Source organism: Canis lupus, chromosome 25 (assembly GCF_048164855.1).
Source record: "Canis lupus baileyi chromosome 25, mCanLup2.hap1, whole genome shotgun sequence".
Lineage (NCBI taxonomy): Eukaryota > Metazoa > Chordata > Mammalia > Carnivora > Canidae > Canis > Canis lupus.
The window spans coordinates 35599935-35722670 of record NC_132862.1 but is presented as its reverse complement, the minus strand read 5'-3'; the positions used below and the strand labels follow the sequence as shown (position 1 = coordinate 35722670).

Genomic DNA, 122736 nt, shown 5'->3' with positions numbered 1-122736 from the left:
ATCAGCTCCCGCAGTAACTACTGCAGCTCCCAGTCCGCAGAGGCCTGGATGCCCTGGGGGCCGGGCTGCTGACCTGCACAGCTCGGGGGCACCCGGGGAAGGAGCGCCCTCCCTATCCTGTGTCCTCCTGGCCTCTCCCTGTCCCAAGGGGAGCACCAGATCCTGGACTGTGTCCCCCAGGGCCCTGGGCTCCTGGGTCTGCGCTGCGGGAAGCCCGTTCCTGGGGCCGCGCAGCCCCTCCCCACGGAGCCGCCACCCGATCAGCCATCGGAACTGCTCCCGGGTCCCGCCGCCCTGGGCTCCAGCCCTTTAGGGAGCTCGACCTGCGGTGTGTGGCGCGCTCTCCCCTGGGCGCACCCCCTGTTAGTGCCCCTGGGAACCTGGGGGCTCCACTGCCCCTCCTGGGCCCTGCCCGAGCTCCCTGGGAGCGCCTTTCTGACTGGGAAGATTGGTAAAGTTCCTGCTTCTCCGGTAGCGGCTCTCCTGTCCTGGAGGCTCTCGCCCGCGGCCTTAGTCCAGCTCCTCGTGGGCCCCCCCCCCTTGGATGCTTTTTTATGTATTTTTCCGTCTTCCTACCTTGATAGAAGCGCGAACTCTTCTCACTGTAGCATTCCAGCTATTCTCTCTTTAAGTCTCAGGCCAAATTCATAGGTTTTCAGGATGATTTGAAAGTTATCTAGGTAAATTGGTGGGGACGGGTGACTTGGGGACCCTACTCTTCTGTCATCTTGCCCCGCCCTTCCCAATTGAAAAAAATCCGTGTGGAGTCATTTACTTCCAACCCACGTTAAAGGGTCAAGTAGAAGCCCCTGAAACTGTAGACTTTTAAAACACAAGTTAGTGACATGCCACAGATCTAACATAGTCCAAGGCGATGACATGAAGAAAGACCTGGAGTTTCGCTGAATTTAATCTGGGGGACAGGGGGACAAAGACTTGGACTCCAATCAGACTCGGACTTGGACCCCAAGGCTTTGTCCTCTCCAGTTTTTATTAAGAGAGCTAACAGGTTGGCTATAGGAATTATTAACTTTTGGAAGCAGAGAAAAACACGTTTACTTCAAAAGGTAAAAGAATAGGCTATGGACTCCAGGAGGGGGGAGCAAAGGAGCTGTATCTGGAGAACAATGTGGTAAAGAGTTAGTGTGCAGACTCATGACCTCCCATCCCCCCAGTGTGGCCAGCACCATGAGATTCAGTTCTCGGATAGGCTCTACAGCCTGTTCCCCACAGTGACATTAGTTCACTACAGTGACATATGAACACCAAAGAAATAGGGGATGCTTAGGTGGCTCAGTACACTTGAGTATCTTTTATTGTCTCTACCTCCTTTTCTCTTGTCTCTAGTTCTTTCAATTCAGATACTTTCTTCCTAATTCTTTTTAATCTGTTCTTTATCATTCCATCGATTATTCATTTAAATGCTTTTTTTTTTCATTTCTAGAATTCCTCTTTTTTACTTTTTCAAATTTCTCTGGGTTTTTCCCATCACCCAACCCTCAGACACTAACTTCTTATTAGGTAGTCCATCTGTATCCCTTATACTTTGATTCATTCTACATATTAGAATTTTATAATCCATATTCAAGAATTCCATCATTTGGATTTTTTGTTTTCTTTTTCTTTTCTTCTTCTTACTTTTTTTGTTTGTTTGTTTTTTGCTTGGTTTTCAATTTTGATCATAGTTTCCAAATCCTATATGGCCTGGGTTGAGAACAACTGTAGAAGTTGTTCTTCAGCAACATGATCACTAAAGTCTAGGAAATAATTTTGCTTGTGATAAATGGTACATGTAGGGAATTTTGTTTGTTTGTTTTCTTTGAAGAAGATAATGGCAATGGTTATGTGGATGAAACTCTGGAGCTTTATTTTTATGTACTAATATATATCTGGAAATTTAAAAATGAGAAAGATTTTTTTAAAACTTTTTTTCATAGTCTGGAAAATACTACATCTATTTCAAGGGAAGGCAGCCTAAATTTAATCTGCCAAAGGAATACTACCTTAAGTTAGTTAACATATACTATGGTGAAGAATTGGAAAAGTAAGAATTGGGATAGAATTCTTATTTATGTCATCATATAGATAATATTCCTATTATATAATTGTTAATTCCAAAATTACATCCTTGTGGATTTATAATTTATTTTGTCCTTGTGCATTCTGTGCTGCCTTCTCTGTGATTATTTGAGTATTTTTTAGAACTCTATTTCAATTAGTTTATTGGCTTCTAGGCTATCCATGTTTACATTACAGTTTTAGGGGTTGTTCGAACATTACACTACACACTCAACTTTTCACAAGTCCAAGTGGAATTAATTGTGCAGCTTAAGAAATCTTGTACAGAGCAGGTTTATCGATCACCTCTTCTTTCCATTATGGTGTAAAGTTGTCACATATATCACATCTTACATACATGGTAAACACTGGAAGAAATTTGCAAACTTTGCTTTCAATGGTCAAGCACAATGCAAAGAAATTAGCAGAAGATTGTCTTCCATATGTACCTCAATATTTATAACTTTACATGTCCTCATGCCTTCCCAAAGACCCAGTTTCCAAATGAAACTATTACATGTGAACCTGGGAAATTTCCTTCCTTTAGCACTTCTTGCACTGCAGGCCTGCTGGTGATAGATGTTCTGAGTAGTTGTTTGAAAATATCATTTACACTCATTCTGGAAGACCATTAATGATATGGAATTCTGGGTTGGCAGGGTTTTTTACTTGAGATGAATCTTCTATTACCTCCTAAATTTCATTATATGTAACGAGTGTGTAGGCATAGAAAGTGTTGTTATTCTCCTATTGCTTTTAATATCTGTTAATCGGCTTCAGAAATATGTCTACAATGTGCCCACTTGTGATTTAGTTTTTATTTTTATTTTTTTATTAAGATTTTGCTTGGTTTCCTGAATTTAACTTGGTGTTTTTTTTAACAAATTTGAAGTTGCTTCAGCCATTAATTCTTCAAATACTCTGTGCTCATCATTTCCCCCTCCTTGTAAGATACTAATTATGCATGTCACAACTTTTGGTATTATCATGTTGATCTTTCTTGTAAAAATTGTTTTTGAACACCTTCAGATTGCATCATTATTTTTCTCCAATCCAGAGCATTTGAGGGGGCAAAAGCTAGATGTTTACATGTTGCCCTAGGAGGAAGCACAAACACTGGCTGTAATCAAGGGCAGAGCAACATTTTTAAAATGCTATAATCTTATTTTGCGTCTGCCTGTCTGTCTGCCTATCGCCAAAACACAACGTGTCAGCTATAATCTTATTTTATCTATCACTTACACTCCTTAATGACCAGAAAATAAAATTTTCAGATTAATAAATTTAGTACCCAAGATTGGACAAACAACTTTGTCCTTTTCACATTTTCTTTGGAACTGAGGGCCTGCATAGAATATACTTTCTACTCGTCTGCAAAAAAGTAAAAGGGTGCTACCTTCCTCTGGATTTAGTACTGAAATGAGTACTGTTTATTTGGGATTGAGAACAAACCCATTCTATTCAATACCTAATACAGATTCTCAGAAAGTTAGACACAGAGAAAAGTATCATATTGATCTTTGTATCCTGCCTTCTCTGTGATTTTTCCCCTTTCTTCTTTCTTTTCTTTTTCTTTTTTTTTTTGTTTCTTTCCTTTTTATTAGTTTCAGAGACAGACTTTAGTGATTCATCAGGTGCATATAACACCCAGTGCTCATCATATCACCTGCCCTCCTTAATAACCATCACCTAGCTACCCCATCCAACAACCTTTCTCTACAGGAGCCCTCAATTTGTTCTGCATTATTTAGCATCTCTTATGGTTTACTTCTCTCTCAATTTTCATCTTATTTAATTTTTTCTTCTCATTTCTTACTTTCATCTGTTTTGTGTCTTAGATTCCACATATGAGTGAAATCATACGGTATTTGTCTTTCTCTGAGTGACTTATTTCCCGTAGCATAACACCCTCCAGTCCTATCCACATCATTGCACATGGCAAGATTCATTCTTATTAATGGCTGAGTAATATTCCAATTTATATAGACCACATCTTCTTTATCCATTCATCTGTTGATGGACATCAAGGGTTTTTTCATATTTTGGCTATTTTGGGCCAATGTTTGCTGCTCTAAACATTGGGGTGCACTTGCCCCTTCAAATCACAATGTTAGTATCCTTTGAATAAATATCATGTAGTACATTTGCTTGGTCATAGAGTAACTTTATTTTTAACTTTTTGTGGAACCTCCATGCTGTTTTCCAGAATGACTGTACCAGTTTGCATTCCCACCAACAATGTAAGAGAGTCAGGCACAACAATGCTGTCCACTCTCAGCACTTCCCCAAAAGAAGCCAAAGTAATGTTGAACAAGTAAATCAAAGCAGGATGAATCACACTTCTGGACTTCATGCTGTATTATAAAGCTATCATCATCAAGACAGCGTGGTCTTTTTTTTCTTAAGATTGATTTATTTGAAAGAGAGAAGGGGGAGGAGAAGAGGCCAAGGGAGAGTGAGTCTTCCACAGACTCCACCCTGAGCCCAGAGCCTGAGGCCAGGCTAGATCTCATGACCCTGAAGCCATCAACTGAGTCAAAAAGAGTCACCTAACTGACAGCAAGTTCCAGAAATATATCTGTGACACTCTATTTGAGCTTCACACTTGATTACCTCCATGAAAACATTTTTCCATATTTATATGTCTCCAGTGGTTTTGGTGGATCATCTAACTTAAGCTCACTCTACCAAAGATTTTCCATGGCTTCTTATGGGTACATGTGAGACATTAGGCACCTTCTTCAGAAGTATGTAGATATGTCAAAAAAGACTGGGGAAAAAATGGGAGGTGTTCTACATCACAATATTATTTTAAAGTAACTTCCCTCTTACTTTTCTTGCTTCTCAATGGTAAGAAATACATAGATGTGGGTGGGATACACAACACTGGTTGGGAAAGGGCATTTCAGTGTCTTCTTTCCCCAGGACCCAGTAGGTTCCCCAAAACTAGGATCCACACTGGCTATCTTGCCAAACCTTGACAATTCCTGTCAAAAGTTCTTTATTTCCAGAAGAGACAACATGTATAGAGGTCCAGAGTGAAACATTGGGTGAGGAGACTAGAGTTCTTGACCAATAAAGAAAGAACAGAAATTGCAACTTGATTGCAAATATGGAAATGCATGTCCAAAAAAACTTACCCTTGTATAGTGTCCATACATGACATGAACTGAATTTTTAAAACTCTGTTTTAAAATGAAAAAAAAATCTTCAATATATTTGATGGGATTGGTTAAGTCATATTATAGTTCTGATGCCCAGTGAAAGTAATATGTCATAAAAAATTGAGATTCAGACAGATGAGGGGAAGAAGATAGTATCAGAGCCTGAGTTTTTTGGAAATCAGTTTTTGTTGAATATTTGGAAAAGCAAAATAGGAAAATATTATCACATATACCAAGAATATCATGTGGTGATATTTTCAGGATAATTAGACATTTTATTACTGATCCTCAGATCAGCCATGTGGGGTGTCTACAATTATAGTCATCATGTCACAGGAGATGGAAATGAAGCAACAAGCTCTTAAGTCAAAATGCCTGATCTAGAGAATACTTGTGTGCCAAGAAGTACTGCCCAAATAATCTTCAAGTAACTCTGTGAATAAAATCTGTATCTATCATATTTCCCAGGACAGGAAATTGAGCTAGAACAGTTATATAAACTGACTCACAGGCCTAAAGTGTGCATTTAGAAGTTACATTGAAGAGGCATGGTTTCACTGCCAAAATCCTTAAACTTTACCCCCCTACTTGCTTATTCCCATTTGTAAATTGATCAGTGACCTTCTGCAAGCATCTATATGATGATGTTCACCACTCTATGAAACTACAACCTATTTGGCACTGAGGAGACAAAAACTAGATGAGAAGTGAAGAAAGTACTAAATTTTCCATCTATTTCCCAATACTTTTCTTTTACAAACCACCTTCTCTATCTCATGAAATATAATGAGAAACATATTCCTAAGGCCATTATGATAGATTAGGTTACTGTTCAATAAAAACTATATTATTACCATCTGGCCACTTTGAAAGGACTGCATCTTGCAGAAAATCCGTGTTGAGTTCAGCTACGTGACTTATTTTTACAATATAATGTGAGTGGAATTGTGATTGATATGGGTTCAGAGTACAGGCGATAAGAATCACATTTCTCTAGCCACTAATTTCTGCTATATAATGTCATATACCAGCTAACCTGCTTTTCCAAGAATCAAATAAATAAAAAAATGTCTGAGTTTAATGTGCACTCTTGAGCCACTCCCATGCATGCCAAGCCTCGATCACTAAAGCCAGTCAAAGAACAAACTGGTAAATTAGAAATAAATGCTTATTTTCCAATGTTAGTGCAATCTTGGCTTGTTTGTAGCCTAACTTTGGTAACTTAGTTATAGCTACCATTTACAATTATATGAATTTGATTTTGAATATTCATATAATTTCTCTTTTGAAGTATATAGAATCAGTATGGAATATGAAGAATGTCTATATTCAAAGAAATAGTTGTATATGCAATATGAATTTGTTTTGCAAATAATTATCCTGTTTAATTTCTCTCCCCCGCTTATAACTGTACTAGGGTAAAAATATCTAAACCATTATCAAATTACTAAAGTTTGTCATGAATTGTGGCAATACCAAAAATACCAAAATCTTCATACTTTTACTCTTTTATTCACTTTAACATTTTATTTTTTACATCAAATATTTTCTAGCATGAGTAGAGAGTGACAGAAGTGAGTTCCTAGAGACTTTAATAAAACCAGATACCTAAAAAAAAAAAAAAAAACCAGATACCTTCCAAAATATCTGAAATCCAGGTAAGGAAAGCAACACGCAAGAAGAAATATTAAAGGACATGGGTTATTTTTGATTGAGGAAAACCTAATCTCTATCAAAATGAATCTAATTTGAGTTGTGCTTTACTGAAAGTGATTCTGAAGATAATGTTGGTTCCATGATCTGAGGAAGTGGGGCAGATGTGAAAGGCTCTTATATAGCCACCCTGTGCTGGCTGCATGATCACCCTGAGTGCCTGTTAACAACTGAGTACTCTCAGCCCCACATCAATCCCTTACTGCCCTTACTGTTCTCTGATAATGGAGCTAGGTGCTATAAACTTCTCTCCTTTGTCAACTCACATGAGATTGAGTTATGTTGCTAAAGGCAATTGAGAGACAGTGCAGCAGAAATGGCTCTTCTTTCTGGTTTCTTGGTGTTTTCAGGGCCTTTTGCCAGTATGGCTTGGTAGCCAGCTGCATGCATACAGGGAGTCCTGTGAAATCTTCCTGCCTTCTGCTCTGTGCCTTCTAACACTCTTGCAGAGATTCATCCCTCTTGCCAATCACAGCCTGAGATTTATCTTCACCAAGTTCAGCCTGTGGACTGCGCAGCTGCTCTGTCCCAAGCCAATCTTGTGAGCATATCTGCCTTGCACCTGTGTGTAGGCACATTGTCTTCAATAACATCTACAACCCATCTTCAGAGAGTAGACCTGGCTTCCCAGTGATCTCTCCTTTGGGTCTTCTCCCTCAACCCTAAGAAACTCTTTATGATGTTCTTTATTTTAGCTGCCTTTCCTCTCAGCAGGCTTTCCCTTATAAATGGATAATAATTGTTTACCAAGCATCCCCTGGTTTCTGTCTCCTGACTAATTTTTATTCTGACTGATAACATTACCACTCTATGTGTTCAACCTTTATCTGCAGCCCCTGTGAGGGCTAAGACAAATCAATTAATTTGGAAATATAAGTGGATTGATCACCTTATTGAAGACTTTACAATAATACTCCTTGTCACAATAATTTGTAATTTATGTATATGTTATATATATGTATATATATAATTTAAATAGCTAAAGGTAAGAAATGCATATGTACCTTGAGTATATATTGTTTACAATAATATAGATAAACATTAAAAAATAATTCTGCAACATCATAATGAAACCTCAAGCATACTTTGGACTTTGGGTGATTATGATGAATCCACAGTGATTGGTAACAAGTGAACCATTCTAGTGAGTGATGCTGATAATGAGAGAGGCCATGTATGTGTGTATACAGTGACAATATAGGATAGCTGTGTACTTTCATCTTAATTTTGTTGTGAATCTTGTTCTAAAAATGATTTTGGAGAAAATATTTGTATGGCTATTGAAGAAATGAGAATTATGCTCTTTACAGATGGGGAGATAGCATTACACTAAAATAGGTAGCTAAGTTCTCAGATTTTATACATGGGGAGACAGTGTTATATGGAAATAGGTAGCTAAATTATCTGATGTTTACAAACATATGTTTTTAGATCTAAGCAAGATTCAAAACAACCTTTGTTTGAGTCAAAGTTGAAATATGGACAATTCTTGTTGCTCTCTGAAGAAATCGGCAATCTGAAAGAGAGAGATTATATCTCATTACCCTAAAAATATATAATACAATATTTTGAAGAATAAACAATTTAATTAGACTAATATATGCCTAAATCGGAATATTCCCCATGTAATTTTCCAATGGAAACACTTCAACAATTGTGTTTATATAATTGCTCACATTTGTACTTATTTGTAAGATTAATCCTTCTCAGGCATAAAATACAAAAGTTGTCATGACACTTACGCTTTAGAAAAGAAAGTGGAGACCTTTGTGCACACAGGTGAATTAATACTGATTCTTTGGTAGTCTATAATCCATGAAGAACGAATGAGGTGACTGAACAAAGACTATGAGAAAACAGTTTTTTTAGAAGTTAAATAAAAGCTCTTATACTCATTTGAATTTTATACCAAAATATAAAGTTAATTCTTTATATAATCTTTCAGATTATAATATAATGTTATACACTGGACACATTATAAAAATATCTTAGTAGGACTAAGTGAAGAAGACTAAGAAAAGTAACAATTTCAGGGTTCTGATAATTGATCAAAAGTCAGTAATAATTTGTGAAATATCTATCTTTGATAAACTCCTAGAGACTCAAGTAAGAAGAAGCACATCTGTAATCTTGTTACTTAGCACTGCTCTCATGTCTCCCTACCTGCTCATCCTAGCTCAGTGATCCAGATGCATGCAGTTGTATAATTTGGAGCAACTGCAAAAAGCAATAGTGCTGGTGCCATTGGAGAGAATTGATTAGCACTGGGGAAAGGAGAGAAATAGCCCATTGGTTTTTCAGCTCAAAGTGCTGATTTTGCTTGTTAATGAATGAGGAAAACTCGTATATTTACTAGTCAGAGGCTTTGGTCTTGGGTTAAGCACTGCAATCCCCATAAATATAATGGGAAGATATGTAAGAGTATAATAGAGGAGTTGACATGAGATCTCTATACACTTTTGGTCGATGGAAAAAATATGGGCACAGGGAGAGGAGATCAAGATGAAGCCAGTATACAGTAAAAGCAAAAGCATCCTTAAGACCTGATTTTAAAGCTGTGAGCACTCCTCTCCCACATTCACACACACACACACACACACACACACACCACATCACATCACATGGCATTGCAGAAGTAGAAATCCAACTGACTTGCATTGTTTGAACAGAGTTAAAAAAAAAAACTATGGACGATGTTGAAGCTACAAAATCACAAGGACAATGCCTAGGAATGAGATAAAAAATTTGAAAAAAAAGAATTTGGAAACACTGAAAAAAAAAAATATCAGTTGGCCTGACACCTGGGTGGCTCTGTTGATTCAACTTTTGCCTTAGGCTCAGGTCATGATCAAAGGGTCCTGGGATGGAGCTCTATGTTGTGCTCTGTGCTTGGCAGGGAGTCTGCTTCTCCTTCTACCTCTGCCATGCTGCTTCCTGTTTTTCTGTCTCTCAAATAATAAATAAAATATTTAAAGGGGATCCCTGGGTGCCTCAGCGGTTTTGCCTGCCTTTGGCCCAGGGCGCGATCCTGGAGTCCCGGGATCGAGTCCCGTCGGGCTCCCGGCCTGGAGCCTGCTTCTCCCTCTCCTCTGCCTGTGTCTCTGCCTCTCTCTCTCTCTCTCTATGTTTATCATAACTAAATAAAAATAAATTTAAAAAATATTTAAAAATGTATATCAGCAAGCCCACTTCAGGAAAAAAATTATGCTGTAAAGTTTATGTAACCTCAAAAATAATAAATCTAAAAACTGAAATAAAAAGAATAATTGCTAATGTTTCAAAAATATCTAAAAATTTTTAAAACCATGCAATGAACTTAGAAGATGTATTCTAAATTAGGGGAAAACATAGGTCAGCATAAACCTCTACTGGGTTATTATGTTACATTTATTAGAAAAAATGCTTTAAACTCATATTTAACAATATATGTATATTACAAAGAAAACTTAGTTCAGATAACTAAATGAACATATGATGGCCTCAACATAGCAAGTAGAGTATATCGAGAAATAAAATATATGAATAAACCACAGAAAAATTTTGTATTTATAAATGCATACCTAAATGAATTTCATTAATAAACTATGGAAAATTTGAGATGCAATAGAAAAAAACTGATGAATCTGAGGAAGTAGTAAAAAAAATTATTCACTCATAGAACGAGAGAAAAAGGAGAGCAAAATTAGCAGAGCTCGGAAATCCTCCAAATAGGAAAACCAGCATAGGTCTAAATACAGTCTGAGAAGGAGAAAAGAAGCAGGAGTTAAAAACATAAACCACAACCAGAAACACCATCGAAAGTTACAGTGAGTGAACAAATTCTTAAATGTATTCTAAAAATATTTTTTAACTTTAGAGGCTCAAGAAAGTAAAAATAACACAGAAATACAGAAAACAATGAAATGACTCTAGAACACATGCAAATACAGACCAAGTAATACTCCTGAGGGAACAGGATTATGAGGTGACTCAAGTCAGTGTGAAAATCATGGAATGAGTTATAGATCTTCCACCTCCAGCAGCCTTAGACCACATACCTACCACGGAATCCGTATCTGCACAAGACACTAGTTCACACTGGAGGGCAATGACAAGAGCAAGATGAAGGAATAGGATGGTCTAGGCCCTAAATCGCCAATGGAAAAAATAACTGAAAAGTGTATCTGAACATAAAGTATATTCACTCTAATCATTTTTGATGAGGACGCCAAGACCATTCAATAGGAAAGGGACTGTATCTTTCACAAACAGGATTGGGAAACAGACTATCCACATGCAAAAAATGACTGGACATTAATATTTACACCATATATTCAAACTAACTCAAAATGGACCAAAGACTTAAACATATCATGTAAAACTATAAAATTCCATAAACGGAACATGGGGGAAGTGTGCCAACATTTTGTGTAGCAACGATTTCTTGGATAAGCCAGCAAAAACACAGACCACAAAGGAAAAGTCCATTGTAGGCAAACGGGCTACTCCGAACTAAACATTTCTGTGCATGAAAGGGCATGATCAACAGAATGAAAAGACAGAAAGGGTGGGAAAAAACAATTGCAAAATTACATCTCAAAAAAGGAATTCATATCCAGAATACATGAAGAATCATCTAAGTCGATAAAAACACCAAAAAACAATCAACCCAATTACAAAATGGGGAAAGCCATTGACTCACCATTTTTCCAAAGAAAACATATAAATAGTCAAAAAGCATATGAAAAGATGCTGTGTATCAGTAATTATCAGAACAATGCAAATCAAAACCTCAATGAGATATCACTTCTACTATTAGGATGAATACTATCAAAAAAAGTGTCACTAAGGAGGTGGTAAAAGAGGACCCTTGTACATTGTGTTGGGAATGTAAATTTGTCAGCCATTATGAAAAACAGTCTGGAGCTTCTTCCAGAAATTAAAAATAAAATACCTTTTGAACCAAATCTCACAAGTAGGAAAATATCTAAAAGAATTGAAAGCAAGAGCTCAAATCTCACAAGTAGGAAAATATCTAAAAGAATTGAAAGCAAGAGCTCAAAAAGATATCATTATTTGTGTGTTTACTGCAGAATTATTTCCAACAGCCAAGTGGTAGAAGCAACTCAATTGTCCACTAATGGATGAACAGATCAAGAAAGCATAGTATATACATGACAATGTAATATTACTATTCATCCTTAAAAAGGAAGGAACTCCTATCACATGCTACAATGCAGATGAAACCAGAGGACATTATACCCATTAAAATCAGGAGGTCCACACATACATGGGGGAAAAAAAGTATATGATCTCACTTATATGAAACCTCTTTTGTAGTCTAACTGATAGAAACAGAAAATAGAATGGTGATTCCTAAAGTCTGAAGGATAGTGGAGAAAGGGAATTACTCCACAATGAGGATGACGTTTGAGTTTTACGAGGTGAAAGTTGTAGAGATCTGTTGGGCAACAATGTGTATATATTTAGCATTCCATAATTGTATGCTTAAAGTTGGTTAAAATGCATGATATAGTTAATAATAATCAAATTATCAAAAACGCCCAAAATGTCCAAGAATGATAAGTAGATGAAGATATATGCATACACAATGGAATATTGCTCACCCATCAGTAAGAATGAAGTCTTGCCATTTGCAAAAACTTGGGTGGAGCTAGAGTGTGTTATGTTAAGTGAAAAAAGTCCATCAGAGAAAGACAAATACTATATCTTTTCACTCATATGTGGAATTTAAGAAACAAACCAGATGAACATAGGGGAAGGGGAAAAAAGAGAGGGAAGCAAACTTAAGAGACCCTTAATTACAGAGACCAAACTGAGGGTTGATGGTGAGTATGAAGGTGGGGGATGGACTAAAATGGTGATGGGTATTAAGGAAGGCACTTGTTGTGTTGAGCTCTGAGTATTATATGTATCTTTTTAACCATTAAATTCTACACATGATGCCAATATTACACTATATGTAACTTAACTAGAGTTTAAATAAAAATTTAGGGAAAAAAGATGTATGATGCAGTTTATATATATATATATATATATATATATATATATATATAATACACATTTAGATTTTTTGTGATTCATTTATTTATGAGAGACACACAGAGAGAAGCAGAGACATAGGCAGAGGGAAAAGTAGGCTCCTCGAGGGAGCCCTATGTGGGACTGGATCCCCAAACCTGGGATCACGCCCTGAGCTTCTGAAGGCTGATGCTCAACTGCTGAGAGCCAGCCAGATGTCCCTGATGCAGTTAAATATAATGTAAGATGTGAGAATGTACAATTTCCAATATATCACAGTCTGGAAGAAACAAAACTTTGGAGACAGTGAAAGATCAGTATTTGACAGGGTTTGGCAGAGAAGGAAGGATGGATAGACAGAGCATAAAGGAATTTTTACGCAGTAAAACCATTCTGTATAACTCCATACTGGTTGATACATATCATTACATATTTCTCCAAACTCATAAAACACACAACATCAAGAGATAACCTTAATGTAAACGATGGTCTTTAGATGATAAAGATGTGTCAATATAGGTTTATTAATTGTAGCAAATGAATCTCTGCACTGAGGGATACTGAAAATGAGAGTCTATGTGCTACACATGCAGACAATAAACAAAAGGAGAATACAGAAAATCTATGCTTTCTCTGAGTTCTTTTGTGTTATGTGATTTTTTTGCCACAACTTAAAAAATAAAGAACAAACAAACAAAAAGAGATGATCTAGACAATAGCAAGAGAAAAACCACTCATTACAATTAGAAAAGTAACAAGATAAATAATAGATGAATTTTCACCAGAAATAATAAAGAAAAAAAAGGAAGGTCAAATTCAGAGCTGAACATACCAAAAAAATGAGAAACAAATCAACTTCGCCCCACAAAAAAAGAAAACAAAACAAAAGAAAATAATACAAAAAGACTCTTCAAACAAGAATTATAATTTCAGCAAAACAACTGATAAGATTTTTTGAAACCATCATAATGGGGCACCTGGGTGGCTCAGATGATTTAACATCTGCCTTGAGCTCACGTCAAGATCCCTGGGTCCTGGGAAGGAGCCATACCCTCCTCTCCACTGTTGGACTTCCTGTTCAGTGGAGAGTCTGCTTCTCTTTCTCCCTCTGCTTCTACTTTCTGCTCATTATCTCTCTGTCAAATGAATAAATAAAATCTTTTTTAAAAGCCATCATTATAGCACTGTATGGTCAAATCTATAACACTTTATTTTAGTTAGCATTTATTAATTTTTGTGATGCACTGTCATCGTGAATGCTCCATTTCAACTCACCAATGCGGGCTCATGAATACAGTCTAGGAAAAGACATGCATAATTAGTGTTCAGAAACTAGTCCTAGCTGAATTCAGTATGACATTCTTAGAAGTACATGTTCCCTGTTCTATAATAAAATAGTGTTCTATGAAGGCCTCATTAGTGATACTGTATCAATCAAGACACACTTTCAGCGCCCAGAGGACAGCTTGAATTGCCATTGTGGGATAGGCTGCCTGAGCTCTGTTCCCAGGTCGCTGGGACCTGACATGGCTTTATCAAAACACCACTGGATCCTGCTGCTGTCCTGTGATTGTTGCTTGGGATAAAGTTGAAACATTGACAATCATCCCTAGACTATGCTACTATGATACCCTTTCCTATGGCTCTGAGCACCCATTGAAGCTTATCATCCCAGAACCAGTGTCACTGCCAGACAGGGTCACAATGGTGAGATGCTAGGACACATATACAGTGTCCAGGAAATATGCGTACTTGTCTCCATCCTAGACACCAGTACCAATGCCACAGAAAGTGAACCTGATCACAATCACACAGGCACTATGGTAGTTCCATCTGTGCCTATCTTGGGCAAGAGATCCAATACTGTTTGAGGGCTCTGAAGGTGGCATGCCATACCACCACCAAAAAGGAGCCTCCCAGCAATATATGTTCCTCCCATGGGTAAGACAGGAGAAAGTGGATGATATTTCTAAAGTGGTCAAAGGGAATAACAACTGTCAACCAAGAATACATTACTCAGCAACTTCTCATTCAGAAATGAAGAGGAGATAGAGGCTTTCAAAGAATCCTCAGGGATGGCTTGTCAAAGTTTCAACTCTCACCCCAGATGGCAGTCAGAAGTGAGCAGCAGCATCACTCCAGTGGTAGCCTGTTAAAACCATGTGTCAGAAAAGAATTTAACCTAGTCCTACCCTTTAAAAACTCCTTTTAAAGAAAAGCTAAAAGGAATTTTAAAGGTGAAAAAAGAGATGAAAATAAGTACCATAGAAACATATAAAAATATAATATCACTGGTAGAGACAAAAGAAAAACTGTCCTTGGGACGCCTGGGTGGCTCAGTGGTTGAGCATTGCCTTCAGCTTGGGGCATGATCCTGCAGTCCTGGGATCAAGTCCCACATCAGGTTCCTTGCATGGAATCTGTTTTTCCCTCTGCCTATGTCTCTGCCTCTCTCTCTCTCTCTCTCTCTCTCTCTCTCTCTCTGTCTCTCATGAATAAATAAATAAAATCTTTTTTAAGAAAGAAAGAAAACATATCTTTGAAATAGGTGTCAGCTATGATTTCTTGGACGTCTTGAAAAGACAGGCAAACCACATAGAAAAATAGGACTGCATTAAGCTAATGTACACAGCAAAGAAAATAATGAGAGTTGAAAAGATGTTGGAAGAACAATGTACAGAACAAGGAAAAAATGTAAACCATTTATCAAATAAGGGAGCAATATCCAAAATATATAAAGAACTCATTACAATGCAATAAAAGAGAAAATAATACAATTTCAAAAAATGGCAAAGAACCTAGGTAGACATTTTTATGAAGACATACAATTGGCCAATAAGTTCATGATAAGTGCACAGAATCACTAATCATCATGGAAATGCCAATCAAAACCACAAGAGATATGACCTCTAACCTGTTAAAATGGTTTCTTCCAGAAAGATAAGAGAATATTGGTGAGGATGTGACGAATAAGAAATCCTTTGCAGGAAATGTAAATTGGTGGCTGTATAAGGGAAAATAGTATAGCAACTTTTCAAGCAATTACAAATAAAACTATCATATGAATCCGCAATGTCACTCTTGCGTACATATTTAAAAGAACTGAAATCAGTATCTCAGCGGCATATCTGCACACCCATGCTCATTGCAATGTTATTCGCGATAGCCAAGATATTGAAGGAAACTAAATATCTGCCAACAGATAAATGGTTAAAGAAAGTATGATACACACACACACACACACACTGAAATAGTATTCAGTCATGAGAGAGAAGGAAATCTTCCCATTTGTGAAAAATGAATGGACTTTGGAGGCATTCTCTTAAGTGACAAAAGTGAGGCAAGATCGACAAATACTGTATGGTGTCACTTACGTGTAGAATCTGAAACACTGATCTAGTAAAATCAAAGAATAGAATGTTCTTTACCAGGAGCGGCGTGGGGAGGAAGGGGGAGATGTTTAAGAATACAAAATTATAACCAGTAGTTAATAAGTTCTGAAAGTTTTGTGTACAATATAGTGATTATAGTCAGCATTACTCTATTATAAATCTCAAAGATCCTGTGATTAAATCTTAGCTGTTCTTGACACCCACAAAAAATGATAAATATGTGACATAAGAGAATTGTTATCTAAGATTACCATAGTAATCACGCTGTAGTATATAAATGTATCATATGAACACATTTATGCCTTTAATTTAAACAATGTTATGTCAATTATATCTCAACAACACACACACACACACAAAAACAACCCAAAAGTATATTTGTGATACCTACGGCTCCTACTAAGGAAATAAGAATATAGCTGAGACAACAATAGAGAAATTAAAATGGAACCCTAAAATAAGATGTTTAATACAGGTAAGGTGGAAGAAGAAAACAAAACCTAAACATAGAATGACAGCAAATGAGAGACCTAAATCCAACCGTCCCAGTAATGACACTCATGTGAATTAAATAAGTATTCTAGTAAAAAGACAGAAATTGTCACTCTGAATAAAAATGTAAGATCTATCCATACCCTCTCTGTAACACACACCTTAGACCTAAAGATAGAACAGGTGAACATAAAAAGATAGCAAAAGATCTACAAACAATAACCCCAGAAGTGAGCACAAACAGCTATTCTAATATCAGACAGTTGCTATTAAAACAAGAAATATTATTAGAAAACAAAACAAAAACATTTCTACACACTAAGGCTGTCAATATGAGAAGATAAAACAATGATAAACATCTATTATTCACCTAAAAACAGAACCCTTAAATACAAGAAATAGAAACTGACTGATTTGGAAGGATAAAGAAACAATTCAGTGGTACAGTGGAAGACTTAAAAGATCTTCTGTAAATAAGTGATAACACAGCAAGTCACAAAATCAGGACGATGGAAGACTATCAAAACCAGCTTGACATAATTGACATATAGAAGGGGTTTAGGTCATAAATAAGGATCAAACATTTCAAGGATGGAGATATTCAACGTATATTCTCTGAAGACAAAGGAATAAATTAGATGCAACAACAGAAAGAAATTTGGGGGATTTCCAAACCTGCGGAAAGTGATACACTTCTGAAAAATTTACAGTTCAGGGATGAAATCTATGAAAATACCTTGTACTAGATGACAGAGATTACCTTGTGCTGGACGACTCTGAACAGAATATTTCAAGACTTTTATGGGGAAACTAAAGTAATGTTTAGAGACAATTTGTAGCTTTCTCACTTAGAAAAGGAAGAACATTAGAAATGCATGATCTGAGTAGCTTCCCTCTCAAGTAGCTATACAGAGAGGAGCCAATTGAAGTTAAGGAAGAGAAGATAAACACATACTTAGCTGAAAGCTGACTGTGAGGTATGGATAGCAGAATAACTCACGGTAGCCCCAAAGGATGAATGCTCAAATATTCAAGGGCATCAGCAATAGAACGGATTCTGACTGTAGTCGAATCAGACAATGGAACAGCAAGGAGTTTGGGCAATTTAAACTTCACGCAAATACATGAATAAATCACACATTTAGCTTCCCCTAAAAATGTCAAAAATAAAATATACATACTATATGTTTCTATTTATGTAAATGTTTTGTAAATGGAGATGAGAACATGAGAGGGCATTTCACAGTGCTGGTAGAATCATTTTCATTCTGTGTAATGTGACACTTGAAAATTCAGTCATTTGTTGGCATGTTTTGCACGTGCACCCATCTGTTGCACATTATTCCACTAAAAAATTACTGTAAGGCATTATTATGAAAATATGCAAATATATAGAAACTAGACAGAAAATTGAAGAAATCTTACTAAATACAACTTTTGAAAACTAAAACAGAAAAAAAATATCCAATAACATACAACTTCTAATATAATTTAGTTGTAATTCAGAAAGCTTTGCATACTCCGTTACAGAATACTTAGACATTTGTGAATGACAGAAGTGTAATGCTAAATAAAAACCAAACGGAAACTGTTGTAGGGCAAAGAGTCGAATAAAACCCATTGTAATAAAAAGACTATTTCTAAAGTATGAAATTGACATAAAAATATGTAGCAAGGTTAATGAAACTAAATAGACAGAGCATAATTTAGACCCAATCATATATGGAATGCAGGTTTCAACAAACATACAGTCATTCCATGGATAAAATATGTAGTCTTACAACAAATGCTGTGGAAACAATCCAGTGACAAGTAATATTAATTATATATATATGTATATATACTTTATATTGTAAACAAAATGCTAAAAATTTATCATCCAAAGTGTAAATGATAAACTTACAAGAAGATGTATTAGAAAAAAACACCTATCCTATAATTGAACAGATATTTCTTAGAAAGAACCATAGAAGCATGATCCATGAAAGAACAATTTGATGAAGTGTAGGTCGTCAAGATAATTTCTGCTCTTAGAAGAGAAGAGACTTGAGAGGAAATATTTACGGATCATACATCTCATAAAAGACTTGCTGCCAGGATACATGCAGAATTCTCAAAGCAAAATAAGAAAAAGTAAAAATATAAACAAAATATGCCAAGAAGCTGCACCAAAATCATATATGGAGGGCAAAAGAGTACAGGGAAAGATGCTCAACACTATTAAAATCTGGAACATTCAAATTAAAACCCCTACAAATCAGTGCTTGCTTCAGCAGCACATATTACTTAAACCCTTACAAATCAGACTTCCTGTACCAGAAAGATAGGATGTGGTTTTCCTTGTATCTCCCCCAAATTAGCTAAAACCCCTGGGCATTATGTGTAAAATGATACAGGAAGATTCAGGCAGGTGATGAGAAAGCTGACAGAACCAGGTACTATAGAAATGAGAAATGAAATGCCTGTGAGTGCCCTGGAATTTCTCTCTACCTCATATATCCCAGACTGGTGCCAGAGAGGCTGGCAATCCACAGACACCCACGGTACACACAAAAGCCCCAAAAATGTTTTCTTTCCTCTCCAGTCAAAATAACAGGAAAAAGGCATGCTAGGAAAACAGAAAAATTTAGACACTAAGTGTATTATTATTCCAATCAAAAACCATTGACTATCCAACAAAAATATCAAACTCAGGAATGTCAGGGGAAATCAAGACATTCTCTGATAAAAGAAAACTAAGAAATGTGTCACCACCAGACCCACTCTCAAAGAATTGCTAAAGGGAATTTTCTAATCAGAAATTAAATGATAAAAGAAGGAAACTTGGATCATCAAGAAAAGGAACAAAAGAAAGAACAAAGCTATAATTAGGTCTAATGGACATTCCTTCACTGCTTGTGTTTTCTAAAATGTTTGATATTTGGTGTAAAATTATCAGTTGAAGCAAAATTATAACATTCAATGATTCTCAATGTGTGTACAGAAATATTTAAGACATATAAAAGGGACACATTAAAGGAACATGAAGGTAAGGCTCTACATCTTAATGAAAGTGCTATGGGTTGTGTTAGACTGTGTAGACTGTGATATATGCATATATATTTACCTATATAAAGACATCTGATATCTATATTATTTATGTGGAGAAAAACAGAACATATATGAACATATACATAACTTTATATGTATAAAGATTTTATGAAGAAAAGATCTATTTTGCTATAAATTATAACCCATCAATTAGGTCATGATGTAGAATATTACGACCTTCATTTTTATCTCACAGCATCATAAATACTTATCTCACAGTATCAAAAATTAAATAAATAAATACTTATCTCACAGTATCAAAAAATAAATAAATAAATATTATCTCACAGTATCAAAAAATAAATTCCAGTTTGATCATAAAACCTAATTAAAAGTTAAAAAATAAAGAGAGAAATGAAAAGATAACTCCAGGAAGGTAATATAAGAAATTATATTCATGAATTTGGTGAACCTCTGAAACGGGCCCAAAATAATCACCAACACACAAATGGGATTAATTGGGCCATGACAACATTCAAATTCTGATCATTAAAAGACTCCAGTCGGGGAATAAAATGCAAGCCACAGCCATTTCAACTCGTAAACTAAAAAGCACTCATATCTAAAATCTGACAAGAATGAAACTAGACTACTCTCTTGCACCATATACAAAGGTAAACTCAAAATGGATGAAAGATCTTAATGTGAGACAAGATTCCATCAAAATCCTAGAGGAGAACACCGGCAACACCCTTTTTGAACTTGGCCACAGTAACTTCTTGCAAGATTCATCCATGAAGGCAAGAGAAACAAAAGCAAAAATGAACTATTGGGACTTTATCAAGATAAGAAGCTTTTGCACAGCAAAGGAACAGTCAACAAAACTCAAAGACAACCTACAGAATGGGAGAAGATATTTGCAAATGACATATCAGATAAAGGGCTAGTTTCCCAGATCTATGAAGAACTTATTAAACTCAACAGCAAAGAAACAAATAATCCAATCATGAAATGGGCAAAAGACATGAACAGAAATCTCACAGGGGAAGACATAGACATGGCCAACAAGCACATGAGAAAATGCTCCTCATCACTGGCCATCAGGGAAATACAAATCAAAACCACAATGAGATATCACCTCACACCAGTGAGAATGGGGAAAATTAACAAAGCAGGAAACCACAAATGTTGGAGAGGATGCGGAGAAAAGGGAACCCTCTTACACTGTTGGTGGGAATGTGAACTGGTGCAGCCACTCTGGAAAACTGTGTGGAGGTTCCTCAAATAGTTAAAAATAGATCTCCCCTACGACGCAGCAATTGCCCTGCTGGGAATTTACCCCAAAGATACAGATGCAGGGAGACTCCGGGATACCTGCACACCGATGTTTATAGCAGCAATGTCCACAATAGCCAAACTGTGGAAGGAGCCTCGGTGTCCATCGAAAGATAAGTGGATAAAGAAGATGTGGTTTATGTATACGATGGAATATTACTCAGCCATTAGAATCGACAAATACCCACCATTGCTTCGACATGGATGGAAGTGGAGGGTTTTATGCTGAGTGAAATAAGTCAATGGGAGAAGGACAAACATTATATGGTGTCATTCATTTGGGTAATATAAAAAATAGTGAAAGGGAATAAGGGGAAAGGAGAAAAAATGAGTGGGAAACATCAGAGAGGGAGACAGAACATGAGAGACTCCTAACTCTGGGAAACGAACTAGGAGTGATGGAAGGAGAGGTGGGCAGAAGGTGGGGGTGACTGAGGTGGGCACCTGACGGGATGAGCACTGGGTGTTATGCTATATGTTGGCAAATTGAACACCAATAAAAAATAAATGTATAAAAATATTAAACATAAAATGAAATAAAATATTAAAGTAAAATAAAATATGACAAAGGCTTGTGATGCGTGGATGTCTCACTTGGTTAAATGGTCTGCCTTAGGCTCAGGTCATGATGGCAGGGTCCTGGGATGGAGCTCTGCCTGGAGCTCTCAGGCTCCCTGCTCAGCCAGGAGCCTGCACTACTCACTCCTGCTGTTGCTGCTCCCCCTGTTTGTGTTCATGCTGTGTTTTTCTGGCAAATAAATAAATAAAATATTTAAAAAATATAAGGCAAGGACTTCTAAGACACGGAAAGGGGACACTATCTTGGAGAAATGAGCAAGAGAAACACTTGAGCACTTATTCTCACAAGAGAATATCCCAATGGCTCACAACCTAGAAAAATGGTACAGCTGTAGAACCATCAGAACTTATTGTAGTAATTTTTTTCAGACTGCTGAGTTTATCCTCAAGGGACTATTTGTATAATGTGTGTTTACACAAAAACTAGATAAATATAGGGATAATATATTGAAAAATACACATATCCAAGGTTGTGCCATTTCATGCTAATGTTAGAGGAAAATGTATTGTAATCACTTATAAACACAATTACAATGTTATATTAATACATTATTGTTTTATTATGACAAATGCATATTTACATTCCATAAATATACCATATACTATGTAGCTATGTTTAATAAATTATTATCAATATGATTTGTGGAAAAGGACGTAGAAAAAGCTTTCCGTAAGTAATGATTTGTAATTCCCACATATTAAAAAGGAACTAAATTTCTGAGAATAGATTTTGTAAGGTCCCATTCAAAAAACACAGTTGAAAATTCACAAAATATAGACAGATGTTATATAGAGATGGATTACAAATATCATATGAGAGTGAAAGGAGACAGACATAAAAATTCATACTGCTTGATTCCATTGATATAAAATCCAAAAATAAACAAAGGTGTTCCACATTATTAAAATTGGCAGGGGTAATGGAGGCTCTAAACTTCTCTTTCTTGCTCTGATTTGTAATTATGTGATTCCCACTAATTTGTGAACAAGTTGCACAATCATATTTTAAATTTCTTGATGTGTTGTAAAATTAAATAGTAAAGTCATTTCAGGCAAAAGAGCTTTTGGGAAAACATGGTTTTCTACAAAAAGCACAAAGTGGAAATTATTAAGTGTACATTAAAGGCATAAAAATGTAAATAAAATATCACAGACTCAAACTGTGGAATAGTAACAGATTTTAAAATAAACTAGAAATATGTACAAAAATATGGATGAACTCTACAAATATAATATTAACTGATATGCTTTTATTAAATCCAAAAACATTGAAATCTTACCATTTCCTTTTTATCATCTATGTTCAGCAGGGTAGAGTTCTTAGAAGAACAGGATGTCAAACTCTCGTTCCATGGTTTTCTTTTAGTGCTAATGTAATAGCAATTGTTGGAATATGTAAACCATCCTTTTGCACAATGGCCACAGTAAAGTCCTGGAGAAAGATTATAACATATTATCCAAAAAGTTTTGAATATTAAAACATGCAAAGGTACAACCTGCATGTGTATACACAGATGTATATAACACATCCATGCACCCTTATAAGCTTGTAAAAATAAAATGAAACACACACTTATATACTCTCAAAGGAGTTGGGCTTTCATCCCCAAATTTATATGCCCATATAAAGTAAACCCACAAAACTGTCCATCTCTACATGTCCCTTGAGTCACTGAATAAAACCACTCTTTTGGAATTGTTTAATGACTCATCTTTAATCGTATTATAACAGGAGTAAATTTGAGGCCATTGGAAATAGTGGGTATGGTGATTATTTTATTATTTTATTTTAATGTTTATTTATTTATTTGTTTAAGAGAGTGAGAGCATAAACAGGAGGGACAGAGGGAGAGGTATAGAGAATCTCAAGCAGACTCTGCTCTCAGCCTGGAGCCCAATGGGGCTCAAACTCAGGACCCTGGAATTATGACTGGAATCAAAACCAAGAGTTGGACACTTAAAAGAGCCATCCAGGAACCCCAGGAACTCATTATAAATGAGTATTTCCTCCTATTATAGCATAAGAAATAATATTGTTCTATATTCATGATTTCTGAACATTTATTATGTGATTTTCTACTTAATTTACCCCAAAAGAATCTTTGCCAAGCTTAAGACGGAGATAAAATACAAATTCTACTAGTATATGAGGTTTGAAAGTGATAGTGTACCTTTCTGGGTAGTTATTTCCAGGGAAGTGTTATTCCGCACTGGTCCTTCAGTAGCTAGAAATATTAAAGCAATGCTCATACAAACTTAATATTAAATTAAATAAATCATAATGATTTGAGTTTCTTAGTTTAAATTTGCTGTATTGTTTAAAATTAGAAAATCTGGAATAAAATTGATATACCAGTAAAAGATCAATAAAATGATGAACACTTGGGGGAAATGATGAACCCAAGGGGGAAAATAATCCAAAAGCTTTAAGAACCAAACATCACCATTTCTTAGAGTATTTGATGTAACCAATCTCAATTTATTTATATTTCTCAATAAGGTCTCTCCTATAACTTGCATTTGAGTTATGAAGTCTGAATATATGTCTGATACTGTCTATAGTGATTCCCTTACTTCTACTTTTGACAAATTCGCATTCAGAATAACCATTCCACAGTTAGGGCATATATGCATTAAAATGAGCAAATACAATTCCATAAAGTTCTGTAATATTTTAAGACACTGATGATCATCAAAGAGAAAAAATCCCTTGTAGTCATTCAAATACTCACAGAGAATACCAGCTATTGTGATCACAGTGGACATCAAGATAAGGCAGATGATTCCCAGGATTCCAGCAATGAGCTTCCCTGGACATGATGCTAAATAGTAGTAAGAGAAATGAAAACACTGACAAAAGATGGATGGGAATAATCATTTAGGAAATTTACGTACAAGAGAACCAATGATGCACAAGGAGTCACGTATAAATGCATGGCCCCCAAACCTGCATCTACTCTTGTAATCTTCTCTCAGAATATACCGTTGCATTTGCAGTAAATATATTACCCCATGAGACGTGATAAAGACCATGAATTACAACACTTGAACAAGGCTCATCCTCAAATTTCAACTACAATATTATATTCCTGCTCCAAACTCTGATCCTCACAAAAGAAAAATATGGGAGATCATTTCCTACTCATACCCTCCACTCCAACACCCAAAGAACACATCCTAGAAAATTATACTGTGTGTAGTGAATGTTTTACCTTTGCAGGGGTAGTTCTTGCCATCCCCTTGAAGATCCTGAGAAGCATTTTGAAGATTTAATTCTGCATAGGTTATTTCCTGCTCAGTTACTGAAGTGGAACACTTAGTGCCCTTAGCTTTCATTTGCTGTCTTTTTGAGTCCTTAGACTGATTGAGCTCTGCATAGGTACCTCCTTGGTTATGCATGTCTGCAGCTGCAAAGTGGCAGGCACAGTGCTGAGTGGAACTGTACTGAAGGACTTGATGAAGAGTGTATGTAATGACAAGACTGCTAGGACAGTGACACTGGGTGGAGTGTGGGGTGAGTGATTTCATTTGCAGTTGAGCAATGCAAAATCTGGTGCTAATTTCCTTAGAACTTTAAAGAAGTATTTCATGATAGAATAAGTGGTTTCTACAATGTTATTCTATGTTTGACACAATAGTATTGGTTGGAGTAATGTAAAGTGAAAATTAGTGAAGAAAGGAATTCAGGAATAATATTGTCCTTCTTAAGACAAAGTGATTCCACAGAAACATGTCAACATTATTAGAATAACTGGGTTAGTGTTAGAAAGAAAATGCTGCACCAGTATCTGACAATTTTTATATACATTATTGGTTAAAAAATTGAGTGCCCTAAATTAGGAAGTACTAGTTTTGGCATATAAGGAATTTCCTGCAGTAAATGACTTTTAGTTGAGGACTTAGATTTCTTTCCTAAAAGGTAACGCTGTACCATCATGTGGCCATTTATTTTGAGTAACTGTGGAATTCTGAGAAATCGTTAAATTTTAAAAGAAATATTTTATATGTTTAAGAATATTATGACACAATAAATTTATCCCAAATCTGAACAATACTGAAAACAAAAACCAAACAATATTTTTTTGAAGTATTTAACACCAGAAATTGACAGCTGATTTAATGGCAAGCATCTGAAACCATAAAATGATAAATAAAATTGTAGATCATTTAGGGTAGAACACTGTTGGTACAAACTTCCAGAATGATCTCTGAATGTCAAAAGCATAGGGTAGTTTAGTTGTATAAGAAATTCTAATAAATGAAGTTATTGTCATTTCATAATTCAGTCCATGCGTTCTGCAGTCAGTGAAATTTGGAATTACTCATGACTCTCAAATTTACAGAGTATGACTTTTAAAATGTTCCTTCCTGTTTAGCTCCCTAGTTTATAGTAATGTAAAATGGGAATTAAAATATGCAAAATATAATGCATATAAAACACTACTCCATCTGGATTTTCTAAGCTCTTAATACTATATTATTTATTTTAATACTAATACTAACTAGTATTACTAACAATATTCACATTACCGTTACTGACTCATATCCTTTGGACATGTAACATAATTCATTAGATATGAATGTCTTTCAGTATTAAATATCTTTTTTTGCCAATTTTGATCAATTTTTTAAAAAGTCTTTTGATTGTTTCATACTTAAGTTTAAGTTAGCATTTTCAGAAGATCCTTCATCTTGCTTTTCGTGAAAAATCAAATTTCTTTTTTTTTTAAGGTTCATGTTTGTTTTTTTTTTTTTTTAAGATTTATTTATTTATTCACAATAGACAGAGAGACAGAGAGAGGCAGAGGGAGAAGCAGGCTCCATGCCGGGAGCCCGACGCCTCACTCCATCCCGGGACTCCAGGATCGCGCCCTGGGCCAAAGGCAGGCACTAAACCGCTGAGCCACCCAGGGATCCCCAAACTTCTTTTATATATCAAAGCAAATGTATGCGGAATTAAGTTTTACTTTCACAATTTGGTGATTCACTTTCTTCAAGATTTTATTTATTCATGAGAGACAGAGACAGAGAGGCAGAAACATAGGCAGAGGCATCTCCCTGTGGGGAGGCTGATGTAGGACTTATTCCCAGGACTCTGGAATCTCACCCTGAGCTGAAGACAGACACTCAACCATTGAGCCACCCCGTGTCCCTGATGGATTCATCTTAAGAATCTATTTTTCTTAAGTATTTGTTTAAATTCTAGTTGGTTCACATATAGTATAATATTGGTTTCAGGAGTAGAATTTAGTGATTCATCCTTTACATATAACGCTCAGTGCTCAGCAGTACAAGTGTCTTTCTTAATACTCATCGCGCATTTAGCCCACCCCTGTCCACCTCCCCTCCATCAACCTCCAGTTTGTTCTCTATAGTGAAGAACATCTCATGGTTTGATTAGTTCTCTTTTTTTTCCTCTTTACCTCTGTTCATCTTAAAATAGATAAAAATCTATTTAAATATGAGCTAAATATCAAATAATATATGTAATTCTATCTATATTGATGACAAATCCAAAATTAACTGTTCCTTGTCATGATGCTTATGGGATTTCACTTGAAATTCTATTGATTTGCAAACGTAATTATGCATGTGTAAATGCGCCTAATTACTTCTCCACAGGCAAAAATTTGAATATTTTAAGAAATTCTCCAACTTATTTCCTATTCATTCCTGTCTGTTACCCTGAAGGTTTGGAATAAAAATGCCAAAGTTCTCTGCCATTTGATTATGTATTAATTGCACCTCAGTTACATCCCATCCAGCATTTGTATCTCCTACTAAATGAGGTGGTTAGGAAGAGAGACAGGGCAGTGCAGACACATACCTTCTGTTGGCCAGAGGGTAAGGCATCTTCCAGTAGGAGACCAGGTTACTCTGATAAACAGACACTATCTGTAGTCTTTACAGACTGCAGGCCCTGTGAGAGCTCAGAGTGACCCAATAGTGGAAAAAGTAGATTTCTCATCACTGTGTCACTTAAAATTTGAACAGGAAATTCTTACACTTGGGCTATTTTGAAGACACTTTATCTCATCACACACCTCCAGAATGTACACACTTTCAGTTTGTAGTGTGTCATTTATTTTGTCCATTGGCAAGTATCTCTGAGAAGTTTTTGTGTTCCAGAAGGTATTGGGATCAGAGCCTTGGCCACTCAGGCTAAGTGACTTCCATCGGATTCACAAACACTGAGAACTTAGGCCTTCTGAAAAATATCTTACATGTTTGTTTTACTTTTAGACAAAGTTGCTGAATTTTCCATTACATGCTTCTTGTTCTTATGTACTTGCTATGTCATTTCTATGTACTGACAATACTCTAAAATCATCATCCCCTTAACAGGTATTTAATAATATCTTACACACATTCTGAAGTATCAACTTTTCAAATTTATTATCACTACATTTTCAACTTTATTTTCACTGTCAAAAAACATCAATTTCCAAACTCTTCTTCTCATTTTTTTGCCTCAGTTTTTTTTTAAGATTTTATTTATTTATTAATGAGAGACACAGAGAGAGAAGGGGGAAGAGACACAGGCAGAGGGAGAAGCATCCTCCATACATGGAGCCTGACATGAGACTGGATCATGGGTCTCCAGGATCAGGCCCTGGGCTGAAGAGGCACGAAACTGCTGAGCCACCCAGCTGCCCTGCCTTAGTTTTTAATAGACCTGTAAAAATCTTATTACTTGTAAAAAAGTTATTTATATTTCTGCTGAAAAGAACAAAATGCCTGTGGGAAGGACACAACATTGAATAATACAGACCAATAGCACCATGAAGGAGATTTGAATACTGAATAATTACTTCTACTACTTACGGAGTCATCCTCCAATGACACGTTGTCTCTATTATAATAGTAATACTTGTTTTCAATGAGATAAGCCTAGGTCTAATGAAGTACTGGGAAAATTAATGTAATTTTTGAAAATTTTACTTAACTGAAAAAATTAAGCGAGGGCAGCAAAGGTACTTTTAAAACACAATTAGGTGATACATGAACATCCACAGAAATAAAGCATTAAATCTAAATTACATAGTTTGCATCAATACAATTCTCTTCCATTTTTTACATTGTTGGATTTAACTTGTGAATAATTTTGGAAGATACTTGCATGTATATTTCTACTGGTCTATAAAGTTCTGGGATTTATTGCAAAATTAGGTGACAATTTTATTTTTATTTTTATGTATTTATTTTTAATGATGTACATTTGATATACAATACTATAGTAGTTTTAGGTGTAGACATAGTGATTCAGTATTTATACACATTATGATATTATCATCATGATAAAGCTCATTACCATCTGTCTCCATACAGAATTAATAGTGTTATTGACTATATTCCCTATGCTGTAATGTACATCACTGTGACTTATTTATTTTATAACTGAGAGCTTGTACCACTGACTTCCTTTCACATATTTCAGCCCTTCCTCAACCCCTCAATCCTATAGCAATCAACCACTCTTTATATATAAAGACTGCTTCTGTTTTGTTTGTTTTTAGTTCTACATCACTAGTTTAATCATAGGGATTTTGCTTTTCTCTGACTAATTTTATTTACATAAAACTTGTAGGTTCATCAATGGTGTCAAATATGACAAAAATTTCATTCTTTATCTCAGATTAATATTCCATCATATATATAATATATGTGTATATATACACATATATATACATCCCATCATATATGTATACATACATATATTACATATATATATATATCCTACTTATTCATTCATGTATAGATGTGTCGACAAATGGGTTGCTTCCATATCCTGACTATTGTAAGCAATGCTGCAAAAACAGAGGGTGCATACATCTCCTCAAGTTAATGTTTTCCTTTTCTTCAAATAGATACCCAGAGGTGAATTTTTGGATGTTTCACTATTTCCATTTATAATTTTTTGAAGAGCCTCCATGCAATTACCCATCATGACAACATCAACTTAAATTCCCACTGCAGTGCACAAGATTCCCTTTAATCCACATCTGTGCCAATTTTGTTACTTTTTGTCTTCCATTCTGACAGGTGTGAGGTGAGATCTCATTGGGGTTTTGATTTGCATTTTCCTGATGATTAGTGATGTTGAATACCTTTTCATGTGTTGGCCATCTGTATGTCTCCTTTCAAAGAATATCTATTCAGGTCCATAACCCATTTTTAAATCATTTTTTCATATTAATTTTGGTGTTGAGCTGTTGGAGTTCTTTGTATATTTTGAATACTAACTTCTTGTCAGATATATAATTTGAAAATATCATCTTCCATTCAGTAGGCTGCCTTTATATTTTATGGTGCTTTCTTTGGCTGCACAAAACTTTTTGAGTTTGATGTATCATTTATTTTTTTTTTCCTTTCGTTGTCCTCCCTAAGGAGACACATCCAAAGAATAAAGTTAAGCCCTCTCTCCAAGAACTTAATGCCAATGGATTCTTTGGGAATTTTATGATTTCTGGCCTTCCATCTGGTTCTTTAACTCACTTTAGGTTTATTTTTGTGTATGGTGTGCAAAAGTAGTCTAGTTTTATTTTTTAGCACATATTTTTCGGGGTTTTTTTTTTTAAACTGTAGTGAAGACTCTCTTTTCCCCATCATCTGTTCTTGCCTTCTTCATTGTCTATGAATTGACCATATAAACAGAAATTTGTTTCTGGGGTTTCTATTCCATTCATTTGATCTCTGTGGTCTATTGTGGTGCCATACTGCTTTGATTGCTACAACTATGTAGTATAGTTTGAAATCTAAGAGCATGTTATTTCCTGTTTTACTCTTCTTTCTAAAGGCTGCTTTGGTTTTAAAGTCTAGTTTTTCTAAGTATTCTTACTCTGGCTTTCTTTTGAAGTCCATCTGCATGGTAATTTTTTCTCCCTCTCTCAATTGTAATCTGCAGTCCCTTATTTGCAGCATATACATGGGTCTTGTCCTTTTTATACATTCTGACACTCTATATCTTTTGACTGGAGTATTTAGTCCATCAATATTCAAAGTTATTATTGATAGATATGTATTTATTACCATTTTATTACTTGTTTTGTCATTGTTTCTGGAAATTTTCTCTCATCCCTTCTTATCTTGGTCACTTTTGGTCTCTGCTTTGCACTTGTGCCCTATAATGTTTCCTGTAAGCTGTTTTGAGTGTCACAAACACCTTTAATTTTTGGATGTGAAAAATTATTTATGTCATCTTCCATTTTGAGTGGTAGCCTCTGTGGATAGAATATTTTTCATTGCAGATTTTTAAAATTCACCAATTTGAATATATCATACCACTCCTTATGTCTTGCCAAGTTTGTGTTGAGAAATATCCAGCTAGCCTTATAGATCTTCTTGTTTAAGTTAAGGAATTCTTCTATTTTTTGATTTTAAGATTATTTTATCATCATATTTTGCAAAACTATTTATGTCTTTGTGTTGGCTGGTTTTATTGATTTTGATAGGAATTCTCTGTGCCTCTTTGATCTGGACTGTAAAAAGACACAAAGCAGGGCAATATAATTATAAAGACAATCTAGAAGATGTAAGAATTGTAAATTTATAGCACCCAAAATGGGAGTACTTTATATTAAAATCAATTTGTAACAAATATGAAGAACCTCATTGAATATAAAAAAGAGTGAAAGGCAATAAAGGGGCTAAGGAGAAAAAATGAGTGGGAAATATCAGAAAGGGAGACAGAACATGAGAGACTCCTAACTCTGGGAAACGAACTCGGGGGGGGAGGGGGGGGTGACTGGGTGACGGGCACTGAGGGGGGCACTTGATGGGATGAGCACTGGGTGTTATTCTATATGTTGGCAAATTGAACACCAATAAAAAATAAATTTAAAAAAAATTTGTAACAAATATGAAGAACCTCATTGATAGTAACACAATTATAGTAGGGAACTTTTGATGTCCACTGACATCAATGGACAGATCATCTAAATGGAAAATAAACAAGGAAACAGTGGCTTCAAATGACAGTCCGGATCAGATGGACTGAACAGATATATCAGAACAATTCGTCTTAAAACAGCAAAATATACTTCGTTTCCAAGTGCACATGAACATTCTCCAGAATAGACCACATATCAAGTCACAAAACAGGTGACCAGAAATGCAAAAGGATTGAACTCATACCATGCACCTTTTTTTAACAACAGTGCTATTAAATTTGCAGTCAGCCAGGAGCAAAAATGGAAAAAGCAAATATGTGAAGGCCAAATAAAATGCTATTTCATACTGAACGGATCAACCAAGAAATCAAAGAAGAAATGAAAAATACGTGGAAACATATGAAAATGAGAACACCACTGTAGAAAACCTTTGAAATGCAGCAAAAGTGATTCTAAGAGGGAAGAATATACCAATACCGGCCTACTTGAAGAAGCAAGAAAAATCTCAAGTAAACAACCTAATATTATCTCTAAGATCAACAAAGGAAGCCTAAAGCCAGCAGAAAGTAGAAAATAATAAACAATAGAACAGAAACAAATGAGATAGAAACTAAAAACGATAGAGCAGATCAATGAAACAAGAGCTGGTTCTTTGAAACAACTGATAAAATTGGTAATCTTTTAGCCAGACTTATCAAAAAGAAAAGTAAAAGGACACAAATAAAATCACAAATGAGAGTAGAGAAACAACAACCAGCCTTACAGAAATAAAATTATAAGAGAATATTATGAACGACTATATGCCAACAAATCTGACAACTTGGGAGATATGCACAAATTCTGAGACACATATAAACTACCAAAACTGAAGGAGGAAGAAACAGAAAATTTGACCAAGCTGATAACCAGCAAAGAAATTGAATCAATAATAATAATAATAATAATAAAAGCGAAAAAACAAACTCCAGGGACAAATGGCTTCATAGGTGAATTCTACCAAACATTTGAACAAGAGATAATACCTATTCTTCTCAAATCATTCCAAAAAGGTCAAAAAGAAAACCTCTAAATTCATTCTATGAGGACAGCATTACCCTGATACCAAAACCAGATAAAGACTCCATGGAAGAGAGAACTACAGGCCATATCTCTGATGGAATATGGACACAAAAATTCTCAATAAAAGTCGAGCAAATAAAGCTAACAATACATTAAAAAAATCATTCATCATGATCTAGTGGGATTTATTCATGGACTGCAAGAATGGTTCAATATTTGCAAATCAATCAACATGATACACCACGTTAATAAAATAAAGGATAAAAACCATATGATCCTTTCAATAGATGCTGACAAAGCATCTGACAAAGTATACAATCCACTCGTGATAAAAACTCTCAACAGAGTAGGTTTATGGAGAACATACCTCAATTTTATAAGGCCGTATATGAAAAACTCAATTATCAATCTCCGTGGGGAAAAACTGAGAACTTTTCCTCTATGGTTAAGAAAAGACAGGGATGTCCACTCCTACCCCAATTATTTAACACAATACCAGAAGTCCTACTCTCAGCAATCAGACAACACATAGAAATCAAAGGTATCCAAATCAGTAAGGAAGAGGTCACTTTGCCTATTTGTAGATGACTTGACATGCTCCGTAGAAAACCCAGAAGACTCCATCAAAAAACTGCTATAGAGCTTCTTGGGCAGGGCAAGATGGCAGAGGAGTAGGGTCCCCAAGCCACCTGTCCCCACCAACTTACCTAGATAACTTTCAAATCATCCTGAAAACCTACGAATTTGGCCTGAGATTTAAAGAGAGAAGAACTGGAATGCTACAGTGAGAATAATTCATGCTTCTATCAAGGTAGGAAGATGGAAAAATAAATAAATAAAAAAGAATCCAGTGGGGGAGGGGCCAGTGAAGCCTGGCTAAGGCCAGGTGGAGACAGCCTCCAGGACAGGAAAGCCCAGTCATTTGCCAATGACCTATCGGATAAAGGGCTAGTATCCAAGATATATAAAGAACTTATTAAACTCAACAGCAAAGAAACAAATAATCCATCATGAAATGGGCAAAAGACATGAACAGAAATCTCACAGAGGAAGACATAGACATGGCCAACAAGCACATGAGAAAATGCTCCTCATCACTGGCCATCAGGGAAATACAAATCAAAACCACAATGAGATACCACCACACATCAGTGAGAATGGGGAAAATTAACAAGACAGAAACAACAAATGTTGGAGAGGATGTGGAGAAAGGGGAACCCTCTTCCACTGTTGCTCTGTTGGTGGGAATGTGAATTGGTGCAGCCACTCTGGAAAACTGTGTGGAGGTTCCTCAAAGAGTTAAAAATAGAACTGCCCTATGACCCAGCAATTGCACTACTGTGGATTTACCCAAAGATACAGATGCAGTGAAACGCTGGACACCTGCACCCCAATGTTTATAGCAGCAATGTTCACAATAGCTAAACTATGGAAGGAGCCTTGGTGTCCATCAAAAGTTGAATTTATAAGGAAGCTGTCGTATATGTATACAATGGACTATTACTCAGCCATTAGAAACGACAAATACGGGATCCCTGAGTGGCGCAGCGGTTTGGCGCCTGCCTTTGGCCCAGGGCGCGATCCCGGAGACCCGGGATCGAATCCCACATTGGGTTCCCGGTGCATGGAGCCTGCTTCTCCCGCTGCCTGTGTCTCTGCCTCTCTCTCTCTCTCTCTCTCTCTCTCTCTCTCTGTGACTATCATAAATAAATAAAAATTAGAAAAAAAAATTAAAAAAAAAAAAAAAGAAACGACAAATACCCACCATTGCTTCGACATGGACGGAAGTGGAGGGTTTTATGCTGAGTGAAATAAGTCAATCAGAGAAGAACAAACATGATATGGTCTCATTCATTTGGGGAATATAAAAAATAGTGAAAGGGAATAAAGGGGAAAAGAGAGAAAATGAGTGAAAATATCAGTGTGGGTGACAGAACATGAGAGACTCCTAACTCTGGGAAACAAACTTGGGGTAGTATTGGGGAGGTGGGCGGGGCGTTGGGGTGACTGGATGATGGGCACTGAAGGGGGCACTTGATGGGATGAGCACTGGGTGATATGCTATATGTTGACAAATTGAACTCCAATTAAAAAAAGAAACTGCTATACCTCGTCAGTAAATTCAGTAAAGTTTCAGAATACAAAATCAACATACAGAAATATGCATTTCTGTATACAAAAATTGCATTTGTATACACAAATAATGAAGCAGCAGAAAGAGAAATTAAGGAATCAATCCCATGTGTAATTGCACCAAAAATGAGAAGACATTTAGGATTAAGCCTAACCAAAGAAGTAAAAAAACTGTACTCTGAAAAATATAAAACACTGATGAAATAAATTGAAAATGATACAAATAAATGAAAAGACTTTTTATGTTCATGGATTGGAAGAACAAATATTGTTAAAATGTCTATATTAACCAAAGAAACCTACACATTTAATGAATATCTATTAAAATACCATCAGCAATTTTCACAGAGCTAGAACAAACAATCCTAAATTGTATATGGATCCATAAACACTCAGAACAGCCAAAGCAACCTTGAAGAAGAAAAGCAAACAAAACAAAACAAAACAAACAAACAAACAAAAACCACAAAAACAAAAACGTAGGCATCACAATTAATTTCAAGCTATATTACAAAGCTATAGTCATTAAAACAGTATGGCACTGGCACAAAAATAGACATATAGATCAATGGAGCAGAATAGAAAACCTAGACGTGACTTCACAACTATATGGTCAATTAATCTTTAACAAAACAGGAAAGAATGTCTAATGGGAAAAAGACAGTCTCTTCAACAAATGCTGTTTAGAAAACTGGACAACACCACGCAAAAGAATGAACCTGGAACGCTTTCTTACACCATACACAAAAATAAATTCTAAATGGATGAAAAACCTAAATGTGAGACAGAAAACCATGCAAATCCTAAGGAGAACACCAGCAGTAACTTCTATTATATTGGCCATAGCAACTTCTATCTAGACATATCTCCTGAGGTAAGGGATACAAAAACAAAAATAAGCTATTGGGTTTTCATCAAGATAAAATGCTTCTGCATAGTGAGAGAAAAAAATAAAACTAAAAGGCAAACCTGGGAATGTGAGAAGATACTTGCAAATGACATGTCTGATAAAGGATTAGTACCAAAAATATATAAATAAGCTTTCAAACTCAACACTCCAAAAATGAAAAATCCAATTAAAACATAAGCAGAAGCCATGCCCAGACATTTTTTTTCCAAAGACAACATGCAGATGGCCAACAGACACAGATGGCTCACATCACTGGCCATCAAGAAAATATAAATCGAAACTACAATGAGATATCACCTAACACCTGTCAGAATGGGTAAAAATAACAATACAGGAAAAACCAGGTGCTGAGGAAGATGTGGAGAAAGGGGAACCCTCTTGCACTTTTGGTGGAAATGCAAACTGGTGCAAACACTTTGGAAAACAGTGGGTGATTCCTCAGAAAGTTAAAAAGAGGACTACCTTACAATCTAGCAATTGTACTACTAGGTATTTACTCAAAGGATACAAAATAAAATCTTGGGTTGTTTGTACCACAACTTTAGCAATTAGTTACAATACCATTTACATATTATATGAATTTTATTTTGAATATTCATATAATATCTCTATTGCATAAAAGAGTGTATAAAGGATAAGTATAAAAAAGACTATGTTCAAACAGATAGATGTATATGAAATATGATTTATTTTACAGTTAATGATTGAGTTTAACCTCTTTCCTTCTTATAATTGAACTAGGGTGGGGAAATATCTGAATCATTATCAAACTACTAATGTTTATCATAAATTCTGGCAATTAATAGCTGTGTGACTCACATAAACATCTTTTTAGTTTTATTCTTGTTTTCTTCAAAATTAAACATTATATACTTTGCTTTAAGGTACTTTTTCATATGAGTAAAGAGTGACAGATGAGGGGACCTGGAGAATTTAATAAAACCAGATCTCTTCCAAAATATCTGAAAACCATGTGAGGAAAAAACACATGAATGCTGAGGACATCAAGACATTCTCTGATAAAGGAAAAATAAGAAACGTCACCACCAGATCCACTCTAAAGAACTGCTAATGGAAGTTATCTATACGAGAATCAAAAGAAAAAAGAAGGAAACTTGGATCATCAGGAAAATAAGAAGAAGAAGAAGAAGAAGAAGAAGAAGAAGAAGAAGAAGAAGAAGAAGAAGAAGAAGAAGAAGAAGAGGAGGAGGAGGAGGAGGAGGAGGAGGAGGAGGAGGAGGAGGAGGAGGAGGAGGAAGAAGAAGAAGAAGAAAGCTATGATCAGGTCTAATGGACTTTCCTTCACCTCTTGTGTTTTCTAAATCATTTGATATTTGAAGCAAAATTGTCAGTTGAAGAAAAATTATAACATTGGTATGATGCTCAATGTAGATAGTGATATATTTTAAGACATTATAGTCTAAATGGAAAAAGTAAAGGGACATAAAGGAAGGTAAAGCTCCACATTTATTCAAAGTGCAATCGGTTGTAATAGACTGTGTAGACTGACATATGTAATCTATATAAAGATATCGAATATCTCTATTATTTATATAAAGCAGATCAGAACATATAAGGACATATATATAACTGTATTTGTATGAAGAAATGATCTACTTGGTTATAAGTTATGCTCCATCAATTAGGTCTTGGTATAGAAGTGTGGTCTTTACTTTTATCTCACAACATCACAAACACAGCATCATGAATAATAAATTCTAATGAGATCATGAACCCTAATTAAAAGTTAAAAATGTAGGAAAAAAGGTAAATCCAGGAAGATAATATAGGAAATTATATTCATGAACTTTGATGAACTTCTGGAATAGATCCAAAATCACTAACAACCAAAAGGATAAATTGGACCACAGTAACATTGAATTCTGATCACTAAAAGACTCCAATAGAGGTAAAAGTGCAAATCACAGCTATTTCCATCTGATAAACTCAAAAAAGTGCTCATATCTAAAATATGACAAGAAATTCTAAGAAGTGAAAGAAAACATATTTCAGGAGAAATGAACAAGGGACACACTCGAGAACTTATTCTCACAAAAGAGAATATTTTAATGATTCACAACCCAGAAAAATGGTACTGTTATATAAAGACCAGAACTGATTGTAATAATTTTTCTCAGATTATTTAGCACCAAGGGACTATTTGTACAATGCATATTTACACAATAAACTAGAGAAATGTAGGGGATATTTAAAAAATATGACCATGCAATCTCATACTAATGCTTAGAGGAAATTGTTATAATTATAATGTTATAAATATATGTAAATAAAATTATCATGTTATATTTATGCATTATTGTTTTACTATGAAAAATACACATATATGCATTCCATAAATATAATATATCATATACTATGTAGTTGTGATAATAAATTATTATCAATATGATATGGGGAAAAGGATATACAAAAGGCTTTTCATAAAATAATTATTCATAATACCCACATACTGATAAGGAACTAAATTTCTGAAAATAGATTGAAAAATGTCATATTCTTATAAGACAGCAGTGAAAATTCACAAACTATAGACAAATACAATAATATAGATAGATTACGAATATCATGAGAGTGAAAGGAGACACATATAAAAATACATATTGCATGATTCCATTGATATAAAGTCCAAAAATAAGCAAAGATGTTTCACATTATTAAAATAAGCAGGGCTGATAGAGGCTCTAAACTTCTCTTTCATGCTCTGATTTGTAATTACATGGTTCCCACTACTTTGTGATCAAGTTGCACAATCACGTTTAGTTTTCTTGCTGTGTGGTAAAATTAAATAGTAAAGCTATTTCATTCAAAAGCATCTGTTGAAGCCTGGTTTTCTTTTTGAAGCATGGTTTTCTATGAAAATCAAGAACTAGAAATTATCAAATGTATATTGAACGTATAAAATATTAAAAAAACATTGTTGAGTCTAAATTTTTTAATATTAACAGACTTTAAAATAAACTAGAAATATGTACAAAACTATAGAAAAACTCTACAAATGTAACATTAACTGATAAGCTTTTATTATATCTAGAAACATTATAAATCTTACTGTTTCCTCTTTATCATCTATATAGAGTAGGTTAGAGTTCTTTGAAGCACAGGACAACAAACTCTGTTTCCATGGTTTTCTTTCTATGCTCATGTAATAACAATTATTGGACTATGTCATCCACTCCTTTGGACAACAGTCACCATGATAAATTAAAGAAAGATTATGAAATATTACCCAAAAAAGCTTTGAACATTAAAACATGCAAATTTACAACTTGCTTATTTATACACAGGTGTATACAACATCCGTACACCTTCACAAGTGAGCAAAAATAAAACAAACACACACACATTCCTGGAAGAGCCAGGCTTTCATACCCCAATTTATTTGCCCTTATAGAGTAAATACACAAGAATGTTCACCTCTACATGTCCTTTGAGTCACTGACAAAACCACTTTTTGGGAATTGTATAATGATTTATCTCTTATTATGTTGTAGCAGGAGGGAATTTGTGGCAATTGGTAACAATGGATATGATGATTTTTAAATGAGGATTTCTTCATATTGTTGCATAAAAAGGAATACTCTCATAATCATTACTTATTAACATCTATTATCTGATTTCTATAATTCATATCCCTCTACTATACGTTTGTACATAGTAGGTAGAAACAAAATATAAACTGTACTAATATCAGAACTATGAAAATCATTATATATCTCTTTGGATTCTTGTAATTAGGTAACAATTGCTCTTCTGTGGTGTTTAGTACCTAACAAAATGAATTAATCCTTGTAATAATTTTTTTTCTCTTTGAAACTTGGTGTATTTTTTTAAGATTAGAATACTCTGGGATCAAATTGAATTTCCAGTATCAGTTAATAATATCATGAGGATTTGAGGGGAAATCAATTCAAAAGCTTAAAGGACCAAACTTCACCATCTCTTAACCATATTTCATTTAGCCAATCTCAAGAAGTAGTGTGTATTTCTCAATAAAATATATGTATATTCTCTACAATTAATATGTTATTTATACTTTGAGAAACACAGAATAGGCATTCTACATTCTAAATGCATACATTACACGGAAAGTTCCAGTTCATAATATTGAAATATTTAGAAGCATTGGTGATCATTAAAAAGAATAGATTTCTCATAGTCATTCAAAGATTTGCTCACAGGGAATAGAGCCTATCATTCTTGCTACAAAGTACATCTAGACAATGCAGATAGTTACCCGAACCCAGCAATGAGTATATGGTGGGGGTGGTTAAGTCAGATTATATTTCTGATGCCCAGCTAAATATATTGTAACAACAGAGATTTGGAGGGGTGAAAGGAAGAAGACAGTTTTAGAGTTTGTGTTTTCTTGGAAATCAGCCTTCACTGAAAATTTGGGAATTCAAAATATGTAGAGATCCCACAGCAAAAACTTTATGTGGTTAGGCTTTATTTTAAGGATCTTTAGGCATTATAGTATTACCCTTCAGATCAGCCCAATCAGCGGCTACCTATATGGTTATCATATCAGAGGTGATGGAACTGAAGCATGATGTTTTTAAGTAAAAATGTAGAGATTTCGTGAATACTTATGAAGCAAGAGGTGTGTTTCAAATAGTCTTCAATTAACTCTATAAATAAGATACTATTTGCATTATATAGTTTGTAGGAGAGGAAACTGAGCCAGAGAAATTATGTAGCTGAGTCACCAGCCTAATACTGTGCATTCAGAAGTGAGCTGGTTTCACTATAGATGTCCTTAAACTTTATACCAGACTGTATACTCGCTGTTGTAAGTTGATCAAGGACCTAGGTGAACATCTGCATGATGATGTTTACCACTATACAAAGCTAGTTTATAAGAAGTTTAGTCATAGACGAAACAAAACTCTAGATAGGAGGTTAAGAAAGTGTGATTTTTTTTATTTCTTAATGTTTATTTTTTACAAAGATAGCTCATGAAATACAATGAGAAAAATATTCCTATGGCCATTGTGGTAGATTAGGTTATTTTTCAGTGAACCCATATTTCCTCCAATTGACCAGTTGAAAACAGTATACTTTGCAAACAATTATTGATAGGTTTGGCCATGTGACTTATTTTCACAATATATGGTGAGTGGGAAAGTGACACCTTTTGAGTTCAGAGTGCAAAATTAAGAACCACATATCTGTTGGCCCCTTGGAGAGCTGCAGATCTCTTTTAAAATGGGTCATATACCAGATAGCCCACTGTTCTAATAATAAAATATATAAAAGAGAACTGAGCTGCGTCTGTGGTTCACAGCCAAATTCATACAAACCCAAACCTCCATCAACTGAAACACAGCCAAACCACAAAAGGGTGAATAAGAAATAAATGCTTATTTTAAATGCCATTGTAATCTTGGGTTGTTGGTAACACAATTTTAGCAATTAGGTACAACTACCATTTATGTATTATATTAATTTTGAATATTCATCTACTCTGTGTTAACAGGGGAAATAAACATAAAAAATATAAAGAATATGTCTGGGCAGTCTGGGTGGCTCAGTGGTTTAGCGTCGCCTTCAGCCCAGGGCGTGATCCTGGAGACCCGGGATTGAGTCCCACATCAGGTTCCCTGAATGGAGCCTGCTTCTCCCTCTGTCTGTGTCTCTGCCTCTCTCTCTCTGTCTAGTATATCAAGAATAAATAAATATTTAAAAAGAATATGTCTATATTCAAAGAGATAAATGCTTATGAAATATAAATTTATTATGCAAATAATAATTGAGTTTAATATATCTCTCTCTCTGAAGGTCATTGAGTTAGGGTAGAAAAATCTCTTAATCATCAAATTACTAATGTTGGTTCTTAATTCTGGTAATAAGTAGTTGTTTGACTCACACAAATATCTGTACATTTTAAATTCTTATTTTCTTCATTATTTAACCTTTTATTTTCTCACATCCAAACTTGGTAATAATAGTGACAGAAGTGAGAACATAGAGAATTTTTTTAAGATTTCATTCATCTATTCATGAGAGACACAGAGTGAGAGGCAGAGACATAGGCAGAGGGAGAAGCAGGCTCCTTAGGTGGAGCTTGATGTGCAACTTGATCCCAGGACTCTGGGACCACACTCTGAGCCAAAGGCAGACCCTCAACCACTAAGCCATGCAAGTGCATCCAAGGACATAGAGAATTTAATAAAACAATATCTCTCCCAAAATATCTGAAACTCAGGAAAGCAACAGACAAGAAAAAGGACCAAAAACTACTGGCTATTATCCAAGGAGAAAGCAATCTCTACCAATAATGAACCTAACCTTTCACAGTACTGCGCTAAAACAGGTTCTAAAAACACATTCTGGTTCCAAATCTGAGGAAGTGGGGCAGATGTGAAAGGCTCTTATACAGCCACCCGGTGCTGGCTACATGATCACCCTGAGTGCCTGTTAACAACTGAGTACTCCCAGCCCCTCATCGATCCCTTACTGCCCTTACTGTTGTCAGATAATGGAGCTAGGTGCTATCAACTTCTCTCCCTTGTTAGCTCACATGAGGTTGTGTCCTATTGGTGAAGGCAATTAACAAGACACTGAAAGGGAATAGAAGGGAAGGGAGAAGAAATGTGTGGGAAATATCAGAAAGGGAGACAGAACATGAAGACTCCTAACTCTGGGAAACGAACTAGGGGTGGTAGAAGGGGAGGAGGGCGGGGGTGGGGGTGAATGGGTGACGGGCACTGGGGGGGGGGGGGCACTTGACCGGATGAGCACTGGGTGTTATTCTGTATGTTGGTAAATTGAACACTAATAAAAAAATAAATTTTATAAAAAAAAAAAAAAAAAAAAAACCAAGACACTGCTGCAGAAAGGTCTTTCCTTCCTGGTTTCAAGGTGTTTTCATGGTGTTTGGCTACTGTGGCTTGGTTGCCAGCTGCATGCAGGCAGGAAGTCGTGTGTTTTCAACCTCCAGTAAGATTTTGTGGCCAATATCAGTCAAAGTTTCCCATCCTCCAGCCTCTACACACTTACACTCTGGCAGGGGTCCTCCCTGCTTGCCCGTCACAGCCTGAGATCCATCCTCACCACCTTCAGCCTGTGGACTGTGCAGCTGCTCCGTCCCAGGCCAATCCCGTGAGCATGTCTGCCATGAAGCTGTGTAGCCACATTGTCTTCGGTGACATCTGAATCCCATCTTCAGAGAGTAGATCTGGCTTTCTCAGAAATCCTTCCTTTAATCCGACGGGATCCTTATAACTTTCTTTCATCTCCTTTCTGAAGGCTTTCCCTTGCAAATGGTTAATAACGCTTTATATCGAACGTCTCCTGGTTTCTGTCGCCTTCCTCAAAACTGACTGATAACCTTGCCACCCTGAGTTGCTCAACCTTCATTTGTAGCTCCTTTAAGGGCTAGGACAAGCCGATTAATTTGGAAATATGAGTGGAAGTGTTCACCTTATTGAGGACTTTATAATAACAGTGCTTTATATTATGATTTGTAATTTATATATAATTTATTTTAGTAAATACAAAAGCTTAAAATGTATAATAACATGTTCCTGAGTATATATATTTTTGCATTAAATAAAGGTTGAAAAATAGTTCTACTCATCAAGGGAGAAATCTCAGGTATACTTTGGACTTACGGTGAGTATAATGCATCACTATGGATTCATACTTGGCAACAAATGAACCATTTCTAGTGAGTGATGTTGATAACAGGGGAAGCTATCAGGGGTGCAGACAGGGGCAATATAGGAAATCTCAGTACCTTCCTCTTAATTCTGTTGTGAATCTAAAATTGCTCTCAAAAATGTCTTTAAAAAATAACTGAGTAAATAATCATACAGCTTGAAGAAAAGAGAAATGTGTTCTTTCTAGATAATGAGATAGCATTATACCAAATTTAGGTAAGCTTAAGTATCTGGTGCTTACAGACATATGTTTTTCTTTCTACGCAGGATGCAAAAGAAATTTTGTTTTTGTTTATATGAAGATATAGAAATGTACAATTGTCTCTCCCTGAAGTTACTGACAACCTGAAATATAGAAAATAATATCTAATTAATCTTAGCAATATATAATTTAATATTTTCATGAAGAAACAATTCATTTTCTAGCAGTTATATATCTAAATCTGAATTTTTCTATCATTTTTTATGGAAACACTTCAATCACTGTGTTTATATAGTTATTCACATAATGCTTTTTTTTTCCATGACTAATTCTTTAATGGTATAAAATATAGGAATTCTCGAGAAACTTACTGTTCGGAAAAGAAAGTTAAGCCTTTAGGCGACACCCACGAATTACTGCTTCTCTGGGAGACTCCAATCCATGAAGAAAAAATGAAGAAGTCCAATATATACTATGAGGAAATAGATTTTATTAGATGTCAAATAAACCTCTTAAGCTCCTTTAAATTTTGTAGCAACAAATAAAGTTACTTCCTTCTCACATTATTTATTATTATTATTATTATTATTATTATTATTATTATTATTTTAGGAGGGGGAGTGGAAAATCTCAAACATGCTCCACATTCAGGGCAAAGCCCCACAGGAGGGTAGGGGGTTCCATCTCAGACCCTGAGATCATGACCTGAACCAAAATCAAGGGTCTGATGCTTATCTGAGTGAGCCACCCGGGTGCCCCTATAGAATCTTCCAAATTATAATATAATGTTACACACTGGGCACATTACGAAAATATCTTAGTAAGACTAAGTGCAGAGGACGATCTGCCAAAGATAACAATTTCAGAGTTCTGATCATTGATCAAAGGTGAGTAATAATTTATGAAATATTTATTATTGAAAAAACTCCTAGAGATTCAAGTAAAAAGTACATTTGTAATCTTTTTGCTTAGGACTGCTTCCATGCCTCCCCACCTGTCTGTCCTAGATCAGTGACCAAGAGGAATTGTAGTATTTATAATTTTGGAAAGGCTACAAAAATCACTGGGGCTGTTGCCACAGGAGCAGAAGTATGAACAATGGGGAAAGGGATAAATGGCCCAATGCTTTTTCAGCTCAAAGTGGAGAATTTACAAGATAAAGATTGAGGAAGACTCAAACTTTCTGAAGTGGATTTATCTCCCATAAATATAACGGGAAGATATTGAAAGTGAAAGTACAACAGAAGTGATGACATTAGCTCTCTACACACTCCTGGCTGATGGAAAAAAATGTGCCCACATGTAGAGAAGACCCAGATAAACCCAATTAAAAGTGAAAGCTGACGGAGAGTTGAAAACTGATAGTAAATTCATGGGTACTCCCAGTCTCTCTCTCTCTCTCTCTCTCTCTCTCTGACACGCACACACACTCATGCAAACACACACACATGCACACACATCACATGGCAAAGAGTGGAAGCCCTACTGACTTGCAATATTTGAATACATCCTTTTAAAAATATTAGTGGTTAACTAATAGTGTTATGCTATATGTTGGCAAATTGAACTCCAATAAAAAAATAAAATGGTAAAAGTTCTAGAAATCTGTTGGACAACGATGTGAATATAGTTAGCATTCAAACTAACTAAAGTAGGTTAAGATACATGACATAAAATGTTAAAATGTACTTTAAAATGTAATGGATAAAATGTGAGGTGTGTGATTCCAACTATACAACATCCCAGGAAAAAATAAAACTATAGAAACAGTAAAAATATCAATGGTTGCCAGGGTGTAGCAGAAAGGGAAGAATTAATAAGTGAAGCATGGAAAAATTTTGGGCCAGTGAAACTATTCTTTTTTTTTTTCAGTGAAACTATTCTATATAAAATGTCTTTACACATTTCTCCAAACTCATAAAATGTACAAATCAAGAGTACATTTAATTTAAACTAAGGTCTTTCAGTAATAAAGATGGGTGAATGTACATTCATCAGTTGTAGCAAATGTACCACTCAAGTGGGGGATATTGATAATGGGAGAGGGTACGCAGATGTAGACAGTAGTGGTATATAGGAAACCTCTGGGCCTTGTCTCAGTTGTGCTGTGAACCTAAACCTACTCTCATAAATAAAGTTTATTTTTTAAATAAATGGGCAATATGATAAATTTTCTATTATTTTTCGCATGATTAAACAAATAAAATAGAAAGTAAACAAAGAGAGGTGATCTTGAAGGCACCAGAGAAAAACTACTCATTACGTTTAATTACAACTAATAATATGATTAGTAGAGGAGTTCTCATCAGAAACTATGAAGAATAAAAGACAGAGAAGTCAAAATCAAAGAGCTGAAAGTACTGGAAAAAAATTAAAAACAAAACACAAATCAAAAACCCCCAAAAGGGGATCCCTGGGTGGCGCAGCGGTTTGGCGCCTGCCTTTGGCCCAGGGCGCGATCCTGGAGACTCGGGATCGAATCCCACGTCGGGCTCCCGGTGCATGGAGCCTGCTTCTCCCTCTGCCTGTGTCTCTGCCTCTCTCTCTGTGTGTGACTATCATAAATAAATAAAAATGTAAAAAAAAAAAAAAGAAAGAAAGCAAAACAAAACAAAGAAACTTGTCAAACAAGAATTCTAAATTCAGCAAAACAATCTTGCAAAAAAAAGAATGTACATAAGGACCTAACAACACACAAAAAAACCTATGAATTTCTTCTGAGCACACATGTTCTCCAGAAATGTTTTTCAAGCTAAAAGTACATGACACTAGGTGGCAACATATATCCACAAAAAGGCAATAGAAAGGAAGAAGAAGGAGGAGGAGGAGGAGGAGGAGGAGGAGGAGGAGGAGGAGGAGGAGAAGGCAATATAATTAGTAAGTATGTGGGTAAATTTAAGAATCTGTGTGTATTTTCTTCTCTATTTCTTTAAAAGATAAGATTATTTAAAACCATCATACCACTGTATTGTTGGTCTATACCATATATGGATACAACCTTGTGCTGGTAATTGGGCACATTGGAAGGGGATTTATGCCTTATTTTTTTTTTAGCATTTGTTGATTTTTGTGGTGCAAAGTCACCTTGAATGGTTTATTTCAAGTCACTAACATGAAATCATGAACACAGTGTTGAAAAAAATTTGTATACTTGGTGCTCAGAAACCAGTGTTAACTGGCTTTAGCACATTTTTAGAAGTGCAGATTTCCTTTACTATCTGAATCTGAAATATTGCTATGAAACAGTTTTTTTTTTTAATTTTTATTTATTTATGATAGTCACACAGAGAGAGAGAGAGGCAGAGACATAGGCAGAGGGAGAAGCAGGCTCCATGCACCGGGAGCCCGACGTGGGATTCGATCCCGGGTCTCCAGGATCGCGCCCTGGGCCAAAGGCAGGCGCTAAACCACTGCACCACCCAGGGTTCCCTTTCTTTTTTTTTTTTTGCTATGAAACAGTTTTTAAGCTAATATGGTACAAATTGAATAAGTTAATACCATTAATTTATATGGTAATTTTTTGAGCCGTCCCAGACTGCCAGCTAGGCCAGAGTTGAACCTTTGACTCCACCATCCCAGACTATTAGACCCTGCCTCTGGTCGCAAGCAACACTGAACCTCATAATCCCAGAATCTGTGTCACCGGTGCATTTCCTTTACTAGCCTGAGTCACGGGGATTACCCTCTGAGACCCAAGTACAGTGTCCATGGGATATTGGCATATGCCTCCACTCTAGACATCAGTGCAATAGTGACAAGTGAAGCTGTGCCACTGGACATGGCATCGTGGTGGTTTCACTTGCACTTGATCCTAGGACTATAGCTCCAATGCTGCTTTAAGGGCTTTGAGTGTCAGCATGCCAGAAGGGTCACCAAGAAGGCCTGTCTCAGCCTGTTGTTTGTGGTGCGGACTCTTTAAGGGCAGGGACTGAGTTTTCTATAGCTCCCTCAGCCTCACCTAGAGATGAGACTATTCATTTCTTTTTTAACGTTCCAGGTCTTAGATCCCATTGATTATAAGAACTCACAAAATAAACTCTGGTTTTCAAGCCAATATTATGGGATTCTTTTTCCCTGAATGAGCTCTCCAGGCTTGTGGTGCTTTGTGTGAGGATTTCTTTCTCTTCTTTCTATACACCCATGGCAGCCCTTCTTCCCATGAACAGTTCTACAGGTCTGCTTACTTCCTGACTGAATCTCTAGATTCCTATCTTCTTGGAGGTTGCCTATTCCTTATAATCAGCAGTAGATAGTCTTTTATACAAGTCTTTGGTCATTTTCTAGGTCATTAACAGTGATGTGGGTGTTACCTGGTTGTATCCATGAGATGAGGTAAGTTTCTTACTTGGCTCTTCCCCAGAAGTTGAGATAATATTTTATTTTTATTTTTTTTTTCAACAAACAACAAGTATTTATTGAGTGCCTATTACATGCCAGGCACTGTTCTAGGACCCCCCCCCAAAAAAAAAGGGAAAGAGATAATATTTTAAAGAGATCAGAGGAGAAAAAAATAGCTGTCAACCAAGAATGCCTTACTCAGCAAAGCTACCATTCAGAAATAAAGTAGAGAGAAAGATTTTCACACCATCTCAGGGGATGGTGAATCAAAGTTTCAACTCTGGCCTTGGATGGCAATCACAGGATTGCAGCATCATGACTTCGTTGGTATCTGTTAAAGCTGTGCAGCATAAGGAATTGATAAGCACTAGATGTACCCTCCAGAAATGCTAAAGGGAATTCTTTAAGCCAAAACAAACAATAAAACCCACACAAATTAATAAAATAAAAATATATGAAAAGTGTAAAATCACTGGTACAAGCAAAAGAAAAAAAGATCCCTGACAATGGTTTAGGCAATGCTGTCTAGGATAAGTCACCAAAAGCACAGACATCAAAAAAGCAAAATAAAAATATGAGACTACATTAAATAAGGAGATTCTGCACAGCAAAGTCAAAAAATTGAAAAGACAGCATAGAATGAGAGAATATAATTGCAAACCATATATCTGATAAAGGACTAATTTCCAAAATATATAAAGAACTCATACAACACTATAATAAAAAAGAAAATAATCCAATTTTAAAAATGGGCAAAGGACCTGAGTAGACATTTTTCTGGGGACATACAAATGGGCAATAGGTACATGAAAAGGTGTTCAACCACACAGTTCATCAGGGAAATGCAAATCAATGAGTATAAAGCAATGATATGATCACCTCACATCTAGTAGAATGGGTTTTATCAAAAAGAGAAAAGATAACAAATATTGGTAGAATGTGAAGAAAAGGAAGACTTTTGGTGGGAAAATAAATTGTTGTGGACACAATGGAAAATAATATGGTAATTTCCAAAGAAAATTAAAAACAGAACTATCATATAATTCAGTAATCTCATTCTTTGTTATATATTAAAAAGAACTGAAATCAGTATCTGAAAGAAATATCTGCACAGCCATGCTCATTACATTACTTACAACAGCCAAGAAATGCAAGCAAACACATGTCTGCCAACAGATAAAGGGTTAAGAAGGTGTGAGATATATCTATATATATATATATATATAGATATATATAGATATATAGATATATATATATCACAAATCATGAATGTTACTCAGCCATCCGCCGAAATGAAATCTTGCTATTCGTGACAGATGGATGGACCTTGGAAGCATTGTACTAAGTGACATACATTAGACAGAGATACACAAATACTGTGTGATCTTACTTGTATGTAGAATCTAAAAAACTTGAACTTGTAAAAATACAGTCAGATGTTGTTTACCTGGGCCTAAGAGGTGGGGAAACTGGGGAGATGTTGTTTAAGTGTACAAAGTTACAACCGGAAGATAAATAAGTTCTGTAGACCTGATGTACAACATAGTGATTGTAGTCAGCATTAGCATATTAGAAACTTCAAAGTTGCAAAGAGACTAAATCTTAACTGTCTCCAACACAAAAAAGAAATGATAAACATGTGACATGACAAAGGTGTTAGCTAATATTATGACGGTAATCATATTGCAATATATGCAATGCTATATGTAAGTCATATCTCAATAAAAGCAAACAGAAGATACATTTGTTCTACGTACAGGAATGACAAGAATATAATTTAAAATTACAGCTATGATATCAACAAAGGAATTAAAATGGAACATAAAAATAATATGTGTTTAATACAAAAGATATCAGTTAAGATGGAAGAAGAAAATAAGACATATACATAGAATATACAGCAAAATGACAGACTTAAATTCAAGTATACAAATAATTGCATTAATGTGAATGAAATAAATACTATAATCAGAAGAAATTATAGAAATTATAGAAATAGAAAAAGAAATTAGAATTATGAATAGAGTAGAAATAGAATAGAATAGATAGAAATAGAATAGAAATATGAATAGAATAGAAATAGAAATTATCATTCTGAATAAAAATATAAGATCCATCTATATGCTATATACAATAGACACACTTTAGATTTAAAGGCACAGATAGGTGAAATTAAAATAAGATACCCTGAAAACAGTAATCATAAGTGAGCAGAAATGGCTATTCTAATATCAGATAAAGTAGCTATTAAAACAAGAAATATTATCAGGATTTTAAAAATTCAAAATAGTAAAGCTATCAGGATAAAGGGAAGAGAAAACTATTATAAAAATATATTGGGTTGCCTGGGTGGCTCAGTGGTTGAGCATCCGCCTTTGGCCCAGGGCATGATCCTGGAGTCCTGGGATCGAGTCCCATATCGGGCTAACTGCATGGAGCCTGCTTCTCTCTCTCTGTGACTCTCATGAATAAATAAATAAAATCTTTTCTTAAAAAGTTATATTATTTACCTAACAACAGAACCCTCAAAAGCATGAAGTAGAAACTGACAGATTTAGGAGGATAAATAAACAATTCAATGAGTATAGTTGGAGATTTAAAAACTCTTCCCTCAATAAGTGATAGAACACTAGCCGCAAAATAAGAAGGACTATGAAAGAGTGTAAAAACGCTAGAATCCAGCTTGATGTAACTGACAAATGTAGAAAGTATCCCTCTAGTTCATGAATGATATAAAAATTTAAATAAGTGACAGGTCCCTGTGTGGTAAAGTTGGTTAAGCATTGGACTCTTGGTTTCTGCTAAGGTTGTGATCTCAGGGCTTGAGATCCAGCCCCCCATTGGGCCTATGCTCAGTGCAGTCTGCTTAAGACTTGTTCTCTCCCTCTGCCCCACTTCCGTCTAAAATAAATAAATAAATAAATATTTAAAAACATTAAATAAGTGAAATAATTCAAAGAACATTCTCTAAAGAAAAAAGTAAATTAGAAACCAACAACAGAAAGAAATATGGAAAATTTTCAGTTTGGAAAGTGATATACTTCTGAAAATTTACAATTCAAAGATGAAACTTTTGAAAATACCTGTACTGGATGATATAAATTACCTTGTACTGGAATGATATTAATGATTATTAATGATTATTATATCAGATATTAAACTGAGAATATATAAAAAAATTTAGGCTGGAACTAAAATAGTGTTTAGAGATAATTTCATAGCTTTATCACTTATATTCAACATGAAGAATGTTATGAAATGAATGATCTGAGGACCTCACCTCTCAGGAAGCTAGAAGAAGAATTTAATGAAGTTATAGAAGGAAAAAGTGATAAACATATATTTAGATGAAAGCTGGTGCTGAAATATGTATAGTTAAATATAATTCATGGTAGCCTCAAATAGGACAATACTCAAATATCCAATGGTATCATCATCGGAATGAATTTTACATTGTAGTACAATCAGATAATGGAACAAGGAGCTATGGACAATTTCATGCAACTATATGGATGATTCACACAAGTTTAGCTTTACCTGAGAAAGCCAAAAATAAAGTATACATACTATAATATTCCATGTAATTGAAGTGCTTTTTATCAGAAAAGAACATGAAAGGGACATTTTGCAATTCATTTCCTCATTCTGTGCAATGGTGATATTGAACATTCAGTCACCTGTTGGCATGTTAACATGTGCTTTCATCTGTATGCATGTTATACTTCAGTAAAATTACCATAACATAATATTTTGAAAATATGCAAATACCTTTAAAAATAGACATAAAAGAGAAAAAAATCCTAAAAAATTTCAACTTGTAAAAACCAAAACAAAAAGAAATAAAAATACCAGATATATCTTATAATTTCTAACAGGATTATATATGCAAGTCAAAAAACTTTCCACATGGTTATGGAGTATTTAGATGTTTTTGTATAAAGAAATCTATAATTTCAATTTTTTAAAATAGAAAGTTTTTGTGGGGTAGGAAAAAAATATGTAGTTATGAAGGGATTTTTTTAAAAAGGAAACTACATGTCCGTGGCAATTATAGATAGATTTTAACAATAAATAAAAAACAATAGACCATGACGTACATAGATGTACTGAAGCAATACCATGCTAAATGTACATTTGAAATCCCATAAAATTAATCCATCACATTAGCAGAGTAAGGAAGATAAAATGATATGACTTCTTGGGGGGTAGGAACTAAGGTGATGGTATAGTAAAATGACCCTAGGGTTGCATCATCATTTGAAGACAACTAGATGACTAGCAAAAGATCTGAATATCCAAGAAATTGTCCTGAAGACTGATAGAACAAACTGCACAACTAGAGGGAGTGTAGAGAACACATCGAGAAAGATATCAAGTGTAGAAATGTGGTTTGGGGGAGAAACAGGTCACAGGTGCTGCAGAGAGGTGGGAGTCCTGGTCATGGAGAAACGTGATAGAGAGAGGAATGCACAGGGGAGTGAACAAGGAGAATACTTCCCCAAAGCTATTGACTGAGAAAACAAGAGAGGTTGATTTTCATGAGTTTTTGCCATCAGTGCAGCTCGAAGACTGTTATTTTAACAGTCAGTAGGCTCTGCTTGAATAGAGACCTAAGCGTAGTGCCCTACTCTTGGAGAAAAGGCAGGCAAGCAACCCTGGGACAGATGGCATGATCTGAGTATCTCCTAAGGTGCACAAGGAGAATCCATTTTCATTTCTACTAGCATATCTGTGAGAGGTGTCATGGTACATCTGGAGACAAAAGAGATGGCAGGATCCACTTCCCTCCTCTGTCCCTCAGCATAGGCACAGAGACACCTACTGAGGGCAACTAATGTGGACACTGGCTGTTTAGCCTGCTTTGCTCCAAATCCCATGCCCCTGTGCTCAGGCATGACTGCCATGATGGGTCAAACCTGCATCAGTTCCGGCATGCCAAGAACATCCCCCAGAAGACCAGCCAGGTCCCTGCTACACCAGGCCCCCCAAAATTGGAGTTTTAAAGGTCAGCAGGCTTGGCTGAGGTAAAGTCCAAAGTGCATGTGGTACTCCAGGCAGGCAAACAACCTGGAGACAGACAATGTGAAAACAGCAATTGGAAAAATGCCTGAGAAGCGCAAGAAGGAATTGTTCACTGTTGTGGAAGGGCTTCCATGAGAGCAAGCATAGACTCCCCTCTCTGGAGATGAAGAAGCTAGCTGGCACCATTTCCCTCCCCTCCCCCTCAGCATAAACCAACCTCAGTAAATAGCAAGCTACAACCTAAGGTGCATGCACCAAGTCTCACCTCACTGTGCCTGCTGGTACTCCTTCTCTTGGGCAAGTGTGCCTAAGGACCAGGAGCCGTGGGCTCTTTCCCCAGAAGATCAACACAAATCCCCACATGCACCATGTCAATTGATCATAGGGTTCTGCCATCCTTCAGTTCCAGTGGAAATAGCATCAGGTCTCATTTAACAAGCAGATGAAACCACACCTAGTTAATGCTTGCTGCCCTGGCCAAAGCCCAAACACTGCCCACTGCAGGCAAGAAGAAACTCTGTAGATGTCTGACCTGAGGGATAGAGCAGCCAAAACACAGCAGCAGAGCACAAGCAGTACACACCACAGACACGTCCTGAAGTGCCAGGCTCTGGACATTATATGGCTTCTTCTTCAAAAGCCATTACTTTCAGGAGGAGGAAACAACAGGATTTTATAAGACAGAGAAGAATAGAGACCAAGGCAAAATGCCAAGACAGAGAAATTCAACCAAAAAGAAAGAAGAAATGATCACAGCCAGGTATCTAATCTACAAAGATACAAGTAACCTTCTTGACACAGAATTTAAAGCAACAATCATCTAGATACTCACTGGGCTTCAAAAAAGCATGGAAGACCTCAGGGAGACACCTGCCACAGAGAAATGAGAGCTAAAAAAAAATCAGTCAGAAATTAAAAATGCAATAACTGAGATATGAAAATCAACTAGATGTAATAACTTCAAGGACAGAAGAAGCAGAGAAATGTATAAGTGATATAGAAGATAGAATTATGGAAAGTAATGAAGCTGAACAAAAGAGAGAAAAAAGAATAGTGGATCATGAAAGTAAACTTGGAGAAAATGTGACTCCATCAAATATTAAAACATTCATATCACAGGACTCCCACAAGAAGAGAAAAAACTGGGAGAAGGCATGTTTGAGGAAGTAATAACTGAATACTTTCCTAAACCAGGGAAGGAAACAGACATTCAAAGCCAAAAAGCACAGAAAACTCCCAATGAAAGCAACAAAAACAACCAAGACTTATTGTAGTTAAATTTACAAAATATAATGATAAAAAATCTGAAAGCAGAAAGACAAAAGAAGACCCGAATTTACAATGGAAGAGAAATAACGTTAGCAGCTCTCTCCACAAAAATCTTGGTAAACCAGAACCAATTGTCATGATATATTCAACTTGCTGAATAGGAAAAATCTGCAGCCAAGAATACTGTATCCAGAAAAGCTATCATTCCAAATAGGAAAGATCAAGCATTTCGCAGGCAAACGAAGACTAAAGAAGTTCATGACCATTAAACAGACCTGCATGAAATATTAAAGGGGTTCTTTTGAGTAGTAAAAAAAGACCAAAAGTGACAGAAACTAGAAAGGAACAGAGAAATCCCCAGAAACAACAACGAAACAAGCAACGAAATGGCACTACATACATACCTATCAATAATTACGCTGAATGTAAATGAACTACATGCTCCAATCTAAACAACTAGAGATATATATATATCAGCATAAGAGGATTTAGACAGATGATGAGAAACTTGACAGAACCAGGCACTCCAGATCCAGGGAATGACATGGCAGCGAATGCATTGGAATTTCTCTTTACCTCACAAATTCCAGACGGAGCAAATGACAGACACTAACAGGTACAGACAAAAGCCTCAAAAATATTTTTTTCTCTCCAATCAAAACAATGGCAAAAAAAAGCCATGCTAGGAAGACAAAGCTATTTTAGACACTGTCCATTATTCCATTGAAAACCATTGACTATGCAGCAAAATTATACAATAATCTAGAAAAATATTGGAATAATGTAATAAATTGAAATATGCATATATCTATGACCATGTAATTTCATTCTCATACTTAGAAGAAATTGTATTATAATTATATATAATTACAATTATGATGTTATATTTCTAGATCATTATTCTATTATGATAAATATAATATTTATATGCCTAAATATACATATACTATGTAGTTATGCATCATATATAAATAAATATTTATATAAATATATCATTATGAATATAATATGTGAAAAAAGACATGGAAAAGGCTTTTCATAAAATAATTATTTGTAATACCCACATACTAAAAAGGAACTACATTTCTGAGAATAGATTTAAAATATCATAATCATATCATATAGGAGTAAAAATTCACAAACTATAGACAAATATCATAATATAGATGGATTACAGATATCATATGAAAGTGAAAGGAGACACACATAAAAATGTTTACTGAATGATTCCATTCATATAAAGTCTGAAAGTAAGTGAAGATATTTCATAATATTGAAGTTGACAGGGCTGATTGAGGCTCTAAATTTTTATTTCACGATTCAATTTGTAATTACATGGTTCCATTTTGTGATCAATTTGCACAATCATACGTTTAGTTTCTTTGTTGTATGGTAAAATTAATTAGTAAACTTTATTTCAGGCAAAAGAGCATTTATAGAAGGATGGTATTCTATGAAAAGCAATACTGAAAATTATCAAATGTACATTAAAGGAATAAAAATATAAATAAAATATAGAGTCAAGCTATGGAATATTAACAGACTTTAAAATAAGCTACATATACATTTAAAAATATTGATCAGCTCTAGAAAGATGTTAATTGATAAGGTTTAATAAAATCTGGGAACATTGAAATCTTACCAGTTCTTCTTCATCATCTATGTAGAGCAGGTTAGAGTTGTTAGAAGCACAGGATGCCAAACTCTCATTCCATGATTTTCTTTCAGTGCTAATGTAATAGCAATGGTTGGAATACGTAAACCACTCTTTTGGACAATGACCACAGTGATAAGCTAAAGAGAGATTATGAGATATTATACAAAAGATATTTGAATATTAACAAATTCAAATTAATTTACATACTTGCATAGGTATATCCATAGGTATACACATCTATGAACACTCACAGGATGATATAAATAAAATATGCTCACACATGTTCACAGAGAATAGTTACCTTGTCATTCCCTAATTTATGTGCCTATATAAAGTAAACATACAAAAATATCAATCTAAGATTGTCCTAAGAACACTGAATAAAACGACTTCCTTAGAATAGTAAAATGGTTTTTTTATCATGTTTTAGCAGGAGGAAATTTGAGGCAAATAGAAACAACAATAATATCAGAATTTTGAAAATCATTTTATACCTTTCTGAATGTTTGTTTTCAGGGATGAATTGTTCTGCTCCAGTATTTCAGTAACTGAAAAAACTAAAGAAATCATCATAAAAACTTAAACTGAAATAAATATATTATGATTTCAATTTCTTAAGTTAGAACTTGGAATATTATTTAGAATTACAAAATTCTGTAATAAAATTTATTTCACCAAGCAATATTAACAAAGAAATGAAGATTTGGGAGAAAATATTTCAAAAGCCTATTAAAAACCAAACCTCTCCATTTCTTACAGTATTGGGTTTAACCAGTCTTAAGAATTAGTTTGTATTTATTTCTCAATGTGTCTCCTAGAACACCTCTTTGAGTAATGAAACTGAATATATGTGTAATACTCTCTACAACTATTCTGTTATTTATACTTTTGACAAATTCAGAATAATCATTCCACTTTTATAGCATACATGCATTAGAACGAAAGATCTATTCCATAACAGTATGAGATACTTTGAGGCAGGGACAATCATTAAAATGAAATTTCCCAGGTAGTCGTTCAAACACTTACAGGAAATAAGAACTATTGTTATCACAGTGGACATCAAGACAAAGCAGATGATTCCCAGCATCCTAGCAAGGATCTTCCCTGGAAATAGTAGTAAATATTAGGAACAGAAATGAAAACACTGACAAAGGATGGATGGAAATAATCATTTAGGAAATTTACATACAAAAGAACCAGCGATGCACACGGAGTCCACATATAGAAACTTGGACCCCAAACTGTATCTACCATTGAAATCTTTTCTCAGAATATACTATCTCATGTTCAGAAAGGTAATATTCCATGAGTTATCAAAGACTATGAATTACAACAGTGCTTGAGTAAAATTAGTCTATTAGTCTACAATACTATTTACCAACTCCAAGCTCTGATCCTTACAAATGAAAAATATAGGACATCATTTCCTACTCATTCTCTCCACCAATGTGCCCCAGAGCACATTCTAGAACAGTTACACTGTGTGTGATTTAAATGTTTTACCTTTGCAGTGGTAGTTCTTTCGTTCCCCTGGATGATCCTGAGAAGCATTTTGAAGATTTAATTCTGTATAGGTTATTTCTTGCTCAGTTACTGAAATGGAATTTTTAGTGCCCTTAGCTTTCATTTGTTGTCTCTTTGAGTTATTCACTCGATTAAGTTCTGCATAGGTACATCCTTGGTTATTCATCTCTGTAGCTGTGTAGTGGCAAGCACAGTGCCAAGCGGAACTGAACTGAAGGACTTGATGAAGACTGTATTTAATGACAAAACTGCCAGGACGGTCACACTGGGTGGAGCGTGAGGTGGGTGATAGTACTCATTTGCAGTTGATAATGTAAAATCTGGTACTAATTCCCTTAGAGCTTTAAATCCAGTCATGCTTAAACATTGAGGAGTCTGATTGGGAAATAGTTTTAGTACATAAAAGAACTTCCTGTAATAAATTACTTTTATTTGATGACATTTCTGTATTAGAAGGTGATGTGTTCTTATCAATGATCTTTTATTTTGAATAATTGTAGAGTTCTGAGAAATTAAATTTTAAAAGAAAAATTATATATGTTCAAATGTCATGCGATACACTAAACTTATCCCAAACCTTAACAATATTGAAACAAAATAACAAAAACCATGTTTTGAAAACTATTCACTTAACACCAGAAATTGGTATTAATGGCAAAATATGAAACCATAAAATGATAAATAAAAATGTAGAACATTTATGGAAGAACACTGTTGTTACAAACTTTCAGAAAGATCCTATGACTGTCCTAGGTTGTGAGCATAGCTTTGGTTGTGTAAGCAATTTTATCAAATCAACTAAATGTAAATTAATAATTCCACCAATGAGTTTTGAAGTCAGTGAGATCTAGAATTACTTCTGGCTCTCAAATTTACAAAATGTGATCTTTAAAAAGTTACTTTATGTCTAGCAATTTAGTTTACTAATTTAAAATTGGAGTAAAAAGGTATAATTTATAATGCATACAAATCACTTAATATTCAATCCGGCTTTCATAAACTCAACTATATATTAGTTATTTTGATTTTTAACACAATAGCCACATTATAATTACTAATTCATTTTCATTAGATGATGCAACATCTAACGAATTAGACAGTAGTACCTTTCAGTATGGAATTTTTTGCCAAGTTTTACTCAATTTATTTAAAAAGTCTTTTGACTATTCATAGTTAAATCTAAAGTAGCATTTTACAGAAGGAACTTCTTCCTGCTTTTTATAAAAAACCAAACTAGTTTCATTTACCTAAGTAAGTGCATGAGGAATAATGTTTTACCTCACTCTTTGATGAATTCATTTTGAGAGATCATTTTTAAAGCCTGAGCTAAATATCAAATCTTACATGTAATTATATCTAGACTGATGACAAATCCAAAATTAACTGTTTCTTATCATGATGCTTATGCAATTTCACTTGACTTTATATAGATTTATAGACCCAGCTATGTGTGTTTGTATACACTTGATTACTTCACCATAGGTAATATTTTAAATACTTTAAAAATTTTTCTAAGATATTTCATATTTATTCTTATTTTTCACCCTGAATTGTTGGAATAAAAATACCAACGTTCTTTGTGATTTGATTGTATATTAATTATACCTCGAGTACATCCCATCTAGCATTTGAAATCTCCCACTAAAAGTTGGCTATTAGAGAGACAGGGCAGTAGAGCTACATACCTTCTGTTGGCCAGAAAGTGATGCATCTTCCAGTAGGAGACCTTGTTACTCTTGTAAACAGGTAATATCTGTGGTCTTCACAGACTGCCGACCCTGTGAGAGCTCAGAGTGAGGTAATAGTGGAAAAAGTTGATTTCTTATCAATGTGTCACTTAAAATTTGAACAGGAAATTCTTACCCTTGGGCTACTTTGAAGACACTTTATCTCATCACACACCTCCAGAATGTAGCAGCTTTCAGCTTTTATTGTGTCATTTAATTGGCATGTGTCTCTGAGAAATTTTTATATTCCAGATGATATTGGGGTCAGAGACTTGACCACCCAGGCTGTTCACTTACTTTCATCCGTATCACAAACACTGAGAATCTAGACCTTGTGAGAAATGTCTTTTGATGTTTAAGTTTTAATTTGAGATAAGATTGCTAAATTATCATCACATGCTTCTTTCTTGTGCCCTTGCTATGTCACTTCTATTATACTAAAAATACTCTAAAATCATCATCCCAGTAACAGGGATGTACTGGTATTTGACACTAATTCCGAAGACTTCCATTTTCAACTTTATTGTCACTGTCACAATGACATCAATTTCCAAATTTCTCTATTCTTCTGCCTTAGTTTTTAATACACCTGCATTCAATTATATTATCTTTAAATAAATTATTTAGATTTCTGCTGAATAGAATACATTTCTGGGAAGGATATCAAAAAATATTGAACAATAACACCATGGCAGAGATTTAAATATTAAGTAATTACTCAAATATTCATTGATTCATCCTCCCATGATAACTAGTTGTATAGGAATAGAAATATTTCTTCTAAATGACAAAAGCCTAACTACATAAGGGAAGATGAAGGCAAATTTTTAAAATGTTATTTTATTTAAATTCAGTTAATTAACATTTAGTGTATCATTAGTTTCAGAAGTAGAGTTCAGTTATAAAGATGAAGGTATTTTTAGATTTTTAGAAAAATTGAGGAGGCAGAAAAAGTACTTTTAAAATGCAATTATTTATTTATTTTTTGCATCTATGTTTCTATTGATCTGTATGTTTCCCTTTTTCTTTGCAACACTGGGTGACAATTTTATTTTTAATGATGCATAATTCACATACAACATTATATTAGTTCCAGTGTCCAACATAGTGATTCAAACCTTATATACATTATGAAATATTCACCACTGTATAGCTTGCTACCGTTTGTCACCATGCAAAGTTATAACAATATTGTTGACTATGTTTCCGATGCTATAATTAATATCACTTATTTATTTTTAAGTGTTCATTTAAATTCTGGTTAGTAAACATACAATATAATATTAATTTCAGGTGTAAAGTATAGTGATTCAACACTTCCATACAACACTACTGCAAGAAGTCCACTCTTAATTCGATCATGCATTTAACCCAGCACCACACCATCAGTTTGTTCTCCACAGTTAAGACTGTTTCTTGCTTAGCCTCCCTCTATCTTTTTTACCCTTTGCTCCTTTATTTTGTTTCTTAAATTCCACATATGAGGGAAATCATATGGTATTTGTCTTTCTCTAGCTGAATTATTTTGCTTAGAATCATAATACTCTTTAGCTCCATCCATAGTATTGCAAGTGGCAAGATTTTCTTTACTGCCTGAGTAATATTCATGTATATCATATGAATATATATACTATGAATATATATTTTATGAATATATGTTACATATATATAAAATCTCATATATTTTTTACCCATTCATCAGTCAATCAATCAGTGGACATGGGCTGCTCCATTTTTTGGCTATCGTAGAAAATGTTGCTATACTTGGTCATGGTGAATAATTTTTTTAATGTACTGTTGGATCCTATTGGCCAGTATCTTGTTGAGAATTTTTGCATCCATGTTCATCAGGGATATTGGTCTGTAATTCTCCTTTTTGGTGGGGTCTTTGTCTGGTTTTGGAATTAAGGTGATGCTGGCCTCATAGAATGAATTTGGAAGTACTCCATCTCTTTCTATCTTTCCAAACAGCTTTAGGAGAATAGGTATGGTTTCTTCTTTAAACGTTTGATAAAATTCCCCTGGGAAGCCATCTGGCCCTGGACTCTTGTGTTTGGGAGGTTTTTGATGACTGCTTCAATTTCCTCCCTAGTTATTGGCCTGTTCAGGTTTTCTATTTCTTCCTGTTCCAGTTTTGGTAGTTTGTGGCTTTCCAGGAATGCGTCCATTTCTTCTAGATTGCCTAATTTATTGGCGTATAGCTGTTCATAATATGTTTTTAAAATCGTTTGTATTTCCTTGGTGTTGGTAGAAATCTCTCCTTTCTCATTCATGATTTTATTAATTTGAGTCTTTTCTCTCTTCTTTTTAATAAGGCTGGCTAATGGTTTATCTATCTTATTAATTCTTTCAAAGAACCAATTCCTGGTTCTGTTGATCTGTTCCACAGTTCTTCTGGTCTCGATTTCGTTGAGTTCTGCTCGAATCTTTATTAACTCCCTTCTTCTCTTGGGTGTAGGATTTATCCCTGGGACACAAGGCTGGTTCAACACCCGTAAAACAATCAATGTGATTCATCATATCAGCAAGAGAAAAACCAAGAACCATATGATCCTCTCTTTGGATGCAGAGAAAGCATTTGACAAAATACAGCATCCATTCCTGATCAAAACTCTTCAGAGTGTAGGGATAGAGGGAACATTCCTCGACATCTTAAAAGCCATCTATGAAAAGCCCACAGCAAATATCATTCTCAATGGGGAAGCACTGGGAGCCTTTCCCCTAAGATCAGGAACAAGACAGGGATGTCCACTCTCACCAATGCTGTTCAACATAGTACTGGAAGTCCTAGCCTCAGCAATCCAACAACAAAAAGACATTAAAGGCATTCAAATTGGCAAAGAAGAAGTCAAACTCTCCCTCTTCGCCGATGACATGATACTCTACTTAGAAAACCCAAAAGTCTCCACCCCAAGATTGCTAGAACTCATACAGCAATTCGGTAGCGTGGCAGGATACAAAATCAATGCCCAGAAGTCAGTGGCATTTCTATACACTAACAATGAGACTGAAGAAAGAGAAATTAAGGAGTCAATCCCATTTACAATTGCACCCAAAAGCATAAGATACCTAGGAATAAACCTCACCAAAGAGGTAAAGGATCTATACCCTCAAAACTATAGAACACTTCTGAAAGAAATTGAGGAAGACACAAAGAGATGGAAAAATATTCCATGCTCATGGATTGGCAGAATTCATATTGTGAAAATGTCAATGTTACCCAGGGCAATTTACACGTTTAATGCAATCCCTATCAAAATACCATGGACTTTCTTCAGAGAGTTAGAACAAATTATTTTAAGATTTGTGTGGAATCAGAAAAGACCCCGAATAGCCAGGGGAATTTTTAAAAAAGAAAACCATATCTGGGGGCATCACAATGCCAGATTTCAGGTTGTACTACAAAGCTGTGGTCATCAAGACAGTGTGGTACTGGCACAAAAACAGACACATAGATCAGTGGAACAGAATAGAGAATCCAGAAGTGGACCCTGAACTTTATGGTCAACTAATATTCGATAAAGGAGGAAAGACTATCCATTGGAAGAAAGACAGTCTCTTCAATAAATGGTGCTGGGAAAATTGGACATCCACATGCAGAAGAATGAAACTAGACCACTCCCTTTCACCATACACAAAGATAAACTCAAAATGGATGAAAGATCTAAATGTGAGACAAGATTCCATCAAAATCCTAGAGAAGAACACAGGCAACACCCTTTTTGAACTCGGCCATAGTAACTTCTTGCAAGATACATCCACGAAGGCAAAAGAAACAAAAGCAAAAATGAACTATTGGGACTTCATCAAGATAAGAAGCTTTTGCACAGCAAAGGATACAGTCAACAAAACTCAAAGACAACCTACAGAATGGGAGAAGATATTTGCAAATGACATATCATATAAAGGGCTAGTGTCCAAGATCTATAAAGAACTTATTAAACTCAACACCAAAGAAACAAACAATCCAATCATGAAATGGGCAAAAGACATGAACAGAAATCTCACAGAGGAAGACATACACATGGCCAACATGCACATGAGAAAATGCTCTGCATCACTTGCCATCAGGGAAATACAAATCAAAACCACCATGAGATACCACCTCACACCAGTGAGAATGGGGAAAATTAACAAGGCAGGAAACCACAAATGTTGGAGAGGATGCGGAGAAAAGGGAACCCTCATACACTGTTGGTGGGAATGTGAACTGGTGCAGCCACTCTGGAAAACTGTGTGGAGGTTCCTCAAACAGTTAAAAATAGACCTGCCCTATGACCCAGCAATTGCACTGTTGGGGATTTACCCCAAAGATACAAATGCAATGAAACGCTGGGTCACCTGCACCCCGATGTTTATAGCAGCAATGGCCACGATAGCCAAACTGTGGAAGGAGCCTCGGTGTCCAACGAAAGATGAATGGATAAAGATGTGGTTTATGTATACAATGGAGTATTTCTCAGCTATTAGAAATGACAAATACCCACCATTTGCTTCAACGTGGATGGAACTGGAGGGTATTATGCTGAGTGAAGTAAGCCAGTCAGAGAAGGACAAACATTATATGTTCTCATTCATTTGGGGAATATAAATAATAGTGAAAGGGAATATAAGGGAAGGGAGAAGAAATGTGTGGGAAATATCAGAAAGGGAGACAGAACATAAAGACTGCTAACTCTGGGAAACGAACTAGGGGTGGTAGAAGGGGAGGAGGGCGGGGGGTGGGAGTGAATGGGTGACGGGCACTGGGGGTTATTCTGTATGTTAGTAAATTGAACACCAATAAAAAATAAATTAAAAAAAAAAAGGAAACCAAAGCTGGAGGCGTCACAATTCTGGATTTCAAGTTGTACTACTGAAGTAGTAAGGCTGTACTCATCAAGACAGTGTGGTACTGACACAAAAACAGGCACATAGATCAATGGAACAGAATAGAGAACCCAGAAATGGGCCCTCAACTCTATGGTCAACTCGTCTTTGACAAATGAGGAAACAATATCCAATGGAAAAAAGACAAATGGTGTTGGGAATTGGACAGCCACATGCATAAGAATGAAACTGGACCATTCTCTTACACTACACACAAAAATAAACTCAAAATGACTGAACGACCTAAATGTGGGACAGGAATCCATCAAAATCCTGCAGGAGAAAATAGGCAGAAACCTCTTTGACCTCCGCCACAGCAACTTCTTGCTAGACACCTCTCCAGAGGCATTTAGAATGAGTGATCCCTGGCGACTGGGTCATACACACCTGAACTGGCCTGTGAGTCAGAAATATCACAATATCCTTTCACAGGGGAGAGCCACTTGAGGACATCAGCAGATTCTAGAAAGCCAAAGAATAAAATCCAGCAGTTACATATAAATTGTGAACAAAATCATAAGTAATGTAAGAAAAAAAATGTTTAAAAAACTTTGTAAGAAAATCAGCAAATATCATGAGGGATCATGTAATGCTGAGGCCACTTCCCCTAAAATAGGGAAGACAGAAACAGAAATGTTTGCTATTATCCTTGATACTCTAATAGTTTTGATAGTATTAGCTAATAAAATCAGGCAAGAAAATAAGTTTTACACAGGATAAAAGAAAAAAAAAGCGAGCTTCCCCCACAAGTGATATGATTCTGCACTTGGAAATCTCATGGCATTATGCAAACTCCTATGAATCAGAATCAGAATAGGAATCTAGGAAGTTGGCTGGGTACAGGAAACCATGCAGAAGTTGACAGTTTCCTCAATAGAAGGAAACAAAACTTAAAACCAAGAAACACAGGGACACCTGGGTGGCTCAGCAGTTGAGCATTTGCCTTTGGCACAGGGGGGGTGGGGACGTGGCTAATCCTGGGATCTGGGATCAAGTCCCACATCCAGCTCCTTGCAGGAAGCCTGCTTCTCCCTCTGCCTATGTCTCTGCCTCTTTCTCTGTCTCTCATGAATACACAAGATCAAAAAAAAAAAAATGGGAAACACACATATCAGCTCTATGCTGAGCCCCAAGGATACTTTTTTTTCTTTCAGGTACAGGAGCTTAGAATGGAGGGTGTTGGGGCTGTGGGGCTCTGTGTTCCTCCAGGACAGGCTTAGTATTAGGGTTATGGGACCGGACACCCTGGACAGGCTTGGAGCCCCAGAAGCCCTCCCCTCACCGACCCGGAGTGGGAACCAACCAGGTGGGCTGGTGCCAGATTCCTGCTTGGTGAAGCAGAATGAGCTCGTGGATGGGGATGCGACAGGGAGGATAACTGGACGCTGCCACACCTCGTCTTGCTGGCTGTAGGGCTGAGGCAGGGGTCAGGAGGGAGAAGAGGCCCTGCGCCCCCTCCCCACCTCCCCCAGTGCCCTGAAGTGGGCAGACTGCAGGGAGCAGCCTCCCCAAGGGCAAGCTCAGGAAACAGGCTGGCGCCCCAATCCTAGACAGACCCCTGTGGTGGGGAGAGGAGCAGCCTCAGGCTGACCTTCCCGAGGCCCCTCCCCACCCAGGGCTGCTGAGCAGGAGCCCTGATGTGGGCGTCAGGGCACTTGTCATGGGCACTTGTGACCATCCCTGGCTTCAGACGCAAGGGAAGGAAGGAGGTTCCCGCAGAACACACTCACGTGGCAGCTAACTGCCCCCTGCTAGGATGGCAGTTGGTGGCAGTTAGGGGTCTGTGCTCCTGACCTGGCTCCTCCTCCCCAGTTCGGCCCACAGAAAATGAAGGGGCAGGTCAAGCTCTTCCCCTAGTGCGTAAAGCAGATCAGCCTGGATGTGACCCCGACCTTCCGCAGCCACATCGTATTCTGGGACCGCTATGCTGGAGGTGAGGCTGCTGGGCAAGCAGGGTCCTCGGGGGGGGGGGCAGGGGAGCCCCGTCGGGCCCAGGGGAGGCACAGGGGACCTCAGAGTGGGGAGTGCAGGGTCTCTGAGGAGAGCAGGGAAAGGCAGCAGCAAAAAATTACTGCCACATGGTAGAAGTGCTCTGGACTACCACGTGCCCAGGCTGGGGTCTGAGGCCATGGTGGGGGGAGGCGCTCCTGGCATCGCTTTGTGAGCCGAACCGCAAAGGGTTACGTAGATCTGGCCACGTGAAGAGCAGAGGGGCGTGGGCCGTGGGTAGGGGACACTACTGGGAGACGGGGGCCAGGCAACACAGACGAGGCTGGACAAGGATACACATGGACCAAATGAGGGTCAGAAGGGTCAGAATAAGTAACACTCACTCTTGGTGTTTTTATATATATATCTGATTTTTTTTCCATTTTGTTTTGGACAATTTCCATCATTGGTAAAGAGAAATAGTATGATGAACGCCCCAATGCCGTCACCAGGTCCAGCCCAGGGTTCTGTGCTCATCCCATGCTTCCCCAGCCTCAAGGGTGTCACAGCAAACCAGGGACCTCGGGTCTACTTTATCTGTGGACATCTCCACTTGAGCTATAGAAAAAGGGGATCCCCTTGGTATTCGTGCCCAGGACACCATCACCACCCGGCAAGGATTTAGTGCATCCCTTAGTCTACAGCGAGTGTTGGTGCCTCCCTGGGCATGGAGGTTCTCTGGATGGTCTGTTCTCATCAGAAGCCCAGGTTTTGGGTTGTGCCTCTGTGCGCGGATGGAGACCCTAATGGGGGAGGGGGCGTGGCTGAGCGGGAGGAATGGGAATGCAGTGGGCGCTCAGACAAGCTGGGGTGCAGGTGGATGCAGATCTGTCTGTATGGAGACCGTGGTGGCCAGCAGGGTGCTTCAAAGCCTGGGACTCTGGAGGGAGTGACCAAGAGGGCCACCCAGGCCAAGGCTGGCGCTGAGAAGCCGCCAGGCAGGCGTAGACTGGGGCTTCCCAAGTCCTGCAGACCACCTGTCAGCGCCTGATATACACCTCCAGTTGTATCTGAAAGCACGGGGATCCCTCAGAAGTGAAGGTCATGGCAGTTTGGCCCAGGATGTCCAAGGGTATTTTGGAGGAGCAAGTGAGTGACAGTGGTGATGGGTTGTCTCTCAGGGCAAGAGGAAGGAACACTCTAGGGTGTCAGCTATAGTAGCTGAGGACATTGCTGGAGTGTTCACCAAGTGGGAGAACCAAGCAAAACCACCTTGAGGTAGGGTTGTCTTACTTTAGGGAATTTAGGGATGCCCATGAGACACCCATGGATTTAGCTATAGGCTGAATGGAGAGGGATGGCAACCTGGTGACTATGTACTACCATGGGGAGGGGGCCCAGCGCCGACCCCTGGGCACACCTGGCATCACTGTCAACCAGGGAAGGGAAAGCTCATCCTGGGGCCAGGACCAGCGGCTGGGGGCCCAAGGGAGGCTGGCACAGGGGGTTAAGTTGCCATGAAGCTAGTGTGGCTCAATATCCCTCACCTGCTCAGGCTTCTCCAGGCACCAGGACAGACCCTAGCAATGGGTTCCATTGTCACAAATTGTAAAATTTGTCAAATGAAGGCATGTGTGCAGTTTGGGGACAAAGGGGCTAATTGGGTGAACCACTTCATCTTCCTTCCTTCCTTCCTTCCTTCCTTCCTTCCTTCCTTCCTTCCTTCCTTCCCTCCATCTTCCTTCCTTCCGTCTTCCTTCCTTCCACACTGAGAAGGACTGTGTGACATATGACCTCCCTGGTACTGACCAGTAAGAGACTCCATTTCTGGGAGAGTTTCAGAACTGGTTAGATGAGGTCTTGAGCCCCAGTGTGGTGACATGACCTAGCATAAATGACTCCATTTGGGGCCTATGGTTTTCTTTCAAACAGGTTGGAGGCAGCAAAATTCCAGCCATGGACTCACACTGTTTCCTGTGTTTCAGTTTAGTGTCAACTAAGATCCAGGCTGTTTGGGGTTCATGTTGTACACACAGGTTATCTGCCGTGATGTGCTCAAGAATTCATTGACATTACTATCCATCTAAACAGCAGGATTCTGCTGTTTAAACCTTGACAGCCTTTGTGTTTACTGCTGGCTCCCCCCACAGAGTCCGTGGGTCTGTGCGGGAACCTCCGAGGGGCCACAGAGCACCACTGCATCTCCAGCCCACAGTGTGAGGGTCGCGCTTACATGCAGAGCCTCTGCCTCAGACCACTATCTGCTGGGGGATTGTCTTTCCTATTGTCTCATGTTTTTCTCCTGTAATGCTGAAGCTCATTTTCCTGGGCCCCTTTCATTTTATTGATTCCTGCCATTCCCTGAAATCTCTGACTCCTTCAATAGGCTCACAGTGTCCTCTTTCATTCATGTTCAGCTTATCGTACCCCAAACTCACGTGCCACTAAGAACGCACCATGGACAGCACCGGGCTGTCTTGCGATGCCTGTCTGCACTGGAGCCCCTGTATGTGAGTTGTCTGATTTCTTTTTAAGCAGTAGTGTTTTTACAGTCAGAAAACAACCTATGAATGTTTTTTGCCAAACAATTTGCTGCCTGTCACTAAGAATGCCCCTGCTCCCCTCTAAGGGCTCTCATTTCCTATTTCTAGGAAGTAAGAAGCTTCCCACTGACGTGGATGCATTCTGTGTGTATTTTTCCCTATTGTTTAGTTTCAGGAGTACAACAACCGATTAGACCAATCTGTACATTACTCGGTGCTCCCCATGAGAAGTGCCGCCATCTGTTCCCTGATGAGGTTCTGACATTTTCACTAACTGTATTCCCTATTCTGTTCTTTTCATCCTCGTGACTTAATACCTGGAAGTCTGCGGCTCTGAATCCCCGTCCCCTATCTGCCGTGCCCCCCACAGCCTCTGCTCTGCCACCACCACGTTTGTTCTCTGTATTGAAGAGTCTGTTTGATTTTTCCTTGGTTCCTTTGTTTTGTTTTTTCAGATCCCACATATGAGTGAAAGCATACAGTATCTGTCTTTTTCTATCTACCTGACTTCTTTCACTCGACGTATAACCTCGGTCCTTCCAGGCTGTCACCATTGACAGGCTGTCAGGCACTCCCCCTGGACAGATAGGTCCTGTGCTCTCATGCTATACCATTTTCAGAGGGTCCTGGGCTCCCTCAGGATTCAGGGGAGTGAGGAGCCATTCTGCTCCCTCTTTTCACCTATGTCCTTGGCTCTGAGGTATCCCTGCTGTGGGGGCCCCCTCTGTTTCAGGCACACCAAGCAGGGTCTCCAATGGAACCTCAGGAAGATGCTGACCTCTCGCTGTGCAGGGTCACTGACCATCATGGTTTTCTGCAGTGAGTCATCTAGACCCCCCTTCATCACATCTCAGGGGGGTGGTCTCCACTTACAGGAATGCCTCTCTGGAGGCAGGACCCATCTCACCAGGTCAGGCCCTCATCCCCTGGAGCCCGCTGAGGGCCAGAGTCTGTGCTAGCCTAGGGCTGCGAGACCCAGGAGGCAAACCCGGAAGTGGGCAGGAATAGAGCTGGGCCTTGGGCCGGGCACCTCTACACTCAGAGGTGTGGCCTCAAGGCCTGCTTTGGGGAGGGCCATATGTGTGCCTTCTGTACTCAGAGGGTGGATCCAGTCAGTTCAGCAGGCTCCAGAGGGTGAGGGGCTCTGGGACATGACGTCCTTTCTGTAGGAGGACAGTCTGGTCTGGAGCAAGATGGGACTGATGCTCCCCACTGACACCCTCAAGGCAAGGGCCTCCATAGCTCCAAAGGCTTCTGTGGGACTGCAGGAAGTTCAGCTATAAGACAAGGTCAGGGAGGGAGGGTGCAGAGCAGAGGGAAGGGACAACCAGCATGGACAGGAGGAGGGAAGAAGGGGAAGAGTCTGCCCTGGGGAGGGCACATGGGACGGTGGATAGAACAGTGGGAGGGAGGGAAGGTGGCTGCTGGGCTGATGCAACCACAAGAACCTCACAGAGGCTGGAGACTTGATAGAGGCCAACTGGGCTGCTCCCAGGACCCTTGGTCACTGCTCACCACCCAGGGACAAGTGTCCATTTGGATGGGCCAGGGGTGTGTCATGCTCAGGAATTCTGACAAGACAAGGGGTAACAGAGATGTCCTGACATAAAACAAGGGTGAAGTCACAGCACACACAGCAGGGATGATGGCAGGTTGCAGGGAGAGGCAGGCTGGACACTAGACACTGAGGCCCTGTGAAGGTGTGGGGACATCAGCTGGACGATCACAGGGTGCAACCAGTCTATACTGACAGCTCTCAGGCTGGCGCACTCTAGGACAGTGACAGGTCACCTCCTGGGGATGGCTGTGGGGGCGCCTCCTACCCCACTTGCCAGCAACAAACTTTCTCAGACTCCCACACAGAATGCTGCCCCTGGATGACCCACAGGCACCTGGAAGCCCCTGCCCTCCCTGGGGTCAGCCCTCTTCTCCCAAGTGTCCTGGGCTAAGACTTGTGGGCCAGGGGGTCAGGGACCCAGTCCTCAGGGCTCTGCTTCTCTTGCCTTCCAGGGAAAAGGAGCTGCCTGGCCCCAGCCCCCATGAGGCAAAGGTAATAGTCTGATCTGCTACAGGGCTGGATGTGGTCGCTGGACATGGGGCTAGGTTTCTCCAGACCCAGTGCCCAAAGCTGTCCCAAGGGGGATTTCACCAAACCCCCCTGTCCCAGGGCTACATGTGCTGCCAGGAACACACCTTGAGACGGGGAGCCAGGGCCAGTGTGAGAAGCGCTGTGAGTTTGTTCACATTAAGGGCCCAAAGGGTGGCTGGACACTACATGGAGCATCAATCTGAAATAGCTGGCAGCTTATCTACTGCCTCTACTTCTCATTTTGCAGCAAAAAATGCCAGGAGACCTGGAGAGCAGACAAGCAGGTGAAGATGCTGTGCAAATGGGACACATACCAGCACAGCAAGAAGGTGGGGCTCTGGGTGCCCACGGAGGGAGGACACTCTGTCCCATTGGGGGGATAGGGAGGGCAGCCCATTGCTGCCCAACACACCCTCCCTCCACCCCCAGAAGTATCCCCTTGCCTGGGGAGTCTGATGCCAGAGCCAAAGCCACCCCCCAGGCCCAAGGGGCACCAGAGGTAGCATCAGGTAAGAGCCACAGTCCCCTCGTCCTTGTGGGAGACAAGGCCCAGTACTAGGTAGACCAGCCTCTCCAGTAACACCATGGAGCAGAAGGCCAGAAATTTCTAGATGCCTCATGCTCCATCGGCTCTCTGATACCACCCTGGGCCTGTCTCACCAGCACTGCCTTCTTTCCTATAGATGCATGGAAGCATCTACAAAGGGGTCCCTCTGCAGGTGCGAGGTCAGGTTAAGTCCTGCCTGCTGGACACTGAGAAGGTAAAGTCAGAGAACAAAGGGAAGGAAATATGAGGTAGGGCCCTTCCACATGTGGGAGAGGCATGACCCTCAGATGAGGCCTTTTCAGGAGCTTAGGGGGAACCCATGGAAGGGGGGTGAAGTCAGGTGCCTCAGAGACCTGGAGGGCCCCAGACCTCTCCTGGTGCCTCTCAGCCCTGACAGCCCCACCCATCTCCCTGCCACACTCCACCTTGGGGGGCTGTAGGACTCAGGTGGGTGTCAGGAACAGAGAACCTAAGAGTTCTCCTCTCCCAGTGCCCTGAGGTGGACCATTGCCCTGAGGACAGATTCCAGGGAGCAGCCTCCCCAAGGGCAAGCTCAGGGAACAGGCTGGTGCCCCAGTCCTAGACAGACCCCTGTGGTGGGGAGAGGCGCTCCTGGCATTGCTTTGTGAGCCGAACCGCAAAGGGTTATGTAGATCTGGCCACGTGAAGAGCAGAGGGTGGGGGCCATGGGTAGGGGACACTAATGGGAGACAGGGGCCAGGCAACACAGACGAGGCTGGACAAGGATACACATGAACCAAATGAGGGTCAGAAGGGTCAGAATAAGTAACACTCACTCTTGGTGTTTTTATATATATATCTGATATTTTTTCCATTTTATTTTGGACAACTTCCATCATTGGTAAAGAGAAATAGTATGATGAACGCCCCAATGCCGTCACCAGGTCCAGCCCAGGGTTCTGTGCTCATCCCATGCTTCCCCAGCCTCAAGGGTGTCACAGCAAACCAGGGACCTCGGGTCTACCTTATCTGTGGACATCTCCATATGCATTTTAGAGAATAGCGATTCCACGGAGGGGCACCTACACTCCAATGTTTATACCAACAATGTCCACTATAGCCAAACCGTGAAAAGATCCCAGATGTCCATTGATAAATGAAAGGATAAAGAAGATATGATATATATATACATATATATATGAAAGAAATCTTGCCATTTGCAACAACATGGATGGAACTAAAGGTATTATGCTTATGCTAAGGGATATAAGTCAATCAGAGAAGGCAGTTACCATATAAGTCTACTCATATGTGGCATTTAAGAAACAAAACAGATGAGCAGAGGGGGAGGGAGGTAAAAATAAAACAAGACAGAATCGGAGAGGGATTTAAACCATAAGAGACTCTTAACTATAGGGACCAAGCTGAGGGTTGCTCAGGGCAGGGGTTGGGGGATGGGATAACTGGGTGATGAGCATTGAAGACAGCATGTGATGACATGAGCACTGGGTGTTATATATGATGAATCACCGAATTCTACTTCTGAAACTATAATGTACTGTATGTTCATTAATTGAATTTAAATTTTAAAAAGGTAAAAATGGGTATCCCCTTGGTATGCATGCCCATGACATGATCACCACCCTGCAAGGATTTAGTGCACACGCTTAGTTTGCAGCCAGTAATGGCACCTCCTGGAGGCTCTCTAGACAATCTTTTATCATCAGAAACTCAGGTTTCATGTTGAGTCCCCAGGTGCCAGTGGAGACCTTGATGATGCTGGGACAGAGCGGAAGGGAAAGGAATGCAGTGTGTGTCCACACAGGTTGGGGTGCAGGTGGACGGACGCAGGGGATGGAACTCTGTGCGGGGTCTGTCACTAGCACATTACCAGCCCACACCTGTCAGAAAGGCTGACAGGCGGCACCTGGTGTTGGCATGCCCGTGGGGCAGCAGGACCTGGGTCATGCAGCCATGCTGGAAGGCAATCTGGTGGCTTCTTACAAAGCTGAATGGAGCCTCGTGATAGGCCCCAGTGGTGCTCATAGATATTGACCCAAATGATTTGAAAACATTTATCTGTATAAAACCTGCATGGATGTTCCCTGCTTTATTCACAATGGCTCAAATCTGGAGACAATCAAGATGCTCTTAGATGAACAAACACTGGTAATCCATAAAACAGATACAATTCAGGAATGAGCTATCCATGCACTCGATGCCATGGGTGTGATGTGCTTGGTGAAGGAAGCCAGACTCGTGTATGGTTGCATTCACAGGACATCTGGAACATCTGGACATCTGGAACAAGCCAGATCATGAAGAGGAGAAGAATCAGGGGCTACCACAAGCGGGTGCAGAGGGGAATGCCTAGCTACAAAGGGGAGGCTCAGGGTGGAGCAGCTGCTCTGGGGCTGGATGGGTAAAAATCCAGGAGCTGCACATCCCACAGTGTGAGCTTTAATGGAGACAAATAGAAAAAAAAATAAAAATAAACATCCATCACACTGAGTATCTGCATCTTATTGTGTGTAGACCTGATCCCCCCCCCAAAAAAAAAAAAAAACAAAACAAAACATTGTACAGTGAGGTGCCCTGAACATTGCAGGGCCTGTGTGGCTGGTTTCTTGGCCTCACTGGCCTCATGATGTCTGGGTTGGCCAGACAAGAGCAAAATCACCTTCCTGTCCCCTTTCCTAGACAGCAAACCCTGTTCCATGTTCTCTCGGTCTATTCCATGTACAACACTGTGAGTATCCCTGTCACCAGGCAGGTTACCCCTTGGGTATCATTGTCTTGAGCATTTATGACCAAACATGATGTACTAGTTAAGGACACCAGCTCCCAATGTCTCAGAGAGGCAAGAGAAGGGCTCTCTAAGACTAAGGAGGAGGGGCTGGGGTGCAGACCTCACTGCTGGGGAGGGACAGCCCCTGAGTCCTTGAGGCCTGAGACTGCATCGCTGTTGTCATAAAACTTGGGTCTGGATCCTGAAGGACCCTACTACTAATTAGTAACTGGGCAGGGAGGAAAGTTCCCACTACTCCAAACTCCACGACTTTAGATGGCCACCTTCCACGTAAGTGTGGCTCTTGCAGGAGGTGGGCTACTGCCGGGGCAGGAACCAGATTGTGGCCATCCTGCTGATGTTCTTGAGTGAGGAGGATGCTTTCTGGATGTTGGCCTAGCTGATAACCAACGAGAGGCATGCCATGTATGGTAGTCCAGGCCACTGGACTGGACTTGGAGCTCAGGAGAGTCACCCTTGGAGCTCAGGAGAGTCACCCCAGGCAGGCAGGGACCCCCACCCAGTCCACCTCTGAACTGGCATAAGACACTTCCTCCCCAGGTTGCCTTCAAGTTCCTGTACCCATGGCCAACAGTCCCACCATTTGTGGACCATTCTTGTATCCCAGGTGGTCCTTCAGTCTCCTGTCTGGCTGACTGTATGCCCACCCAGGCATTCTGCAAGCTCACAGCCAGACGACGTCCTGGTGGCAGCTCTGGTCTCCCACTCCTGTGTGCCCACAGCCTAACTCCATGCACAGGAGATGATGGTTGAGCACACATCGGCTGCCCCACTCTGGAGGCTGTCCCTTAGTGCTGGGGACCCCTTGCTCCCACCACAGCCACTGCAGAAAAGAGGGTGCTGGGTCACACAGGTCTTGTCCTCAGCACAGGGCACAACCCATCTGGGTCTTTGTGAGGTGGGTCCTCTGCCCCTGTCTCCTCAGGCCTAGAAGAGAGTCCTGCTCTCAGGGGGAACATTTCTAGCCCTGGCTCAGGAGGGCATGGACACACACTTAAGTCAGAGCATGGGAGAGGAGGCAACTGCCAGGATTCACCCCCTACCTAGTGGGGGAGAAGACTCTGATTGTTGGGAGGCCTGGGCCTTCTCAGGCTTCTTCATTCCAGGGTTCCCCAAACCGCTGAGGTTCCAGGCCTATCATAGCCACATTCAAGGAAAAGCACTCCCAAAGCTTAAGAAGCACATGGTAAGTAGAAGCACCCCAGAGGCACTGTCCCCATGGCCCGGGGCAGGGGTAGGGGGTGTGCAGACCCTTCTGCAGCTGGCAAGAGTCTGTTTTGTTATTTCTTCTGCTGGCCCCAGGGGCACCGTTGAAGCAGGGCCCTGGGAAGTGTATCCTCTTGGCTCCATGTGGTCCTGGCACACGGAGGTTTTTGGTCACTGGGTGGGTCCTCGACACCTCCTCCCATTTGGTCAGGATGAGAAACAGATGTGCACTGGCATTTACACTGCCAAGTGGTTCTTTCAGTGTTTCGTTGACTGGGTAAGGCCATCCAAGGAGACCTGGTCCCTGACCCACTCCCTGCCCCCTGGGAACAGAGCTTAGTGCCACCCTCCAGAGTCAGACCAGGCCCTGGACCTCTAAGGCTGAGGCTTGCAGCTGAGACCCATCCTGGTGAAGCTCAGAAGCCTCTTTGAGGGGGTCCTAGGGCCCCTCTGTCTCAGCCTCAGTTCCCCCAGCTTGTCCGAGGGTGTGGACAAGCCCTTGGCCCATTCTGCAACCAGCCTGGGGTCCTCTCAGGGCATGTTACCACTGATTGTGGGGAGAGTCTGATGCAGCCAGGGAGGGTGCCAGGGCCTATGGGCAGATGGGAGTCTTTAGCCTATGCTGAGACCCCATGGGCCCTGCTTAGGGTTCTGCTTCACAGAGCCCAAGGCTGCATACCTGTGTCCGAAAGCCCCAGCGGCTCAGGTTCTGGCCTGTCTGCCATCAACTCAGGACCCCTCACTGGCCTGGCTGCCTCCACAGTGATGGAATTCCCTCCCAACCCTCCCAGTGAACCAGGAGGATACATGTAGGTTGAAGCCAGAATGTTGGGTCCCTTTCCCTTCAGCACCACCTTGGGCCACCCCAGGGTGCACACAACAGACCTGGCCCAGGGACTCCCAGGAGGAGCTCCACACCGCCCACTAAAGATGGAGCTGTAGGGCCCAGGACACCTCTCCTGCCCTGTGGTCACTGCAGCTCATGCCCCTCTCATGAAGCACCCCCCACATAAGCCACAAGTGCTTGAGCCAGAAAGGCCTGGCGTGGCCCCAGGCTCTGCAGGGACAGAGATGACAGGAGTCCCCTCCCCCCCAACAACCAGAATGAAGACTGACTGTTGGGACCGAGCCCCCATGGCCCTTGTGAGTCCTGGATTCTGGCCCAAGCCTGGATGTGCACTCTGAGCATGCCCCATACATCCATGTCTTTGACTTGGATCAACCCTGTCCTAAGCAATTTGACTGGGAGCAATAGATCATACCAAGGAAGGGGTAACATGAGCAGGCAGGTGGCCCCACCCTCACCCACACAAGGGGCCAGTTCCTTCAGATGCTGGGTTATCTTACAGTCAGTCACCTGGCACCAATGGGACAGACATTTAGAGGCCTGCTCAGGAACCTAAAAGTTGCAGCCCCAGGTCAGGCCTAAAGTTGCTGGGAGGTGTGGACCTGGCAGCCTGGGCCCATCACTCTGCCATCCTTAGCAACTGCTTCTCAGGGACCCCAAACTCAGGAAATGTGATGCCACCCAGAGTCAGCCAAAGATTCCAAGATGGGGGACTCTAGCACCCAGGCCCCATGTGATTTCAACGTCCCCTCAAGGAGAAGGTTTCCCTCCCAAGCGGAACACACACATCCTTGGCTCAGAGCCTCTTTTTGCTGTTGAAAGTTCAATAAAGTGTTTCTGTGCCAAAATGAGAAGCCAGCCTGTTCCTGCAATGCCCAGAGCTCTGTGCAGGAAGCCCCGGACAGATACCCAGAAAGGAAGAGGGTGGCACGGTCCAGGCTGCATGACCAGCCCCTGCCAGGTGCCCCTGCAGAAGAGCCTTCAGGCAGACTAAGCTGAGGGTCCCCTGTGCCTTCCAATCTTGGCCAAATTCCAGGACAAGACTGTCAATTTACTATCACTCAGCCAGTGCCCAGTGGGCCAGGATGGGGCTGGAAGGAGAGTGACAGCCAGGGTGCCAGTGGTGTCACTTCACAACAGTCTGTGCAAAGCATCCTGGGAGGTCTGTGGTCACTGTCCAGGGAACCTGGGCTGGCTGGCCTCCAAAGGTGCTTGCTTCCTCCTCCCCCTCCTCCTCTCTTGGGTCATGCCTCCTCCCAGCATGTGCCCTCCATGCCCTGTGCTTGTGCTCCTAGGGCCCAGAGGGCAAGCAAGGCATGTCACAGTGTCCACAGTTGTCAAGAGAGCAGGCCTGCAGCTCATGCAGCCTGCCCATCTTCGTCAGGTGGGCTCAACTTTCACACCTCATGCCGCCAGATCTTTTGCACCACTGTGTAGAAGGCAGCCTCCAAGCCCAACAAGAAGGGGCTGGCTGGCAGTGGGACTCTGCCTGAGAGCCTGGCAGGGGTGGGGACCGAGGGAACCCTGCCTCAAGCTCATGAAGAATCCCAGCCTCTCCCCGACCCTGACTTCCACACGGGTAGCTACCCTTTGCTCATCCTGCAGCCCCAGGGCTACCCCCATCAGGCAACTTGCTTCTCAGGAAGTCCCCGAAGGGTGAACCTTAAGTCTGACTCCCAGGCTGAACATCTTGTGTCCCCCTCCTATCTGACCTAACCCCCTTGTCCCCAACAGAATATTAAGAGGGCAGTACCAGCAAGGACCCATAGAGCTCTCTGTGGGCAGAGAGGCCACAACCCCAGGGTCACCTTTGGACTCAGGGCAGCCCTTTCACGAACCTCAGCCTCTTTCTAGAGCTGTGTCAGCCCAGACCTTTCCTGCCTTGCCATCTGTGGACACTTACAGAGCTAGGGGCTGCTGGGTCACGGGGGTCTCATAGAGTCCCAGAGGGTCCTGGAAGTGGAGCCAGAGCATGCCTGCCCATGTCAGGGGAGAGGGGGCAATAAGCACTGTTTCCTAGCAGGAGTAGGTCCTTAGCTAGCTGTGGGGTGGGGAGCCCATTCACCTGGTACATGTCGAAAGAGGTCTCAATGTAGAGAATGCCATAGCTGTGGAGAGACCCTAGGCCTGCCAGGACCCCGTGGTGCACAGTCAGGTCACACTTGTTCCCTACCAGTACCATGGGTACATCATTGGAGTTCTTCACTTGCTTGATCTGCACCCTGTGAGGAAGAAGGTCAGAGCCAGTCAGTGGGCTGCAAGCATGGCTGCATCCAGAACCCTGACAGAGAGACACAGAAACACAGAGGGTCAGGGAAGCCCCCAAGATCCCAGAAGCAGCTCACCCATACTGGAGGATGTTCTCAAAGAACTTGGTGTTTTTGATGTAAACACACAGAAGAAACCTTCTCCAGTGCACCTATACTTGTCCCACATGGAACTATACTCCTCCTGGCCCACCATTTCCCAAGGCCCAGTAGGCACGTCTCACCAGCGATTACCACTTGCTTCCAATAAGAATCCTGCAAGAGAACAGTGCTAAGGAACTACCCCCATCTCTCTAGAATAGCACAGTCAAACCACCAGCCAGTCCCAGGCAACTTTCCTGCCCATCCCAGGTCCCACAAGGAGGGGACACCCTCTTACAAAGCATACAGAAGACAAACCCATATCAGGATTCAGGGCTAGGGACAGGAGCAGCACAGCTCACCTCGATGGTGGGGTCATATTTATCCACCAAGAGGTTCCGGATGAGAGAGATGGTCAGGGCAGTCTTCCCCACCCCTCCAGCACCCACCTTTCTCAGCACAGACCCTCAAGTCCATTCTTATCTCAATCCCTAGGACTCTGGAGAAAGTTCTGGTCAGCCTCTTGGCTGTTGTCCTCTGAATGAGCAGATTTATCTCTTGGGCTGAGCCTCCTGTGAGTCTTACCCTCATGGTTCCTCACTGTCTTGGTAGCAATTTAACAGGTATGTGTATATTGTTTTTACCCTGTGCTAGCTTTGATTCTCAACAAGGTATTGACTTGAGCCTCTCTTCACCATCTCAAGATATGGGACCACCTTTTTCTTTTCAAGATTACATAATGCACCCTGTACTTGGGATTATACTCCAAGCCCTTGGGAGGCCCAGAAATAGGTATTTCTGAGACATAGATATGAATCACATTATCTTTGCCTTTAGAAGATATTGATTTAGGGTTAGCAACTCACAGTAGCCACCTGGTAGTATCCAGGCTGAAGTTGGCACTAGCCTACTGTCTTAGGAAGAAGGCCAGAAAAGGCAATAAATTTTCTGTTCAGGACACAAGGATTTACTGGAGGCATTCATGACACCAATACGTAAGAAACATTATACTGATTTACAGTTCCAACCAAACTCAGATCTACTCTCAGCTGCCCTTGCCTGGGTTTTCATCCCACAGGTAAACCACTCCAATTGTAAGTGCAGCATTGCTGTGATGAAGGGCACCTCATGGTGCCATGTGGGGATCATAGCAGTCCCCTCACTTAGGATGGGAAGGAAGTGGGGATGGAGGCAGAGCCAAGGGTGGCATCCTGGTTGGGGGCCTGATTGGGTTGGATCCTGTAGCACCCTCCACAGGCTTCCTCTTGGTACCCTTGTAGCCTTCTGAGGCATAGTGCTACCCTCTTGGAGCCCCCCACTATCTCTTTAAATCTCCTCATTTCCCTGAACCACCCCTCACCTCCTGGGAGCCATCCTGCCGCCTAGATCCATGCTTGTTCCCCAGGGGGTCTTCCTCCCTCTAGAAGCAACCTGACATCTCCTGGGAGATACCCCCTGAACCTCCATCATCCCTCTAGGAGCACCCTGTCTTTTTGGAGCACCACCTCATCTCTCAGAAGTCCCCACATCCCCCTAAGTTCCCCCTGTCTCCCTGGAGCCCCTCTATCCCTTGGGAGGCCCTCCCATCAAAGTCCCCCCAAAGTCTCCTATGCTCCTGAGAGACCCCAAAGTCCAGCAAGGATAGAAGTCAGGCAGTCAGGCCTGCAAGTTGTGTGGATCACTTGTCAGCCCCTGACACATAGCTCCAGTTGTATCTGAAAGCACAGAGATCCCTCAGAAGTGAAGGTCATGGCAGTTTGGCCCAGGATGTCCAAGGGTATTCTGGAGGAACAAGTGAGTGACAGTGGTGATGGGTTGTCTCTCAGGGCAAGAGGAAGGAACACTCTAGGGTGTCAGCTCTAATAGCTGAGGACATTGCTGGGGTGTTCTTCAAGTGGAAGGACCGAGCAAAACCACCTTGAGGTAGGGTTGTCTTACTTCAGGGAATTTGGGGATGCCCATGAGACACCCAGGGATTTAGCTATGGGCTGAATGGAGAGGGATGGCAACCTGGTGACTATGTACTACCATGGGGAGGGGGCCCAGTGTCAACCCCTAGGCACACCTGGCATCACTCTCAACCAGGGAAGGGAAATCCCATCCTGGGACCAGGACCAGGACCAGTGGCTAGGGGCCCAAGGGAGGCTGGCACAGGGGTGTAAGTTGCCATGAAGTCAGTGTGACTCAATATCCCTCACCTACTCAGGCTTCTCCAGGACCAGGACAGACCCTAGCAATGGGTTCCATTGTCAAGTTGTAAATTTGTCAAATGAAAGCAACTGAATTAGCATCTTTCCACTTCAGCATTTCCTCTCTTATGCTCCCCCTCTGGTCCCAGAGGCCCATGGCCATGGCTCCAAGAAGCCTGCTGCTAGGACTGGCTGTACTGGTCAGGGGAAGGATGGGAAAGGGTCACAGAGCCATCTCTGAGGGCATCTTGGTTGTACTTGGGTTGTGTGACTATTTAGCAATGACATAGCTTACTTACCAGCATTTTTTAAAAATATAAAAACTGGGACACCTGGGTGGCTCTCTGGTAGTGTCTGCCTTTGGCTCAGGTTGTGATCCTGGGATCCTGCCATTGAGTCCCCCATGGGGCTCCCAATATCACTTGCCAATAATGAACACCACAGGGCTGTCTTTGGACACCTGTCTGCACTAGAGCCCCTCTATGTGAGTTGTCTGATTTCCTTTTAAGTAGTATCGTTTTTACAGTCAGAAAACAAGCTATTGATGTTTTTGCCAAACAATTTGCTGCCTGTCACTGAGAATGCCCCTGCTATCCTCTAGGGCTTTCATTTCCTTCTTCTGGAGAGTGAGGAGCTTCCCACGGATGTGTGATTTTTCTTTCTGTCTGTATACCTATCATTCTCTTATTTAGTTTCAGGAGCACAACAATGCATTTCGACAATTCTGTACATTATTCACCACTCCCCATGAGAAGCGTTGCCATCTCTTCCTCATACAAGGTTCTTAAAGTATCACAACTGTATCCCCTGTGGTGTACTTCTCACCCTCATGACTTCTTTACTTCTTAACTGGAAGTTTGCAGCTCCTAATCCCCATCCCCTATTTGCCCATTCCCTCATGACCTTCTCTCAGCACCACGACATTTGTTCTCTGTAATTAAGAATCTGTTTGCACAGCAATGGACAGATCACCTAAACAGAAGATCAAAACAGATCAAACAGAAGATCAAAAAGGAAACAAGAACTTTGAAAGACACACTGCACCAGTTGGACTTCACAGATATATTCAGAGCATTTCATCCTAAACCAACAGAATACACATTGTTCTTGAGTGCACAGGGAACTTTCTCTAGACTAGTTCACATACAGGGTCACAAATCAAGTCTCCACTGATACCAAAAGATTGGGATCATTCTCTGCATCTTTTCAGAATACAATGCTTTAAAACTTGAACATAAAAGAAAATTTGAAAGGACCACATATACGTGGAGGTTAAAGAGCAATCTTACTAAAGAATGAATGGGGCGGGGATCCCTGGGTGGCTCAGCGGTTTGGCGCCTGCTTTTGGCCCAGGGCATGATCCTGGAGTCCCGGGATCGAGTCCTACGTCAGGCTCCGGGCATGGAGCCTGCTTCTCCCTCCTCTGCCTCTTTCTCTCTGTCTATCATAAATAAATAAATAAATAGATAGATAAATAAATAAATAAATCTTTTTTTAAAAAAAAAAGAATGAATGAATGGGTCAACCAGGAAATTAAAGAATTTAAACAATTCATGGAAATAAATGAAAATTAAAACAGAACTCTTCCAAGTCTTTGGGATGCACAAAGGTGGTCCTAAGTTGAAAGTATATAGCAATACAAGACTTTCTCAAGAAACAAGAAAAGTGTCAAATATACAACCTAACTTTACACCTAAAGGAACTGGACAAAGAACAGCAAATAAAGTCTAGATCCAGCAGGAACAGAAAAATAACAAAAATTAGAGCAGAAATCAATGATACAGAAACCACAAGAACAGAACAGATCAATGAAACCAGGTGTTAGTCCCTTAAAGCATTAACAAGATTGATAAACCCCTAGCCAGAAGTATCGAAAAGAAAATAGAATGGACCCAAATAAATAAAATGATAAATGAAAGAAGAAAGATCACAATCAACAATGAATTAATACAAATAATTATATAAATATATTTTGAGCAACTATATGGCAACAAATTATGCAATCTAAAAGAAATGGATGTATTTTTAGAAAGATATAAACTACCAAAACTGAAACAGGAAGAAATAGAAAACCTAAATAGAGGGACGCTTGGGTGGTTCAGCAGTTGAGCATCTGCCTTTGGCTCAGGGCATGATCCCAGAGTCCCATGATCGAGTACTGCATCAGGCTTTCTGCATGGAGCCTGCTTCTCCCTCTGCCTGTGTCTCTGCCTCTTTCTCTCTCTCTCTCGGTCTTTCATGAATAAATAAATAAAATCTTTTAAAAAATAAAAAGAAAACCTAAACAGATCCATAATCAGAGAAGAAACTGAAGCAGTAATCAAAAATCTCCCAACAAGGAATGCCTGGGTGGCTCAGTAGTTGAGCATCTGCCTTTGGTTCAGGGCATGATCCTGGGGTCCTGGGGTCCTGGGGTCCTGGGATCAAGTCCTGCATCAGGAATCCCTACAGAGAGCCTGCTTCTCCCTCTGCCTATGTCTCTGCCCCTTTCTGTGTGTCTCTCATGACTAAATAAATAAAATCTCTTTTTTTTAAGTCTCCAACAAACAAGAGTCCAGGACTAGAAGACCTCCCAGTGGAATTCTACCAAACATTAAAAGAATTAATACCTATTCTTCTGAAACTATTTCAAAAAATAGAAATGGAAAGGAAACTTCCAAACTCATTCTTCGAGGCGAGCATAACCTTGAGCCTAAAACCAGACAAACACCCCACCAAAAAGGAGAGGAGAATTACAGAAAAATATCCCTGATCAACATGGATGCAAAAATTCTCACCAAGATATTAGCCAACAGGATCCAATAGTACATTAAAAGGATCATTTACCACGACCAAGTGGGATTTATTCCTGGGCTTCAAGGGTGGTTCGACATCCACAAATCAATCAATGTGATACATCACATTAATGAAAGAAAGACAAGAACCATATGATCCTCTCAATAGATGCAGAAAAAGCATTTGACAAAACACAGCATTCTTGCTTGATTAAAATTCTCCACAATGTAGAGATAGAGGGAACATACTTCAATATCATAAAAGACATACAAAAAGCCCACAGTGAGTATTATTCTCAATGGGGAAAAACTGAGAGCTTTTCCTGTAAGGTCAGGAACAGGGATGTCCACTCTCACCACTGTTCAACATAGTATTAGAAGTCCCAACCTCAGCAATTAGATAACAAAAAGAAACAAAAGGTATTAAAATTGACAAAGAAGTCAAATTCTCACTCCTCACAAAGTATGCTTTACATGGAAAACCCAAAAGACTCCACCCCAAAATTGCTAGAAGTCATACAAGAATTCCCCAAAGTGGCAGGATATAAAATCAATACACAGAAATCAGTTGCATTTCTATACAATAACAATGAGACAGAAGAAAGAGAAATTAAGAAATTAATCCTATTTACAATTATACCAAATTCCTAAGATGCTTATTAATAAGCCTAACCAAAGAGTTAAAGGATCTATACTCTAAAAAATATAGAATACTCATGAAAGAAATTGAGGAATGCACAAAGAAATAGAAAAATATTCCATTTTCATGGATTGGAAGAACAAATATTGTTCAAATGTCTATGCTACCCAGAGCAATTTACTCATTCAATGCAATCCTTATCAAACTACCATCAACATTTTTCACAGAGCTGGAACAAATAATCCTAAAATTTGTATGGAATCAGAAGACTCAGAATAGTCAAAGGAATGTTGAAAAAGAAAACCAAAGCTGGAGGCATCATGATTCTGGACTTTAAGTTGTACTACTGAATTAATATAGCTGTACTAATCAAGACAGTATGGTACTGGCAACAAAAACAGACACATAGATCAATGGAACAGAATAGAGAACCCAGAAATCGTCCATCAACTCTATGGCCAACTAATTTTTCACAAAGGAGGAAAGAATTTCCGATGGGAAAAATGACAGTCTCTTCAACAAATGGTGTTGGGAAAATTGGACAGCCACATTGCAAAATAATGAAACTGGACCATTCTCTTACACCACCACAAAAACAATTACACAATGACTGGAATACTTAAATATGAGACAAGAATCCATCAAAATCCTAGAGGAAATCATAGGCAGCAACTTCTTAGGCTGCAGCCACAGCGACTTCTTGCTAGACACATCTTCAAAAACATAGGAAACAAAAGTGAAAAAGACTATTGGGGCTTCATCACAATAAAAAGCTTTTGCACAGCAGAGGAAACAGTTTCTAAAACCAAAAGACAACCTACAGACTGGGAGAAAATATTTGCAAATGTCTTATCAGATAAAGGGCTAGTAACTGAAATCTATAAGAATTTATCAAACTCAACATCCAAAGAACAGATACTTCAGTCAGGAAATGGGCAGAAGACCTGAACAGACATTTCTCCAAAGAAGACACACAAATGGCCAATGGACACAAGCAAAAATTCTCAATACCACTCAGCATCAGGGATATATGAATCAAAACCATAATGAGATACCACTTCCCACCAGTTAAAATGACTAAAATTAACAACACAGTAAACAACATGTTGGCAAGGATGCAGGGAAAGGGGAACCTTCTTATGCTGCTGGGGAAATGCAAGGAGGTATAGCCACTCTGGAAAAAGTATGAAGGTTCCTCAAAAAGTTAAAAATAGAGCTACCCTATGACCCAGTAATTGCACTACTAGGTATTTACCCCAAAGAAACAAAATGTAGTGATCCAAAGGAGCACCTACTCCCCAATGTTTCTAGCAGTAATGTCCACAATAGCCAAATATAGAGACTCCATGTGTTCATTGGCAGATTAATGAATAAAAATGTGAGAGATAGATAGATGATAGATAGATAGATAGATGATAGATAGATAGATAGATAGATAGATAGATAGATAGATGATGATAGATAGATAGATAGATAGATAGATAGATAGATAGATAGCCACCTCCCTTTAGCCCTTGGCAGCCACTGATCCACTTTTTTGTCTCCATGGGTTTATCTGTTCCTGATATTTCATATATAGACTCATTCAACATGGGATCTTGTAGAAAGTTTGAATGCTACAGTACGATGTAGAACAAAAATTCTGGATGGGAAAGGAACCCTGCTCAGCAGTAAGTCTGCTTCTCCTTCTGCCACTCCCCTCGCTCATGTCTTCTCTCCCCCTCTTTTCAAATAAAATCATAGAAATAAAAAGAAAATCATAAGAAATAGGGTCACCTGAGTAGCTCAGTTAAATGTCCACCTCTTGATTTTGGCTTAGGTCATGATCCCAGTGTTGTGAGATCAAAACCCACATTAGGCTCTGTACTGAGCATGGAGCCTGCTTAAGATTCTCGGTCCTCCACAATCTCTCTCTCTCTCTCCCTCTCTCTCTCTCAAAAAAAGAAAGAAAGAAAGAAAGAAAGAAAGAGAAGAAGACGAAGATGAAGACGAAGAAGAAGAAGGAGAAATATAAGGAAGAAAAAATACATTTACAGTGCTATTCTGTAAAAAAAAAAAAAATTCATATGTAAGTGGACCGACCTGGTTCAAATCCTTGTTGTTCAAGGGTCAACTATATAAGTAGTTGTAATAATCCACATAATGTACGTTAAGAATTCAATTAATGGGCTCTCAGTCAAAGAGATCTGGAATTAATCTGGCCTTAAAGCTTATAATGTGTGACCTTTGAAAAGTTATTTAGTATCTAGTGTTCTGGTTTACTAATCTAAAATGGAAATAAGAATATAGTACTTCAATGTTTGTAACATTTAGCCTCAACCTGGCACTTCTAAGCTCTCAAGAAATATTAGTTATTTTAATTGTTCTTTTAATTGCAATTTCCATGTTATTATTTCAGATTCATATCAGACTCTGCACAGTAATTTATTAAGTAGATTCTTTTTAATCAGTATGATACACATTTTTGCAATGTTTGTTTAATTTTTTAAAAAGTCCTTTGTCGGGATCCCTGAGTGGCGCAGCGGTTTGGAGCCTGCCTTTGGCCCAGGGCGCGATCCTGGAGACCCGGGATCGAATCCCACGTCGGGCTCCCGGTGCATGGAGCCTGCTTCTCCCTCTGCCTATGTCTCTGCCTCTCTCTCTCTCTCTCTGTGACTATCATAAAAAAAGTCCTTTGTCCAGGGGCACCTGGATGGCTCAGGTTAAACAACTGACTCTTGATTTCAACTCAGGTCATAATCTCAAATCTCTGAGATTGAGCCCTACATTGGCCTCTTCACTGCTTGAGATTGCCCCTCTCCTCTGCCCCTCTCCAGCTTTCTCTCTCTCTCTCTCTCTCTCTCTCTCTCAAATAATTTTTTAATGATAAATATCCTTTGCCTATAAGTAAGTTTAAATTAGCATTTTAAAGAAGCTACCACATCCTGATTTTTATTGAAAATCACGCTGCTTTTATTCAATTCAAGTAAGTATATAAGGCATTATGTTTGGTCTTTATCATGCAACAAATTTCTTTTAAAGAATTGATTTATAAAGGATAAGCAAATACAACAACATACTAGTGTCTAAAAAACACCTTGTACTTATTGTGAAATCCAAGATTAAATGTTCCCTGTCATGATCTTTTGTGGTTTTCACTTTAAATTATATTGATTTACAAACCCAAACATGAATGTATGTATGCACTTAGCTAATTTCCTACAGACAATAATTTGAATACTTTAAGAAATCTTCCAACATATTTTATATTTTATGTATATTTTTACCCTGAATATTCAAATAAAAACACCAATGTTCTCTGTGATTTGATTGTATAGTAGTTGCATCTTGGGTGCATCCCATCCAGCATTTCAAATCCCCCATTAAATGAGGTGGCTAGTAGAAAGAAAGGAGAGTAGCAGAAGGTTGTGCATCTTTCTTGGGGCAGGCTAGGTTATTCCCATATAGGCCTGCTAGGGCTAGGGTATAAAAGAGAAACTTGACAACCTAAGTCCAAAACAAGAATACACATTATCTCTGACCATCACAGATTGCCCCGTGAAAACCTAGACTGAAGCAAGTATGGAAAAAGTAGATTTCTCATCAAGGTGTCAATTAAGATTTGAACAGGACATTCTTACACCTGGAATATTTGAAGCAATTTCAGAATGCAGGGAACTTTGAGCTCTCATTGAAAGGGTAAATGGACTTCTCGGTATGTCATTCAGATTCTCCTTTTTCAAACGCTTCTGATAAATTGTTTTCATACTATTCAAGATTTGGGTTGTAAAAGACGGAGGCTTGACCACTCCTATGGTTAACTTGTTTCCATCTTAATCACAAACACTACAAGCTTAGAGTTTTCAAGTTTTGCTTTGGGAACTAGGTTGCTGAATCTTGGCATTACTATATTTTTTCATCATATCCCCATTATTACATTTCCAACATCATAGAAAAAATTCTATGTTCTAAATATCATAATCCCATTATCAACAGGTGTTTAATGATATTTGCTACTAATTATTCCAAGGAATTACTACATTCCCAACCATATTACACCTGACACAAAATCTAGCATTCCCAAAATAACACCTCTATTCATCTGCTCCAATTCTTACATTCAATTTTATTTTTTTAAATAAATAATTTAATCTACAGTTTTCCTCTGATAAAAATAAGGGTCCCTTAGAAGGACATAATATAAATAATATTGAACTGTATCACCATGCAAAGGTTGAAATATTTAATAATGGCCCATTATATTATTCATTAGTTCATCTATTAGTTATGACTAACAACTTACAATTTATACCAAACTTTTTCTCCGGACCTATGAAAGGTATGAGAGGTAAAAATATTCAGACTTAATTAAATGTAGGTAGTTTAATATGCATTAATTAATTCATTGAACTAATAATCATTAAGATTTTATAAGGTAGCCTGTTCTCTGTTATACACTGAATAGAGACAGTCACTGTAATACAATGGTTTAGTCTACCTGAGGAAAATATTGAAATAATTACAAATAATTGTGTAAGGGCAGTGATAGGTATGTGTACCTTGAAAAAGAACCACAAAATCTAATTCTGGCATGGGTTGACATAGGGCAGAGGTTAGGAACAGTTTTGTTTTAAGAAATAGTATCTGATTTGAGTCCTAAAGAATTGTTAAGGGTTAATGACATAACTTAGGAGAGAAGCAGATAAAACAAAGAAAACCACATGAAATCATGGACAAAACAAATGGTCCTTTTGACAATATTCAATACTAGGAAGACAGAGGAAATGAAGACAGAAACATGGTGGGATAAAGAATAATCGTGTATCCTTTCTTTTTTTTTTTTGAGATTTATTTCTGTATTTTAAAGGAAGAGAGAGAGCACTCAAGTAGGGGGAGAGGCAGAGGCAGAGGGAGAGGGAAAGAGAGAGAATCCTTAAGCCACCTCCCTGCTCAGCACAGAGCCAGATGCAGGGCTGTATCTTATAACCTTGAGATCATGACCTGAGTGAAAATCAAGAGTCAGATACTCAACTGGCTGACACCCCCAATCCTGTGTCTCTTTAAGCATCTTTATTATTATCCATAAGCAATGGAAGCTTACTGGGTTGCATAAATCACCTTATATTGACTAATTTGAGTTTTAAATATACAACTGGTTGTTGTAGAGAAGTGATATTGACCTTCAAGAAAAGCTAGGAAAATATCAAACAGTTACAAGGCACGAGAGGCAACTTGAGAGTGCATGATAAGAATGTTAATGAGAAATATCCATGAAGGTAATATAAAACATAATAATTATTATAATTAATAATAATAAGCAATAGATTTAGGAGTGATGCTACCAAGGCTTAATAAATGACTGAACTTTAGGAGGTAAAAAGGAGAGGACACAGAAAATGAAGAAAAATATTGCCATTTCTTTGGAGCCTATTTGCTACTGGTGGTAGTGATTATTTAATATTTGCATATGTTTAACACGAGGTGCCCATCCTCAGTGTTCAGAAATTCATCCTACACAAACCTGGAGTTAATAGGCTAACAGGTTAAACATTAAAAGTCAGCTTTCAAATGACTAGGGTGGACCCATTCTGCTGCATAGAAAACAAGTTGTCATGAGTTCCTGACAAAGACGTTGAATTAAACTTTCTTGGGGTGCCTGGGTGGCTCAGTTGATTGAGCATATCTGCCTTCAGGACAGGTCATGATCCTAGGGTGCTGGGATGAAGGCCTGTATCAGGCTCCCTGCTCCGCTGGGAATCTGCTTCTCCCTCTCCCTCTGCCTCTCCACCTGCTAGTTTTCTCTCTCTCTCTCTCTCTCTCGCTCTCTCTCTCTCCCAAACAAATACATAAAATATTTTTTAAAAAGACTTATTGCTGCTATAAACATTAGGGTGCAGGTGTTCTGGTGTTTCACTGCTTCTGTATCTTTGGCGTAAATCCCAGCAGTGCAATTGCTGGGTCGAAGGGCAGATCTATTTTTCACTCTTTGAGGAACCTCCACACAGTTTTCCAGAGTGGCTGCACCAGTTCACATTCCCACCAACAGTACAAGAGGGTTCCCCTTTCTCCACATCCTCTCCAACATATGTTGTTTCCTGCCTTGTTAATTTTCCCCATTCTCACTGGTGTGAGGTGGTATCTCATTGTGGTTTTGATTTGTATTTCCCTGATGGCAAGTGATGCAGAGCATTTTCTCATGTGCGTGTTGGCCATGTCTATGTCTTCCTCTGTGAGGTTTCTCTTCATGTCTTTTGCCCATTTCATGATTGGATTGTTTGTTTCTTTGCTGTTGAGTTTAATAAGTTCTTTATAAATCTTGGAAACTAGCCCTTTATCTGATATGTCATTGGCAAATATCTTCTCCCATTCTGTAAGTTGTCTTTTAGTTTTGTTGACTGTATCCTTTGCTGTGCAAAAGCTTCTTATCTTGATGAAGTCCCAATAGTTCATTTTTGCTTTTGTTTCTTTTGCCTTCGTGGATGTATCTTGCAAGAAGTTACTATGGCCGAGTTCAAAAAGGGTGTTGCCTGTGTTCTTCTCTAGGATTTTGATGGAATCTTGTCTCACATTTAGATCTTTCATCCATTTTGAGTTTATCTTTGTGTATGGTGAAAGAGAGTGGTCTAGTTTCATTCTTCTGCATGTGGATGTCCAATTTTCCCAGCACCTTTATTAAAGAGACTGTCTTTCTTCCAATGGATAGTCTTTCCTCCTTTATCGAATATTAGTTGACCATAAAGTTGAGGGTCCACTTCTGGGTTCTCTATTCTGTTCCATTGATCTATGTGTCTGTTTTTGTGCCAGTACCACACTGTCTTGATGACCACAGCTTTGTAGTACAACCTGAAATCTGGCATTGTGATGCCCCTGGCTATGGTTTTCTTTTTTATTTTTATTTTATTTTTATTTTTTTATTTATTTTTTGGTTTTTTGGTTTTCTTTTTTAATATCCCCCTGGCTATTCAGGGCTTTTTCTGATTCCGCACATATCTTAAGATGATTTGCTCCAACTCTCTGAAGAAAGCCCATGGTATTTTGATAGGGATTGCATTAAAGGTGTAAATTGCCCTGGGTAACATTGATATTTTCACAGTATTAATTCTGCCAATCCATGAGAATGGAATATTTTTTCATCTCTTTGTGTCTTCCTCAATTTCTTTCAGAAGTGTTCTGTAGTTTTTAGGATATAGATCCTTTACCTCTTTGGTGAGGTTTATTCCTAGGCATCTTATGCTTTTGGATGCACTTGTAAATGGGATTGACTCTTTCATTTCTCTTTCTTCAGTCTCATTTTTAGTGTATAGAAATGCCACTGACTTCTGGGCATTGATTTTGTATCCTGCCACACTGCCGAATTGCTGTATGAGTTCTAGCAATCTTGGGGTGGAGTCTTTTGGGTTTTCTATGTGAGTATCATGTCATCTGCAAAGAGGGAGAGTTTGACTTCTTCTTTGCCAATTTGAATGCCTTTTATTTCTTGTTGTTGCCTGATTGCTGAGGCTAGGACTTCTAGTACTATGTTGAATAGCAGTGGTGAGAGTGGATATCCCTGTCGTTTTTCTGATCTCAGGGGAAAGGCTCGCAGTGTTTCCCCATTGAGAATGATATTTGCTGTGGGCTTCTCATAGATGGCTTTTAAGATGCTGAGGAATGTTCTGTCTATCCCTACACTCTGAAGAGTTTTGATCAGGAACGGATGCTGTATTTTGTCAAATGCTTTCTCTGCATCTATTGAAAAACCTTTCTCAATCCCGAGGCAAGATGCTGATTTGGGTGAGGGCTGGTGTCTTTCTCTCTGTAAGCAGTTTAGAGTTAACACTGTATCACAGCAAGGGCCCTGGGCCCCACTCAAAGAAAAATAAACATGGTATATTCTCTGGCCCTTAATTAGAAGTTGATGTATGGAATTTAGGGGAAAGGCAGCTAAAGCTTTTGTTTCCCTTTTTAAATTGTCATTTTTTAAAAAAATAAAAATAGAAATAAATAAACTTATTGAAATCTGTAGATAAAGAGTTCAAAGCCTTGACTCCAGCTAGAATCTCTCTGTTCAGAAGGCACATGAGAAAATGCTCCGCATCACTTGCCATCAGGGAAATACAAATCAAAACCACCATGAGATACCTCCTCACACCAGTGAGAATGGTGAAAATTAACAAGGCAGGAAACCACAAATGTTGGAGAGGATGCGGAGAAAGGGGAACCCTCCTGCACTGTTGGTGGGAATGTGAACTGGTGCAGCCACTCTGGAAAACTGTGTGGAGGTTCCTCAAAGAGTGAAAAATAGATCTGCCCTACGACCCAGCAATTGCACTGCTGGGATTTACGCCAAAGATATAGATGCAACGAAACGCCGGGACACCTGCACCCCGATGTTAATAGCAGCAAAGTCCACAATAGCCAAACTGTGGAAGGAGCCTCGGTGCCCATCGATAGATGAATGGATAAAGAAGACGTGGTCTATGTAAACAATGGAATATTACTCAGCCATTAGAAACAACAAATACCCACCATTTGCTTTGTCGTGGATGGAACTGGAGGGTATTATGCTGAGTGAAATAAGTCAGAGAAGGACAAACATTATATGGTCTCATTCATTTGGGGAATATTAAAAATAGTGAAAGGGGATAAAGGAGAAAGGAGAAAAAAATGAGTGGGAAATATCAGAAAGGGAGACAGAACATGAGAGACTCCTAACTCTGGGAAACAAAAAGGGGTGGTGGAAATGGAGGTGGGCAGGGGGTGAGGATGACTGGATGATGGGCACTGAGGGGGGCACATGATGGGATGAGTCCTGGGTGATATATGTTGGCAAATTGAACACCATTAAAAAAAATAAAATAAGTTAAAAAATTTAAAAAAGAAGGCCTGCTTTTAAAGAAAAAAGACACACCTGTAAAGTTTCTTGTTTCCTAAGCCTATCTTACAACAGAAATAAAGGCTCAAAGTTAACAATCCTTGTTAAATACATCAGTATTAGTTTAATTAAATACATCAATTTTCACATGATCTTAATTTAAACTCTATTTTAAACTCTGCTCTAAGGTTCCCTGGAATATTTTATAAGGAAAAATGACCAACAGAAAATTCCACAAAAGCTCTTTGAAATCTGAGCATTCAGATAAATATAATATGTAGTTAGGTCTATAAATTCTAAGCCATCTTATAAAATGTATTTCAATAATTACAATTTTCTTTTTCAAATAAGCATCAGGAAATAAATTTCCCTATAAGACTATATTCAATTGAAATATCAGTAAAGCTCAAATTTAATTGTATATCATGAATTAAATTTCTCACTCTACTAGATCCCAACACAATCATTCAAAGGTAAGCAAAAATTTACCCTTTGTTACAAGAGAATAGAGTGCTTTGCCATTACGGGGTGCCAGTTTATAATGGCACATACCACTCCTTTATGTGTCTCATCCTTTATTTGTCCTTTAAAGTAGCAAAGACTTTCCCCAACTTTCCAAGTTTACACACACCTCAGAATTGAAATGCCAATCTTTATAATCCTAAGTCAGAATTTTCCAGAATTTAGCTAGATTATAAACTCCATATTCAAGAAAACTTTGCCAGTGAGAGCTTTTCAGACCTTAGTCTTGTTTCTCCCCTTCCTTTCTCAGTGAATCTGTAGTTGATCTTGTATCTGGTACACCAAAGACTTTCATTTCTGGTAGGCTAGAGGATTTTGATAAATCTATTTTCCAAAAATGAAAAGTAAAGAACAAAGAACTCAACATTATACACGGTAATAAATACAAAAATTTAGTATAGTAAATAGCTATTATATATTAACCCCTCATATATTTTATCTTTGTATAGAATGTTTCAAGTTGTAAGGCCTATATATCTTTATTTTAGTATTTTCAAAACCAGTATTAAAACATAAAATCTTACACATACAGGAAAACCTACAATGTATGTACACATAGACTTCATATGTATAATTAAATAATTTTAAAAATTCCTCAGAAGAATAAGATATTCAATGTTTGCAATAGATTTGCAGTCACCTTTAGTCACTGACTCACATAGTATATTTAAATTTCTTTATGTCAATCCATTTTATAACTCCAAATTTCATATTTGTTTTATTGTCCTTATAAATGCAATCATAATTCATTAATTCATGAATATTAATATTATTTATAATAAAAGGTGATTGGATTTTGACACAAGCCATATCAGCACAATCCTAGGCTTACAAATCCTCTCCACCTATGTATGCACGGTTAAATTTTGTATGCTCATAAGTATGGAATATTAGTCTTCCTTTTTCTAATATGTTTGTGAATATCTTTAAATCAATCTCATTTTCTCTGTTTGTGTCTTATTTATTTTATTGCCTGAAATTGGCCTCATTTTATTCTTTATAGTATTTCTGTTGTCAAGAAATATATTTACAAAAATAGCTTCATTTGAAACCTTTCCATTAAGCAATTCACACATAATTCAGGTCATTATTTCAGCCACATAGTCAGTAAACATCACCTCCGATAATGCTGACCTCATAGTCTGAGCTACACATCCCCTGAAAGTCACAGAGGTCCCACTGCAGCTTTGGCAGTGCTAGTGCTTGCTCTGTATCTATAGGTGTGAGCAGAGATGCCGTAGCCCACACTCACCAGCTCACACTCATAGTGTTTGTTCTACTTACTTTTCTGTTATACATATATTCAGTTTCTGTCCACATTCAATTTTGATGGTTATATTGCACTTCTAAGTGCTTCCTGAGTAGAGGCGTTACACTTCTTTTCAATTTCTTATATCCCCTGAGGGTCAACGAATATTTTATCTTTTTGTTGTTACTGCATGATAGAGCATATGAAAAACATTGAGACAGAAAGGTGTTACCTTTGAGCATACTGTGTCTTGTCTGAAATATCCTTTAGTCCCTTGCATTTGGCTAAATCTCAAATATCACAGAAAACTAGTGTACGATATTTTCCACAGCCTACATTTGTGTGAGACCCACTTTACATACTGCTAACACAGCCTAGGCTCACTTTAATCACTTATTGTTTTACACTATGATGTCTGTGTCTTAATCTCCTATAGACCACAAGTATCTTGATGGACTATGTTTGCTGATCTTTGCAACGTAGGACTATCACCGTAACAGGATGCATATGTTAACTCAATAAATTTGAGTTCAGTAATAAATAAGTGGGGTGGAATTTATGCTATGCCCTAGAATTTCTGTTCATTCCGTATCACATGTAGAAAACACAAAATAATGTTTAGGATATAACTCAGGTAAGTATCTGTCTTTTTTTGTCTTTCTTTCTTTCTTTTTTCTTTTACTTTTCCGACAGTCATAATGTTTAAAGTGAATAAAGAAAGATAGCACTGGATGAAGTACAGAAGTGTTGAGTCACTAGATTGTATACCTGAAACTAATATTACACTGTATGTTAACTAACTGGAATTTAAATAAAAATTTTAGAAAGAGAGAGAAATGTTTGTGAAAGACATAAAATATAAACAATTAGAATCCAATATTTTAAAAATAAAACTATTGGAAAATTTTAAGTGGTTGAATGTCCACCTTTTCTATTTTATAGGCAGCTCCCCTCAACACTAGACTCAACCACCTGCAATTCAAACAAAAAACTGCTTATTTTAAATTACAGTCCAATTAGTGAATTCAGTTAAGAAGTACTAAAATTGCAAGTGTGACTTAAAAGTAAAGAGTCTGCAAAAATGATCCATTTGTTTCTGTTTAATTTTTTGTTCCTTTATTTCTGTTTTTAATTAGCAAATGTTTAATAAAATGTTGGCATATTATTAATACACTTTACAATAAAATTAATAAATTTTACAAAATTTGCTTTCACTATAGACATAGCTCTACAATTATATATACTATCAGAACAAGGACGGAGTATTATCACAGATAAAGAAGAACAATCTAAAATGATAAAAGTGTCAAGCATTCAAAAACACAAAAATCCTTAGTGTAAATGCACCTAATGATAGAGTATAAAATACATGAGACAAAACTGATAGAACTATATGAAGAAATAAACAAGTTAACTATTTTAGGTGGAGACTTCAATACATCTCTATCAGTAACTGACAGATCCAGCAAGCAGAAAATCAGTAAAGATATACATGACCTGGCAACATTATCAATCAACTTGGCGTGGTTGACATTTACAGAATGATTTATCCAACAAAGGTAGAATGCATGCTCTTCTCAAACTTCATGGAACATTCCCCAAGATCAACTATATGAAACATACCTTAGCAAGTTTAAAAGAATAGAAATTATACAAAGTATCTTCACAAAGACCACCACTGCATTAATATAGAAATTAATAATAAAAGATAAAGGAAACATTCAAACAATTGGAGCTTAAACAACATCCTTATAAAAACAAAAAACTGCTTATTTTAAATTACAGATTAGTGAATTCAGTTAAGAAGTACTAAAATGGCAAAAGAAGAAGTCTGAAGGGAAATTAGAGTATAATTTTAAATTAAATGAAAATACAACCTACCAAAATTTGTGAGATACAGTAAAAGCAATGCTTAGAGGGGAAACTTCTAGCATTAAATACATAGAATAGAAATTTTTTTTAAAAAAATGCTTCTATCTTAAGAAACTAAAGAAAGAAGAGTAATCTAAGCTTAAAGATAATAGAAGAAAGAAAGTCATAAAAATTAGAGCAAAAATCAATGAAATTGAAAACAGAAAGCAAAGGGGAAAAGTCAATGAAACCAAAGCTGATTCTTTAAAACTATCAACAAAATTGATAAAATTCTAGTCAGGCTAACCAAAAAAAAAAAAAAAGAGAGAGAGAGAGAGAGAGAAAGGAGAAGATACAAATTATTAACGTTAAAAACAGAAGAGGTGTCATTACAGACTGCATTAAAACAATACAGTATTATGAGACTGAAGAAAGAGAAATTAAGGAGTCAATCCCATTTACAATTGCACCCAAAAGCATAAGATACCTAGGAATAAGCCTAACCAAAGATGTAAAGGATCTATACCCTCAAAACTATAGAACACTTCTGAAAGAAATTGAGGAAGACACAAAGAGATGGAAAAATATTCCATGCTCATGGATTGGCAGAATTAATATTGTGAAAATGTCAATGTTACCCAGGGCAATATACACGTTTAATGCAATCCCTATCAAAATACCATGGACTTTCTTCAGAGAGTTAGAACAAATTATTTTAAGATTTGTGTGGAATCAGAAAAGACCCCGAATAGCGAGGGGAATTTTAAAAAAGAAAACCATATCTGGGGGCATCACAATGCCAGATTTCAGGTTGTACTACAAAGCTGTGGTCATCAAGACAGTGTGGTACTGGCACAAAAACAGACACATAGATCAGTGGAACAGAATAGAGAATCCAGAAGTGGACCCTGAACTTTATGGGCAACTAATATTCAATAAAGGAGGAAAGACTATCCATTGGAAGAAAGACAGTCTCTTCAATAAATGGTGCTGGGAAAATTGGACATCCACATGCAGAAGAATGAAACTAGACCACTCTCTTTCACCATACACAAAGATAAACTCAAAATGGATGAAAGATCTAAATGTGAGACAAGATTCCATCAAAATCCTAGAGAAGAACACAGGCAACACCCTTTTTGAACTCGGCCATAGTAAATTCTTGCAAGATACATCCACGAAGGCAAAAGAAACAAAAGCAAAAATGAACTATTGGGACTTCATCAAGATAAGAAGCTTTTGCACAGCAAAGGATACAGTCAACAAAACTCAAAGACAACCTACAGAATGGGAGAAGATATTTGCAAATGACATATCAGATAAAGGGCTAGTTTCCAAGATCTATAAAGAACTTATTAAACTCAACACCAAAGAAACAAACAATCCAATCATGAAATGGGCAAAAGACATGAACAGAAATCTCACAGAGGAAGACATAGACATGGCCAACATGCATATGAGAAAATGCTCTGCATCACTTGCCATCAGGGAAATACAAATCAAAACTACAATGAGATACCACCTCACACCAGTGAGAATGGGGAAAATTAACAAGGCAGGAAACAACAAATGTTGGAGAGGATGCGGAGAAAAGGGAACCCTCTTACACTGTCGGTGGGAATGTGAACTGGTGCAGCCACTCTGGAAAACTGTGTGGAGGTTCCTCAAACAGTTAAAAATATACCTGCCCTACGACCCAGCAATTGCACTGTTGGGGATTTACCCCAAAGATACAAATGCAATGAAACGCCGGGACACCTGCACCCCGATGTTTCTAACAGCAATGGCCACTATAGCCAAACTGTGGAAGGAGCCTCGGTGTCCAACGAAAGATGAATGGATAAAGAAGATGTGGTTTATGTATACAATGGAATATTACTCAGCTATTAGAAATGACAAATACCCACCATTTGCTTCAACGTGGATGGAACTGGAGGGTATTATGCTGAGTGAAGTAAGTCAGTCGGAGAAGGACAAACATTATATGTTCTCATTCATTTGGGGAATATAAATAATAGTGAAAGGGAATATAAGGGAAGGGGGAAGAAATGTGTGGGAAATATCAGAAAGGGAGACAGAACGTAAAGACTGCTAACTCTGGGAAACGAACTAGGGGTGGTAGAAGGGGAGGAGGGCGGGGGGTGGGAGTGAATGGGTGACGGGCACTGGGTGTTATTCTGTATGTTCGTAAATTGAACACCAATAAAAAATAAATTAAAAAAATAAAATAAAATAAAACAATACAGTATTAACATAAGGGTAGTTGTAAGAGATAAAACAGGTTAGAGTGGAGGAAAAAACACAAGACTTAAGATTGTTTCTCTTTCGACAGATGTTATTTTGTTTTAACCTCTGTAGTGTCTGTAGCCATGTCTTCTCTCTCATTTCTGATTTTCTTTCTTTTTTCCCCTGTGATCAATCTACATATAGATTTATCAATGTTATTAATTTTTTTAAATCCTGCTTTTGGTTTACCGAATATATTTCTGATTTATTTTCTATTCCTTCTCTCATCTTAATTATTTTCATTTTACATTGTTTTGTGTTTAATTTTTAATTCCTTATTATACTTACTTAGTTGGAAGCTTAGTTAACTGATATGAGACCTAATAATTTAGGTGATAACATTCCCTATAATAATAAATGAGGAAGAAAGAAGAATTATACTTTTTTTTTTCTACTTTAGTTTGCTCCTTACCTAATAAGTTTTTGGTCAAGTGTCCAATTTTTGATTTTAGATATTTAAATCCATTCAGAGTGTTATAATATGGTTCTTATGTTTCATGTTTGGTTTTTATGGGAGAATTTTCATCAGCTGAAATGTGATCATCATTTTCTATGTTCTTCCTGTAATAACTTAAAATATGTGAAATATCATTTTTATGGAGTTGGTGTGGTAAAGTGGGTGCTTTATTAGATTTACTTAGGTCAAGAGTGGCCTCTTCTGTCATGAGAATGCAATGCAGCACCTTCAATGAATGGATTTTGGAGAGAGAAGAGGTGTCGTTTTTTTCTTAATGTCATTTTGTCTAACATATCCTAACACTCTCCCCACTTGACAAGCATATTTCTGCTTCTTTTTTTGACTAAGCTTACTTGGATTATGAAATGCATTTTTATTACCAATAACCATGGATGATTTCTCTCTTTACCCAAAAAAGAATGCAAATTCAATGTTTTTATGTATAAAGTCAGTTCATTTTCTGTCACTACAGGGGGCATTGATTCTAGGAGGTAATAAGGAATTCCTTTTACTTTTATACATTTGCTGGAATCACATCTTATCTGAACTCAAATACCCTGTAAAACACGTATTATTCCTCCACTGTTGCCAACTGGAAGAAAAATAAATCTAAAAACTTCTGTCCATCATTTATTTTAGCTACAGAATAGCAAAAACACCTTCAGTATTACCAAGCAGAGGGTTTTAATTAAATGTACACATTAATGGCCTTCTCTCTTTCTCTTTTTTTTTTTTTTAACTTCTTCAGTCTTGACCAGAAAGTATCATTCTGGTAATAGGTATTCTATCCAATATTTAGCTCTCCATTATTTCTCTATATCTATTGTTATGTAGTCCTTTTAAATGTTTAAAGAAAGGTTAAAAACTACACTATTGTGAGATTCTTATCAAGATTCTTATCATTGTTAGAATATCATCCTATGCCACTGTCTGTTCCTTCATAGTATTTCTCCAGTGCCTCACAAAGTGTATACAGTAGTCCCCCCACCATATGTGGTTTCAATTACCTATGTTTCAACTGTAGTCTGGAAGCTGATGATCCTCAGGACAATGTCAGAAGGTCGATAGTAGCCTCACACTAAGTCACAGTGCCTACAACAATCCCCTCACTTCATCTCAACATTTTCCATCTCAAATTAGCCCAAGAAGGACAAGTACAATACATTTTGAGACACTTTCACACAGCTTTTATTATTGTATATTATTATAATTTTTTCTATTTTATTATTATTGCTATTAATCTCTTACTGTGCCTAATTTATAAATTGAACTTAATTACAGGTACTATATACAAGAAAAACAGTATATATAGGATTTGATACTTATCCTCCCTGCAGATAAGGGGGAACTATACATGACTGAGATCTTCATGAGAAGACTGAGATCTTTACAGATATACAAGACATATTTAGATGTTAAGAATATTAACTCATTTCTATCATGAAGCTTATAAATAAATTTTTCAGTTTATTGTTATATTCCTTTTTTAAAAATTAATTTTCACCAGTTTAATTATAAACCATCACAAATTTCCTGGAAAATCTTCTGTAATTTTTGCTTTAAAAAGGACTTCCCATTCTGATTAGTTACCACATTTTCACTATTTTTTTTCACTTTATATATCTCATTCTACTTTCAACTTTTGAGTATATTTTGGTATACAGTATGGAGAGAATACGTGAGATCTATAATTTTCAAATTATATAACTGTTATGAAATAAACTATCATTTCTTAAATTATTTGAAATGCCACTTGATTGCAAATAATTATATTCGTCTTTTTATAAATCTGTTTCATTTTTAAATGACAGTAGAAGATCTTAACTTTATCAGACAAATTTCAATTATTATAATTTTATTTTTACTTATTTCAGTTTCATCCAGATGGACTCTAAACCAAACTCCTAACTGATTTATACTAATTTGATCAATTTGTCCAAAACAAAGAGGAAATAATCTAGGGGCAAATACATTTTTTTGTCATTATATGGAGTTATAAAGTATAGTTGTTATGCTTACCTTACAATAAGTGTTAAATAGAAGGAATATAGTAGGGAAAGCATAATAATATAGGAGATAATAAATTTAATTTCAGCCACCATTTACTTAGCATTTAATGTCAGACAGGTTTTGAGCCCTTAGATGATGATAATGCTGGATACGTGATATATGATAGATAAGTAAATGATAGGTAGGTAAGTAGTTAGATAGATGATAGATATAGATAGATAGATAGATAGATAGATAGATAGATGATAGATAGATAGATAGATAGATAGATAGATAGATAGATAGATAGATGATAGATAGATAGAATGGTATGAGTTTTCCTTGTCAAATGATATGCTGAAATACTAAGACTTTTACTCTTCCACAGAGCCCAATGCTACCATTTTAACTTCAATTTCACACTGACATTGACCATTTTTGAAGAATCTTCTATGTCCATAAAAGTTTTTTGTTTTGGGTTTTTTTTTTTATTTCAAGTATGTATACTCCTCACAGCACTAGGCTTTTCTCTACTCTCTTCTTCCTGAGATCCCTCAATCCATATTTTTAGAGGAAGTAACTGAGAAGATCTCCGAAGTTTTCTTACTTGAGTGATAATCCACTAATTCAGTCTGATAGTTTCAATTTCTGGACATATCCTCCATATTTCCTTATAAAATAAATGTAAGCAAGATGGAGGCTGAGAGGATTCACTTACTGACTCAGTCCTTCATTTTGAAATTAAAATTTTCTAGTTTCCATTAATTTACCTTCTATATAACTAAAATACATAGAGAAGAGAAAACTTACTATTCACATATATTTTTTCATAGATTATTAAAAGCAGAAGCCAAACATATAACATGAGTTATAAAATTCTTTCTATAGTTTATCTGCATATAACCAGGACAATATAAAAAATCCTTGGGCAATTTGACTACGTCTTAGTTTCATGACACTTATGCATTTAAATTATTTTTGGCTTTCCCTCTTTCATACACAAAAGAAATAATTTTACTGTGTGAATTGCAGCTATGATCTTTGCTGTAAGAGAAAAATGAGAAGCAGTAATGGGAACTATATATTTAGCTTAATAACATAGGAGTAAATAAGATGGTTTGTGTCATCTACAAGATACAATTACTGGCACTGAGTTAAACCAAAGTCTCAAACATATTCATTTAATATTTCTTCAATTAAACAAAAGCAAACTCAAGTCCAGAATTTTTTATTAAAGTGACCATTCTGTTACAACTATTTCTTTCTCTAAATTCCCAGGGGGAAACAAACTATTAAATGTTGCAGACGGTTTTCAGTTAAAATATTTACTCATCCATATTGGCATGCAAACTGTAATTTCCATTTAAAATAGCCACTATTGTTCATGTACTTCACCACGTCAATATTACCTCTTGACTAAAGCATTAAAACTGTTTAAGTCCTGAACCATCTCACAATAGAAAAATAAAGACACCACTGTGACCATACTGGTTTAGAAGTTCTGCTGACTAGAGAGGATGTTGGGTAACCAATAAATCAACCTTCCCCAACCCATCACCTTCTCCAGTTATTGCCCAATCTCCTTAAGTTATACATCTTGAAAAGAAAATCTAAACTTCCTTTGTCCATCTCATAAGCCACTGAAACCTAACTTTTATTCTTCTAAAACCAATTTTTTGAGTATAGTTGACACACAAGGCTACATTCATTGCAGGTGTAAAAGAAAGTCATTCCACAAGTCTATACGGTATGCTATGCTCACAAGTGTAGCCACCATCTGTCACGATATGTATTATTACAATACGACTGACTATATTCCCTATGCTGTGCCTCTCATCTCTGTGACTTATTCATTCCATAACTGGAGGCGTGTGTCTTCCCCTCCCTTTCACCCATTTTGCTTATCCCTCCATCTCCCTCTCCTCTGTCAACCATCAGTTTGTTCTCTGTATTTACAGATCTTTTTCTGCTTTCTATGTCTTTTTTTTTTTGCTTTGTATGTGTTTAGATTCTACATATGAATGAAATTATAAGGTACTCATCTTCCTCAGTCTGATTTGCATTCTTTAGAAGGCATGACAAAAAATGAGATTATGCCATTTTTGACGAGTGAATCTAACTTTTGTCCTTCTATACCATTAAAGCTGTTACAAGATCTCAAATGATATAATCTCTATAGCTAAACCTAATGGATATTCTTTAGTATTCACCATGTTTATCACTCAATCATTCTTGAAATATTGTAGTCCAGAAGTTTCTAAGATACTAATTTTCGACTTTCTTTTCTTTTACAAGACTATGTAACAATACATCCTCCTGTGGTTCCATTTACCCCTATGCATCATTTCAATATTGATGCTGCTCAGATATGGTGCTAGATCTCCTTCTCCAGCATGGTCCTACTTTAATAATCTTTATTAATAAAAGATGACTGGCAGTTATATTTTGCTGACTTTGTATTTTTGTGTTGCATATAAATTGTATTATACCTCCACACCATGTTAGCAAAATAGCTATGCTACTTGCAAACACAGCTGGGTATGAACTTGACATCTTGTCACAGAGAAATGAAAGGGATAGAGTGTAGTTATAGTGGCTTTTATATTAGTGTCCAACTGATGAAAACATGGTTGTTTTTCACTCCTTTCCAAACGTGCAAACTATGTAAATACAGTCAAAAGTGATGTTTCTATGCCCACAAAATGTTCGAGCCTGCTCTCTTCCACTTGTTGCTGTTTCCTGTCTTTAGTAAAGCATTGTTGAATGTAGTTCTTTTACTGTGGTAAAAGGAATAGATTACAGTTTTCTCTTTCTTTAAAGATTTATTTATTTATTTATTTATTTATTTATTTATTTATTTATTTATTTATTTATTTTAGAGGGGGGAAAGGGCAGAAGGAGAGGCAGAGAGAATCCCAAGCAGAGTCTGCACTGAGTGTAGAGCCCAACACAGGGTCAATCACATGACCCTGAATCATAACCTGAGCTGAAACCAAGAATCACACACTCAACTGACTGTACCACCCAGACATCCCTAGATTGCAATTTTCTTCACCAAAAAGTTTGATATAACTCTTGCTGGCACTGGAGAAATGAAATGTGGAAGAGAAAATGTCTTTTGATTTACTGCTAACAATGTGTGAGTCTGTGTAAGTCCCTCACAAGCCCCCAACTTTCTTCTATATTTTCTGCAGACATTTCTGGAACAGTGAGACTACCTGCCAGGGCATAGGAAGAACTTCACCATCATGTGTTCTCTTACTTCCACTCTATAGGTTACGCATGTGTTTATTTACTTTCGCTGTGGTCCATTCACAGGCTGAGAGGCGTTAAGGACAAGGTGATTCTGAATTTGCATGAGAGGACTTTTCAAAAGTGCTTTATTTCTCATTTGCCTCTATTTCATTTGGAAATATTTTTTAAAAACTATTTTTACTTCTAAAAATGGAGTTTAAATGCAGAACTAATTGAATGAGAATTTTTGTTTTAGCTACACTTGTTCCATTGTTGATTGCGTATATATGAGTTAAAAAGAGAAGTTTATAAAGCAGGAGGGTTTCTATTCTCATTAAAACAACAGGGCTCTGTTTTGAGGAGCATGTAATCAGCTGGATATTTCACAGATATACCAAATTTATTACAACTGAAACTTACCATTCTGGACTTCCAGAAGTCTTTTCTTTCTTCTGTGTTCTCCACTGAGTGGAGCCATCAGCTAACCAAATATCCAGTGATATCACTGGATTTAATCCATGATTCCAAATACCTGATTCAAATGGATAAAAAAAAAAAGAGCTCCTTTTTATTCCATCTCCTTTCAATTAGAGGTCAAGTGGTCACTAAGTAAACCTTTCTCTGTGCTATTTTCTCTATAGAAAACTTCTTATGCATAACATTGACTTTTGACTAATTCTGACTCAGTCCTTTAGGTTTGAGTTCTTTATTCCATAGTGAATGCCGTGCTGTGCCTTGTTTCCCCCTTCAGAATAGTAATTTCCACAGATGCCAGGGACACTGAGGCATGACACCTCTGAGATCTCAGCCCAGAGGTTTTGCCATCAGCTAAAGACATCTGCCTCACTTTCCTACTGGACACCTACATCCATGTCTGAGCGATACGAGAGAGATAACAACCTGGCCCTCACTTCAATTTGAGGTTATTCTGATGGACCTTCCCAGCTTCAGAGATTCCCATTAAGTTGGCTGAAGCTCTAAGTTGGTTGTCAGTTCGTTGCAGTTCATCTGTCCAATACTGTCCTTTCCCACAAAGTGCTGGTCACAAGAGCATTTTTGATGCAATAACCTGTCTCTCACATATACTCTCCAAAGAACATGCTCTTTAACTGTCACTCCAATTCTACTGCAAAACTGAAAAGTCTGTAAAGTCTTCTGAATTCCTCACTATTTTGTATTTAATATGGAGTCATTAATTTTTTTATTCACTATTTTCCCACATTTCTAATATAATCTTATCTGCCATTAAGTGGTATAGTATGTTTATGTTAGACACCTCTTTGAATAGATATATGAGAAGATGTATATGCTAGTGTGTTTCAGGGCACAGACTTTTACATTAAGATATCAGAGTTCAAATTCCAGCTCTGCCACTAACAAGTTCTATAACCTTAGAAAGTTTAAATTAGCCACTTCTTTCTTCTATAAAATATTGCAATCTACTTTATTTGAGGATAAATTTGATTTACACATATAAATCACTTGTAATAGCACTTGACACAGAGTAAAATTTAAATATATGCTTGCTATTATTTTATTTTATTTTTCTTAAAATCTCTAGACTTTCCTGAGGAATATATTTGATTTGTAGGACCCTTTTATTACACAGGAAAAATCAGTGTATGATTGTAGGGAAATTCATGCTATTGTTAGTCAGACTATAGGCTTTTTTCTGAGAACTCCTCCCCCTTCCATACATATGCCTATAGCTGAGGTGGCCATATTTTGATGGCTTAGCCCTCCCTTAACATGGTAAATATTTTTTTCTAGTAAAATTAAATAGGAAACTCTCTCATAAGAAAAGATATAACATGAATGTCTGAAAGTAGTTATTGTCTATGTTTTCAATTACAAGAAAGGAATGTGTCTTCATGAAAAAATAAATAAATAAACCCCACATGGAAAGAGAAAGGCAGAGAAAATCAGCACAGGTGGCTGGTAGACTTAAGATTCCTAGCTCATTTTCCTGTGGCCAAGCTGTTTTGCTACCTTTCCTTTGGTTTGTTCACTCAAACTTTTTTTTTCCTCAATTATACATAGTAACCAAGTATATTTCCAAAGCTAGATTGAATTCTGTTACCTGTAATTAATAAAGTCAACATGACTTGTAGAACAGGTAAAAGGAAAAGAAGATAGGAAAAAAAAAAAAGAAAGAAAGAAACACCTGTGCAGACGATTGAATGAAAAAGAAAGGGAATAGGAAGGAATGAAAGAAAATGGAAGGTAGATTAAGGAGGTAAAAAGATTAGTCTCATATGTATGAAGAGTATTTAATCACCAAAATTTCTTTTTTTTTTAATCACCAAAATTTCTAACAATAAAACTTTTAAGTCATATTATGTTCCACAGTTTACAAGGAGCATAAAAATTTTCTTCTCATCTAAAACAGTAGCTAACCCCAAACACTTCTTCTAATCTAATCATTCTTCTAAATGCTTTAAACAATGATGCTCTTTAATCCTCAAACAGCTAGGAGGTACAGCTATTATCATCCCAATCTTGTGACCTAGGAAATTGAGACTCATAGATGAATAATGTGCCAGATGGCAAATATATAAGTATTGTAATAGAAAATATTTGAGTCCAGGCCTGAAATTTCTAACAGCAAAGGTTTCTTTACCACACCTGTCAATAAATCAAACATCATCCTAAAGAAATGAATGTTCCCTAATGAAAACTTCAAGTTAAAAAACATTAGGGAGCAATTAGAGAAAGACCTATTAAGGAAACTAAAAGTATAGGACCAGAGTGGAAGGAAGAAAACCAAGAAGGGGCAGAACTGTTCAAAGTAAAATAATATTATATCCAAAGATGATGATTATGACAAAGTGTCAAGAAGAATGAAATAAGTAATCCAGTAAAATTCTGTAAGTAAATAGTATGAGCATTGAAATAAATTGGATTTGTGAATTAAACACACTGCCTAAACCAGAAAGACATATAAAAAAATTTGAAATGAATGAATGACTAACAAATAGACCATTAGCATTTTAAACAAAAGCAGTCTCAATAAAGAAGAGAAAAAGAAAAGACAAATAACGATGTTCTGGGTAATTATCGGAAAGTGAGAAAGTATATAATCTGGGTGGATTCTTCCTTTGAGCGCATTTACTTTGAAAAGAAGCCTACATAAGAGGCAAATTGAAGGGGATATGCATAGAACCGGATGGGTACAGATGCATGGGTATGTTCTTGGAAGTAAAGTACTTTAAATGGAAGTGGTTGCATGTATGTGATGGGAAAATTAATGACATAAAGCTTGAAACAGTGTGGGGAGATAATTAAGGGTTGATCCAAGTCTATTTAAAAGTAGCCTTTGACAGGAAATATATTTTTTTCCACTAAAAGGGGAAGTAAGGAATTGAAGATATAAGTGAAACATATATTTAAAATGTGCTAGGAAGACTTCTGCAAGCAATTTTGAAAATAGATGACTTCAGAAATTTGTTTTATTTTTTAATGTCATGCTTTTTGTTGCTGTGATATTCTGTATTTTTTTACATCCTTTGTATGTGTTAAATCATTTATTGCTTATATTTCCCATTATATTTCTTCTGAAGGTTTGTTTCCATAGGATCATAACTATAAATGAATAAATAGACTTTGAAATATAAAACAGATCCAAAAAGACTAAGTGGTCACAATAAATGACATGTTTATTAGTTCATTTATATAACTCTCACAAAATCAAACAGGTTCTGAATTTCTAACTTTTCTGGGTTACTGTGGTATTCCTGCTACAACTTTAGATGTTGCTTTCTTCTATCATAAAGTCATTATCAGTTTCTGCCATGAAAAAAAAAGTTACAAATAATATGGAAAAAAAACAATAGAATAAAGACTGGCATATCTTGAGTCTGAGATGTGAGCTTCATAGCTTTTCTCTTAACTTTCTTCGTCTGATTTTTAGTGGGCAGCCTTCTCACACAAGCATGAAGAGGACTTAGTGCAGTTATCAGTACCAACAGTGTGTGAATTTACATACACACAATTCCCTTGGAAATCCAGATTTCGCTCTGGCAAACCCCTGGGGAAATGTAGAAAACACAAGTCACTGGTCAAACTCACTATGTTCAAACTAGTGTTATTTAAAAACTACTGTGTGAAATTCATTATGCCTAGTGCTGTCAAACAAGGCAGTAAAGACTCTCTCCCTCTTTTGAATAAAGAACTCATGCATTGATAGAAGAGATGAGTATAGAACCCATAAATAAGTATCACAAAATATGATAATTATTTACAAGTGGGAAAATATACACCAGCCTAGTGAGAAAGAGAATGCTCTGGCTAGAAAATTATGGCAATAGCATGAAAGGACATATGACTTGAGATATAAAATTATGTTTTAAGTATAAATTGGCATAATAGAAACCACTCAACTATGCACGTACAGCTGCAGATGGTGGAGTATTTTGCTTGTAAATACATTATATTAGATAGCCAATATTAGCAATGAAATTTAAAATGTATATATGTACTTATGTGTGTGTGTGTAATATGTCAGAACTCTTCCCTCTGATCTGATGTGTTCTTCAATCTACAAAATCACTACTGACATAAATGCCATACAGCAGATGTTATCAAATACTCTGATTGAATTTAGTCCTTGACTAGAGATCTAGAGTTTTTTAGGTCATTGTCAATAAAACTACCTTTCATCAACTCCACAGCAAAATTGATTATCTAGTACTTCTGGGAAAAGGTAAAGTTTATCTACTCAATTATTAAATGCATAATACATTCCTTTTCAAAATGCCAAAGAAATTAGGAAAAAGGGAATTTTGAACTGAGTAAGAAAAATAAATTTCCAAGATATTTTATGCATTCTTCCATTCATTAATTCAACACACCTATTGAGTATTCTGTGTATCAAACATTGTACAGGGTTTGAAATAGAAGAAAACATTCAAGTCACAAAATTCTAATAACAAAAATGATCAACCACATTATACAACGTCATCTTGAGTCTGGTTACTAAAATTAAGAAATATTTTTATTGTCATAGTATTTATAACATTCCTCCTTTTCTAGAAGATTGATGAAATTTATTGTGATTGTGGGAATGTGATTAACCTATATAAAGAGATCATGATCACATAAGAAACCTGATATAATAATATCAAAGTCTTCATTAAAAAAACCCAGCATATTTAAAGCAATTTTGAGATGGTAATATTAAACCCATTTATCCTTTATAACTATTAATTTGAAAATTATATTTCCTACAAGACAAACTTATTTGGACACTTATAATGAAAATATGCCAAAGATATATCTTGCATTTCTGAATAATTTAAAATGAAAGAATGTTATTTGAAAGCAAATATGATATTTCATTTGGCAAAGGAAGAAGAATAAAATTCATATTTAAAACCCAAAAAAGTAATAAATAAAATTATCAACCATGAACATAAGCATAGACAAATAATTTGACACAACAGTATAGGAAAGTCCAGAAAAATATTCATGTCTTAGAAACTTAATATATAAGAAACCATTCCAAAAAAATTAAAAATAAATAGGATAAAAGGTCAAAAGTATTATTAATGGTTATAGGAAAAAAGTCTCACTAAACATTAGACAAACATAACCTAAAAGGACAAAATAAAAATAATTTACTATCAAAATTATCAAAATAAACAAAATCTGTTTGTCACATAGTGATGAAACAGATTTATAATATATATATATATATATTTTTTTTTTTTTTTTTTTGCCGTAGTTGTCTAATGCAGTGTTTCTGGATCACAATTAACCAATATGTGCTTGAAACCATAAAAAGGACCCAAATTCCTTGGCCAAGGAGTGACAATTTTATACTTCTTCCCCTAAGAACAACAGAGATGTCCCAAACTTTATATATAATAATATTCTTCTCCACATTACATTCCTTATCCAAAATTGTAATTAATCAGATCATCTAATCATAGAGGCATAGTTACACTAATTATGAAATATCTAAATGACTTGTCTCAATTCTGTCCCTGGTAATCTCTATTTCCTCAAGTTCTTTAAGCAAAAGACATTAAGAAAGGAATTAGGAATTGGGTTATATATTGGAAACTTACAGCCGAGGAGAAGGAGAGGAGCCATCCTCCCACTTCCATTCATTGTCCTCCTCCTTGTAAGACAGGCCAAGCCAAGTACGATTTACTACAATTAATTTCATGATAGTCTGCATGGAACCAACAAGTACAAAAGTATTAATACTAAAAGCACATTAGAGATGAAAAATACGGAATTTGTGTCAGGTGAGAAGTAAAAGAAACAAAAATAAAAATACTGCAGTATATATATGTCCACTGATAAAGGAAATATCAAAAAAAAATTCAGTTCTGTAGCATCTGTGCTTTTCTCAAACTAGGAATTAATTGCAAAGAAAAAAAGAAAAGATAGCCAACATAAAATTACATATTCAGGAGGACACTGTACACTAAAAATGAATTACCTTTCTTAACTCATTTTGTCACTTATTCAATGCTGTGCTTAGTCTTCTAGATCAAACTATACAATTGAACAAAAAGGAGGAAAATCCCAGCTTGGGGGTATTGAGTCCAGATAGAAGTAAACATCATATATACTAATGATATGTAAAAAGATGAGAAATCCTATAAAAGAAATTAAAGCAATGAACCACAATGAGATATCATCTCACACCTGTCATAATGGCTAATGTCAACAACAAAGAAACAACACTTGTTGGCCAGGATGTGGAAAAAAAGGAAAAGGAATCCTCATGCACTGTTGATGGGAATGCAACTGGCACAGCCAATGTGGAACATAGTATGGAGGTTCTGCAAAATATTAAAAGAGCTACCCAATCATCCAGTAACTGCACTAAGGGATATTTACCCAAAGAATACTAAACATTAATTTGAAAAGATATATGTATCCCTATTTTTATTGCAGCATTATTAACAACAGCCAAGAAATGGAAACAGCTCAAGGATTCATCAAGAGATGAATAAATACAGAAGATGTTGTATGTATGTATGTATGTATATACATATATACATATATGATGGAATATTACCCAGCCTTAAAAAGAAGAAAGTCTTGACATTTGCAACATGGGTGGATCTAAAGGGTATAATGCCATTCAAAATAAGCTAGTCAGAGAAAGACAAATACCATATGATTTCACATATATGTGGAATTTAAGAAACAAAACAAAAGAACAAAGGAAAAAAGAGATAAATCAAAACCAGACTCTTGACTAGAGAGAACAAACTGATGGTTACCAGAGAGGAGGGGAGGGATGGGTGAATTAGGTTATGGGGATTAGAGTACACTTAACAAAAAATAAAGAATAATTTCATTATCTTGGAATTAAATAGAATGAGTTAATTTTTTTTAAAAAAAAAGAGTACACATCATGATAAGCACTGAATAACATATAGAATTGTTGAATCACTATGTTGTATTCTCGAAACTACTATAACACTGTATGTAAACCATACTGCAATTAAAATAATAAAATAATGAAGGAAAGGAAAGGAAAGGAAAGGAAAGGAAAGGAAAGGAAAGGAAAGGAAAGGAAAGGAAAGGAAAGGAAAGGAAAGGAAAGGAAAGGAAAGGAAAGGAAAGGCAAGGCAAAAAAAAATTAGAGCAGGGCCAGAAGAACTAGGAGTACAGAGGAGGGCAACTGCGGATGATGGAAGGTGGGCACTGATGCACACGTTGCAAAGTAAAATGGGTTCCCAGGGCAGGCTCATTGAGAAGGTGATAACTGAATGAATGCATACTTGAAGTGGTTAGTCATGGCTATATGAGAGAAGAACATTGCATGCGGTGGGAGCAGCAAATGCAATGTTTTTACAGGGAAGTTATGCCTGGTGTGTTGGGAAAAGAAAGGTGTGCTGAAGCACAGCACACCAAGAAAAGATGAGTGAAAAATGAAGCAAGAGAGTATTCCTTTCTCTGCTCTTACAGCCACAGTGAACACTACTTCCTTTGGGTGGTCCTGCTACATATTCATATCCCAGAAGCAAAGAATAAAATACAATCTCACCTTCAATACACTCCTTTCTGTCTTTAAAAATGTAGCATTCAAAGAGATACAAAGATCAGAACAGTTTAACCAAGAAACCATTTCCATAGTTTGATGGTAGCAGTAGTCTTTGTATTGAACCCAGTGATTCAGAGGAGGTCCACACCTGTCTCCTAGGAAGAAAAAGATATTTATAGCTTAGAGCCCATAGATCCTCAGAGCCCACAAACAAGGCCTATTGCTTCATATGTTTCCCTTTTAAGATAAATATGACTGCTATTAAGACTTATTATTTTTAAAAAATAATTATCAACTCGGAATTTTCTTGATTTCTTTCACATTACCTTGTTTCTCCTTTAGTTCTTGTAAAGCCTCAATGAGATACTCCTTCTGGCTTTGGACCCACTGTAGGGTTTCTACATAGGACAATAGGACTTAATAGATGAGAATACACATTACATTGGATTATTTTTTGCGATTTTAAGAGTCATAATAATGAAATTATCAAGTGGCAAATATACAGATATTTTTGGTTCAATTCCCTTCTCTTCTGAATTAGTTTCATCTCTAGCTGAAATAATCAATTGCTTAGAAACCAGCCTTTTAAAATGCACACATCATGGTCATAGTCAGCAATACTGTATTATAAATTCAAACTTCCTAAGAGACTAGATTTTACTTGCTCTCATACAAAATTTAAATAATTATGTGACATGATACACTACTCCAGTAATCATATTGCAATATGTAAATGCATTAAACCAACATGTCATACACCCCAAACTTACACAATGTTATATGTTAAGCATATATCAATTAAAAAAAAAAAAGAAAAGAAAAAGAGGGCAGCCCAGGTGGCTCAGCGGTTTAGTGCCGCCTTAGGCCCAGGGCATGATCCTGGACACCCGGGACTGAGTCCCATGTTGGCCTCCCTGCATGGACCCTGCTTCACCCTCTGCCTGTGTCTCTGCCTCTGTCTCTCTCATGAATAAATTAATAAAATCTTAAAAAAAAAAAAAGGAAAAAAGAAAGGAACCTGTCTTTTAACACAACATATCACTAAAGGACTCTCAGATGGGCTGATTTAATTATTCGATATAAATTTGATACTTCACAGGAAATAACATTGTAATGCAAGGCCTTTGTAAAAAAAAATATCTCTTTATCATAAACAGTCTATTTTATATTATAATTATTTAGCATAAAATAAGCTTTATGATGACTCTAGTATTTTAAACTTCTCTCCTTAGGAGGCGTTTAGCAACTATGAAAACACTATGATTTTTCATATATTTAAATTCTCCCATTTCCATGCTCCCTAAATATTTTGCACATATCTCTACTACACATCTGGACATTTTGATTTTTTTTTTGGTTTATATATGCCTTCTCCTGAACTTCCTAAAGGTGATGTTCATACTGATCACCAGCCTAATGGCTATTATTTAGTGTGCACAGAAAAAATATGAATGAATAAATGAGGGAATGAGATAGTTAATGTAGGAGGCTGTGTCTCATAAATGTGTGACTCACTCAGTTTCAGAAGATGATGGGGAGAAGAGGTAAGAAGCCATCAAAATCACCATGCTGCTGTGTCAGAGAGCAACCAACCATTTACATTATGCAACCAACCATTTTAGGGCTGCAAAAAGAAACTAGCATTCTGTATAGAGAGTTTGTTCTAACTCTCATATTACCTTTATTTTGGGCAAGAACTTTTTGGATCTTTAGACATTTTTCGGTTCTGTTTTGGAAAAGCTCCATCCATTCGTGAAGGCTCTTCATATTGGTTGTTGTTACCTCAACAGTTTGAAAGTCTAAGAACAAGAATTCCCAATACATATAAAACACATGCTTAATTACAAAACAGCAGTGTATTCAATTATAAAGTACTTTTTTTTTTTTTACTTTTCTCCTTACGAAAGTTCTCCATAAATGTTTTCAAAAGCTGTGAAAAGATAGTTGGCCAAATACTCTTTCATTTATCCACTATTACGTCTGAAGTCTATGCTTAAATCTAAAATATCAACATAATTTCCTTATAAATTTGAATGCATGTTTCTATTAATATAAAATGGTCCAACCCAATAAAACAAACAGCAAAAACAACAATGTCTTGAATAAATCTTTTAGCATCATGACTGGTTGATTTAATGTTTAGAATTTCACCTCTGGATCAAAATTATAGAATTTTGAGTATCAAACTAGTGATATCAAAGAAGAACATTTACTTTTAAATCACCAGTTGGAAATAATTTTAGTAATAATAAAAACATTCTATTGATCTAATTTAGGCTGCTAGAGACATTGAAAATTTAAACAAATCATTAAAGAAGTTATTTTCTGATTTCTAAGTACTGTTGTAAATTCATTGAGCTTATTTCTTAGGAAATTATAATTTTCAAATAATAATAATCATTACTATCAATATCTCTACAGTAATTGCAATAAAATTGCCTTCCTGGAAAAATATTGCAGTTATTGAGAGTTCACAAGGTTAAATTCATTCATGTAGTAAAAAGTTGTGATAATTTCGTGTCATTTTTTGCCTGTTCTTTTTTCACTGTGGTAACCAAATGTTTACCTAAAACTGTTATCTGAAAATGGTTTAAAAAATATAAGAAAAAATCTCCCCTAATTAATCAGACTTACATTGATAACCAAAGAATCCACAAAATATCAAGACCAGCAGGCTGAAGATTCCCAGGATCACAGGAGTGATTCCTTACAGAGAAAAGGAAAAGAAGAAGCTGAGAAACAGAGTGAAGGATAATTAGAGATACTGTGAGCTTCTGTCATTTGAAAGATTAATACCATTATTTTCCATTTGTTATTGCTCTAAAATGTCTCAAATTTTCTGATATTATCCAACGTGTGAATTACTGTGAACTTTTAGGCTGACTGAGAAGAAAAAAAAAAAAAAACCTACTTAACAGGATGTGCAGAAATGGTTAGCATAGCAGACCCGATTACCATTATTTGAAAGGTCTGCTTGTAAGGTTGGCCTTGGCTGGCATCTGGAAACCTAGATATCAGGAGGATTCCCACCACAGTTATTGATAAGAGTGGGTCATTATTCCTGAACTGTTTGTGCACACCACATAATATATGATGAAGACCTATTTTCCTTCTGGAATTCTGTCTGGAATTTTGTTACATGCCAGCCACAGATTGCCTCTATAATCAGCTCCAATAAAGATCCTAAACACCAATTCTCTAATGAGTTTCCTGGGAGGGCACATTGTCAGAACTTACTGAAGGAATTTGTGTGACCCATGTGACTGTACTAGGAAAAGACACTTGGAAGCTTGAGCCTCCTCTCCACTATTCTTCACTCCCTGTACTTTTTCCCTGTGCTGCCTATGTTTGGTATCCTTGCATTGTCATAAACCTTAGCTGTAAGTACATATATCCACATGAATTCTCCCAGCCAATCATCAAACCTGAGCATGGTCTTGGGGATTTCCACCACAGATGAAAATTTTACATACAGGTATTAAATATCCTTAAATGCCAACTATAATATTTCAGTTCAGATTATCTTATCCTCACTAATATAATCAGATGGGGAAGTATTTAATTATTTTATTTTATTTTTAAGATTTTATTTATTCATTCATGAGAGACACAGAGAGAGAGAGAGAGGGAGAGAAACAGAGTCAGAGACACAGGCCGAGGGAGAAGCAGGCTCCATGCAGGGAGCCTGACGTGGGACTCAGTCCCGGGTCTCCAGGATAAGGCCCTGGGCCAAAGGCAGGCGCTAAACCGCTGAGCCACCCAGGCATCCCTATTTATTTTAAACCTCTGTTATTGTTAAGATAGAATTCTTTATTTGAACTTGCTGACTAGTGGTATATCCTTCCACTAAAGAATTACCATAAATATTATGGAATATTTAACTGGGTGATAATTGCTTTCAGGACAAACATCATCTATAATTTCTTCAGTTTCACTACAATAATATGTTACATTGTCATTCTAGAAAACAAACTTTCAGTCATCATTGTTTATAGCCTTTCCTTGATTTCCTTCTGAAATAAACTTATAGACTCTAGTGTAAAAAAAGTATTTATACTTCTGAAGAATTACACTTCCAAAATAAGGTGAAATGTCGCCATCATATAGAATGGTTATAATATTAATAAGTAATGTCCAAATAATTTCCTCAACTTTCTGAATAATGTAATGGTGGTTATCAACCAGAGGCAATTTTGTCCCCAAGTGGCATTTGTAAGTGTGTAGAGACATTCTTGGTGTCATAGTTGAGGGGTAAGTGCTACTGGTGTCTAGTGAGTAGAAGCCACAGATGCTGCTAAATGTCCTATAGTCATTGGACCATCCCCCACAACAGTTATCTAGCCCAAAATGTCAGTGGTGCTGAGGTTGAGAAATCCTGCTCTACTAAATGCTTCATTATGATCAAAAGGAGGAAATCATACAGTTGGGTTCTACCTTTCTTGATTTTTTTTACAAGTTTGCTGAAATTTAATGGCTGAGTAATATTCCATTGTATACATATACTACATCTTCTTTATCCATTCATCTTTCGGTGGACACCAAGGCTCCTTCCACAGTTTGGCTATTGTGGACATTGCTGCTATAAACATCGGAGTGTAGGTTTAAATCATGATCATATTTTAAATTTTGAATTTTGATCATGTTTAAGTCTCTCAATTTCATGTCAGGAAACATGTCTAAATTTGGACAAATGGCTTCTTTTACCTTTGAGTATTTTCTTTAGTGTATGTCTTTGTTAGACAATGTGTTTTTGTTTTACTTCTATATACATTTTGAAAATTTTTAATCTCTGTATTTTCTCTAAATTGTAAAATTCCCAAATAGTAACAGCTAGAGAAAAGTAAAATCAGGTAAAGTACCTTAAGATAACAAAGAGAGAACATAAATGCATAAAATCTGGTGTATATATACTGTACCATTCATCCTAGTGGGCTCAGAGATTGTTCTCCATTCACCTTCTGGAGGAGGAGGAGGAGGAGAAGGAGGAGGTGAAGGAAGGGGAGGAGGAAGGCCAAGTGGTGGTTCCAAGTCTACAATAGGAATTGTCTCTGTCTCCTCTGTGATTTCTTTTAGCATAAAGAAAATGCACAATTAATTTATAATCTTGTAAAGCAAATGATATTAGAACTTAATTTAAAAGATTCATTACTATTTTCAAAAATTGCTAGAAAAACAATATTATAGTAGTAGTGAAATCAAAGACATTCAAATCACATTTCCATCCAACAGCCCACTCAGCTAAAACTATTTAAATGATTGATTACACTTTGGGTTGAGCCAGGAAACAGATTATTATTTCTGTTAATTTTATTTAAAAGTATGCTATCAGTATATCTGAAAAATATTAAAGAAATTACAGGCCTTTATGTCTCTGTTATAATCATAACCAGCAGTTATGATAGACAAAGAATTAAAATTTTATTTTCATTAAAATGATATAGGATTTTGAATTAAAAAAATACCTGGAGGCTGCTCAGAGTTTTCAGCATTGGACATTATGAAGCCTTCTAGATGATTTCTTTCCTCAATGGTGAAGAAGAGCCCACAAAGATGTTAGCAGGTGACTGAAAAGATTTGTTCTGCTACTATCCTCCTAGAGTTGGTGAAAAGTCCAGACCTAGCCTAAGTGGGTCAGCTACTTACAGTTGTATGAGACTAACTTTGGTAAGAAACCACAGAGGAAATGTGAAAGCAGCTGGATATATTTCTAATAGTTTTTCAAAACTAAAATTATTTCTATTTAATTAGATTATGTAAAACAAGCCTTTTAATAGCATCTGGCTTATGTAAATCATAATCTGGAAATAAATTAGGAAAAGCCACTCTCATAAAACAATTGTAATTAATAGTCCATAGTGAAAATTTTCGTGAGAATTGGATATATACTGAAGGAGATGTAGGTACATGGAACCTAGTCTAGACAACCAGAGGAATAAGAAAAGGAGCAATACTGGAAATAACAGATACCTGTTAAAGGTAGATTTAAATGACAGCCTATAACAAATGGCTATTGAAGATATAAACCACATAATAAAATCTATAGACCTAGATATTGACAAGTTTGGCTTAAGCTTTTTTGGTACCATCCCCCCTCCACCAACTTTTTTTCAAGTAAATACAAGTTCTATTTAAATAAATAAAATCGGGTAGCCACCAACAATCTACCATTTACTATTTATTGGTCTCCCATGGCTCAATATTTGTAGTGAGTAAAAATAGATATTGTATATAAACAAAAATAGATATGACTCTCATCATTGGGGTTACAACCTCATAGAAATGAATGTATATTTAGGCCAGTCTGGTTGAAACCACACAAGATACTTTAGATAGGCAGTTGTCATGTTTTCCACTCTTCTGTATCCAGTTCAGATCAATCTTACAAATAATCCTAAATATATATTGCATTTTATCTTTTAATATATGAAATACAAGGTTGGTTGGCTAAAAAGAATAATAACACTACTGTTCACTTAAAAATCTCAGTAAATTTAGGGATGCAGAGAACTGAGACTTAAAAAAATATCAGACGTTGACTTTTTGCCTATATTGTAATTCATTTTTATTTTATTTGCTTTCTGAATCTAAATTTAGAAATCTGATTGTATTGCATTGGGTAAGAATTCAGATAAGTGACAAAAAGAAAAAAATATTGATATCTAATGTTTGAATATCACTTATAATAAACAATATGAAAAATATACATATGGACATATATGGTATTTCATTCATGGATCCATTCATTCTATTAGAATGAAATAAACTTACTGTAGTGTACCCTTTTGATATGATTAATCACCTCTACACCTGAGTAATTATATATCCATGCATTTTAAAAAGAAAACACTTTAAAGAATAAGCCACATGCTTGCACACAGAAATATTACTCTTGACATGAGAAAGAAAGAAATCCTGCCATTTGCCACAACATGATGGACCTTGAGAGCATTACGCTAAGTGAAATAAGCTAAACAGAGAACAACAAATAGAATCTGGAAAAGAAAATCAAACTCATGAATATAGAAGATTGATTGTCAAGGGTTGGGGAGTGGAGGAAACAGGGAGAGGTTGGTAAAAGGATATAAACTTTTAGTAAAATGAATATGATAACACCATATCATATAATTGAAATTTGCTAAAGGAGTAGAATTTCAATGCTTTCACCAAAAGGTTATGTTTCAGTAAAGCTGAAAAAAAAGATATGAAACCTAAAATCATACAAGAATAGAAAGGGAATGGAAGTATATCTGAGGTTTTTGCTTTTTTTCAGCTTTATTAAGGTATAATTGACATATATATCATTGTGTGAGTTTAAGGTGAACAACATGTTAATTTGATATATTTATATATTGCAAGATGATTCCCACTATGAAGTTAGGTAATACTTCATCCCATCATATCATTACCATATCTATTTTGGTAAGAACATTTAAGATCTACTATCATAGCAACTTTTAAGTATATAATAATTGTATTATACTATAGTAGTATTAACTGTAATCACCATGCTATTCCATTAGCTTTATAGAATTTATTTCTTAAAACTGGAAGTTTGTGCCCTTTGACTAACATCTATCCATCTACTCCAACCCATAGCCCCTGGTAGCCACCATTCTCCTTGCCATTTCAATTAGTTCGGCTTTTTTTTCTGGAACACTATGCAACTGTTTTATTTATTTCTTCTTCCAAGTGGTTATTTAAATTCAAGTTAATTAATTTAGTGTAGCATTAGTTTCAGGAGTAGAATGTAGTGATTCATCACTTATATACAGTGCCCTTCTTAAGCCCATCACCTGTTTAGCCAATTTCCCCATCTACCTCCTTTCCAGCAACCCTCAGTTTATTCTCTATAATTAAGAGTCTCACATGATTTGCCTCCCCATATGGTTTTATCTTATCTTACTTTTCCTTACCTTCTCCTATGTTCATCTGTTTTGTTTCTTAAATTTCATATGTGTGAAATCTTGTATTTTCCTTTCTCTAACTGACTTAATCCACTTAGCATAATACTTTCTAGCTTTATCCACATTGCTGCAAATGGCAAGATTTCATTCTCTTGTTTTTGGCTGAATAGCATTCCATCACTTCTTCCTTATCCATTGATCATTTAATGGACATTGGGCTCTTTCTATAGTTTGGCTATTGTTGGTGGTGCTGCTATAAACATTGGGGTGCATATGCCCCTTCAAGTAAGTATTTTTATATCCTTTGGGTAAATACTTCATAGCACAATTGCTGGATTCTCTTTTTGAGGAACTTCTTTAGGAACCTCTATACTGTTTCCAGAGCGGCTGCACTAGTTTGGATTCCTATCAATGGTATAAGAGGGTTCCCCTTTCTCCTAACAATATTTATTCTTCAATCCATGAGCCTGGAGTGTTTTTCTGTTTCTTTGTGTCTTCCTCAATTTCTTTCATAAGTGTTCTATAGTTTTCAGAGTACAGATCTTTTAGCTCTTCAGTTAGGTTTATTCCTAGGTATCTTATGGGTTTGGGTGCAATTCTAAATGGCATAGATTCCTTGATTTCTCTTTCTGCTGCTTCATTAGTGACGTATAGAAGTGCAACAGATTTTTGTATGTTGATTTTTACATCCCGTGGCTTTGCTGAATTCATGTATCAGTTCTAGCAATTTTTTGGTAGAGTCTTCAGGTTTTCCATGATAGAATATCATGTCATCTGGAAAGGCTTCTTCTTTGCCAATCTAGATACCTTCTATTTCTTTTTGTTGTCTGATTACTGAGGCTAGGACTTCTAGTACTATGTTCAATAACAGTGGTGAGAGTGGACATCCCTGTAATGTTCCTGATCTTAGGGGAAAAGCTCTCAGTTTTTTCCCCACTGAGGATGATATTAGCTGTAGGTCTTTCATATATGACATTTATTATGTTGAGGTATATTCCCTTTATCCCTACATGGTGGAGAATTTTTATCAAGAAAGGATGCTATATTTTGTCAAATGTTTTTCTTCATCTATTTAGAGGATTATATAGTTCTTATTGCTTCTTTTATTAATGTGATGTATCACGTTGGTTGATTTGCAAATATTGAACCACTCCAGCAGCCCAAAAATAAATCCCACTTGACCACAGTAAATAATTTTAATGTTATGTTGGATTTGATTTTCCCTGTATTTTATTGATAATTTTTGCATCCATTTTCTTCTGGGATAATAGTCTATAATTCTCCTTTTCTTAGTGGGGTGTCTGTCTGGTTTTGGAATCAAGGTAATTCTGGCTTCATAGAATGAGTCTGGAAGTTTTCCTTCTGTTCTTAGTTCTTTTTGGAACAGTTCCATAATAGGCATTAATTGTCCTTTAAATGTTCAGTAGAATTCCCCTGGGATGGCACCTGGGCTTGGACTCTTATTTGTTGGAGAATTTTAATTACTGATTCAATTAGCTTGTTGGTCATGGGTCTGCCCAAATTTTTTTTTCTTCCTGTTTCAGTTTTGGTAGTTTATATGTTCCTAGAAATTTATCCATTTCTTCTAGATTGTCCAATTTGTTGGCATATAATTGATCATAATAGTTTCTTATAATTGTAGTTCTTCAGTGTTGGTTGTGATCTCTCCTCTTTCATTTATGATTCCATTTATTTAGGTCCTTTCTTTTTCTTTCTGATAAATCTAGCTAGAAGTTTATCAATTTAGTTCATTCTTTCAAAGAATCAGCTCCTAGTTTCATCGATCTGTTCTACTGGTTCCTTTTTATTTTTATATCATTGACTTCTGCTCTAATCTTAACTATTTCCCTTCCTCTCTTGGCTATAGGCTTTATTTTGCTGTTCTTTTTCCAGCTCCTTTATGTGTAAGGTTAGGTTGTATACTTGAGACTTTTCTTGCTTTTCTAGGAAGACCTGTGTTACTATATACCTCCCTCTTATGTCTGCCTTTGCTGCATCCCAAATATTTTGGACTATGATATTTTCACTTTCATTTGCTTCCATGTAATTTTTTTATTTCTTCTTTAATTTCATGGTTAACTCATTCATTTCCTAGTAGGATATTCTTTAACCTCCATACATCTGTGTATTTCGAAATTTTTTCTTGCGGTTGAGCTCTAGTTTCATAGCACTGGGGTCTGAAAATAGGTATGATGTGATCTCAGTCTTTTGGTATTTGCTGAGGGCTGATTTGTGACCCAGCATATATTCTATTTTGGAGAATATTCCATGTGCATTCAAAAAGAATGTGTATTCTTCTGCTTTAGAATGAAATGTTATGAATATATCTGTTAAGTCCATCTGGTCCAGTGTGTTATTCAAAGCCATTGTTTCCTTGTTGATCTTCTGCTTAGATAATCTATCCATTGCTGTAAGTGGGGTGTTAAAGTCCTCTAGTATTTTTGTATTATTA

The 122736-nt window shown here is 37.4% G+C and overlaps 3 protein-coding genes across 30 annotated transcripts; 1 reads left to right on the top strand and 2 right to left on the bottom strand.

Annotated features, from left to right (window-relative positions):
* Positions 1-2352: 2352 nt before the first annotated feature.
* On the bottom strand, positions 2353-65995 carry LOC140617499 (NKG2-A/NKG2-B type II integral membrane protein-like). Of its 14 annotated transcripts, XM_072799028.1 has the most exons (16): positions 65661-65786; positions 65356-65476; positions 64457-64531; positions 59159-59251; positions 57453-57542; positions 56976-57053; positions 56441-56503; positions 55932-56083; positions 44032-44132; positions 43700-43803; positions 24517-24606; positions 23956-24009; positions 23065-23216; positions 8678-8781; positions 8390-8451; positions 2353-3155 (listed from the first exon to the last, which is right to left on the bottom strand). In XM_072799028.1, the coding sequence occupies exons 1-16, from the start codon at positions 65745-65747 to the stop codon at positions 3136-3138; spliced, it is 1446 nt and encodes a 481-aa protein (XP_072655129.1). In that variant the 5' UTR covers positions 65748-65786; the 3' UTR covers positions 2353-3135. The 14 variants fall into 14 exon arrangements, 13 of the variants coding, with proteins under 13 accessions (XP_072655129.1, XP_072655135.1, XP_072655133.1 ...); XM_072799024.1 differs by lacking the exon at positions 2353-3155 and having other exon boundaries at positions 6816-8451; XM_072799026.1 differs by lacking the exon at positions 2353-3155 and having other exon boundaries at positions 6817-8451; positions 65373-65484; positions 65682-65806.
* Positions 65542-73649, top strand: LOC140617500 (TBC1 domain family member 3E-like). Of its 14 annotated transcripts, XR_012017731.1 has the most exons (8): positions 66075-66381; positions 68416-68504; positions 69275-69360; positions 70552-70591; positions 70878-70959; positions 71314-71391; positions 72259-72381; positions 73418-73649. XR_012017731.1 is itself a non-coding variant. In XM_072799046.1 (7 exons), the coding sequence occupies exons 1-7, from the start codon at positions 65994-65996 to the stop codon at positions 73562-73564; spliced, it is 531 nt and encodes a 176-aa protein (XP_072655147.1). In that variant the 5' UTR covers positions 65569-65993; the 3' UTR covers positions 73565-73649. The 14 variants fall into 14 exon arrangements, 11 of the variants coding, with proteins under 11 accessions (XP_072655148.1, XP_072655147.1, XP_072655149.1 ...); XM_072799046.1 differs by lacking the exons at positions 66075-66381; positions 72259-72381 and adding an exon at positions 65569-66002; XM_072799048.1 differs by lacking the exons at positions 66075-66381; positions 72259-72381 and adding an exon at positions 65583-66002 and having other exon boundaries at positions 68416-68508.
* Positions 73650-108010: 34361 nt separating this feature from the next.
* Positions 108011-118019, bottom strand: LOC140616888 (C-type lectin domain family 9 member A-like). Of its 2 annotated transcripts, none has more exons than XM_072797571.1 (8): positions 117843-118019; positions 117297-117446; positions 115015-115086; positions 114060-114179; positions 112707-112796; positions 112384-112535; positions 110441-110547; positions 108011-108399 (listed from the first exon to the last, which is right to left on the bottom strand). In XM_072797571.1, the coding sequence occupies exons 1-8, from the start codon at positions 117874-117876 to the stop codon at positions 108279-108281; spliced, it is 846 nt and encodes a 281-aa protein (XP_072653672.1). In that variant the 5' UTR covers positions 117877-118019; the 3' UTR covers positions 108011-108278. The 2 variants fall into 2 exon arrangements, with proteins under 2 accessions (XP_072653672.1, XP_072653673.1); XM_072797572.1 differs by having other exon boundaries at positions 112707-112778.
* Between the last annotated feature and the right edge of the window lie 4717 nt (positions 118020-122736).

What these genes read in the sequence shown, in the direction of transcription:
- LOC140617499 (XM_072799024.1), bottom strand. Translation starts at nt 65,747, where the DNA reads ATGGTCACAAGTGCCCATGACAAGTGCCCTGACGCCCACATCAGGGCT. An exon ending in CTGGTTGGTTCCCACTCCGG is followed by an intron (nt 64,532 to 65,355) that starts GTCGGTGAGGGG and finishes TTGGCTTTCTAG; the next exon opens with AATCTGCTGATGTCCTCAAG. An exon ending in CACAATAGCTGGTATTCTCT is followed by an intron (nt 24,010 to 24,516) that starts GTGAGTATTTGA and finishes TAATATTTCTAG; the next exon opens with CTACTGAAGGACCAGTGCGG.
- LOC140617500 (XM_072799038.1), top strand. Translation starts at nt 66,148, where the DNA reads ATGGTAGAAGTGCTCTGGACTACCACGTGCCCAGGCTGGGGTCTGAGG. An exon ending in ACCAAATGAGGGTCAGAAGG is followed by an intron (nt 66,382 to 68,415) that starts GTCAGAATAAGT and finishes ATTCATGTTCAG; the next exon opens with CTTATCGTACCCCAAACTCA. An exon ending in GCCTGCTGGACACTGAGAAG is followed by an intron (nt 71,392 to 73,417) that starts GTAAAGTCAGAG and finishes TTGCATTCACAG; the next exon opens with GACATCTGGAACATCTGGAC.
- LOC140616888 (XM_072797571.1), bottom strand. Translation starts at nt 117,876, where the DNA reads ATGTCCAATGCTGAAAACTCTGAGCAGCCTCCAG. An exon ending in AGTTCTTGCCCAAAATAAAG is followed by an intron (nt 112,797 to 114,059) that starts GTAATATGAGAG and finishes TCATCTATTAAG; the next exon opens with TCCTATTGTCCTATGTAGAA. An exon ending in TCCTCTCCTTCTCCTCGGCT is followed by an intron (nt 108,400 to 110,440) that starts GTAAGTTTCCAA and finishes ACATTTCCCCAG; the next exon opens with GGGTTTGCCAGAGCGAAATC.